Genomic DNA, 144179 nt, shown 5'->3' on the forward strand with positions numbered 1-144179 from the left:
CCCCAGTTGTATATACCCCCTGTATGCTCCCCCACTTGTATATAGCCCCCTGTGTGCTCCCCCACTTGATTATAGACCCCCTGTGCGCATCCCCATTTATATAGATCCCCTGTGCTCTCCCATAAGTATATGGACCCCCTGTGAGGTCCCCCCATTTATATAGCCCCTGTGCGCTCCCCCCGTTTTAATAGATCCCCGCTGTGTGCTTCTCCGTTTGTATAGACCCCCGCTGTGTGCTCCCCCCGTTTATATAGACCCCCGCTGTGTGCTCCCCCCATTTATATTGGCCCCCCGCTGTGTGCTCCCCCATTTATATAGACCCTCGCTGTGTGCTCCCCCGTTTTTATAGACCCCCGCTGAGAGCTCCCTTGTTTATATAGACCCCCGCTGTGTGCTCCCCCCGTTTATATAGACCCCCGCTGTGTGTTCCCCCTGTTTATATAGACCCCTGCTTTGTGCTCCCCCCATTTATATAGACCCCCCGCTGTGTGCTCCCCTTCCCATATAGCATTTAACACAAAAACAAACACTTATACTTACCTGGGTCCGGGCATCTCCTCTTCTCTTCGCTCTTCTTCGCCCTTGTCCTGGCATCGGCGCTCCAGTGACTCCTTTAGAGTGCCGGCACCAGAGCGGCCTTTTGTGACCACAGGGAAAACCTTTCCTGCGGCCACAAGAGTGACTAACATGGAGGAAGCCAATGGCTCTTATCCTGTCAGTGCTACCGCTGCTGCTGGAAGTAACTATTAGCGCTTGTTATGAGCACACATAGTTACAGTTAAGATTGCAGCAGTGGGGCAGCAGTCTTGGGCACCAGAACTGGGCCCCCCTTGATGTCGGGGGCCCCACGCAATTGCGTGGGATGCTTGGTGCCCAAGACCGCTACTGTGTACTCACAACCCTTACTGACAACAGCTCCCCAAACTCGCTTCTCCATGTTGGCCATCTTATGGACAGAATCACCACAGAGGAGGGCAGCCCAGCCTGGAGGAGGGTAGTCTCTATGTGCGACCCATGTCCAAAGAACAAGATTATCCAGACACAAATCCCCATGACTATGGTTAACAAACAGGACATTTCCCTTCTTGTTAAGCATAGCCACAGGGTCTCAACAATAACAGTAGTTCCTGATAGGGTACTTGATAGGGACGTTTTAATGGCTCTGATGCTTTCCTAAGTAGTTTAAAGCGACTCTGTACCCACAATCTGCCCCCCCCCAAACCACTTGTACCTTCAGATAGCTGCTTTTAATCCAAGATCTGTCCTGGGTTCCATTTGGCAGGTGATTTTCCTAAAAAACTACTTTTAAACTTGCAGCCCCATGTCAAACGGGAGTATCTGTGCCCTAACTTTGCACCACCCTCCATCTATCCTTTCCACCCTCTTCATCATTAGGAATGCCACTGAAACATTTACTCCTGTCTGAACATTACACAGGTGCATAACGATCCAGCCCATGTTGAGTATTCACACAGCTGACGAATAGGAGACAATCTGCCTGCAGCATTCCTAAAGATGAGGAGGGTGGGGAGGAGGGACAGAGAGGTTGTGCCAGCCTAATGCATACACAATCTAGGCCATGCCCATTTGGCATGGGGCTGCCAGTTTCAAAGTTGTTTTTTAGGACAATGACTGCATCACCTGCCAAAAGGACCACAGGACAGATCTTGGATTAAAAGCAGCTATTCGAAGGCACAAGCGGTTTAGGGGGGGGTGCAGGCTGTGGGTACAGAGTCACTTTAACCCCTTAAGGACCAAGCCAATTTTCTTTTTTGTGCTTTTGTTTTTTTTCTTCTTCGTGTTTAAAAGGCAATGCGCTTGCATTTTTTCACTTACAGACCCACACAAGCCCTAATTTTTTGAGCCACTAATTGTACTTCACAATGACAGACTTAGACTTTTTTAATAAAATATACTGTAAAATCAGAAAAAAAATTTGCGCAGTTAAATTAAAAATAAAACATATTTTTACTTATAATTGGGGGGCGGGGTGTTTACACCGTTCACCCTATGGTAAAACTGACATGTTATCTATGGTCCTCAAGTAGGTTACACAACTTGTATAACTTTTAATTAATTTGACAGCTTCTAAGTTAAACGGATCGCCCCTCTTCGACTGCATTGCGGGGGTGGGAATCCGTCCACTAGACACCATAGATGGGGTTTTGAAGGTATTTAAATGCAGCTGTCAGTTTTGACAGCTGCATTTAACTGTCCTAATTATCTGGTGCGGTGATCAACCTGTGCCCGCTAATAGCTGTGGTCCCCAGCTGCTGACAGCAGCCAGGACCGCGGTGGTTTAGAACAGAGTCACATCGCAACCCTCCTTGAACTCCCCCTAGCGGCACCATGACGTATCAGATATGCCATGGGGTGCCAAGGGGTTAAAGCTAAAAGAACAGTTCTAAATGGAATATATATCATGGAGGATGATGTCCTCTAAAGCTACTACTAGCAGCTGTCTGTTGCTGAAAGGCAGGTTACCTTGTCTTTACTTATAGTGCATTGATCCATGCACTTTGTGGTTTCTGCTGCCTAAAACCTACAGTGGATGGAGAACTGTCTTTTAGCCAACAGAAGTACTAAGGGGCAGGCGGATTATACAAAAATCAATGTGGAACTACCTAGTTCAACACTAAGGCCACGTCCACACAACAAATTTTTCATTAAACAACGGCTGTTGCTGCAGGTTTGCAACAACGACCATTATTTAATGTAGTGGCCGATTGATTTAATTACAATGAAATCCCGTCCGGAGTGTATACACACTGTTTACACTCCGGCCAGGGTTCCATGCGGCTGTACAAAAAACTGACATGTCAATTGACATGAAATTGCCAGTGCACACCATGTAAAGTGAGGCTCTGGTCCCACTTTCCATTGTCTGCAATGGTTAATTGGAATGTGGGCACACCCGAATGTGCCCACATTCTAATTTAAAAGAAATTAAGTTCATCCAGCCGCTACTGTGGTACCGGACAGGCTGAACTTCACAGACAGCGGCCGTTCTATGATACAGCCATGTCACAGAACGGCTGCTGTATTACATAGTGTGAACCCAGCCTTTCAAATTGCCATTCTTTTTCCAAAACCCTACATAGTATTGGCCCTCATAGAGATCCGCTAAATGCACTAGGGTGAGGCTTTTTGGGAGTGACTAAAACGAGGGTGGAAAGGTAACTCCCATACCCCATGAAGAAGAGCTTATTTTCCCCTCCTGTTGGAACCACTCCTGACTTTGGCTCAAAAAATGCATCAAAATCAATTTGAAGCATTGTGTTTGATTCCAACACTTCCTATTCTCCAGCACTGACCCTCCACAGAATGTGATTGGTTGCGGGAGTCACATGTTCATATTAAGTGGAACCAAGAAGTATATACTTATGGGGGACCAAAGAAGCATTGGATGGAAGAGGCAGGGGATTGATAAGTATGACTTCTTTCATTGTTTTACAAGATTCTAAACTGTTAACCCTTTAGTTATTTTACTACTTAAAAAAAGTCAAAGCTTTTTGTTAAAAAATGAATTTAATTAAAATTGCTCTATTCTGACCATACAGTTTTTCTTTATTTTTCTGTCTATGAGGCTGTATGACGATCTTTTGCCCCATGATTGGTAGTTTTTGTGAGTCCTATATTTGCTATTTGATATTACTTTTTGATACCTTTTGATTCCACTTTTTCAGCAAAAATAGACTCCTGGCATCATTCATGATGAGTTCTGAACTCCGGTCTGTAGCACATCATCCATGCACAAATCGTAATTGCCGAACACGTGAATGCCCCCTAACTGTATGTAGGATCCTTTTATATGATCTGATCAGAATAAATTGCATACATTATTTAAGAAATTCTGGATTTATATTAGAAGCCATAAAAGGATCACATAGAAATTGACTCCCACATGCACCAATATTTATTTCTCATATAGCTTCTTGCAATAATCTAAAATGATAATGGCACATACCAAGCAACATGGATTAAATTAATTTTACACCACAGCGATCACAGACCATCACTAGTGTGCTCACCAGCTTAAAACAACCACAGTCACAGTGTGGACTCTTTGCTGTCTATTTAAAGGGGTTATTCAGCACTACAAAAACATAGCCATCTCTGCACCACTCTTGTCTCAATTCCAGTTTTTGGGCTTTATTACTAAGTATTCTCTGATTGGGTAGGTACTATATGGACAGTAACATCAGCCTTATTGGTCCTAATTGATTGTTACATCTGCATACATGGATGTATTTATACATGTATGTATGTGTATGTTTACATTTATATTTATATTTAATTTTATTTGTCCATTAGTATTTATTATTTTTTTATTTTTTATTTTTATTTTTTTATATATATTTTTGTTTTGGGTCCAAGAATAGTGTGTTAGTATAATTGCTTATTAATTAAATTTACATAATTCCATTCAGGATCTTATTTTCACCCCATACATAATTGACACCTGAGTGACATCTGTGACCATTAGATGGCAGTATTATAGCTTTGTGTATTATTTTTTTCCCATGGATATTCATTTTTATTTTTATTTTTTGAGTATGTGGTGCACTGGATTATTCTTGTATACGTTATACTGACCAGATTATGCAGTTTTTCATCTGTATCCCGGGAGTTTTTGTTTTTCATCATTGGTTTAATGTTTATCAGTTCATGACAGTCTGCGCCTGCGCACACATCTCATGTTCTCTGCTACGAGCGGAACACGTGACTTGGTTCTATCACGTGATCTTGCCGCGTGACCTGGATTTTTTAGTACATGTACGTAATGGCATCAGCGCACGTCTATGATGCACTGACGTTGCGCTGATGCAATGATCACATGACCACTGTGGGCGGATCACGTGACGTGATTTTGTCACGTGATCCGGCTGCGTGATCTGGATTCCTTTAGGACATACACGTAGGTGCATCGGCGCACGTCTATGACGTACTGACGTTGCGCCGATGATCACATGACCACGTTTGTGGAATGGCCAGTGTTATGGACGCGGTATGTGCAATTATTCATTCCACCTGCTGGGGGTTGTAGGGGATTGGACGCTGTGGTCGGCGTATGGGTATATATATCGGGGCCTTCCAACCATTTAGTACCCCTTGATAAAGGTTGTTCACCGAAACGTGCGTTGGGGTGGGGGCAACTGTCCGGCTGGTACATCATATCCATTTGGGTAAGACAACTCATTTTTGTATAATTTTTGTGTTGATAGAGTTGATTCAGGGTGAGCTTATGGTAATATACCAATGAATTGTACTGGGTTCCTGATCAACTCTCTAAACATTGCCTGACAGTAGTACCCCTCATTTGTATGTTTTTCCTGTTGCTTTTTTACGTATTTTCTCAGTCGCAGTTCACTGTGTTGTACGATTTTTAAATGTATGTGCTTTTTATCTAATAAAGTATTTTTTGATATGTTTACAAGTTATGGAGGTTCAGTTGTTTCTATATAGGTGTTGCACTCTTGTCTCCAGTTTGGGTGGGGTTTTAAAATTAATTTCCATTGAAGCAAATGGAGCTTAATTGCAAACCGCACCATGTTTTTGTAGCGCTGGATAACCCCTTTAAGACTCAGTGGTTCTCTGAAGTCCAAGCAATCGTATATAAAAAAAAATCGTATATAAAAATGAAAAACGTTCGCATTCGCCACTTGGATGTGCAATGACCACGCGCACTTCTTTCTGGCCATTTTTGTTATTTTTTAATGGAGACAAATTAATTTTACAGTATTATTACATCATTATTAGGATAAACACTGAAGTTTAATAAACCTGTAACATGTCACAGGTTACTACTTTATAACTCCTTGGAAACAGTCTTATCATGATGCCCTACATCATAGTGTAATTTCTTTTTTTATCTAACAATACTAAAACTTTTCTGCTATCTTTCAGTGACAGTCTAGGTAACTGAATCACACATTACAGGCGTCTTACATTCCATTGCTTGATAAAATGCTATGAGTGACGTTTAACAGTTTCCAGTATATTTATTTAAAAAATGCACAATGGCTGTGGATTATGGTGCATGAAGTAAGCTGTATATTAATATCAATTAAATTCAATGTTAAACATCATAAACTGTCAGGCAGTAAATATGGCAAGCAATATAGATTGTTGAAATTATTTCCCTTTCAGTGATAACATTTACTCACTGACATTCTATTAGAGATAAACACTGCTTGCTCAATTACTTTCAGTGGGAATTATTTTTCCCCTGGCTTTCTCAAAAAGATAAATATCACTGGCTACGATCAATTTACTGATTATTTAGGAGTCACTAGGTGGTGCACATTAAAGATATGTGTACTCGTAGAACTTATTTAGTGTTATGTATAAGACTGTGATTATTAAAACAAATTACTAAGCCCATACATATGTGTAAACTACAAAGAACTGGAGACTTCTAATCAAAATAATCAACCATAAAATGTAATTTTAATAACTTTTAGGGCAGGGTTTCTCAAGTGCTTCCCCTTTAAAGGAAGAAAATTGCAGAACATATTAGGAGCAAACACTTAAAGCAAATCTGTCACATATGCACTGCCCCCGAGGTACCAGTACATTGAAAATACTTGTTAGTGGACCCCATTTTTTAAACTATACCCTCAGAGAACAGTGTAATAAGCATTTAGACTTCACATTTGTTTAACCCTTAGAGGACCGGGCTAGTTTCAATTTTTGCATTTTCGTTTTTTCCTCCTTGTGCTTAAAAGGCCATAGCACTTGCATTTTTTCACCTAGAAACCCACATGAGCCCTTATTTTTGGTGCCACTAATTGTACTTTGCAATGACAGGCTGAATTTTTTCATAAAGTACACTGAAACCCCCCCAAAAAATTCAATGAGTGGTGAAATTGAAAAAAACGCATTTCCTTTATTTATTTTTTTTTTTTTTTTCGTTTTTATGCCATTTGCCCTGGGGTAAAACTGACTTGTTATATATGTTCTTCAAGTCGTTACGATTACAATGATATGTTACATGTAAAACTTTTCTTGTATCTGATGGCCTGTATAAAATTCAAACCATTATTAGCAAATATATGTTCCTTAAAATCGCTCTATTTCCAGGCTTATAGCGCTTTTAACCTTTGGTCTATGGGGCTGTGTGAGGTGCCATTTTTTGCGCCATGATGTGTTCTTTCTATTGGTACCTTGATTGCGCATATGTGACTTTCTGATCGCTTTTTATTACAATTTTTCTGGATTTGATGCAACCAAAAATGTGCAATTTTGCACTTTGGGATTTTTTACGCTTACGCTATTTACTGTGCGAGATCAGGAATGTGATAAATTAATAGTTCGGGCGATTACGCATGCGTTGATAACAAACATGTTTGTTTATTTATTTATTATTATTATTTATAACATGGGAAAAGGGGGGTGATTAAAACTTTTATTAGGGGAGGGGGCTTTTTATTAATAACAACACTTTTTTTTTTTACTTTTACACTTATACTAGAAGCCCCCCTGGGGGACTTCTAGTATAAGCACTCTGCTCTCTCATTGAGATCTATCCTGTATCCTAATACAGGATAGATCGATAAGATAGGCACTTTGATTGCTTCCTGCTGCTGCAGCTGAAAGCAATCGAGTGCCGAGCCGGGATCAGCGTCATTACGGCGCTGAGCCCGGACAGAGGAGGATGTGTGGATTGCTCCTCCGTGACAACGTCCCGGAGGAGCGATCCACCCCACTAGACACCAGGGATGGCTGCATTCAAGTAATAGGATGCAGCTGTCAACTTTGACAGTTGCATCCGATTACTTTATTAGCGGGCAAGGCGATGGGCCGTGCCCGCTAATAGCCGCGGTCCCGGGCTACATGCTGCACCCAGAACCGCGGCGGTTCAGAGCTCTGAACACACGTAGGCGGCCCTGGATGTACAGGTATGTCCAGGGTCGCCTAAGGGTTAAGGAAAGTTTTTGACATTAGACCCTAAAAACAAATAACTACATTTTCGATAATATTATGTACATTTAGCTTAAAATTACAAATTTTCACAAGTAACATGGGGGGAGATTTATCAAGCTTTTATGCACTTTTTTTATGCGCAAAGAATTGCAACTTTTTCCCGACATAGGCTGATCATGCCTACTTCAGCTTACTCTGAAAGTAGGCATGATTTATCATTTCCGACTATCTAAAATAGTTGCACATGGGTTTCAAACTGACTCCATACTAGAGGTGGTTTACTTTACCATCTAATGTGTAGCCAATATGCTCCGTGGGTGCACCCGGTCCATGGAGTGTAAGGGGTTAAGTAGTGATGCAGCAGCATTACTACTAACCCTCTGGGGCTGTACAGTAAGGAGGGGTGCATAGGGAACCCTTCCTTACAGTACAGGAGCAGGGAATCCCCTCATTAAGTCGGCTTACAGCTACCCTGGCTTACAGCTTTCTCAGCCAGAGGTGAGCAACCTGAGTCATCTGACAAAGGGAGGCTGGCCTAACAGGGCTTAGACCAGCCTCCCTCGTGATGATGTCATTGTCACAAAATGCCTGCCACAGAGCAGCCTGGGGTCAACAGTCATTAGGTAAGAATGAGTTTACTTCACTTCCTGGTGGGGGGTTGAGATGGGAAAAGATAGGGAAGGGGGGCAGATAGGTGATTGAAGCATATTACAAAGTTATATAACTTTGTAATGTGTTTCAATTGCTGGGAAAAAGCTTTTTACCGGAGTTGTCCTTTAAAAATGCGGCTACTAGGGGATGATTTATCAAACATGGTGTAAAGTGAAACTGGCTCTGTTGCCCCTAGCAACCAATCAGATTCCATCTTTCATTTTCCAAAGAGTCTGTGAGGAATGAAAAATAGAATCTGATTGGTTGCTAGGGGCAACGAAGCCAGTTTCATTTTACATCATGTTTGATAAATCTCCCCCTAGGTGTTTTCCTTTTTTTTCCAATCCATGCTCTCTGTTTGTCTTTTTTTTTTTTTTTAAAGAGACTAAACACAGTGACCTATGCAGTCCTAGTCCTTTTTACAGAAATGAGATGACCGTGTGTGGCATGTGTGCTAGTGGCAGAAGTGGTTAGCACTGTAGATTGGTAGCACTTATTTCTTGGGTTTACATCCCAGTTTTGACTCCAGAGAAAAGTTGGCAAAGTTTCTATTTTATTACAGTGATGAATAGACAATTTACTTTTAAGCAAGCAGATATATAATTCCTGTAATGCCACAGCAACTGAAGTGTAGTAGTCAGGAAACACAAGAGAATTCACTACTAAGTAATATTTATATGTAACTTAGGTTAGGAGTATTAAACAACAATATCTTTTATCATGCCCTGATATGTTTGTTATTATGTTATTTAATTTAAAAAATTAAAGACGGTCTAGAAAGGTTTACAGACACTGCCCAAGCAAGCCTGCACAGATTTTTTAAGACACTTGATTACAGGTACACTTTAAACTCTAGAAGACCCATGATGTATGGGTACAGCATGGGTCCCTGTGACCAGATGACTCATGCCATACCCGTACACCATTACTCGCTATGGAGCTATAAAAATCATCTCAGCTCACTGACTGGGCCCCTGAAAAATGTGGGCCCCTGAAAAAAAAAATGTGCAGCAGATCCTGTACGTGTGAACGTACCCTTACTGCTAAAAAATAGTATAACATTACTAAAGCTATATAAACATGCATCAGTTCAGACTGATGTATAGAATAGATATAACATGTCAGTTATACCGTAAAGTGCATTACATGAACAAAGAACAATGCCCCCCCCGGGAAAAAAAATCACTGCATAAATAATATTTTGGTGGTTTAATAATACATTTTATGGTAGATCGAAAGGCTTCATTAGAAAGTACACTTGTTTTTGGAACAAGTGTACCGTCTAGATGGGAACATAAAAGTGCTATGGTGAGAAAAACTAAAACAAGGAGGAAAAAAAGAAAATTGGCCCTATTATTAAGACCAAATCCACTGGGTCAGTAAGTTAAGTTTAGCATATCTTTTGTCCATAAATTTGGCGGGGAGGATTATATGAGGTGGGGAGGATTATATACCACATGCTCAACAATATTGGCCAATCATAACATACTCCTCTCAGTGCGGTGTGTCTGGGCATTGAGAACGACTATCAGTCATGAGCCTATGTTTACGGTGCATTTTTGGAAAATAAAAAGAGACAACTGTTGTGAGTACACAGTGAGTACTTATTCGCCCAATGAATGTTTGGTGGGATATGGATAAAGTTAAATATATGCAAGCATAGTTGTGAGGGACCATATGTTATATCCCATGATTTATCAGAAAAGGTAATTTTTTAAATACTTTTTTTTTCAAATTGTATCTTCCTAAAACATATTTTATTTTTTAATTTTGCACTTTTATTTTTTTCCTTCTTAAGGGGATTTAAATCTGCAATCTTGATCTACTTCTTTACTGTAGTGTAGTATAAGACACTACAGGTCAAGATCTGACCTCCGGCCATGACAACCATAAACAACACTGCAATGATATCACAGGGTTGCGGATGATCTACAGGGTGAATCCCCTCCCCTTGTCAAATCTGTAAGTGCTACAGTTGATATTCACGGCAGCATCTACAGGGTTAAACTGCAGAGACTGGGATCAGTCCAGTGTGCTTTGCTTCTGAGACCACCCAACCGCCAGGGGATATATGTACATCATGGAAAGCAAACAACATGGCTCCCATGGGATTTTGATGCTATTGGCTGTGAGAGGAAGCACAAAATCTTTACACTTGGGGGCATCCTAGCCTATGGGAGGGTTTTTTTTAGACCACCATCTTAGAGAGGAGAGTCAGTTAGTTGTAGGGTGTCTAGCTTAGAACCAGGAGGAGAGAGAGGAGCAACCGATTTCCCTTCTTTTAAAGTTTGGCCTCAAACTCAGAATAGCTTGAAGCTGAACAGCTCCTGCAGAGTCAGAAGTGCAATGGAGTGATCTTTTTAGTCTAGCCATTGCAGACAAAGAGATGACAGGTTTTAGGATATAGGGTGGGTTCAGACTACGGAATTCTCACAGATAAATTCTGCGGAATTCCGTCGCCTGTACGCGCTCACGGCCGCGCGCCTTTCCGCCAGCTCCATAGACACAATTCCGCTATCCGCCGAAAGAATTGACGTGACAATGCGGAATCAGCTGGTCCATAGAATGGTGTCTATGGAGCCAGCGGGCCGTGAGCGCGTACAGGCGACGGAATTCCGCGGAATTTATCCGCAAGAATTCCGTAGTCTGAACCCACCCATATAAAGAAAGAGGGTTAGAAGTTGAACAATACTCTCTTTACTATCCTAGAACTAGACATGAGAGAATCTCGAGCATGCTCGAGTTCATCCGAACCCGAGCGTTCGGCATTTGATTAGCCGGGGCTGCTGAAGTTGGATAAAGCTCTAAGGTTGTCTTGAAAACATGGATACAGCCAATGACTATATCCATGTTTTCCACATAGCCTTAGGGCTTTATCCAACTTCAGCAGCCCCTGCTAATCAAATGCTGAATGTTCGGGTTCGGATGAACTCGAGCATGCTCGAGGTTCGCTCATCTCTACCTAGAACCCTCCAGGGCCTTAGGCCAGGCCCAGAGGTTTGGTGCCTGCGGAGCCACCACAGTGGGTATTGCAGTTAAATGAGTACAACTTATTTCTTAGTAATCCACTGGGAACCACTCCATGATTGTGCAGCATTCAGCGACTAAAACCTTGGAGAGCTAGAGCAGAGCAATAAGTTTATGGGACCCTTATTTGCTGCCTAAAGGCCCTATTACACAAAACAATTATCAGCCATCTTCGGCCGATTATCGTCCTGTGTAATAGAACACAACAATCAGCCGACATGAACAATGTCGGCTGATCGTTGCAGTGGTTTATTCAAAGACAAACGACTGATATAGCAGCGATCTGCTGCCATCGCTATGTGGAATGGGAGCAGCGACAGCAGACCGCTGTTATATGCTTTAGGCTGCCCGAACGATCTAGAAATCACCCGGGCAGCTCCCCCGCAGCTCCCCGTGGCCCCCTGCTTCCCACCCGCTCGCTGCCGTGTAATAGTGGCGGCAGCAAGCGGGGAACGCCCCGTGTAATAGGGGCTTTACTTGCAATTGTCTTTTTAAGTCACTTATTGGATTGCTGTAAAACAAAAGACTGTGCCTCAATGTATTTATATTTCCATCCTACCAATGCCTGACTTATCTCCTGTACGACTAACATGAAGCATTCCCCACACACCATCCAACTGGACAAGTAAGTGACCTTGGGAAATTATCACAAAAGGAATGAAAGGCGACCAAAAAGCTCCATTTGTACCCAAATGGTAAAATAAAAACTAGAGATCATGTAGAAAAGTACAGGTGAAAAAAAAATAAACCCCCATAACGCACTGTAAACATAAAATTGAAAACGTTACAGAGGTCAGAATATGGCAATAAGCAATCGGTTTTGTAAAAAGTAGCTTGATTTTTTTAAAGTAGTAAAACAAAAAATACTATACAAATTTAATATTGTTGTAATCATTCTGATCTGAGGAACACTGATGACATGTCACTTTAAGGCCCCGTTCCCACTGAGCAAAGCTAGCGGAATTCCGTGACGGAATTGTCCCCCGCGGAATGCCGTTAGCCTCCCGATCATAATGGGAGTTTATGGGAGGCGCGCGCTGCTGCTCTGTACGCGCTGAAGAATGAACATGTTCATTCTTCAGCGCGTACAGAGCAGCAGCGCGCGCCTCCCATAGACTCCCATTATGAGCGGGAGGCTACCGGCATTCCGCGGCGGACAATTCCGCTACCTTTGCTCAGTGGGAACGGGGCCTTACCACATGTTGAATGGCGTGTAAATGAAACCCCTACAAACATACAAAATGACAGGGGTGTTTTCTCACCTTTCACCTCACAAACTGTTTACACTATTTCACAATATAATTTATGGTAAAATAAAGGGTAGCGCTACAAAGTACTGCAAAACACAAGTCCTAATATGGCCATATAGATGAAAAAACTAAATAACTATGGCTCTTGGAATGCAAGAAGAAAAAAAAAATGCAAAAATAAAAATTGGTCCAGTCCTGAAGGAGTTAACATTAGTGATGAGCGAGTACTAAAATGCTCGGGTGCTTGGTACTCGAGACAAATATTTCCCGATGCTCGGGTGCTCATTTCGAGTAATGAACCCCATTGAAGTCAATGGGAAACTTAAGCATTTTTACAGGGGACCCAAGCTCGGCCCAGGAAAGGTTGTGTGAAAACCTGTCAACCTCAGAAAATGATGGAAACACCACGGAAATGGACAGGAAACAGCAGGGGCAGCATGATGGATGCCTCTGAGGCTGCCTAATCGCACCATTACGCCAAATTCTGGGAAACAGCCCAGTGGTCAACCTCAAGACAATAGTGCTGACCCAGACCAAGATGGGCAAGGCACATGCGACCAAGGTAAAAGGCCTGAAGGTCACTTTGAAGGTCAAAGGCCTTGGAGAGTGTTTCCCTGCCAGTGCCTGACAAGCTGACTGCTCCCTTCCCCCCCCCCCCCTCCCCCTTAATAACTGACCTGTCTTTTTAAGTTAATAGACTAACCAGGGCTGGGGCATGACAACCCCAAGCACACCCACATGCATGTCAGCTGATCGTTGCCTTTTAGTACATGAAGCGATTATCGGCTTCAATTGCTTTGTTTAATAGGGCTTTAAGGCTTTGTTCACACATGGCGTTTAATTAGTGTTAATTATGATTTTTTGCTGCAAATAGCACAATCAATGTATAATAGCGTTGTTGTCGTTTTTTTTTTCAGGGGCGCATTATGCCAACAATCCCAACATTTTACATAGGGCAGTAATTGGCCCATTCATTGAGTCATTGATTTCCTTGTGTAAAAGGCCCTTGGGTCAAGTTTTCAGAAAACCGTAATAACAGAACAATAAAAAGTAAGAGATGGGATTCATCAGTATTACTTCCTAGATAAACCCTGAGCTGAGGGAAAACCAATTACCAATGTAGGAATTTATCTCTTTTGTTTACTTTATAAAAAGTGCCCACCTTCTAATCATAGCATATTATTCTTTGAATTGCCAGGTCTTAGTGCTTTAAATTTTTATACTCATTGTTTGCAAATGAAGTCTGTCTTCTGAGATAGTGTTGATTAATATAAGACAAGTGATTACATTGACATTTTCTATCTCTATTATAATTAAGGTGTCACAATTATCCACTTATTCTGTTCACTTGCCTATTTTCCCAATTAGACCCCACCATGACCTCATTTTAAAGCTTAACTTTTCAAGCACTAGTTGATTAATAGCGCTGTTAAATTATTTACACATCCCAGTTATATATCTAGTCTATATTTAATCCCTAGAACTTACAGGGCGTATTTGATCTTGATGAAATTGCTTTATGTTACCATGATCAGGCAAAGGAAACGCTGATAGCTTTTCACAAGAAAGGCAAGAATGTTTATGGCTTGTTACTCTCTACTATCTCATTTCTTATTATAATCAGACATTGGATTCATGCATATTATACCAACAAGCAAATCATATTAACATAAAAATGTGTATTTTATGGCAAATCTGCAATCACATGCATTAAAGAAGGCAGAGACAATATATGCTATTATGTGTCTATGGGGAGGTTCACCAACTACCAGGTTTAAACATATTGAATGTGTGGCCACACAGGGATCTGCTGTCACCTTTCTGACTCCTGACAGTCAAGAGTTTAGACGGGGATACTGCCAACTGAAGAATACCAATAGTTGTCTATGGCAACCTTCATTCAGCTACTGGAGGACAGACAAAAATATAATTTTCTATAGTTGAATAACTGGTAAGGCTAGGTTCACACTGCGTTTTCAGCATCCGTTTAACGGATCCGTTTTTTTAACGTCCAGAAAAATAGGGTCAGCAACGTTTTTTGGTCCGTTTTGGTCCGCCAAAAAAAACGGATCCGTTTTTTTTAATAATGGAAGTCAATGGAAAAACGGATGCACACAAATGAATCCATTTTTTGCAATCCGTTTTTCATGCGTTTTTTGCAAAAAACGGATGCGTTAAACGGATGCTGAAAACGCAGTGTGAACCTAGCCTAACAAGCAGGAATTTTACATTTCTGCAGCTTCTGGATCTGTACTTAAAGGTATGCTTAGTATATAGAAGTTTTATTAGTCAGATGGGCATGAACCTAACTTTAATATTGAGAGTGGAAGTCAGGTGACAGTTGTGATTATATAGTCAAGATCTGTGAAAGTTTTAAAGTGAGGGAAGTGTATGTCTAAAGGCTATATTATATGCCACAATGTGAGGAGGAAAAGAGCGCCGACCTGTCAGCTCAGAGCTTGCTTTCCCTAGGCTTGCTGCCTGTACTGTTAAACATAAAGACAGCGGGCAATTGTCCGGGCTGCCCACTGAAGTCAACAGCAGTTTGTTATGCTGTCATGATCATGTCATTTAAACAATCAAGCAAAATCTTGCATGTTGGCTGATCATTGCCTTTTAACATGTCCTACTACACCAAGTGATTAATCGGCTAGAGTGACCAATAATTTACCAAGTAGGGCCTATTATCGCTTGGTGTAATAGGGCTTTAATACACACCTCCTGACTGTATAAAACTCCCACTATTTGATTATTACTTTTATTATTACAATTAACTTCACACTCATCTGACTTTTAACTGAATTGTCAAACTATAAACCCACACAATCTCAGGAACGGAAGGACATATGAAAAAACTGTAAAAAATAAAATAAAGCAATTATGGCGTCTAATGCTGCGTTTACACAGACAGATTTATCTGACAGATTTTGGAAGCCAAAGCCAGGAATGGATTTGAAAAGAGGATAGATCCCAGTCTTTCCTTTATGACCTGTTCCCTGTTTATAGTCTGTTCCTGGTTTGGGCTTCAAAGATCTGTCAGATAAATCTGTCTGTGTAATTGCACCATTATGCTATTTAATGATAGTAACATCTAAATTTGACAGCGGATGACAGTTAGCAGGGAGGGAGGAGAGGGAAGATGCTTCATAACTGATAACTAATAAGGAAGCATTTTTGTCTTATAAGATATACTACAATGTTTTGCTTGTACAACTGATCTATGCAAAGTTTTCTGAAATGACAGTGCTTATTTAAGGTGTATTCAAGCAGAGATTCCTTAAAACCCTACCTGCTGTCCTGCCTCTGGGCTAAAGCTCTAAAAAATACCATTGCACAGTAATGAACATGAACAGCTGGCCCCTTTTTATTACTCTGCGCGAGTCATGGTCTTCTGGGTAAGGAGCTGTCCTCAGTTTTGCTTTACATAGACAACACCAGCAGTTCTTAACCTTGGGCAAGCAGCTATGTTATTAATAATTATGATAATAATGATTGTAGTAGTAAAATAACTTGGTTTAATTCTAAGTCACTTCTCCGCTAAAAAGAAATGACTGCACATAAGCTGGAATTCTAGTGAGCTGCTATACTCATAGGGATCTCTCTATAGGGTGTTTAAGAAAATTGTTTTATAGGGTTTAGAATGAAATTTGAAGCAATATCAGCTCATTAAAATGTATTGAGTATCTAAACCAACTTTAAATTATGATTTTATTTGTGCTGCCATGTTCCATTTGTGTAAGTCATCATGTTTCAAGCAGCAGAGCAAAAAGAGCTGCTTGAAAATGGTAAATCTATACTTAGCATTAAAGTCTATGCAAGCCGAGAACAGATAGTGTGTTACTTGTTGCCTAAAGCATTCCTGACTGGCTGGATAACTTAGAAACCATTATTGTTCTAAAACACGGCCAGCATTGCTCCCTCCCAGCAGTAATAAATGAAATGTCTGTGGTGTAAATCTTGGATGAAATATCAGTTTAGTTGCTCATAAAACTTTTTTATTATTTTATGTATTATACAGTTTAATATCAAGGGAAACTGAAAATAAAAATGTATTCAGATTGTAAGTAAAAAAGCTATAAGTAGTTTATCTAGATTAGATAATTGACATTCTGTGAATGTTTCTGGAAAAACATCTTTGGAACTGGCCAATATAATGATGCACAGCATTATTGATACTGTGTTATAAATGCCAGAAAATAGCTCCGCTCATTGTTGTAGTTATCCTGCCCACTCATGTTTGGTATTGTAGGTTTCTCATACTTAGTTTGTTGTTAAGTAAAACCAAGGCCTCTTTGCATGGTTTCATCCAAACCTCCACCCCTTTCCCTGCCACAGTTTTGAGTATTATATTTCAAAAGAGCCTGCAGTATTTTCATGTGTAATTCATGTTTCCGAGGGATATCTAATAATAACTACTTACTGTCTGATTACACTGGTCAACAAATTTTCAAAAGTTGTTTGGTTCAGAAATAAAATTAACCATTTCTTAATGATCTTTATGTGCTGAATTCAAATACCACAAGGAAAAATGTTAATTGGCTCTAGTTTCTATGATATGGAAGAGTTCTCATGTTACTGTTTTGTGAATTGTATAGAATACGGTATAATAGCCTACATATTTATTACTTTTGCAATCATAAGGAAGCAAGTTTACTGTTCATAAACTTTTGAAATATATTTTTAGGAAACTTAGTTCTATCTGAAATAAAGTACAAATTACAGGCATATCCAAGAATTTTTACAAATTAATTCTGTTTATTGGACTCAGGAATGTAGGTCCTTATTCAATGGTTTCTCGTTGCATTTACACATGTCTTTTGTATTCATACATGGGATTGTCTCTGATAACTGTCCAACAGTAATCTGCAAGCATTGATGGGTTCCATTTACCCCGATACCTTAGGCTAGGTTCACTCTGTGTTTTGCTATCCGTGTTTTTCATCCGTTTTTTTTGCAAAAAAACAGATGAAAAAACGGATGCATTTGTGTGCATCTGTTTTGATCCGTTTTTCCATTGACTTCCATTATAAAAAAAAAAACGGATCGAAACGGATCAGTTTTTTCAACTGACACAAAAGTAGTGTTGACACTACTTTTGTGTCTGTTAAAAAAACAGATCTGTTTTTTTTTTTATAATGGAAGTCAATGGAAAAGCAGATCAAAATGGATGCACACAAAGGCATCTGTTTTTTTTCATCCATTTTTGGCAAAAAACGGATAAAAAACACGGATAGCAAAAATGCAGTGTGAACCTAGCCTTATACCATAACTATTGGTCATTCTAAAGCTACGTTTACACGGAACGATTATCGTGCGAATTTGCACGATAACGATCGAATTCGAACGATAATCGTATGTGTAAACGCAGCGAACGATCGAACGACGAGCGAGAAATCGTTCATTTTGATCTTTGAACATGTTCCTAAATTGTCGTTTGTCGTTCGCAAAAAATTCGCCGATCGTTTCGTATAAACAGTCGTTCACTGATTTTACTTATGTGCGAGATAGGCTTAAGTGATCGCAAATTGAATTTTCCGTACGATATATCGTTCCATCTAAACGCTGATCATTATGAAAAAAAAATCGGTACTTTGAAATCGTTAATCGTACGATCGGGCGAATTATCGCTCCGTGTAAACTTAGCATAAGATGATGCAATATACCAGTTGATGATGCAATACTGATGATGAAAACTTTTCCTAGTATTGTATCAAAATTTGAACATCATTTTCGATCTCAGCACCCCAAAATTAGTTCAACTGTTTTCATGTTGGAACCTTTTTGACTGTTGACCAGTGTTATAGAACACATTCAAAGAGCATACTGGTCTATTATCACTCTGCGATTAGCGGATGAACGAGCAAATGTTCACTTATTGGCTGATCATTTTCTTTACACCTGTAAAAAAGAATTAGTCAGTGGCTGCACATCTCTCCGTGTAATAGGAGATGTTTGGTTGACGGAAGATTGAAAGTAAGGGCTGCACTAACAATCTAGCGATGTTCATGCAGCTCTGGTCACACAATATTTTGTAATAAGCTCTGTAAGATACGCGCTTGTTTATACCATAGCTTTGACCATGTAATACAGCATTAAGCAATGAAAAAATTTTCATTATACAGAAGGGGATTTGCTGCAGATTTATGCCAGTGGCAAAAGGTGCAATAAGTATCCAAGTAGATTTATAGTAATAGGAATAGGCCCCTTCTATTACAGTATGTTTAGGACTTTTAAATCTTACGATTTCTTAGTAATCAAAGTGTTTTTCCCTCCCATCCTGCTCCCACTAGCTCCTAGACTTCTAAGCAACTACTTTGCTTGCTATCATAGTGGTGACATCTTTGACAGCTTGCTTAAAGTGTGACTGTCATTATAACTTTCAAAACCTAAATAAACAGTACATGTGAAATAAAGCATGTTTGCAGTTTACACATTTTTTTTTTTTAGGTATTATTGAAAACGTGGCACTTCCTGTGTTCCCTTTTTTTTTTTTTTTTTTACAAAGAGTCTAAAAACAGGAATTCCAGTGTTTCCCATGTCATCTGCATGCCTACAGAGTCAGCCATTTGATTGATGGACACAATGAGCCTGTACTGGTCAGACTTCATGTGGCTTCTTTTCAACAAGCACAAAGACAAAAAATCTGCCTTCAGGAGACTGGACCTGGATTTATTATAAGAATAACCTTGTTTCACAGCATGATAACAAAATAAATAAATACATCAATATTTTATGTAAATTGCAAACTTGCTTTATTTCACATAAACTGTTGGTTATTATAGTGCTTGAAAAAGCACTGCATTGCAATTTGTATTCTTTATTCTTCTTCCAGATAATTTTTCTGCAATTAATACAGCCCCAATCACTTTCTACACAGACTGAATTTAAACAGCGTTTAAAAGCCCTCTGCGCTGACAGGTGTGCTAAGTATTCTTAGTTTCATTTTAATTTAACCCCTTCAGGATTGGGCTAATTTTTATTTTTGCACTTTCATTTTTTCCTTTCTGTGTTTAAAAGGCCATAGTGCTAGCATTTTTTCATCTACAGACCCATATGAAATCTTATTTTTGCGGCACAAATTGTATTTTGCAATGCCAGAAATTTTTCCATAAAGTATGCTGTGAAACTGGAAAAAAATTATTAGTATTAGTAAAACTGACATGTCATTTATGTTCCTCAAGTCAGTACAATTACAGCAATATATAGTTTATTTAACTTTAGTTTATCTGACTGCTTTTAAAAATTAAAAACTTAAAAAAAAAAGAAAGAAATATGTTTAAAATTGCTCTATTACAACCCTTAAAATTCTTTTATCCTTTGGTCTATGGCACTGTATAAGGGACTTTTTGATCACTTTTAATTACAATTTTTCTGCATTTGATGTGACAAAAAAAATCCACAATTTTGCACTTTGGTGGGTTTTTGTGCTTACCCCATTTACGCATAATCAGGAATGTGATAATGTAATAGTTTGGGTGATTACGCATGCAGCGATACCAAATATGTTTATTTATTTTTATTTATAAAATGGGAAAAAGGGGTGATTTCAACTTTTATTAGGGGAGGGGATTTTTTATTAATGGAAAAACTTTATTTTTAATTTTTTTATAATTTAACTTTTAGTCCCCCTGGGGACTTTTATTATTACTGCACTGATCTTTTATAGAGATCAGTGTAGTATACTTAATTAGATTAGATCAGTGCTGTATTACTCTGGGCTGCTGTAGCCCAGATCTACCCCTCCACGATCACATCGCGCTAGGCACCAGGGATAGGGAACACAGGACATTTAAATGCAGCTATAAGTTTTGACAGCTGCATTTAAATGGCTAATTATCAGGCACACTAGCACGCTAATAACCGTGGTCCCCTCTCTGAAGCCCCCACTCGTAGCAGGAAGTACTGGTAAGTTCTGGTGCAGGAAGGGTTTAAAGACCAAAAATTTCCCATAGAAATGAATGCCAAAATTCAAACAGCACACAGCACATCCCTAACTAGCCAATCACAGCACATATACAAATAGCTGAAATGTAGCAGCCAATAGAAATGCAAGTCCTTCATTTAATTCCTGACAACATCTATGTAGTCACATGTCACCTATTGGCCAATAGAAAATGGCAGGTCTTTATCTTTTTGCCTCACTGACATAAATACAGATTTATACAAGTTGAGCAAATTTCTTTACAATTATAGGGCAGCTGTGGATGTCACTGTCAAGTGGCCATTACCAAATTCGCTCTTAAATGGCTGGTACAAAATTCACACTTAAAGGGTCAGCATCGAATTTGCTCTTAAATGGTAGGGGGCAAATTAGCTCTGAAAGGGACTGTACCAAAGTTGCTCTTAAAGGTATGATTCAAAGTCGCTTTTGAAGGGACGGTAGCAAAGTTACTCTTAAAAGGACGGTAGCAGAGTCTCTCTTAAAGGGACGAAACCAAAGTTGCCTAAAAAGGGATGGTACCAAATTCGCTGTTCAAGGTGCATACCAAAGCCGCTCTAAAAGGGGCAGCACCAAAGCCGCTTTTAAAGGGGCAGCACCAAAGACACTCTTAAAGAACAGTAACAAAATCGCTCTTAAAGGGATTAAAGGGACAATACCAAAGTCGCCCTTAAAGGGATGGCACCAAAGTTGCACTTAAAGAGATAGCAGCAAAGATACTCTTAATGGGGCGACAGTAAAGTCGTTGTTCAAGGGGCGGTGCCTACATCGATTTAAAAGGGACAGTACATGATTAGCTCTTAAAGGGAGGGTACTAAAGTCACTCTGAAAGGGAGGGTATCAAAGGTTAAACTTTTTCTTAAAGCGAAGTCACTGTTAAAGGGGCACTCTTTTCAAGGACTAAGTATTTTCTCCTGGAAATGCAAATCTACTTTATAAAATATACTTTGCCAGAAGTTCATCTTCTATGATTCCAAGATCAGACCTTCAAGTTAAAGGAGAAGTCCGGCGAAATTTTTTATTAAAGAATTGTATTGCCACTCCAAAGTTATACAAGTTACCAATATACACTTATTTCGGGAAATGCTTATAAAGTGCTTTTTTCCCCTGCACTTACTACTGCATCAAGGCTTCACTTCCTGGATAACATGGTGATGTCAGGACCCGACTCCCAGGGCTGTGCGGGCTGTGGCTGTTAGAGAGGATGATGGCAGGGGGACACTGAGGGACAAAGGGCACTGGAGGGACACTGGGCATCCCTCTGCCATTATCCTCTCCAGCAGCCACAGCCCGCACAGCTCTGGGAGTCGGGTCGTGACATCAACATGTTATCCAGGAAGTGAAGCCTTGATGCAGTAGTAAGTGCAGGGGAAAAAAAGCACCTTATAAGCATTTCCCGTAATAAGTGTATATTGGTAATTTGTATAACTTTGGGGCGGCAATACAATACTTTAGTAAAAAAATTTCACCAGACTTCTCCTTTAAGATGTATATCCTTCACCATCAGTAACAAAAAAGAGAGAATAAAAAAGCAGAACTGCTCAGTATTGTGTTTTCAAACTCTGTGACTGGTTTGGAGTACAGTATGGGCCAAATGTATCATCCGGCGAACGGATGATTTTTGGCGGAAAGTGCCGATTTGCGTATTTTTTTATTCGCAAATGGCCGATTTGTGAATAAAATATTCGCAAATCGGCACTTTCCGCCGAGTACGCCAGGGGGGCGGAAAGGGGGCGTGTAGTGGGCGGAACGGAGGGCGCGGACTCAGAGTCCGCGCGATTTACCATCCGTTCCGCCCAAATGTACGCCGAAAACCTACTCCAGTCCTCAGCTGGCGTAGGTTTTCGGCGGTGCGCACCGGCGCGCACGGGATTTATGTAGAGGTAGTCCGCCTCTCAGGGCTCCAGATGGCGACCAAAATGGTCGCCAATGCGACTGACTTTTTGCAAATGGCGCCCAGATTTATTAATCTGGGCGCCATTTGCGACTGGCCCCGGCGGCGGCGCGCTGTCTCTTTAAGATGCGCGGCTGACGCGCGGCTGCCGGGGGTGTCCCGTCCTATCCCCGGCAGCGCGGCGCATCAGTGAGCTGCCTGGGGCCCTGACTTCCGGCACAGGAAGCGCGCGTCAGAGACGCTTCCTGTGTCAGAAGTCACAGCCCCGGCGTACAGGGAGCTCACTGACGCGCCGCGCTGCCGGGGATAGGACGGGACACCCCCGGCAGCTGCGCATCAGCCGGGGACAGCGCCTGAAGAAGAAGAGGATCGCCGGGGGAGCGGGTTGTCAGGTGAGTTTGTGTGTTTGTTTTTTTTTTAAATATTGCTTAGCATAGAGGAAATGGGGGGGGGGGCTTTATAATGGGGGGAAGAGAAGGGGGGGCATCTATAATGGGGGGAGAAGAGGGGCCATCTTCAAGGGGGGGAGAGGGGGCCATCTATAATGGGGGGGGGGAGAGGGGGCATCTATAAGGTGAGGGGGTATCTATAAGGGGGGGAGAAGAGGGGGCATCTATAATGGGGGGGAGAAGAGGGGGTATCTATAATGGGGGGAGAAGAGGGGGCATCTATAATGGGGGGAGAAGAGGGGGTATCTATAATGGGGGGGAGAAGAGGGGGTATCTATAATGGGGGGAGAAGAGGGGGCATCTATAATGGGGGGAGAAGAGGGGGTATCTATAATGGGGGGGAGAAGAGGGGGTATCTATAATGGGGGGGAGAAGAGGGGGTATCTATAATGGGGGGGAGGAGGGGGCATCTATAATGGGGGGGGGAGAGGGGGCATCTATAAGGTGAGGGGGAATCTATAATGGGGGGAGAAGAGGGGGCATCTATAATGGGGGGGAGAAGAGGGGGTATCTATAATGGGGGGGGAGGAGGGGGCATCTATAATGGGGGGGGGAGAGGGGGCATCTATAATGGGGGGGGGGAGAGGGGGCATCTATAAGGTGAGGGGGAATCTATAAGGGGGGGAGAAGAGGGGGTATCTATAATGGGGGGGAGAAGAGGGGGTATCTATAATGGGGGGAGAGGGGGCCATCTATAAGGGGAGGGGGTATCTATAAGGGGGGGAGAAGAGGGGGCATCTATAATGGGGGGAGGAGGGGGCATCTATAATGGGGGGAGGAGGGGGCATCTATAATGGGGGGGAGAAGAGGGGGTATCTATAATGGGGGGGAGGAGGGGGTCATCTATAAGGGGAGGGGGCCATCTATAAGTGTAGGGCAAACTGGCTGCAGACACTGGGAGATAGATATATGCACAATTATTATTATCAGGGCCCCTCAGGTGTCTGTATTGTAGGGGGTCACTTGCATTAGTCACTAGGTGAGAGATATATCTATCTATATACACATCTTGTGGGGGGTCACTATGGCTGCAGTCAGAAGTCTAGCTCAGTATGTATAGACTGTTGCAAGCTTTTAAAGGGAACCTGTCACCCCCCGTGCCGGGGTGACAGGCTCCCAACCCCCCGTTAGAGCCCCCTATATTCACCTCATGGCGCCGGGTCCCGCTTCTGAAGATGGTCGGGTCACGGAGATCTCAGCCGCTGCAGCCCGGTGCGCACACTGAGAGATGAGTCCAACGCTCATAGAGAATGACGGAGCGCTGGACTCTCCCGTCATTCTCTATGAGCGTTGGACTCATCTCTCAGCGCACGTCGGGCTGCAGCGGCTGAGATCTCCGTGACCCGACCATCTCCAGAAGCGGGACCCGGCGCCATGAGGTGAATATAGGGGGCTCTAACGGGGGGTTGGGAGCCTGTCACCCCGGCACGGGGGTCGACAGGTTCCCTTTAAGTTCAAGTTCAGAAGAGTAAGCCTCATTAAAAGGCTAGCCAAGTGAGGCTGAAGTACTGAGTCAGACTGTATATGGTTGTCAGACTGTATATGGTTGTCAAGTTGCAAGTTTCCATGTTGAACGTTTTCAAACTAAGAAAAGAAAGAATCTAAAGGAGGAGGAGGAGGCTGCCGTGGCCTCTGCACACAGTAAGTCCCATTTAACATAACATTAATTTTACATGGTTTAAAATGTTGGCGACCAAATATTCTATTTGGCGCCTAAATTTTTCAGGTTAGGAGCCAATGGCTCCTAGGTAAATTTTTTAGTCTGGAGCCCTGCCTCTACATAAATCTCCGTAGCGCCAGAGCTGCGGGGGCATTTATAAGTCCGGCTTAAAAAACGCCGGACTTAAGAAATGCCCCCCTATATGTTCTTAATTCTTAATGTCTTATTCAACTCCTTTACCTAGCAGAAAGTTTTTTTCTCTCCAGCAAACAATATATTAACAGTTCACACTGAAAATGTGTGTTTATATGGTTCTAAGCATAATTTATGATGAAACATGCAACCAGATTAACTGTGTTATATGCTTAATTAAAATCAGAGAAATTATACGTTTACAGGAGCTGGTAGAGGAAGATAAGAATTCTATTTTAAGCACTAAAAAGTACAGAAAGTATTTAAATGAAAAACATAATATAAGAAATGAAAAATAGAAACCTTGTTACCGCTTTGAGGTATTATTTTTATACATAGGAAAATATGTTTGAAAAATTACTTGCTTCTATTACCCTCATCTTCTTTTTAGCTGGAACCCGTCAAGTGATCTGAAAGAATTAGCAATTTAGGCTGGTTTCACACTACGTTTTCTGTATGCGTTTCACTGTTCATTTCAATACTTTGTCCAATGTGGTTATCTATGCTTTTTGTATACAGCAAAAGAAAATTAAAATGTATATTGCAAAATGTTGCAATTAATTTTCTTTATGATGTAAGCCAATGGGAAGCAGTCCTGCTGTACAGCATATAGTATCCATTTTTAACATCTGTTTAACATATATACAATAGACATACTTTTTGCATTGTCTCTGACCAGTAGTTTCTGTTTTTAAGAAATCCGCTGCGATTCCATTACCTGTGAACTCACCCTAATAGTATCCCTTTCAATGCCCTACACTGTAAAAATATGTATTCTGTTAGGTGGAGTGAATGAAAAACAGCATTTCCTTAGTAAAGAATGGTCAGCACCATATTTTGGGAGATGTTTCTCTTTGCCAAAACTGAAATACTGGTCAGGAATAAAGAAAAGATTTATGGCAGTAAATACTGGGCAATGCTTGAGGGAAAACTGTAAGCTAAGGAAAAAATGTAGCAAGACTGCTGTATGCCAATGCAACCCATTTAACAGGAAAGGGAGAACTTTTACTTGTAACTAAAATACTTGTGTCTAATTGTGCTTAAACAATAGAAAAAAAATCTCCAAATTCTTGCATAAAAAAGTTTCACCACAAACTATTCACTTTCATGGGGCCAATACTTTAAGTTTCAAGGAAGAATTGGGGTAAGACTCAACTTTGAACTAGGGACAAAAACATAATTTATTGATATACATTACAGCGAGCCCCATGGACTATTGAGATGAATGTAAAAAATTACTGAGCTTACTCTGTGACTTGTGAAGAGGTCATTCCATGGGAATTGGGGGGGGGGGAGTTTAACTGTCGGCTCAATCTATTGAAATCTCTGTGCCAGTGTTCACACACCGTCAAAACAATGTCTGTTTTTAGTGGTTGGTCATGTAACAGCAAACAACTGCCATTATTTCAAAACAACAGTGGTTGTTTTAGAAATAACTGCCATTATTTGCTGTTAACTGACGGTCATCCACTAAAATCGGCGGACATTATGACGGTGTGTGAACATAGCTTAAAGGGGTACTCCAGCGAAAAGCTTTTTCCCAGTAATTGAAACCCATTACAAAGTTTTATTACTTTGTAATATGCTTGAATCACCTATCTGCCTCCTTCCCTATTTTTTGCCCCCTCAACCCCCCACCAGGAAGTGAAGTAAACTCATTCCTACCTAATGAATGTTGACCCCAGGCTGTTCTGTGACAGCCATTTTGTCACATCATCAAGAGGCCTCCGGGTCTAAGCCCTGTTATGCCAGCCTCTATTTGTCAGCTGATACAGTTGCTCAGTTCTCATTCGCTAAACAAGATGTAAGCCATCTAACAGTTCTACAGACACAGTTAGTCATCACAAGTGCATCATGGGAAACCCAAAAATAGGAAGTAAAGAAAAAATAAAGCCACCAACTGGAGGGTCAGGGACCTGCAAACAGCGGGAAATTTATACGGAGACAGACTCCGGAGCGGTGGCAAATGTAAAAACTATGTTTATGATTGATTGATTGATTTTTTTTTTATCAGCACCGGAGTACCCCTTTAAATGTCTATTAACACATACAGGGTGTGCTGCAGATCCTGTATATGTAAATAGTCCTTCAATAAAAACTTCACTTAACCCTTTGAGGACCAGGCCCAAAATGACCCAGTGGACCGCGCAAATTTTGATCTTAGTGCTTTCGTTTTTCCCTCCTCCCCTTCTAAGAGCTCTAGCACTCTCAGTTTTCTATCTACAAGGCCATGTAAGTGCTTGTTTTTTACAGGAATAGTTGTACTTTGTAATGGCGTCATTCATTTTACCATAACATGTATGATGGAATTCCAAATATATTATTTAGGAAGATATAAATAGGTGAAATCGTAAATAAGAATGCAATATGGTAACGTTTGGGGGGTTCCTGTGTCTACGTAATGCACTATATGGTAACAGCGACATGACACTATTATTCTATAGGTCAGTCCGAACACAACCATATGCAGGTTACACAGATTCTCTAATGTTATATATGTATTTTTTTTATGAAATCCTTTTTTTTGGCAATTAAATATTAATAAAATGGGCCTATTGTGACGCTTATAACGGTTTTATTTTTTCACCTACGGGGCTGTGTGGGGTGTCATTTTTTCCGCCATGATCTCTAGTTTTTATTAATACCATATTTGTGAAGATCGGACGTTTTGATAACTTTTTATTGATTTTTTTAAATATATAATGTAACATAAAATCGGTAATCTGCGCACTTTTTCCCCTCTTTTCGTGTACGCCGTTTACCGGTCGCAATGACGCTTGTTATATTTTAATAGATCGGACAATTACGCACGCTACGGTATATTATATGTTTATCTATTTATTCATTTTTATATGTTTTATTTATATAATGGGAAAGGGGGGTGATTTAGACTTTTATTGGGGGAGGGGTTTTGGGGTAGTGTGTTAGTGTTTTGAACTTTTTTTTTTTTACACTTTTGAAGTCCCTTTGGGGGACTTTTACATACAGTACTTTGATTTCTACACTGATGAATGCTATGCCATAGGCATAGCATTGATCAGTGTTATCGGCGATCTGCTCATTGAGCCTGCCTGTGCAGGCTCAGTGTAGCAGATCGCCGATCGGACCGCACGGAGGCAGGTAAGAGACCTCCGGCAGTCCGTTTCAATGATCGGGACCCCCGCAGTCACACTGCGGGGGTCCCGATCGGTAAGTGACAGGGGACTCCCCCTGTCACTTACACTTAAACGCCGCGACACTTAATGACACGAGGCAGCGCGATCGCTGCAGCGTGTTATTACCAGTGAGGTCCCGGCTGCTGATTGCAGCCGGCCCCCACCTGCTATGAAGCGCGCTCCGCTCCGGAGCACGCTTCATAGCGGGAAAAACACCCAGGACGTAAGGTTACGTCATGGGTCGTCTGGGGACAGACTTCCATGACGTAACCCTACGTCCAGGGTCGGTCTAGGGGTTAAACAATAGGTCATTTTCTAATGACACATTCCCTTTAAATAAACAGTAGAGGATCCAGCTGCTTACAAAACCAGCACATAAACTGAAAGTTATTATCACTATTGTATACCAATATGACATCAATTAACATTCATATCCACATCTTACCATGGGAATCTTAACACAAAACCAACACTTGGCTACAGAAAAGCAACATTGTGAAAGCAGGAATTTACAATGGTGGGAAATAACTCCAGGCTGTAACAAGTGAAATGTTAAGAACAGAAAACACAATCCTCTGCACACCTTAGTCATATACTGTGTTGTTTTTGGCCTGTGTTAAAAGATGACTGAGAAGTGAAATAAAATCTAACATGGAAATACGGTATATAGAAAATGTAAGGGAAAAGAAGCACAATTGATACAAGAAGACACAAAGAACAGCTGTTCTGTTGTGATTCAATTCATGGTGAATAAAACATTTGTTTCAGACAATCATCATCCATCAGTTATAACAATTATTTCTGTTTAGTAGAGATGTGGTAAGACCTTTAAAAGGGTACTCCACTTTATAGTAAAAAATCTCAGTATACAGTATTAGTAAGTGTACTCACTGCACTTACTGACAGCAGCTCCCTGTGTAGCTAAAAATCAGACTCCCCTCCTCCAGGTTGGACTGCCCTGCTCTGTGGTGAGTCTGTGATCATGCCTCGCACCCAAGTGACCACCACTGAGCCTGTATATGCCTATTATGGACATTGGGGGGGCGGGGCATGGTCACCATGTCGGACATCTTATGCACAGAATCCCCACAGAGCATACACAATGCACAAACACTTGAGACACCACTAACATACACAAACACACATTACTGATACAGACACTGACTGACAACACACATTACTGACACACAGTACATTACTCACACAGACACAGTACATTACTGACACACCATACATTACTGACACATACACATACACACACAGTACATTACTGACACATACTTATTGACACAAGCATTACTGACACAAACATTGACACACACATTACTGACACAGTACTGACTGACTGACATACACATTACTGACACACACACACACAAACACTGACTGACTGACACACACAAAAAGACACTGACTGACAAACACATACATACATACATACACACAGCACTTACAGCTCAGTCTTCTCCCTCTTCCTCTCTGTAGGGCTGTTCTCCACACTATAAGATTGAGGACCTGCAGGTCACGTGATCCGGTCCTTCACCCCTTTTTTCCCCTCTCACACACACACTCTGTACAAGACACTGACAGGTGCTGATCCTTTCTCCTCTTTCTTCTGATGTTCAGCCCACTCACCCTTCACTACAGTAAGTGGGCTGCTAAACATTACAGTACCAGGCCCGCTTCCTCTCTAGGCCCCTAGAGGCACTGTGGACCCCGGCACTTGCCCAGGTAAGCCCAGTGCGGACGCTGGCCCTTGAAGAAAACATATAATTTTCTCTCATGACAGGTATCTCAAGGACTTTTTTCATGTCTACGCTGTTGTGCAAGAGTGAAGTCTCAGCTGGCAATGCTAAATCTCACAGACAGTAGGTTCTCAGTTTGTGTACTGTCAGGACAATATGAGTCTTTATAACAGAGAAATGTTTGAAAGCCACAGCCCAGGAACGTAACTTGATACAGCAGAGAAGCACTTTTGGATTAACATCCAAGGAGACATGAAGACAGATTTTATTTTGTTCCCATGTGCACAATCAATGCAGTTCTGTCTCGGTAGATGTTGCTCTAGGGTTGTTTGGGTTCATTAGCTTCTTCCCAAGCTCTGATATCCTTTGAATCAGCTACCAAAATATTCATGCAAAAGATCCAAAAATAGCTGTCTGCAGGAAGTGTTTGAGAGTGTGCTGTCTGGTGAATCCATAGCTGTCTGTTGGTTCAGAATCAGCAGGCAAGGGCAGGATTATCATTTTTCAGCTTTTTCTATCCTGTCTGCATGAAAATGCTGGTTAAGTTCCCACTGAGTTCAGCAGAGGTGTTTGCAAATGTGAGATTGATGGCAAACTTTAGGCTGATTTGCTTACTTTTCACATGAATAGTGTTTGTCACTTCAAAAAACAGTAACGCCTGAATGTTTCAGTCCCATGTCTCCCTCATCTGTAGCAGCAGAGCATTGCCCAGAGACCAGATGGTTCTTGTAATATCTAATAGGAGGTTGTTTCGCTTCTGATTCTTTAGCCATGAATTAGTGCTCATTCTTCTACAGCATCAGAATAGATTTTAATTCAGCATAATAGTTCATTCAGTTTGGAATTTAATATTTTGTTTTCATGTTTAGATGATATGTATTTATGCAAAGGAATAAAAAGAACAGCCTAAAAAGAAACTTCTGTGTGGAGTGTAAGATGCTTTGAGAAAAAAATCATACTTATCTACTTTTGTCAGGTGAAATCAGAGTAAGTGCAAGAAGTGATTAAAGGGGTATTCTCCCATCTTGGCTTGGGGCCTCCTTGAGGACCCCCAAGGGGCGTCAGAAAGCTAAAAATAGCTGTACCAGGAGAGTTACGTGGTTCATCTAACTATTATTGCCTTTAGTGAATGCAATGCATATAGCATAGACCTGCGAGCTACGCTATGTACATAGTTCTTGTTACGTAAACAGTGTAGTTCATGGGGCTACGCAATTTGTGAGACTCTCATTAGAATCAGTGGGAGTTGTGCAAATTCGGTAACTCATCTTCTTTGGCTAATTTTTAGCTTTCTGACCACCTCTAAAGGGCTATAAAAGGGTCAGAGGGAGTGGGGGAGCAAAAAATCTGAGATGGGAATATCCCTTTAAGAAGAACATGAAGTGTGGCATGCAAAATATTTTAACATATGGCCTGCTCACTTTTAAAGAGCTTGCCCCCAACCTAAGGCTAGGTTCACGCATCGTATTTTAGTCAAAATTTGACCATCATTTTGGTTAGTATTATTAGCCAAAACCAGGTGTGGAACAAAAAAAAGAGAAGAAAGATGCATGGAAGACGGAAAAATAAGTAGTAGTGATTATCTAGTCACTTAATACTTTAGTATATACACCTTAGAGACATGCCTGTTTTTCTGAACTTCAGAAATGTCACTTTTCACTCTCCCCGAATGTCTCCTGGACATTCTGAAACATTTTTTGCATATTCTGAAAGAATGAGTTTAGTTCTATTAATTGAATAATAAGAAGTGTCCATGTCCATTTGAATGTTATAAAAGCTATAGTACTAGAGTTATTACAGCCACAAAAGGCACAGACGCATATATAGGAAGAACCATGAGGCAATAAGAGGACCAGTGTAGGTACGAGTCCTCTTTCCCCTGTTTTTTCTTACTAAAGTTCAGATTAGGCTTTTTCTTCAATCCTTGTCGTCTGCCGAAGATGAATTTTAGTAGTAATGATGGTGTTCTACCTGTCAGTCCATAGAGACAAAGAGAGTTGCAAGATTACAATCTCCATGGAAGTCAAATAATAAATTAGAGCTATACAGACGTAGAAGAGATGAATTTGTCATTTAACTCTTTCAGGCTGCAGTATTAGTGCCATGTTATACCTCTCTAAAATAATTCATTAGGCTTACTTCCAGTCCTTTAACATATATCAAGTAACTCTATATTGACAATTATATGCAGATTCATTGCAACATATTCATTACAGTATTTAAGTAGGTTAAGTAACATGGTTATGGGCTTTTGTACAAGAAACGTAATAATTAGATGACCTCATAGCAAAATAGGAAGGAGCTTCATCCCCTGGCCTCCCACACATGAACACAAACTCATACACGTACTGTACACTGATCAGCCATAACATTACTACCACTGACAGGTGAAGTGAATAACAGTTATTATCCCATTACAATGGCATCTGTCAAGATGTGGTATATATAGTATTAGGCAGCAAGCAAGCAGTCAGTGCATGAAGTTGATGTGGTGACAAAAGGAAAAATGGGCAAGATTAAGAACCTCAGCAGCTTTGACTTGGACCAAATTGTGGTAACTAGATGACGGGTTTGAGTATATGCAAAATTGCAGGTCTTGTAGGGTGTTCCTGGTATACAGAATAAATACCTACCAGAAGATGTCAAGGGAAGTCCAACCCAAACAACCCCCCCAACAGTGGGGTTTTAGGCACACATGGCTCATTGACGTATGAGTAAAGTCCACAAAAATCCACAAAAAAATTACTGTCGTTACCAAACATTTTGACTTGTCATAGTGACATCAATAGTTTTGCTTGGTCTACGGCCAAATTCACACGTTCCGTTTTCTGCACGGAACACGGACGTGGAATGCATGTAACAGACTTTTCTCCCGCCCGGGCAGTATCTGTGATAAGATGCTGGGAGCGGGGGAACTGTAATTATGTGCCGCACTGTAATAAATCAGCCGTGCGGCGCTGTCATTACAGGGCAGCGCATATGAATGCAGTTCCCTTGCTTTCAGCATCTTATCACAGATACTGCTTGGGTGGGGGGAAGTCCGTTACATGCATTCCACGTCCGTGTTCCGTGCAGAACACGAAACGTGTGAATGCGACCTTAGTGTTCAGAACAGCCTGATTAGGTGAGCTGGGAAAAGTGCACACTTAATGCATTCTCCCCCAGCACCGTGTCACGAGATCAAGGCGTCCACATAATATAAGTTTATGGGTCTACATCTTGATCCATCCAGTTTGCATTAAGTAAGTGCATACACAACAAGTCTAATAGAAAAAAAAGCATAAGTTATAATTCACTTTGGGTGACAACACTGAGGTGAAGAACAATACAAGTTGTGGACAAAAAAAAACATCTAGAGTTAAGTTTTTCTCTAACATACTCCTCTGCAGAGATACCGTTCTCGGACACGCTCTTATACAAAGAGAGTGGGTCACTTTAATCAAACCTGTTTGTTAAGCCTACCCACCATAACAACCTGCTCCCAGTGGAAGGGTCACAACGTTCCTCAGAAATCATTGCAGGGTTATCTAAAAAGGGGTACCCCAATGTAAGTGATCCAACTGATGCCATTCAAACAGTGTCAGAATATCAAAGATTTTTAATTCAATAAGAAAGAAGGAACCAACACAGACATTCTTAGCACGTTCCATGAAAGGGAACTGCCCTTGTTTGAACTGTCTGTGGTAATGTTGTGAAGGAAAACTATTTTACACACGTCTCAGCATTTCACCATTACACACAGATATATTTGGTCCACAGACTTAGGGTGCATTTACAAAGAGAGATTTATCTGACAGATATAAACAGACTATAAACAGAGATCAGGTCATAAAGGAAAAACTGAGATTTCTTCCCTTTTCAAAACCATTCCTGGCTTTGGCTTCAGAAATCTGTCATATAAATCTCAATGAGTAAAAGGCACCCTAAATTGTCTACATGATTACCTGAAATTGTGTATAAATAAGCACAAAGGTATCATTACAAAGTCTCACCTTAATGGGTTGAAATGTTGCTCACATTCTAATGGATTCTAATGGAACCGCATCATAGAGGGGGCTTCCTCCCACTGGGGGCGGTCCGGCCCGCCTTCAGTGCTTCACCCCCGGACCAATACCTGTGAATAGAATGGCGCCGTACACAGGAATCGGGCCACGTTTCAAAACAAGGACTGCGGCACCGGCTTCCCTGCACCAGCGCTGTTCTTTACATGGGTTATACTAAAAGCGATACATTACATTTGCTTTAAAGAGGACTTCTCTACAAAGCTGTAAAGCCTAAATGCTGCAGTTTTGTGGATTGTGCCAACTGATCTGCAGATGTCTCCCATGTGCATGGTCATATGGATCCGGTGCCTGCATATTATGCTCATATCTGATGCTGGAGCGTGGCGGTGCTCTGAGCGTACCGTGACATATCCTGCACCTTTATTTTCGGCTGTAGCACACCACGGGCCGAATTATGTTTGTTGCTATAAGTCCGTTAAATTATTGATTATGTCCATCTGATGTGCTTGTCAGCTCTCATTGGTGGGGCCACAAATAAGAACCCACTGGTTCCGCTTGACCTTTACCCCCTGATAAAGGGTGTTCCGAAACGTGCATTGGGGTGCTTTTGTGAACCACACTCCTCCTGATTAAGTTTGTCATAGTGTATTTTACCTTTTGTGTATTGCATGTACATTGATTTATGTTCAGTCTTTGCCTATATGTTTGTTTGTTTGTTTTTTTTGCACATCTTTTGCATGGGCTAGGTGCAATTCATTTATATATTTTTCTATGATGCTCGGTCTTGTTTGGGTATTGTGCAATTCACAGACATTCTGACATCATACTTGAAGTTTATTAATGCTACTATCTGGCTGCTATTTCATCATTTCGCATAGGCACTTTTTTATCGGTATTTTTCTACGATGTACATAGCTCTATGTGATATATTTTTCTGCATACCTGTGTTAGAGTGTTGGTTCTATTCCACTGTGTCTGTGTTGTATCCTTTCCTCCTTACACTTGCCACTACTTGATTTTTAATATAAAGAATAATATATTGGTGTAGCTCACAATTATCGCTGTATAGGTCGAGGTTAAACTAAAAATGCCCTTACCTAGAAATGAGCGAGTGGAGAAAACAAAAGTACATAAAGTTTTTTAGTCCTCAAAACCACAACAGACCTATCTTACCAGTTGAACTGGTTACATGTGCAGGTCGTAGTCATATACTAATCTGGCCAAGATTTGGACAGTAATAAATTAATTTAATATAATCATAAAGAGCGCATGATATAAATATTCATCAACAGAAGATAAAAACATATATACGCATTCCTATAGTTATCAAAAAATGGGGATTAATACATGGAACATTAAATAGATGCACATAAGAATTAAACTTCAATACACGGATAAATAAATAAATAAATAAATAAAAAGTAAAAAAAATAAACAATAGAAAAATTAATCAAAAAGAGTCTCTTTAAAAATGAGCGGTACCGCTGGGTGCCGGCCGGTTGCGAAATAATATTGCTTATACCTTTAATTGTAAGCCACTAATTCCACTCTAGTTGCCGTTCAGTTTAGAGGCTGGTCTTGGACTTATAGTCCTTCCAGGTACATATCAAGACTCGGACTGGTGGTCTTTTTAGATACGTGTTTCCCAGACACCCTTTTAGACTAATAGTCCTCCTGAGTCATCAAAGTATGGTCCGCTTTGTTAGATCAGTAATGATATTTTACACAAACAGTGGTATCAGACACAAACTTATGGCGTTTGTAACGCTTTCACCCGTCCCATGGCGGCTGGTGGTATCGCTTCTTCCCTCTCTGCTATCAGATCGCAATGGACGAATGAGGTTAGCGGCTAGTGTAGCGATCCCGCAGCGCGTCCTCGTGGTTCTGAGGATACCTTCGCGCGCGATAATACAGCCTCGATCTCGTCACAGATGACTCCGTCCGGGACAGGGTGGTAGAGATGGTAGTGGTATTCCAAGTGGTAAGTGTCCAGGTGGTGCAACACAATCGGGGGGCCCCCCAGAGGGACAATAGGTCAAGAGTAGGTCCCAAAAAAAGTGAAAAGAAAAATAAATAAATAAAAATAAAAATAAAAAATAAATAATGTTCGGTTTAAAATCACAATTACTAATCTGATGTAGCATTAGTCTGTATAATTGCCATACGCGTTTCAAGGTTCTCAATGTTTAACCTCTTCGTCAGTGGCGATGATGCTAGTCTTTGCAGGCCCATTTAGTGGGATATTTGTAGTCAGTTGCTGATTGATAATGTGATATCCAGAAGAAACTCAGGACTGGATTTGGGTATTTCAGACCATCTTTGCGATCTGCATAGAAACCCATTCTCCCGTATATTCTATACATACTCAAGAGTTCTTCTGACATATATTGTTATGAACGTTGTAAACTGCAGGTTACAAGGGTGCAATGGTAAAGCACTCAACAGCGTCTGGTTGTATTATTATTATAGCTGTATTAGTACATTCTAGAAAACGCATCACAAACGCAGCATGTGTGTACAGAGACTAAACACAAAAACACAAAAAAGAGAGATACAAAAGGTAGCAGATAGGGGTATAGGGATACGTATACAAAAGAGAAAGATTTGAGGCAAAAGACCGATTAAGTGAATAAGAGTATGTCATATTATTATGCTGTATAAAGTACCAAAACTCCATATCATACATTTTCTGATATAAGTATCCTCATACTCACATAACGTGGGCAAGTTAGACCACTACATGTGACCATAAAGCATAATAAATAAATTTGCTCATAAATACCCACTCCATATGGTATATCCTATTACGTAGAAAAAAAAAAAAAAGGGGGGGGGGAGGGGAGGTATAATATCCTAAATGGTAGTCGGTGACCCGGGTATCTCAAGACCCGTGGCCCAAGTGGCAGGGACGGCTCCGGCGCCGTGTAAGACGGCCTGGCACGTAGCCGGCCATGACACAGAGGCCACCAGGACAGGGACACCGGTCACAAAGGGAAGGAAGGGGACAATCACAGAACACCAATCACAGAAAACCAAAGAGCTCCATTTCTGCATTCAAGCCTCTGGGTTCAAGGCTATCAAACTCAAATATCCTTTGTGATTCTATTCTAGACATCTTACTTATATGGTCCCCCCCTCTCCAGTCTTTTCTAACACTTTGGATTGCTGTGAAGGATAGTTGGGAGGGGTCACAATTATGGACCTCTTTAAAATGGGAAGATAAAGGGTGAGTCAGTTCTCCTTTTTTGATGTTTCTAATGTGCTCAGTGATCCTGGTCTTCAACTGTCTTTTCGTGCGACCTATATATTGCTTCGGGCAGTTACACTGAATGATGTAGATGACACCCCTAGAGTTACAGGTCAAAAGTTCTTTAATATCAACTCCAAATTAATTCGAAGTGGAGTTGACCCTCAAAGTATGTCTGGGAGTATTAGTAATTTTACAGCCCAAACAGGTGCCACATTTATGAAATCCCGGGGTTTCCAACCAAGTTCTGCTAGATGTTGTTTGAGATGCTGTCTTGGATACGGTTGGTGCCACCTGAATCCCTAGGTTCGGGGCTCTAGTGTAAACTATTGGGGGTCTTGATGGGAGGAGGGGTCCTACTGTTTTGTCTCTTTGGATTAAGTGCCAGCTTTTGGATAAGAGTCTTACAATTTTCTTATGGTCAGTGTTGAAGGGAAGGATAATGGAGTCTGTTCTTTCTGTGGGGATTCTATCAATGGGATTAAAGAATGATTGTCTATCTAGTTCTCTGACTTTGGATAATGAATTGGATAGAATATTAGCTGGATAATTCTTTTCTTGGAATCGTGCTATCATTTGCTTGGCTTCTATCTCAAACTGCTTGGCTCTTTGGTTTTCTGTGATTGGTGTTCTGTGATTGTCCCCTTCCTTCCCTTTGTGACCGGTGTCCCTGTCCTGGTGGCCTCTGTGTCATGGCCGGCTACGTGCCAGGCCGTCTTACACGGCGCCGGAGCCGTCCCTGCCACTTGGGCCACGGGTCTTGAGATACCCGGGTCACCGACTACCATTTAGGATATTATACCTCCCCTCCCCCCCCCTTTTTTTCTACGTAATAGGATATACCATATGGAGTGGGTATTTATGAGCAAATTTATTTATTATGCTTTATGGTCACATGTAGTGGTCTAACTTGCCCACGTTATGTGAGTATGAGGATACTTATATCAGAAAATTTATGATATGGAGTTTTGGTACTTTATACAGCATAATAATATTACATACTCTTATTCACTTAATCGGTCTTTTGCCTCAAATCTTTCTCTTTTGTATACGTATCCCTATACCCCTATCTGCTACCTTTTGTATCTCTCTTTTTTGTGTTTTTGTGTTTAGTCTCTGTACACACATGCTGGGTTTGTGATGCGTTTTCTAGAATGTACTAATACAGCTATAATAATAATACAACCAGACGCTGTTGAGTGCTTTACCATTGCACCCTTGTAACCTGCAGTTTACAACGTTCATAACAATATATGTCAGAAGAACTCTTGAGTATGTATAGAATATACGGGAGAATGGGTTTCTATGCAGATCGCAAAGATGGTCTGAAATACCCAAATCCAGTCCTGAGTTTCTTCTGGATATCACATGATCAATCAGCAACTGACTACAAATATCCCACTAAATGGGCCTGCAAAGACTAGCATCATCTCCACTGACGAAGAGGTTAAACATTGAGAACCTTGAAACGCGTATGGCAATTATACAGACTAATGCTACATCAGATTAGTAATTGTGATTTTAAACCGAACATTATTTTTTTTTTAGTTTTATTTTTATTTATTTTTTTTTTCTTTTCACTTTTTTTGGGACCTACTCTTGACCTATTGTCCCTCTGGGGGGCCCCCCGATTGTGTTGCACCACCTGGACACTTACCACTTGGAATACCACGACCATCTCTACCACCCTGTCCCGGACGGAGTCATCTGTGACGAGATCGAGGCTGTATTATCGCGCGCGAAGGTATCCTCAGAACCACGAGGACGCGCTGCGGGATCGCTACACTAGCCGCTAACCTCATTCGGCCATTGCGATCTGATAGCAGAGAGGGAAGAAGCGATACCACCAGCCGCCTTGGGACGGGTGAGAGGCGTTACAAACGCCATAAGTTTGTGTCTGATACCACTGTTTGTGTAAAATATCATTACTGATCTAACAAAGCGGACCATACTTTGATGACTCAGGAGGACTATTAGTCTAAAAGGGTGTCTGGGAAACACGTATCTAAAAAGACCACCAGTCCGAGTCTTGATATGTACCTGGAAGGACTATAAGTCCAAGACCAGCCTCTAAACTGAACGGCAACTAGAGTGGAATTAGTGGCTTACAATTAAAGGTATAAGCAATATTATTTCGCAACTGGCCGGCACCCAGCGGTACCGCTCATTTTTAAAGAGACTCTTTTTGATTAATTTTTCTATTGTTTATTTTTTTACTTTTTATTTATTTATTTATTTATCCGTGTATTGAAGTTTAATTCTTATGTGCATCTATTTAATGTTCCATGTATTAATCCCCATTTTTTGATAACTATAGGAATGCGTATATATGTTTTTATCTTCTGTTGATGAATATTTATATCATGCGCTCTTTATGATTATATTAAATTAATTTATTACTGTCCAAATCTTGGCCAGATTAGTATATGACTACGACCTGCACATGTAACCAGTTCAACTGGTAAGATAGGTCTGTTGTGGTTTTGAGGACTAAAAAACTTTATGTACTTCTGATTTTTAATATACTTGATGAATAAATAAAATAAAATAACCTTTTTAAATGAAAATGTTTTGATATGATATTTCTTGGGGGATTATTTAGCTGTAGGTATTCATTGATTGTAAAGGTACTTTTTATTTTTCCTGTGTGGGATTCAGTTGTTTTGGTGTGTTAATAATGTCCGCCATCTTGCTCTCCAGTAGGTAGCATCCCCCATGTAGTAGATATCCTTTGTAGTGAATACCCCTGATAGCCACCCAGAAGATAGCCCAATAGGTAGAATGCCTTATGTAGTAGATATCTCTGTGTAGGTAATATTCCCCCATGTAGTAGGCATCCTCTGTAGGTAGTTCACCTGCTAGCCCCCCAATAGGTAGTAACCCCTATATAGTAGATATCCCCCTGTAATTAATACTCATCCTACCCCCCCCCAGTACATATCCCCCCCATAGGTAGTATCTTCTCTGTTGTAATGTTGTAGACCTCCCTGTAATTAGCCCCCCACTTCCATTAAGACATCTCTCTCCTGTAATTATAAAAAAAAAAACAAAAAAAAAAAAAACAACACAGCATACTCACCTGCCGTGTGCTCTGCAATCTTCTGTCCTTGCTCTCTGTCTAGTGCTCCCTCCATATTTCCATATCTCGGTGCTTCGGCGCATAAGTGACGTCACTTGTGCTCTGGAGCAATGAGGGGAGGGAGCGAATGGCAAAATGCTGCCTGTTGGCAAAAGAGTGATTGGCAGGGCCCGCTAATTACGCAGTTTATGCGGGTTCTGGGCTGGGGACCCATCAGAGGATCCTCAATGACCTGCACTGAAGAAAGTATTTACTACCAGACATCTAAAAAGACAATTTATTTGACAAGAAAATCTGGAGGCCATGCCAAAGATTGATGCAGCTGCCATTTTGAGGGGAAACAAGTAAACCAGTGTGTGAGATACCTTTGTCAAAACAGGTAACAGGCCCATAGGTTTTGTTATGGGATGAAACAGGCCCAGTATTAACAAGATACACAGAGGTGGGCTTCATACATTTTCTCCAGTTCTCAATAGTTGTTAAAATCAGAAGCATTCAGTATTTGCCCCCTGCTGCCTTTCAGCTAGGGGACCTTTTACACATACAGATAAATTGCTAAAAGCGCAACTATAAAATATTTTGACCATTCAGTTTTAGTTAGGTTAGGTCATGATAAGACTTTTTGCAATATACATTAATAACCTAAAATGAACAGTTTTTTAAATACATAAAGCCAAAAGTCCCCTCAGAGCTCTCTTTGCCTCTGAGTTATTTCTGCATTCCTGCTCGACACGCCCCCTCCCTGGAGATCCGTACTTAGAGTACAGACTCTGACAGGAGGATCAGATAACAGCCCTGACACAGAGAGAAACATAAACAAACCCTCCTCCCCCCTTCCCCTCACCTCCTAGCAGCACGTTCTCCCCCCTCCCCTCACAGAGGTAACATAGCAGAGCTGAGGGTGTTGTGTGTGAGGAGCAGCGCAGGGGAAGAGCTGGATGGAGGGACAAGTGTACCCAGCGCCACCATCACTCCAATGTACTGCATGAGGGAGAGTGGGTGAGTCACTGAGGGGAGGACTACAAGTCCCAGCACAACACAGCTGTAGTCCTTCCATAGTACATATAACATTCACTATCAGATGTCTGCAGCAGATGCCCCCACCTCCATGGCTGACATTATCCTACAGTGTAATGAGAGCAGATGGCTGTATCTAATGCCACTGTGTGTGATACCATCTGCTGGGGCTCTGTATCTAATCTTACATAGTGATACTGTATGCTGGGGCTCTATCTGATCCTGCTATGTGTGATACATCTGCTAAAGTGCTGCTCAGTGGATAGAGGGAGCCAGCCATGGAGTTGAGGGATAGGCCACACCCACTTTCTGTCAGCCAGAAGAAAAATTCATTTATTCTTCTGAGCCAAACAACTGGGGATATCTCAGCGAGCGTACACACTATCAACACAGTTTAGGGCTCTTTTTAAAGGGTAACACATGGGCTTTTTATTTGAGGAATTTCATTTTGGCTACTGAAATTATAGTTACGCTTTAAACACTTGCTTAGCAACATTCAATGATTTTTTCTTTTGAACAATAGATTCATTCATTTTTTCTTTTGAACAATAGATGTTTAGATAAAAAGATAAATCCCTACAAAAAATTGTCAATGAGATTGTTGGTATGATCATAATATAATACTGATCTCTGCAAACGACCAAATGTCCAGTGTTAACACAAAAAGATGAACAATTAACAATAATTTTGAGGTCAGCTCAAAAGATGTCATTAATGACATACCAACGATTTCTCATTTGTCGTTTACACCAGCAGATTTTTGCTCAAATTTGAATGATTTATCAATTTATTGCATGATAATCGCTAATAGACCAGACATTACACAGGAAATAAGGAAGAAAAAGAAAAAGTTGTAGAGCTGGAGCCTTTGGAGGGCTAGGAGATGTTTTAGACCCGTTCTGCCCTCCATCATTATGACAGTAGAGATGGTTCCCAAAAAGGACCAATGGACCAATCTTTCCCTTTTGTGGATATGCACAGGTGGGATGAGTATAATTGGAAGGAGAGTTCTTGCAGCAGCATAGTCGTATGCAGTAGAACGCAATGCCGTACTGTACAAAAATATTGTTTATTATTCGCAGTGCATTTTGGTACAAGGCACTTGGGCCTTTCTCAAGCTGAAGAAAGCTCTGAAGCTTTACATGGAGCAATGGCCAGGAGACCATTATTATTGTCTATGTTGCAATGGCCAGCAGACCGATGTTATTGTGGTTGATACAACGGATTGTTGCCATTTGAAACTAGTTATTACCCCTAGAAATATGGCCAATGATAGTTTGGTGTAATAGGGCCTTAAGGGATGTGCAAAATTTGCTAAGGACATCTAATCTGGGATGGAAAAGCCAATTTTAAGAGAAAGATGAAAGAGCAAATGGAACAGAAAAAGTCAATATCGGGACACAGGCAGGTCAGGTCTCCCAGGCAGAAGGAGATGCAAAGTGTATTAATAAGCTCAGTCTATTCCTCAATAGGTTTGACCACACACCAGCTCTTCCCACCCCACCATGTTTTTCAGTCCTCTCTCCCACATGAACAGTGACCACACCTCCTGCTGTGAGCTCTCACCTCTAAATTAGTAAATCTAGAAATCTCTCATCTGATCTGGTTACTGGCTGATCTTCACAAGTAAAATGGTGAGAAAGAAACTGAGAAGGATCAAGGTTTGTAAGACAGCAGGGCCAGATGAAAACGAAAAACAAGGGACAGCGCTCCATGGTGCAGATCAGCTGGACTAAAAGAGGTGAAGGGATAGAATATGGTAACCCTCAACTGATAGAGTTGTGCTGAACAGGAGGCACAACTCTCGGAATAGCATGAAAAGTATAAACCAAGGGAATAATGAGGAAAACACCACCAAACTCCAACAACGGGGATCCAGGCGCATGTCCGACAAATGGTGACCAGATGAATAATGTAAAACTATAAAAGTTTATTAAAAATATCCAACGCGTTTCGGAACTGTACCGGTTCCTTTTTCAAGAGTCATATAACATTACAGGAGAGCCACACAACACAACTTATACCAAAAAGAAATAGTGATGTCATTAGCTACTCCACCCATCAGGGTTAACTCCTAAAGAGCTGACACAAAACATATACAATTTATTAGTACTACAGATGTAACTGCATAAAAAAACATGCAAATAGCATAAAGACATGTACAATTGGTTAGTACTGCGGCTACATAAAAAAACAGCGTACAAAAATATATAAAAAGAAAGAAAGAAAATTCTCCTAAAAAGAAAAAAATTCTCCCCAAAAATTTTTTTACTAATTTTTTTTTCCTCCTTCACTTAAATAAAAAAAAAATACTAAAAAAAAACAAACAAAACAGTGGACAAAAAATGTTACAATAAACATAAAACTGATTTAACCTTTGTATTTTCTAACACTTCATTAAGACCACCTGAAGAAAGTGAACAGAGTCTAAAAATCCAGAATCCTATTGGATTTTTAGATCTTAAAGGGGAACTCCGGGTAGAGGTTAAAAAAATTTAACTTCTGCTGAAGCCCATAACAATACTTACCTATCTATCCCAGCTTTGAAACTACCAAAAATCCATTAGTTTTTTTTGTTTTTTTTTGGGGGGGGGGGGGGGGGTTGTTCTGTTTTGTGTTTCTGTATTTCCTGGTTGAGCAGATGTACTCAGTACTACAGGTTCCAGAATGCAATGCTTTCCCTCAGCTGTTCCATCACAGTCCCCTACCCTGCACATTCCCCGCCCAAAGCTGTTGCAGAACATCTAGGCTGTGTTCACACATTGCAGTTTCATTGTGTTACTGAATTATTTGCAGTACTTTATCGTTTCATTGTGGTCCCACTCGCACAGCGCTGTATTCTCTACCTGTAATGCGGATATTGAAATAAAGCAAAGAACTTTTTAAATTTAATTTTTAATTTTTTTTTTATTTTCATCTCCACTCACATATTATGATCAAGCATCTTTTATCTTTGAAGTTGATTCCCACAATAAGGAAATTATCCGATACTATCTTACATGGGATATACTGTTTGTGCCTTGTTTTTTGTGCAGGTGGGATTGGCAGTGCGGGCTCTTATCCTCTCTGCCGTTTTGCATTATCTATTTGTGTTACTGCATCATTTTTGTGCAGATACTGCAGTACTGCAATGACAGTCCAACATGTGTGACTACAGCCCTAATTTCTCTGTAGACTTTTGCACAATCAGCGAAAGCTGAAACACCTGCTGAGACGAGCAGAATGAGACTAGCAGACACACACAATGTGAGACAGAGGCATGGGATATTTGTCTCCTAAGGTGGGACAGCAGAAAGAGCAGGAGACAATGTGGATTGACACAGAGGCAATTTTTTCTATTTCTATCAGCTACCAGTGTGACAAAACCATACAGATACAGTAATACAATGTATAGACACATCTATATAATTTTTAATGTACTTTTAATAGAAAACAAGTTTTTCTTATCCAGAGTTCCCCTTTAATGAAGTGTTAGAAAATACTAAGGTTTAAATCAGTTTTATTTTTAATCTAACATTTTTTTGTCAGCTGTGTTGTTTTTTTATTTCTTTTTTTTTTATTTAGGTGAAGGAGAAAAAAAAATTGTAAAAAAAAATAATTGGGGGGAGAATTTTTTATTTATTTATTTAGGATTTTGTTTCGCTTTTTTAAATATTTTTGTACGCTGTTTTTTTTATGTAGCCGCGGTACTAACCAATTGTACATGTCTTTTTGGTATGTGCATGTTTTTTTATGTAGGTAACAGCTGTAGTACTAATAAATTGTATATGTTTTGTGTCAGCTCATTAGGAGTTAACCCTGATGGGTGGAGTAGCTCCACCTATCTTATTGACATCACTATTTCTTTTTGGTATAAGTTGTGTTGTGTGTCTCTCCTGTAATGTTAAATGACTCTTGAAAAAGGAACTGGTATGATTCCGAAAAGCGCTGGGTCTTTTTGATAAACTTTTATAGTTTTACATGATTCATCTGGTCACTATAAGTCGGACTTGCGTCTGGATCCCCATTGTTGGAGTTTGGTGGTGTTTTCCAGGCTACTTAAAGCGACTCTGTACCCTAAATATGATTACCACTTGTACCTTCGGATAGATGATTTTAATCCAAGATCTGTCCTGAGGTCCATTTGGCAGGTGATGCAGTTATCGTCTTAAAAAACAACTTTTAAACTTGCAGTGCTGTGTCAAATTGGTGTGGCCTAGAGTTTGTGTGCCCAAGCCTTGAACCGCCTCTCCGTCCCTCCTTTCCATCCTCCTCATCATTAGGAATACCCTGGGCAGTATCTTTCCCTATTCATCACCTGTGCATGAATAGGAAATATCCTGCCCGTGGGCATTCTTGATGATGAGGAGGGTAAGGAGGAGGGACGGAAAGGCTTGGGCACACACACTCTAGGCCATGCCAATTTGACACAGGGCTAAGTTGTTTATTTTGGACAATGACTGCATCACCTGCCGAATGGTACCATAAATCATCTTGTGTGGTACCAGTTCCAAAGACACCTTATCCGTTGGACCTGAACAACTATAGACCTGTGGTATTGACATCCCACTTGATAAAGGTCTTGGAGAGATTGGTTCTCACACATCTCCACCCTCTAGTGAGCACGGCTATGGACCCTCTCCAGTTTGCTTATCGGCTGGGCATTGGGGTGAATGATGCCATCATCCATCTTCTACACAGGACTTTTTCTCACCTGAAGAAACCAGAGAACACTATGAGAATAGTGTTCTTTGATTTCTCCAGTGCTTTAAACATCTTACAGCTGGGATTACTGAGAGGGAAGCTGACCCTTGTTAGAGTGGACCTCCATCTCTCCATCTCTCCTAGATTACCTCACAAATCGACCTCAGTATGTGAGAGCTCGGGACTGTGTATCAGACAATGTCATCTGTAATACAGGGGTACCTCAGGGTACAGTTCTTACTCTTCACACTGTACACTGCAGACTTTGTGTATAACTAATCTAGCTGCTACTTACAGAAGTATTCTGATGACTCAGAAGTAGGCCTCATCACAGATGAAGACGACATTGAATACAGAAAGTGAATAGGGATTTTGTGGATTGGTGTCAGTTTAACCACCTTAGGAGCAATGCTGGGAAAATCAAGGAAATTGTGGTAGATTTCTGCAAGCGCAGATATCCTCTACAGCCAGTGGACATCCAGAGGTCAGGCACTGAAATAGTCAACACCTATAAGTACCTTGGTGTGCTCCTCAATGATAAGCTAGACCGGGCTGGTCACATGGACAGACTGTACAGGAAGGGCCTATAGTGGCATCATTCATCTTCTTCCGAGTGGCCTGCTGGGGGAGTAGCATATCAACCAGGGATAGGAAAAGACTCAGCAAGCTGATTAGGAGGACCAGCTCTATCCTGGGGTCCCCCTGGACCCAGTGTAGGTGGTGGGTGACAGAAGGACATTGTCCATGGTGAGCTTCATGCAGGAGAATAACTCCCATCCTGTGCACAAGACTGTGACAGTACTGGACAATACTGCCAGTGAACGACTGCTTTATTCAAAGTATGATAGGGAGCACTATCGGAAGTCTTTCCTCCCCACAGTGGTTAGACAGGGACATTCACCCAGTCACTGCAGCTGCATCTCTCTGCTGCACGGCTCTCCTTCACCGGCCTCCAGATACCCATCCCGAGGCTGCCCGCCAACCTCCCTGAGTCCTGACCAGCTACCCCTCCCTGGTCTGGCAGCTGACGGCCAGAGCATGCACCTGATAGGGTTCACCTCCATTGGCCTTCCCAACCTCTTGGGAGCTGTCACCAGGCCACTGGTGCAGAGGGGGAGTATGTAACGGTGCCAAATTCAAATAGCTGGCACCTAGTTTAAACAGCCACAGCTATTGCCTCTCTGTCTGCCTCCACTGCGAGGAACAGACTCAGGGGAATCCCCGCTCAAAACAGGTGCTCCCTGCAGCAAGGCAGAGAAAGAGAGAGGCAATAGCGCTGGCTACTTGGTGCCGCTTCTTGAAATAGGCATGGCGGTGGGTATTGGAGGAGGATGGCAGCCGTCTGGTGACGGGTCTCAGGAGGTAAGGAGGGCCAGCGGAGATGAGCCCTGTTGGGGAGAAGCAGCATCTGTGGCCGGTGAATGCTTAAGGTCCGCAGTTGCAGGACCAGCGAATGGCAGGCAGCTGGGGCTCAAAGAGGGTGGCGGGTGGCCTGGGGACAGGTACCAGGATGTCAGAGAGACCAGAGTAGCAGAGCCCTGCAGCAGAGAGAGGCAGCTATGGTGGTTGGGTCAATGTACCTGCCAGCGGCTATGAAAACAGTAAGCAGCAGTCAGTGGGGGCTCCAGGATGGTAGGCGGCAGCCTGGGGACAGGTCCAGGGGCTGGAGGAGCTATTCCCCATAGCGGAGAAAAGCAAGGGAAGCACTGCAAGTTTAAATAGCTCCTGTCCCTCTCTCTCTCTGCCTACACTGCAGGAAACTCATTGTAATGAGGGGAATACCCACTCCTTTACAGTAAGTAATTGTGCAAGATGCACCGCTACTTACTGATAGTCTTTACACTTCGGGTTCCTATGGTGGAACCATTAACGGATTATCTTATCTTACACCAAACAATTATCAGCCAGAATGGCCAGTAATCTGCCTAGTACAGTTGATAATTGTTTGGTGTAATAGGGCCCTAGGGAGGAGACAGCATAGTGATGGGACTACACTGTGTCTTCCTCTTCATAGATTCTTTTGTGGCCACTAGCCCCTAGAAAGAAAATACAAAAGAACATACATATTTAATATTTGCATATAATATTTTAGCAGCTTTATAGTTAATAATAACTCCACTGGTTTGAAGTCCTGACATTCAGATGTAAACTCTGGCTGTAGCTGATCAGTGTTTTGGTGTAATATTTATCTACTTTAAATGGCTTTTCTTTGTTTCCAGTGACACATATTTCTAGTTTTCTTTAGACTTACTGAAAGCAGCTAAATCCACAGCCCTTGAAATATTCAGTTCCTAGGAAAAAAGAAACTTGTTTACTATAAGATATCCAAAGTGACAATTATGACACTGCCTTAGGCTATGTTTTTGTTAAGGTTAGCTTGGCTAAAATCAGTCAGCAGTATTAAAAAAAACATAAAGAGACAAGATTTTCCAGACTATAATTTTTTTTCTGATTATTTAATCTCTTGACTGACAACTTTGTCCTAAATTCTTTAAAAGTGAGTTGATCCTTTTAAATTCAAATATATAAAGAAATCCTGTTGTCATACAATTTGAAGGGATAGAACGTAACACACAGGCTGTTCAGTTATTGTATTTGCTATGTGAGTGTATAGTTCACTATCCATGGTGTATGAATTTATGATATTTGATTTCTTTATCTTAGACCTCATTTTTTTATATGGAAACATACATTGATGATCAAGTTGATCATCATGACAAGTGAAAAAAACTAGGTATCTAATAGTTTTTTTTACATGGCTAAGAGCAAGCTAGGGATCATCCTTAGTATATATTACTGCTTCGTCTGCTTCAAGCCTGACAGCCATTAGCAGTATTATTTTGTTCCATCATACATTCCATCATCTCTGGTTACAATTGTTTGTTGGTTAGTTGTTATTCTAATTCTTGATATCTTCTGTACCTGTACCTACTTTGTATGTTTTTATTGCGATAACCTGTTTGTCATAATATTTAACTGCACTGTAAGTAATGGAAGATTGTGAGAACAGTCAGTTAAAATCTCATCAGATGTGGACTCAATGGGTTACCCATCTGGTTTGACTTAGGGCTAAATTTGAGATTGAAGTCTAAATACCCTCTTATGCTGCATTTACACAAAACAATTATCGTGCGAATTTGCACGATAATGATCGAATTTGAACTATAATTGTACGTGTAAATGCAGCGAACGATCGAACGACGAGCGAGAAATCGTTCATTTTGATCTTTTAACTTGTTCTTAAATCGTCGTTCGCAAAAAAATTTGCCGATCGTTCCGTGTAAACAGTCGTCGCACGAAAGTCCGGCCGCCCACAGCCCGGCCCCCCGCTCATCCGCAGCCCCCTGCGCTGGCTCGATCACCACCCCTGCCGCCCCGATTGCCGCCGCTCTGATCGCCACCCCCGCTGCCGCCGCTCCGATCGCCACCCCCGCCGGGGGAGGACGATCGGAGCGGGGGTGGCGATCAGAGCGGCAGGGGTGGCGATCGGGGCGGCCCAGGGGACCGTGGGACCAGGCTGCGGATGAGCGGGGGGCAGGGCTGCGAGCGGGGGGCCGGGCTGTGGGCGGGCCAGGCTGCGGGCGCGCGATCTTAAAACGATCGCAAAACGATTTTTCCGTACGATATATTGTACCGTCTAAACGCTGATCGTTATGAAAAAACAATCGTTACTCCAACATTGTTAATCGTACGATCGGGCCAATTATCCTTTCGTGAAAACGCAGACGCTGGACGTCTGCTGATAAGGGGTACCAGGTCACTACACCAAGAGTGGCCATGGTATAAGCAGCGGAAGAAATATTACACCTTTGCCATTGCAGAAATACAGTATTGCTCAGGCACAGGTGAGCAGGCAAGGACCTTAAATTGGTAATGCTAGGCAGCGTAGGTGGAGGACACAGTAGAGAAACAAGTACAGTGGTGCCTTGGATTATGAGCATAATTCGTTCTGGGACTTTGCTTGTAATCCAAATCCACTCTTAAACCAAAGCAAATTTTCCCATAAGAAATCACTGATATGCAGACAATTGGTTCCACTCCCCAAAAATAATGATTTTATATTTTGAATAACATGTAAGACAAATGAAACAGACATTTATAAACAGCTGAATATGTGATATTATAAGTTACTGTACAGTATAGCAATCAGCATGTGGAGTAAAATGTATAATAAGTGCATAAACCTGAAACACAGCAGCAGTTTGTAGATACAGGGTGGAACTGCAGATCCCCATAATGCAGTAGCGTAGTACAACAGGCTAGAATAGAGAAGCAGGGCTGCTGTCAGATATCTGTGTGGTCACATGACAGCAATGAAGAAGGGGTGTGTGCCCAGCATGGACTCATCAGGACTGACAGAGACTGCAGGGAGCATGAAGGACTGAGCAGTACAGATGTGGGTACATACATGCAGCACTCTGTCCGGGGAGAGAGGGGTTACAGCTATGAAGAGATTGCCTCCACAGTCCTGTCCCCTGATGTAAGCCCCAGCCTGAAGTGGATCTGCTATGATTTGGAAGGCAAGGGAGACTTCCTGGGTCAGAGTACAGTGCTGTAGACCCCGCTATATAGACCATGTCCCTCCCCAACTCGCGCTCCCACCTAGTACAGGGAGCTCTTAAACCAAAACAATGCTCTTAAACCAAGTCACTCTTAAACCAAGGTACCACTGTACTGCCATTTAAGTTGCAGCCAATGTATGGATGATGCCACTACAGGGCAGACCAGGGACTGCAGCCAAGCAGAAAGCAGGAGAGAGGCAAGAAGACCAAGTCTGGATCAGCTGACAGGGAGATGGGGCAGCAATCACAGCTCGGCTGAGGCGAGTGCTGGGACAACTGCCAGTATTTTACTGTTGTCTAGCCCAATGGTTACCAAATACAATTCAGCAAACTGAGTCATCATGTACATGCTGTTTCTACATTTAACAATAGTTACCACTACCACACTATAGTTAACATTTTTACAAGCAGACATTGGATACCTCCCAAGGCATCAAAACAGGTGCATTTTCCAAAATGTACATTGCTATGTTTGTTTCCAAATTTTAAACGACCTTTGTTTTAATTCACAATCTCTACTTAGTTGAATTCATTAACTTTTCACTCCTTAAGTTCTAAGTAATTGAAATGTCTGCTTCTTTTTCCTTTTAAGTTAACCATGTCAGTTTTGATAGGATTTCTTTGCATGTGTTCCCTAAGGTTATATAGAGACAATTATATGCACAGAAAAATTATCCAAGATAATTCTCAAGCTGTTTTTTTTCCCCTATTAAGACTTCAACTGAGTCAAATTGCTGAAGCAAAGCCTCTTGTAGGGTGAAGTAATTGTCACAAGTAGCTAATGTTTTAATCAAATGAGTTGCTGTCACATCGATCAGGTTCCATAAGTGCCTATTCCTTTACTATATTCGTATTATGTAGTACTGACTGTATACATGATGTGATTGGTATGTAACGTATTCTCCTCTGCACGTGTATACAAAAAAATTAAAGGGGTTATCCAGGCTTCTAAAAATATAGCTATTTTCTTCCTGAAACAGCACCACTCTTGTCCTCATTTTGGGTGTGATTTTGCAGCTCAGTTCCATTTAATTGAATGGAGCTGAACTATAATAGCCACACAACCTGGGGACAGGTGGGATTTTTGCAAGAATGTAGTTTATTCTAAGCCCAGTGATATTATAACCTGTGATGACACAGTTGACCTTCACAGCAGCAGCAGCCATAATAGTTGCTGCTATATATTGCGGCTACGCCTCTGTTTAAACCTTTGTACCACCTGGTCAAGACTGTCACAGAGGCAGGGCTTCTCTGCTCCTGAGTCTCCTCTCCCTGTCTCGGTCAAGCGCTGTAATCCACAACCTCCCCGGCTTGACATTGCACAGGGACAAGTGCCAGACTGGGACGGGGAGAGGAAACTCAGCAGCAGAGAAGCCCTTCCTTTGTTACACTCTCGACCCAGTGGCACTAAGATTTAACCCCTTCAGGACCGGGCTAATTTTCGCTTTTGCGCTTTCGTTATTTCCTCCTCATGTTTAAAAGGCCATAGCATTTTTCACCTACAGACCCACATGAGCCCTTATCTTTTGTGCCACTAATTGTACTTTGTAATGGCAAACTTAATCGTGCAGTGAAATTGAAACAAAAAAAAAAGAATTTGTTTTAATTTTGAGGAGTTTCGTGTTTACACCATTCGATCTATAGTAAAACTGAAATGTTGTGTATGTCCACAAGTCAGTACGATTACAACAATATGTAATTTATATAACTTATTTTATCTGACAGCTTTTAAAAAATTAAAACCTTTTTTGGAAAAACTAAATGTATTTAAAATTGCTCTATTCCAAGCCTTATAACGCTTTTATCCTTTCATCTATGGGGCTGTGTGAGGTGTCATTTTTGTGCCATGATCTGTTCTTTCTATCGGTACCTTGATTGCGTATATGCAACTTTTTGATCACTTTTTATTTCATATTTTATGGATTTGATTTGACAAAAAATGTGCAGTTTTGCACTTTGGTGGATTTTTGTGCTTACACTGTTTATCATGCGAGATCATTAATGTAATAATTTAATAGTTCGGGCTATTACACACGCAGCGATTCAAAATATGTTTGTTTATTTATTTATTTATTATTTATAAAATGGGAAACGGGGTAATTTTTTACTTTATACTTTAACTTTTAGTCCCCCTGGGGGACTTTCAGTATTACTGCAGTGATCTCCGATAGAGATCACTGCAGTATACTTAATACTTGATCTATTTGATCATTGCTGTATTTCTCTGGTCTGCAGCAAACCAGATAGAGGGATTGCTAAGATGAGATCAGCATCAGTGAAATGCTGAACCCCAGCCAGCTCAGTAGAAGGGATCGCATCGCAGGGGGAGATCCCCCCACTAGACACAAGGGGGATATGATACAATTTAAATGCAGCTGTCAGTTTGACAGCTACATTTAAATGTATAATTAGCGGGCACAGCGATTGGTCCGCGCCTACTATTAGCCACGGTCCCTGGCTACAGATAGCACCTGGGATTGCGGCGGTTCAGAGCAGGGTTGCCGTGCAGCCCCCCTCTTAACCGCCCCTCCCGCATCAAGTCGTACAGTAGGGTTCTGATGTGGAAAGGGGTTATTATATCTTTCTTTCCCCTCCTTTTTTTTCCTCCTCCTTTACCGTGGTCACATGGTTAGGGTTGTGATCTGGGAGGCTAATGGTGCATTTACACAGAGAGATTTATCTTCATTGGATTTGAAAAGAGGAGAAATCTCAGTCTTTCCTTTATGACCTGTTCTCTGTTTATAGTCTGTTCCTGGCTTTGGCTTAAAAAATCTGTCAGATAAATCTCTCTTTGTAAACGCACCCCAAGTGTATAATTTAAAAGGAAGTTTAAGACATGTGACTTAATGACCATGATTAGGATCACCTGAATTGAAACACATCTGTCTCTGTTTGAAGTCTGTTTGTATGGGATGTGACAATAAAGAAATTGGGACCTAGCTGCGAGTGCTGGAATTTATATATTTCTGCTAGTAGTTACAAAAGAACTTGGAGACCTTCACCAACATCATCGTCTTCAATCTCAGAACTACACAAATAATGAGAGGCACTACTTGGCTTGGAGAAAAATATTTGAAGAATTGAAGAGTGGTAATATTGCAGTACTTAACTCCAATATAAGGAAATGTGCCTCAGTTTGTTTCCATCATTATCCTTTAACCCTTTGAGGACCAGGCCCAAAATGACCCAGTGGACCGCGCAAATTTTGATCTTAGTGTTTCCGTTTTTCCCTCCTCCCCTTCTAAGAGCTCTAGCACTTTCAGTTTTTTATCTACAAGGCCATGTAAGGGCTTATTTGTTACAGGAATAGTTGTACTTTGTAATGGCGTCATTCATTTTACCATAACATGTATGATGGAATTCCAAATATATTATTTATGAAGATATAAATAGGTGAAATCGCAAAAAAGAATGCAATATGGTAACGTTTGGGGGGTTCCTGTGCCTACGTAATACACTATATGGTAACAGCGACATGATATAATTATTCTATAGGTCAGCCCAAACACAACCACATGCAGGTTTACACAGATTCTCTAATGTTATATATTTTTTTTAAATGAAATCCTTTTTTTTGGCAATTAATTATAAATAAAATGGGACTATTGTGACGCTTATAACGGTTTTATTTTTTCACCTGCGGGGCTGTGTGGGGTGTCATTTTTTTCCGCCATGATCTCTAGTTTTTAATAATACCATATTTGTGAAGATCGGACGTTTTGATCACTTTTTATAAATTTTTTTTTATATATAATGTAACATAAAATCGGTAATCACTTTTTTCCCTCTTTTCGTGTACGCCATTTACCGTTCGCAATGAAGCTTGTTATATTTTAATAGATCGGACAATTACGCACGCTACGGTATATTATATGTTTATTTGTTTATTTATTTTTATATGTTTTATTTATATAATGGGAAAGGGGGGTGATTTCAACTTTTATTGGGGGAGGGGTTTTGGGGTAGTGTGTTAGTGTTTTTAACTTTTTTTTTTTACACATTTGAAGTCCCTTTGGGGGACTTTTACATACATTAGTTTGATTTCTACACTGATGAATGCTATGCCATAGGCATAGCATTAATCAGTGTTATCGGCGATCTGCTCATTGAGCCTGCCTGTGCAGGCTTAGTGCAGCAGATCGGACCGCACGGAGGCAGGTGAGAGACCTCCGGCAGTCCGTTTTACCGATCGGGACCCCCGCAGTCATACTGCGGGGGTCCCGATCGGTAAGTGACAGGGGACTCCCCCTGTCACTCACACTTAAACTCTGCGGTCGCGGTCGGCGTTTAAGAAGTTAATTACACGCGGCAGCGCGATCGCATTACCAGTGAGGTCCCGGCTGCTAATTGCAGCCGGCCCCCACCTGCTATGAAGCGCGCTCCGCTCCGGAGCACGCTTCATAGCGGGAGAAACACCCAGGGCGTACAGTTACGCCCTAGGTCGTCTGGGGACAGACTTCCATGGCGTAACTATACGCCCTGGGTCGTCTAAGGGTTAAGACCTCACTGTGCACTAGAGATCCAACATGCACAATCCTCCTGTACACTGAATTCTGCTATTAAGGGGGAAATCAACCAGGCACTATTCACATTAGGTCGCTCCTTACAGTAAGAATGTCCTTTGTTGCCCACAGCAACCAATCACAGCTCAGCTTTCATTTTACTAGAGCTTAATAATTGAAAGAAAGAAAAATTAAGAAAAGAAACTAATGCCCAGAAAAAATAAGAAAAACAATAAATTAAAAAAAAAGTTGCCATTTGTTTTGAACTGTAAAACAGACATTGGCCTCAGCTTTCAAGCACTTAATTCTGGTCATTGGTTGTCAAAATAAATTAGGTACCAAATGTCAAATGTCATTTCTTCCATGTTTGCCCTCTAATCTTTCCAGAATGGACTAATTTTCTTTAGACTTCAATTTGGCAGTGACGTATAATGATATATACTTGCTTTAATGTGTTTAATACATCAGGCACTCGCCAACTTTAGCTATAGCAAATATAACATATTCACTTAAAATAAATAGTGTATTTTAGTTCATATTTGTGGTTTTAAGGTTTTGTAGCAGGTTTCCCTGGGAATACAAGTGACATTTCTAGTGAAATGTTTCCTGTAACAAAACTGCACCCACTATTAAATTTGTGAAAAGTGAGATATGGTAATAAGTCTTCAGAGAGTTTTACCTTCTGTTCTACCTTACCTTCAAGGTGAGAATCTTATATTAGTTTCACCCTTTTTGAATAATCAAGAGAGAGAGATAAATATGTATAGAGAATTTCCTCAACTTTATTGATGTCTTCTTCTATTCATACTTTAGACACATAAATTACACATGGCAGGAGGCCATCTAAATAGAATTGAAACAGTTCTTGGTGCTCAGGAACATAACACAAGTAGAAATAATAATACAATAAAGTCTGTATAAAGTCCTAATGAAACAACAGATATAATACAACAATGCTGAAAAAAAAAAATAATTACAAAATACAGCATTATGTTTACAAATACAGAATGGCATCTAATGTGAAAAACAAAACGTATGTAAATCTTTTATCAGCTGCCCATAGAAGGTCTGAACAAAGGAGGGGAAAACAGAAAACAGGTAGAGTAGGCCTTTTTAAGTGAGATGGGGATATTTATATCATATATATATATATATATATATATATAAGCAAATTGGATCTGCTTTTATATAGGTCACACTGCTAGCTGCTGTACAATGACCATAGGTAGGAACATACATCAGGTCTTTTGCCTGTTGCCTCCAGTATTCTGATTTGGCAATGACCACTATTAACTGTATGTGCTTCCTCAGGACCAAGATATAACAAAAAATTAGTAGAGGAGAATCTCCTTACTTATTTCTAGGTAACTAATGTCAGAGCATGAAGGGCATGAGAAGTTTATTGTGCTTACCAAGGAGGCGGTGTGGCTGTCATTGGACACTGTGCTGGCATGGAGGTCATTGTAGCAGATATGGGAGCTGGAGGTTGTTGTGAGGGTAATATAGCTATTATTGGACATTCTGATTCTGAGCCATAAGGCGTATTAAAGCATTGTGACATGCAGACCTTGTATTGATCTGTCTGCCATGTGCAGGTAATAGCTGGCCCTGCTATGACAATATTGTTTATATGCCTAGGAAATGGTTTAGCTCTCCTAGGATTCCTCTTCAGTGAATCCTGAATTCTCATAAATAGAGTGCATATCCACACAGATATCTGTGCAACTGCTTATATAATGTCAGAGACTGAACTCTTTGTGTAGATTTATTGCTCCTTTTAGTGCTATATTTGGTAAACTTAATACCTGATGAATCAGCTCCAATCAGCTGTTTAGCACCCGTACTATACAGTGAATGGGGCCAGAAACAGTCACCATTCGCTGTATAGCGGTGGTGACCTGTAACTGTAGCTTAGATCAAAATTAAACAGGAGCTGAGCTGAGCTTACAGGTCCTCACCTTTACACAGTGAATGGAGACAAACTACTTCTGGCCCTTTACACTGTGTAGTGCTGATGCCAAAAACATGATTGCTGTGGGTGTCAGTTGTCACCACCCCTCTGATCAGTGGCTAATGAGCTATCCTGTATATACATATATGTAAGGGAGCGCAAATATGCTATTTTTAAGTAAAAACATTTATATCACTATACTTCTGCCCCATGGAGCTAATCACTTCCTGGTTTTCTCTCTAAACTGTGACACTGCCGTTGCTATGCAACATACAGATCCTGTATATGTGAAAGGACCCTTAACCCCTTAATGACACAGGGCGTAAATGTACGCTCTGGTGTCGTTAAGGGAGTACAGAGGGGGGCCACGTGGCTGCTGCAGCCGAGAGCAATTGATCTATGCAGTATATCTATACTGCATAGTTCTCAATGAGAGATCAGAGCAGTGATACTAGAAGTCCCCCAGGGGGACTTCTAGTATGTGTGTAAAAAAAATAAAATGTTTTTCTTTTAATAATAAAAAATCCCCTCCCCTAATAAAAGTTTGAATCAACCCCCTTTTCCCATTTTATAAATAAAAATAAACATATTTGGTATCGCCACATGCTTAATCGCCATAACTATTAATTTATTTAATTCCTGATCTCTCAAGGCGTAAGCACCAAAATATTCCAAAGTGCAAAATTGCGCATTTTTGGTTGCATCAAATCCAGAGAAATTGTAATAAAAAGTGATCAAAAAGTTGCATATGCGCAATCAAGGTACCAATAGAAAGTACAGATCATGGCGCAAAAAATTACACCTCACACAGCCCCATAGACCAAAGAATAAAAGAGCTATAAACATGGTAATAGAGCAATTTTAAGGAACATTTATTTTTTAAAAAAGGTTTTAATTTTTTAAAAGCCATCAAATAACACAAGTTACATATCGTAATTGTAGCAACTTGAGGAACATGCATAACAAGTCAGTTTTACTCTAGGGCAAACGGTGTAAACACAAAACCTCCCCAAATTAAAAAAACATTTTTTTTTTTTTTTTTAATTTCGCCACACATTTAATTAGCCTTGAAGTGTCATTTGTAATCCAAGTAAATTTGTTAACTTTTTAGTTGGATACTTTTATTTGTTGATCTTCTAAACTTATAGTAGCTTTCTTTAATAACTGCACAATAAATATTAGCACAAATACATATGGCAGATGCTATGTTGACCCTCTCCTGTACATATCCTCTTCCAGAACGTTGCTTTATACCTTTATCAATATTTACTCAGATTTTTATTTTGTCTGTTCTGCAATTTTTCTGCCTTCTCTTGTTTTCTACCATCGATTTTCAATTTGCCAAAAGTACTTTGCCAAAAGCTTGCTATAAAAATAGTAATCACAACAAATGATCAAATACAAAAAAATTAAGACATATGTGTTTAATACTGCAAGAGAGAGATATGGATGTATCAGTATCTGCAGACACAAGTGGCTTATAGAAATTACGAACGGTAGAAAACATGAGCAATATGTGTACATTGACTATTTAAAATGAATGATGACAAATAAAGGTGCATTCAGTGTCAGAAAATGATTTATTGGCCTTAAAGGAGAACTCCAGCAAAATGTGTTTTTTTTTTTTTTGTAAAGATATTTTATTGACGCCATTGTCAAAAACAGGAAACATACATATAATATTGAATATTATCTGACAAAAAGATGTCGCACGCAGACGACTACAGGAGTATGTTTATTATACTATATAGTATAAGAATGCCTATTTTCTTTTTTATCATATTTATGCACACACATACACATACATTATATATATATATATATATATATATATATATATATATATATATATATATACACACACACACTGTGTGTACACATATACATACACACACACACACATATACATATTTTTAGTAACAAAGTATTTTCAAGAAAAACAAAAACAACAAAAACCAAAAATTTCACCTCGAACATAATGCAAATGTCAGTAATATACTAATACTATTAATATGGTATACTAAAGTTTCTTATGAGATAAAAAGGCGATTAAGAAGTTTGAAGTGCTCCCAGGGTTCCTTTTTGTGCGGCCATGCAATACCATGAGGTGGCTTTAAATTGATTCATTATTTGTTCTCTCTCTTCGGTGGTAAAATCATGGAGTAGAAAAAGTTTCCATTTAGACATAAATGACTCTGTTGACTCTTCTTTAGAACGTATTATATCTAAGAGTTCCCAATGAAATATTTCTTTCAATGCAGAGATAACATCAGAAATAGAAGGTATGGTGTCTAGTATCCAATGTTTTAACAAACATTTTAGGGAAACTAATAATGTTAAGTGAATTCCTTTGGAAGAGATCATTTTATTCGAAGAGAGATCAGAATCATTCGTAATAAAATGGAAAAGATAGCTAATAGGATGAAGAGGTATTGCATGTCCCCAAGTGGAGGAAAGATAGAGCCGTACACAGTCCCAGAATTCTTGGACACGTGAGCATGACCATGCACAATGAAACAAATCCGCCTTTGGGGTTGCACACTTCGGGCAATCAGTTAAATAATTAGTGGATACATTTGGGGAAAGGAAGTTAAAAGCATATATGGCTTTGTGAATAAAACGAAAATGTACCTCTCGTAGTACCACATTTGGAGTAGCAGAGTGTACTAACTGGGATCCTCTTAAAATTTTTGGTGTTAAATCTAAAGACTGGATTGTTGAGGACCATTTGTGTTGAAATATTTGTTGGGCTAAGTGTTTTTGAGTATATGATCTAAGTTCTCTGTAAGTATGTGACAAAGAATTATGAATTGCAGGTATCAGAAAGAGGTTATCGAATTCATTGTCACTCTGCTTCTGCAACACCTTTTACTCTAGAGGTAAAAAATGCTAATAATGAATTATACTGTGGGAGTTGAGAGGAGGGAAGTTTAAATTTTGTTTGAATAGTATCCCATGTTAAAAAGGTGCCTGATATATTATCTAGTAGATCTCCTATAAAGGAAATGTTTGCAGTTTTCCACTCCGTATAGTCTAAGTTATCAGTGAGAGTTGGGAAAAGTGGAGAATGCCATAAAGGAAATCTCCAAAATGTGTTTTTAAATATGTTACTACATAAGGAAAGTTAGACAAATTCCTAATGTACACTTATTATGGGAAATGCACATATTGCACTATTTCCCTCAATTTAGTAGTTCAGGCAGTCTTAAATTTCTCTATTCAATAAAGTCTATTTGCTGCTTGCACTGGAATAGTCTATGGGACCTTCATTATGGCCGTGATAATTTCTATGCGGCATTGGAATCCAAGTCTCCTGCGCTCAGCCACAAGGGGGTCCATTGGTCCAGGATCAGCCCTTGAAGTCTAAAAAAAGAGACGCCATGACCCGGGTGTATGAACCTGAAATGTAGTATATATAGAAGTATAGACATAGAAGTCTCTGTAGAATTCTATGCAGAAAGTATATGTAGGGCTGCCTGGTGCCCATGCAACCACCTCCCTCCCTACCTTTTCTGCCCAGGGCCCCTGTGATCTCCCTCTTTCCCTGATCTGCTCAGTGCCCCTGCGATCTCCCTCCTTCCCCCCCCCCTGTTCTGTCTGGTGCCTATGCGATCGATCTCCCTTTTTCCTCTCTCCCTGTACTGCTTGGTGCCCGTGCAGTGAGGTGAGCGCTTCTTATCTGCCGCTCACCCTACTCACCGTTGGGTAAGTGGATGAAAAGGAGTGCTCACCTCGCTGCATGGCAATGGGCAGCACGGGGCGGGAGGGAAGGAGGTGTGAGGTGTATATTGTCAGCTCCATGTGTGCACTCACTGAGCGGCAGGAAGAGGCTCCCCCACACCTGTCTCTTCCACAGCGGCTCCAAGGTCCAAGCTTTTCCCATGAAGTTACCTCCTGGGCGGCAGGAGCCAGGCAGTCGGCCTGGTGCAGCGAAAAGCGAAGCTGGAAGGAGCTCCAGATCTCGGATCAGACTCTTGTGGGGAGTTCATGGCTTCAGGGACCACGGGGGTTCGGCAGATAAGGAGCAGGGTGAGCGGCAGATGAGGAGTGCTAACCCCTCTGCACTGGCACCGGGCAGTTCAAAGGGGGGGGGGGAGGGAGATCAATCGCATGGGCATCGGGCAGAACAGGGAGGGTGATCGCACTGGCACTGGGTAGCACTACATATACTTTCTTCATAGACTTGTACAGAGACTTCTAAGTCTATACTGGACACTTCAGGTACATACACCCAATTCGTGACTTTTTTTTTTAGAGAAATTTAGGCCTGCCTGAACTACTTAATTGAGGGAAATAGCACTATATGTGCATTTCCCATAATTAGTGTACATTAGGAATTTGGCTAACTTTCCTTATGTAATAACATATTCTCCTTTAGGTAGGGTTCTCCTTTAGGTAGGGTTTACACACTGTAAAACACTGGTCATTCTGTGACCGGGCCGTGTCTGAGAACAGCCGGTGTCAGTGAAGATCATCCCGGCCTGTACTGCAACTTCATTTATCTTAATTTGGGATGCGGGGACATCCGTGTGTGCCCGCATCCCAATTCACCATAGCTCACAATGAGAAGTGCGGCCAGAGTCGCACTTTCCATTGTGTGATCTAAAAGTTTTGTGCGGCCTGTTTAGACAGGTGATGTTTAGGAAAAATACTGCCTGGGGCATTCCTAATGGTAAAGAGGGCGGGGAGGAGGGATGGAGGGAGGGGTGGTGCAAGTCTAATGCACAAACACTCTAGGCCACACCAATTTGACACAGGGCTGCAACTTTAAAAGTTTTTTCTATAGGACAATAACTGCATCACCTGCCAAGCGTACCCCAGGACAGATCTCGATTAAAAGCAGCTTTAAGAAGGTACAAGCTGTTTTTGGGGGGCAGATTGTGGGTACAGAGTCAATTTAAAGTATACCTATCATTTTAACAAACTACTGACATGTCATAATGAGATAAAACCAATTTTCACACATCTTTTTGCTTCCTCTCAAAAATTTTGTGAAAAGGCCTGTGGTGTGACAGCCAATGAACAAAACAAGAATGTACAGGTCTATAAGTTCCCTTGTGAATTCTGTCCAGTCTTTCATGTCGGCAAAGTTACAGTATGTAAACAATGCCTATATCTCTGATATTTCTGCAATCTCAAGAATGATTAGTTATACTTAGTAATTGGTGGGGGTTTAAACGAGAAGTCCGGGAAAATTTTTATTAAAGTATTGTATTGCACCCCCACCCCCACCCCAAAGTTATACAAATCACCCATATACACTTATTAGGGAAATGCTTATAAAGTGCTTTTTTTCCTGCACTTACTACTGCATCAAGTCTTCACTTCCTGGATAAAATGGTGACTCACAGAGCTGTGTGGGCTGTGGCTGCTGGAGAGGATGATGGCAGGGGGACACTGAGGGACACAGGACACTGGAGGGACACTGAGCATCCCTCTGCCATTATCCTCTCCAGCAGCCACAGCCCGCACAGCTCTGGGAGTCGGGTCGTGACATCACCATGTTATCCAGGAAGTGAAGCCTTGTTGCAGTAGTAAGTGCAGGGAAAAAAGCACTTTATAAGCGTTTCCCGTAATAGTGTATATTGGTGATTGTTATAACTTTTGGGGGGCAATACAATACAGTGGTACCTTGGTTCTCAAACTGCTCTGTTCTTAAACTGCTTGGAACTCAAATTGTATTTTCGAGGAAAGTTTGCTTTGGTTCTTAAACTCTTGCTCGGTTCTCAAACACTTTTCAGGCCCCCAGACTATCTGAACATTTTTGCGAGCGTGGGTGATGGGTTGTACGTGGTGAGTTAAACACTGTTGAGGCTTTATATACAGTACAGTACTGTATAAGACTGCTGGAGTGCATATACAGTATAGTAGTAGTACAGTCAGTGCACCATCTACAATCTGATACAGTGCTGAGATGGGGGGACTCTATACAGTAAAGGATGAGTGAGGAGTTAGTGACTACTGTACTATAATTGCTGGTTTTGTTGAATGTTTCTTGTGTATAATGTACTGTAGAATATACTGTAGTACTGCTCTGTAATGTACTGTAGAGATTAAACTGGGCACTTTTCAATGTAATATATAGGTACTGTAGGTAATTATTGGTGGGTGCTGGAACCAATAAAACACAGGCAGTTTGCGCCTGTCTAAATTTTACACCCTTTGATAAATCTCCCCTTCGTGTGTGAAGATTGCATAAAAAGTTAATTCTGTAAATTTGTCTTCATTATTAACATGAGGTCACTATGCAGGGATAAAGGCTTAATGGAAAATGTTACTTTTGCAGAGGTTTTCCACATTACAATAAAAGTAAACGTAAGACTACAATAAAAGTAAAAGTAAGACTACAAACTGCTGCTTTGGTAGTTCAGGGTCCTACAGGACATTTAAAACAAAGGAGTGTTTTCATGGCATCCACACTTAACCCCCTGGGGGCAAGATTGATCTCTCTACCCATCCCAGCAAGGATGTGCGGGGGGGCACATCCTTGCTGGGATGGGTAGAGAGATCAATTCATTCCTTGCTGGGATGGGTGTAGTCACCACAGATGTCTTCGTTCTTCAATAAGTGAAAGAGAGGGATCCACACCAAGTCCAATCCCGTAAAAATGATATCCTTTATTGAAAAACCACAGATAAAATAAGTCCATAGGTATAAACGTGGTTTCCCACCACGGGTGTTACAGTTGGATACACCCTTCACAGAAGTCTGTACTTTGTATTGTACTGTTGTGGTGATAAAGGTAGTACTAAAGTTTGCCACTAGATGTCACTGTATTGTGTATGATTATGTGGAAGCTGCACAGCTAAAAGATGTAAAGGGTTATTGTTTCTCTATGTGTCACCTGGATCTGTAGACCAGTAGGATTCTTGTTTTCTTCTCTCCTATCACCTCTCCTCTTATTTCTTCTATTGCACTCTTCACTCACTCACAACGCACATTAGTTACGTTGGGAGTGAAGTCACATGGGTGGAGGAGGTACATAAGTCTTTTGTGTTAGGCATTGTGGGTGAAGGACGCAAGCTAGATATCTCTCCACAGTGTTCCTACCCGGGCCCTCGCCCTCTGCCAGGTCCCCTACCTAAAGCAGTCTTAGCTAGCACCCTGTATGGGAAGGATGCAAGACTGTACACCTCTAACAACTTTCTTACAAGTAATGCTACAAAGCACTATGCAGTGTTAAACCCTCTTAGGAGAGGTCAAGCCAGAGACAACCTCAACCCACACCGTGGACAAGGAGAAGTTACAGTGCAGGACAGTATCCACAAGAGCCCAAGAGCCAGGAACTGATCTAGATAGAGCAAAGTTGCAGTAGCCTATGAACTCTATCCCGCAGCACGGGTGTTACCAGGGAAACCTCAGCATTCCGCTAATCGCAGGTAACAAGGTCTGGGGCCTGTGTCACCCTCTAGGAGGGTTCAGCCGAGTCTAGTGGGCATAAGGTGGTGTGAAGACTAACTCAAAGTCAATACACGTCCACAGGTGCACATTGCACTTTCATTACCAATCCAGTTGCTGTATTGTCAAGTATTTATTTGATTGCACGTAAAAGTACCCCAAGGGGACTTAAAATGTGTAAAGAAAAATAAATAAAAATGTTTTTAAAAATACCCCAAAACCCCTCCCCCAATAAAAGTTAAAATCACCCCATATCCCATTATTTAAAAAAACATATAAAAATAAATAAATAACATTTTTATATTATTATATACCGTAGCGTGCATAATTGACTGATCTATTAAAATATAATAATTGACATCCCGCACAGCAAATGGCAAAAACAAAAAGTGGGAAAAAATCAGATCTACGGTATTAATAAAAAGAAGAGATCATGGCGCCAAAAATGGCACCCCATACAGCCCCGTAGGTGAAAAACTAAAAAAAAAAGGATTTCTTAAAAAAAATATATAACATTAGAGAATCTGTAAACCTGCATATGGTTGTGTTCGGACGGACCTACAGAATAATTGTATCATGTTGCTTCTACCATATAGTGCATTGCGTAGACACACGAAGCCACCAAACATTACCATATTGCATTCTTTTTTCCTATTTCACCAATTTTTATTTTCATAAATTATATTTTTGGAGTTCCATCATACATGTTATGGTAAAGTGAAAGGCACCATTACAAAGTACACCTATTCCTGAAAGAACAAGCCTTTACATGGCCCTGTAAATAGAAAAATGAAAGTGCTAGAGCTCTTAGAAGGGGAGGAGAAAAAAAAAACAAAAATGCAAAAATGAAAATTGGCGTGGTCCACTGGGTCATTTTGGGCTTGGTCCTCAAAGGGTTAATCACTGCATAAAGATCCATTGAAAACATCAAGTTTAAATACAAAAATTAGAGTGGTGAATCTAGCTTACCCGTTGCAAACACTAGTGAGGCTTAATGAATCTCAGCGTGTCATAGACATCAGCTGTATAAGCCTTCTCATGGGGCAACTGGTAACGTTATCTAGTGGTATGGAGGGTAATGTCAAACAGGGAAATGGGAAGAGAGACAATAAATACATGTACATTAAATCAGACTTGTAATTAAATCCATTGGGGAATCTTGAACCTAAGTTCAATATCCAAAATGCCTCTCTACTGAGTACCTTATGTTCCCAACTACCTCCTCTAACATTCCTGTGTACTGTTTCAATTACATAAAATTCAATGTTACCATTATGGGCATTTACAAAATGACGAGCTACTCCTGACTGTTTTTTTTCATAATGTCATATAGGTGCTCAGCAATTCTCATCTTCAATTTCCTCGTTGTGCAACCAATATAAAATTTTTCACAATATTCACACTTGAAATAATAAAAGACTTAATTGCATATCATTTTGCCTTGTCGTGATCTTCATTCTTCACCAGAGCCTGGCACACTGAGCTAGAAGCCGGGCTTTGGCTCTTCAAATCTGTCAACAGTAAATCAGTGTCTGCCGCCAGGACATCGCTGCAGCCGCTGATTGGCTGAGATAACACTGGACAAGTTTCATCCCAGCCAGCGGCTGCAGCCAGGTCCCAGCTCAGTCACTGATTGCAAGAAGAAAGGAAGAAGACCGGGGGGTAAGTTAACCATCCCCTCCGTAACAGAGCACAGTCTGGCCCACAGGGGGTTAATTTACCCCCTGGTGACCAGACTGGCGTTCTGCCCCCAGTGACCCAGCATCCAGAAAACTCTATGTACAGTGTCTGGTACCTGCTCCAGCAAGGAAGCAGCCAGTTAACCCCTTTCCTTTAGGAGGGATGCATTTAGGTTGGCTTTTGGACCCAATTACGGACCCAAACACAAAAAAAATGTAAATACAAAAAGTGTTTAACCCCTTAGGGACCAAGCCTGTTTGGGCCTTAATGACCAGGCTCATTTTTCAAAATCTGACCTGTCTCACTTTATGCGCTTATAGCTCAGTGATGCTTTAACGTATGCTAGCGATTCTGAGATTGTTTTTTCGTAACATATGGTACTTTATGTTAGTGGCAAAATTTGGTCACTGTCTTGTGTGTTTTTTGTGAAAAACATCAAAATATAATGAAAAATATGAAAATTGTGCACTTTACGAACTTTGAAATTCTTTGCTTCTAAAAAAAAAAGGCACATGACAAAAATTAGTTAGTAAGTCACATTATCAATATGTCCTCTTTATTCTGGCTTCATTTCGTAAACATATTTCATTTTTTTAGGGTGTTACGGGGCTTAGAAATGTATCAGCAAATTATCAAATTTTCATGAAATTTCCAAAACTGATTTCTTTAGGGACCAGTTCTTTTTTTAAGTTGATTTAGGAGGTTTGTATACTGGAAACCCCCATAAGTGACCCCATTTTGGAAACTACACACCTTAAAGAATTAATCTAGGGGTATAATGAGCATTTTAACCCTACAGGGGCTGGAGGAAAGTATTCACAATTAGGCCGGAAAAAAAATGGAAAATAGAAATTTTCCAATAATATATTTGTTAAGATTAAAGTATCTCATTTTCATAAGCAACATGAGAGAAAATGCACCCCAAATTTTGTAATGCAGGTTCTCCTGAGTAGAACGGTACCCCATATGTGGGCGTAAACCACTGTATGGGCACACAGCAGGCCTCAGAAGGGAAGGAGCACCTATTAGCATTTCCAGTTCAGATTTTGCTGAAGAAATTTCTGAGCGCCAGGTGCGTTTGCAGAGCCCCTGTAGTGTCAGCAGAATAGAACCCCCCCAAAAGTCACCCCATTTTGGAAAGTACACCCATCAAAGAATACATCTTGGGGTGTGGTGACCATTTTGACCCCACAGGTATTAGAGGAAAGTATTCAAAAGAAGACAGTAAAAATGAAAAAATAGAATTTTTCCAATAATATGTTTGTTTAGTTTGAAATTTCTCAATTTAACGAGGAACAGGGGAGAAAACTCACCCCAATATATGTAAGGCAGGTACTCCTGAGTAGAACAGTACCCCATATGTGGGCATAAACCACTGTGTGGGCACACAGCAGGGCTCAGTAGGGAGGGAGCGCCAAGCATTTTCAGTGCATGATTTTCCTGAAGAAGTTTCTGAGCGCCAGGTGCGTTTGCAGTGCCCCTGTAATGTCTACAGAATAGAACCCTCCCCCCCAAAATCACCCCATTTTGGAAAGTACACCCCTCAAGGAATTTATCTTGGGGTGTGGTGACCATTTTGACCCCACAGGTATTGGAGGAAAGTATTCAAAACTAGACCGTAAAAATGAAAAAAATTTAATTTTTTCAATAACATGTTTGTTTAGTTTGAAATTTCTCAATTTCACTAGGAACAAGGGAGAAAAAGCACCCCAAAACTTGTAACGGAGGTTCTCCTGAGTACAATGGTACCCCATATGTGGGCATAAACCACTGTATGGGCACACAGCAGGGCTCAGAAGAGAAGGAGTGTCATTTTAGTTACAGGCAATATGTGGGTGTTTACTGGTTATCTGGGGTGGTAATAGACAATCTCAGGGTGTTTACTGGCTATCTGAGGTGGCAGCAGGCAATCTGGTGGGGTTATGGGCAATCTGGGGTGGTTACGAGCAGTCTGTGCCAATCTGGGGTGGTTACGGTCAATCTGGGGTGGTTACGGTCAATCTGGGGTGGTTACGGTCAATCTGGGGTGGTTACGGTCAATCTGGGGTGGTCACAGGCAATCTGGGGTGGTCACGGGCAATCTGGGGTGGTCACGGGCAATCTGGGGTGGTTACTGGCTGTATGGGGTGGTTATGGGCAATCTTGGGGTGTTTACTGGCTATCTAGGGGTGGTTACTGGCTATCTGGGGAGGTGACGGGCAATCTGGTGGTGTTCACTGACTATCTGGGGATGCAACTGGCAATCTGGGGTGGTGACAGAAAATCTGGGGTGGTGACGGGAAATCTGGGGTGGTTGCGAGCAATCTGTGGTGGTTACAGGCAATTTGGGGTAGTTACAGGCAGTCTGTGGCAATCTGGGGTGGTTACGGGCTGTCTGGAATGGTTATGGGCTATGGGGGGGGGGATACGGGCAATCTGGGGAGATTACGGGCAATCTGTGGAGATTACGGGCATTCTGGGGTGGTGACAGGCAATCTGGGGTGGTTATGGGCTGTCTGGGATGGTTATGGGCTGTCTGGGATGGTTATGGGCTGTCTGGGATGGTTATGGGCTGTCTGGGATGGTTATGGGCTGTCTGGGATGGTTATGGGCTGTCTGGGGTGGATACGGGCAATCTGGGGTGGTTACGGGTAATCTGGGGTGGTTACGGGTAATCTGGGGTGGTGATGGGTAATCTGGGGTGGTTACAGGTAATCTGGGGTGGTTACAGGTAATCTGGGGTGGTTACAAGTAATCCAGGGTGGTTACGGGTAATCCAGGGCACTTGACTTGCTGACAGGCGTAAAAAAGTGCCGGCACCATTTGGAACAGGCGATCAGTGGTATATAGTATATACCGCTGATCACTTGTACTAGGACCACACCGGGTGGTCACCGATCATTGCCCCATGCTCTCCGCCACCTCCTGTGGTGGAAAGAATGAAGCTTTGATCATTTTTAGGAATCCATCACTGTGAACAGAGTCTGTTCACAGTGATGACGGCGGCCATCTTGGATCAGATGGCCGCCCAGGGAGGGGAGGGTCAGTGGCCAGGTCACTAGGGTTAATTCTGGGGATGGGGGGACATGTTTTCATCTCCTCTCACTGTGGATTCACGGTGAGAAGAGATGAAAGCGTTCAGCTGCGCTGGCAATGCCCGTTACCGGTAGCCGCCTTTATACTGATAATAACGGCGATCACCGGTGAGGGGACTGGCCGGGACTGACCCCACACTCTCCCCCAACCCCTCAGCTACCTCCGATAGCTGAGAGGAGAAGGCTGCGGGCATTACCGGCGCCGCTGCACTATTCTGCACCATCGCCATAAAGAGCTGATGGCAGAAGAATAGAGCCCATTAGTGATCGCCGTAAAAATCCGTATCGGCGGTCACTAATAACATAACACATGTATTCTCTGGGTCGCTACGGTTACGGCGATACCACATTTGTATAGTTTTTTTTTAACTATTACCGCTTTGGCGCAATAGAAACTATCTTCCTAGCCAAAACCCACAAAAACTGTCCCTGCATTGCAAGATCCATAGCGTTCTCATCTTTTGCGCGACAGAGCTGGTTTTGGGCTTATTTTTTGCGGGAAAATCTGTAGTTTCTATTGATACCAAGTTTTATATGTATATGACTTTTTGATCTCTTTTATGACGTATTTTCTAAAGTGGATTGATAAAATACAGCTATTCTAGTACTGTTTTTTTTTTTTTTTTTTTTTTACAGCGTGTGTCGTGCAATATAATTATTGATATAGTTTTATAGATTGGGTTGTTACGGACGTAACGATACCAAATATGTATAGGATTTGTGTTTTTGATCACTTTTATGTAATGTTTTATAGTGTATGGGGAATGTAATGCATCTTTATTATTGGGGGGGGCTGGGGGGGGCTGTGTTGTGTTTGGTGCACATTTTTTTCACTTTTTTTTACTTTTACACTAGTGTACATTACTGTACACTAGTGTAAAATACTTAGATCACTGATACAATACATTGCAGTACCTGATGTACTGCAATGTATTGTATCATGCCTCATGCTGACAGGCAATAGCCACAGCCACCCCTGTCAGCATCAGGCATCTCCATGGTGACCCCGGGGACCTTCATTAGGACCCCGGAATCACCATGGAGACATCGGGACCCCGGACGGCGCCGCGGGACATCGCGATCACGTAAGTGAACCACGGCGCCGTCCGGGATCCACCGGGACCCGTTAGATGCCGCTGTCATGGTTTGACAGCGGCATTTAACGGGTTAAACTGCCCGGAGCGGAGAATCCTCCGCTCCGGGCAGTTACAGGAGGGTGTCAGCTGTCACACTGACCGCTGATCACCCGTCCCGCAGCCGCCGCCGGGCGGTAATTTATTCCGATGCGCCCGCCGTTAAAAGGCGTACGCATCGGAATAAAGCCCATTAGTGGCCGCCGTGAAAAGGCAGCATGGCGGTCACTAAGGGGTTAAGGGCATCCTCAAAGATGTGAATTATTTTATTTTTTATAGTCTGGGTTCTGAACAGATTTTTTTTCAGGAATAATAACTGAGGAAAAAGCACACTGCATGAGTGAGTGAGAATTAATTCTATAACAATGATCTAAAATTGCATTTCATGAGTAATAGTAAAATAAGGTGAAGAGAACAGAGCGATCTTCTATAGTTATTCTTCCTGTCAGTGGCGTAGCCACCATAGAGGCAGGGAAGGCGGTTGCTATGGGGCCCGTGGAGGGAGGGGGCCCAGGGAAGATAAGAGCCTCCTGTGTCCTTTTGCTTAACCCCTTATTTACTGCAGTGTGTAAGTGACCCAGTGTTCTCTAACATGCTGCAAAACAAAAAAGGATTAATACAGAAGACAGTTAGCTCACTGCCTCACTGCTCTGATAACCTCTGACCTTTGTTCTCTGAGTTCCTGCAGAGGTCAGGGGTTATCAGTGCAGGAGGAAGAGAGCTTATTGTCTTCTGTATTAACCCTTTTTTCTATTGTAGCATTCAAGAGAACACTGGGTCACTTACACACTGCAGTAAATAAAGGATTAGGCAAAAGGTAGTCTTCTCCGGCACATATGTATATAAACATAGGATTCTGCCTCTGGCCACAAGAGAATTTTTTTTTGCCACACCACCGATTATGTATATATATATATTAGTGTGTAGGGGAGGGGGGTTTTTAGCTATGGGGCCCCATGAATCCTAGCTACGCCCCTGCTGCCTGTGACTGTGTTTGATCAGTTCGTTATTTTTTGGTATAGTCTAAACAGTGCCAGTGTACACCCAGTATCTGATCACTATATGGCGTTATTGTTGAATCCATACTTTATTTTGAGCAGACCATCTGCTGACTGTTAATTTTAGCTATAAGTGGTTGGGGGGAGTCTCAGCACCAGGATCCTCATTTAAAAATTCTGAGCAAATGTTCCACACTGATTGGCTGCTCATAGATTATGCAATAGTGATAATTAAAGGAATAAAGCAGCCAGTAATCTGCAAGCTTGAGGATCCATACAGTATATTGGGGTATTCTATGTCTACAAAGTGCATGTAATAGTCTCTAGCTTTATGGTTTAAAAGGGGTTGCATTTACAAAATCTGCAGATGGAAAAAAAAGTGTTTCTGATGGTATGACCTTGATGGACAAATAATCCATAGTTGTGGATTATTGAATTTTTTGACATGCCTGCACCTAACAGTAGTTTATTCATTCCTGGTAACCTGCCCCATTGTAACAACATATAAATCCACTTTATACTACTACTGCAAATGCAGGATGAAACGATTTACTATTATCCATGGAATTTGCATTACAATAAGATGTTAGATGAAATGATAAAGGTAAAGTGGCTGTTGTCATAATAAATGGCCTTAGATTTTCTAAGAATAGCCAACCCTTACATGTAATTGTTTACACAAAGGTATTACTTTACATCTTGATAATGGATTAGCTTTACAAGCGGGTATAGTATACCTATAAACAATTCCTTACTTATTAAGTACTACAAATATACAAACAATGAAAAAGATAACAACTGTTGCATATTAATATGAATAAGAAAATATATTTGTTTAAATTTTAAAGCAACCCATAAAAATATCATCATAAATATCATGATTTTTCATTGCAAATGCCTATTCGTTTTATTTGTTCTTATGAATCCATCACAATGTGTTGTGTTGTTGTTTTTATAAGACGCTTGATAAACATTTCAGTAATAAATATTTGAACAAGATTAACGTATTTCTTATGGCAGGTGGCCAGACAACTGTTCAACCATTCTTGCCAACAGTCTAGTGCTGTGGAGAAGTTACTATTTTGTCTCAGATGAATAATGATACTTTCCATAAAGTACATATGCATAATTATATTTCCTGTCATAAGTATGAAGAAATAAGTAACAGAAAAGTGGGGATGTTTCGTAAGCAGAGAGTTTAATCTTGCATGACATAATGAGGAATTTGTAGCGACTGACAGAGTTTGTCTTGCCAAGAGGAAACAATTCATGGGTTTATCATATACTTTGTAACCAGCAAGAGGGATATCAATCAGTACGTTAGCAGATGCACAAGATATTTGTCAGTATAAGTTTGATTGAAGTGTCTGTGGTATAAAGTATTATGTACTTTAAATGCTAGAATTTAAATGAAAGCATTATAAAGAGTCTGGAAACCCTAGCCACATCTCCTCTCCTATATTGATATAACAAAAAGAAGTGACACAAAAACCAAGTGCATTGTTTTTTAAAGCTTGATAGCAACATTTGTATGAGGCAATTGACAGCTTCCCATTTCCATTTTATGTTTTGGCACCACCTCTTCAATATAAGTCAGAGTCATCTGCATACATCAACATGGTAAATCAAATTATGGCAGCCTTGGCAGTCTAACCCTATAGATGTCACGTCATGGAATCCCTGTTCTCCACCCTCCCACAATTTGACTGCAATGTTTCTGATGGGTGGCACTGCAGCCGAAGGCCAAATCATTGCCTTTGGGTCTGCCAGTTATGGAAGCCTGTGACGACCAGCCACATGCTGTATCTCACAGGTTGACTGGCAGTATGTAACTGCAAGTATATAGTGCATAGCTGAGGACAAATAAAAACACCCCATAACAGTACCAATAAAAACTACAACTCATCCTGCAAAAAACAAGCACTCCCACAATTCTGTCAACTAAAAGAAAAAAATATATCTAGATGTCAGACTGAAGCAACACAAAACAAAGGTTTCATTTATTTTTATCAGTTCAGATCAGCCAATAGCGGCGATCGGTGACCCGATGACCCGGAAAAAATGGCGGTCGGTGCTGTCCGAGGACGGCACCGACCGCCATTACTGTAAAAAGTAATGGTGGCCAGGTGCCACCGGCCCGATCGCCGTGAACGGCCGGCCGCTACCGGCCGGCCGTTCACGGCGATCAAAGTCCCCAAAAGTTATAAATACCTGCTACCTAGCTGAGGGGTCCAGAGCAGGTATTCATACATTACTCGCCTGTCCTGGGGTCCTGATCGGCATCTTCCGGGTTCACGGCGTCCTCGTGGTCTCGTTCGGGTCTTCAGCTTCTTCCGTGACGTCACGTTCGGCTATTTTCGGCTCCAGCGTCGGGTTTTCGGGATTTTCCGCTCTGCTGCCCTCTAGCGGCTGATATGTGTAGTACACTTATCAGCAGCTACAGGGATGTTCAGTATGTAATAAAGTTTTTTTTTGTTTGTTTTTTTTCTATTTTTTTTTCTATTTTCCGCACCCTATCGCCGCTGAGTGTTGATCAGCATTGCACGAAAGTGCGCTGCTAATCAGCAACTCCTCCTTTTTGGCGTAGGGTGTTTTTTTTCTCTATCCTACTGCCACGGTCTGCTGATAAGTGCCGCACATAAGTGCGGCATTTATCAGCAACACCATTTTTGGCGTAGTTTTTTTTTTTTTATACTTACTGTAAAAAAACACGTAAAAAACACTACATTACACCACACTACACTGCATTGAATAAAGTTTGACACTACACCACTACATACCCCATATACAAGTCCCCGTATAAAGATAACCCCCAGGGTGTTTTCGGCGTCAGAGGGATACGTTATTATTGCCTCCGGCACCGAAACAGCCAGTGAGGATAAATGGGGGGATCCTTCGTTCCTCCATTCATCCTCATCATCCAGTGACGTGTCTGGGGGATAGCGTAGTGTATGCTGCCTCCCAGACACGTCTTTTCCGCCAGTACCATCCCAATAAGAGATCACGGTATGGCGTAAAATTCTACTAACTCTGTGAGCGTACCTCTGGGTACTCTTACAGATTTAGGGTAGGTGCACACTGCGCAATGGCGAAGATAAACCTTTGTGCATTCCGCAGCTGGCACCCACTGGCGGACTGATGCAGGCGCGCGTCTCCACCCGTGTCATAGACTCCATGTTATGCACAGGCGGATTCCATCGTCCGTCCAAAGAATGAATACGTTGGACAGAGAGCGGAATCCGCCCGTGCATAGAATGGAGTCTATGACACGGACGGAACTGCGGAATGCACGAAGGGTTATCCTTCGCCATTCCGCAGTGTGCACGTACCCTTAGAGTGTATGAAGGAAGGGACACCCGAATGCAGCCCCCAGATGCCCCCCCCCCATCCTCGGAACAAGTGGGAAGATCGTCCGGGAACTGATCTTCCCACTGCTGGATAAAGGTCACCACCACCTGTACGGGGATAACTTTTATACCAGCACCCCCTCTTCCGGTCCCTCGCTGCCTGAGCTACTGTAGCTTGCGGCACGATCCGAACATATCAGAAGTAGTAATAGAGCCCTAATATTTAGCAGCCATGGAGCGGACCCAGCGCTTTTGGATATGAAGGACCCAGTATCACACCAGGACAACATTTTCCAGGTGACGTCCCCCACACTGGAGAACGGGAGACCCCAGAAGAAGTGCAGAGTGTGGCGTAACAGGGGGATCAGGAAGGACACCATTTTCCCGTGTGACACCTGTTCTGATCACCCCGGCCTCTGCATACTGGATCGCTTCAAGGCGCACCACACGTCATTGGGGTTCTACATTATCTAAATTCTGTCCCTTATTCCTATTTCAGAGGTCACGTTGATCCAGGGATTATTCTGATCGCCATTATGGAGTCAGGAAGTAATTTTTTCCCAGTGATGAGGCTACTGTTGTGTGCCTCACGAGGGTTTTTTGCCTTCCTCTGGATCAACACAGGTTGAGTTTGATGGAAACCTGTCATTTCCAACCTTATAAACTAATAATTGGCCTAATACCCCCAAATAAATTAGAATTGTCCCTTTTCCCCAGCTAAGTAGGTATGGCCGCCATTCCCATTAGAGGATGCCATGATGCAATTACAAAGCCTCTGTGCGGCCAGGACAGTAGAAACCCCCCACAAGTGACCCCATTCTGGAAACTACACCCCATAAGGAATCTAACAAGGGGGGCAGCGGGTATATGGCCCCCTGGTGACGGCCACATTTGGGACGTGAAAATGAAAAAAATTGTATTTTTTATTTTCACGGCACATGTTCTACACATGTGCCCGTCACCAGTGGGGTCCATATGCTCACTGCACCCCTCGATAGATTCCTTATGGGGTGTAATTTCCAGAATGGGGTCACTTGTCGGGGGTTTCTACTGTCCTGGCAGCACAGGAGCTTTGTAATTGCGACGTGGCCTACATCCTCCATTCAAGCCTCTAAATGGCGCTCTGTCCCTTTGGTGGCTTGCCCTGTGCCCATATGGCACATTATGCCCACATATGGGGTATTTTCGTACTGAGGGGAAATTACCCTACACGTTTTGTGTTCATTTTCTTTTTTAACCCCTTGTGGAAATGGAAAAAAATCAAGGCTAGACCAACATTTAGTGTAATTTTTTTAAAATTTTTACTCTAAATCATTAATCTTGTCATGATTTTTTCATTTTCACAAGGGGCTAAAAGGTAAAAAAAACACTAAATGTGTAGCGCAATTTCTCCTGAGTACGGAAATACCACACATGTGGACATAAAGCGCCATGCGGGTGCAGGGTAAGCCTCCAAAGGGAAGGAGCGCCATTTGGTTTTTTGAGGCTGGATTTGGCTGGATTGGATTTCGAGGGGCCATGTTGCATTTAAAAGGCCATTGTGTTGCCAAGACAGTTGAAACCCCCCACAAGTGACCCTCATTATGGAAACTACACCCCTCAAGGAATGTAACAAGGGGTGTAGTGAGCATATGGACCCCACTGGTGACGGGCACAAATGTGGAACAATGTGGCGTGAAAATTAAATATTACATTTTTTACACTATAATGTTGGTCTAGCCTTGAATTTATCATTTTCACAAGGGGTTAAAAGAGAAAAAAAAACACAAAATGTGTAGAGCAATTTCCCCCGAGTCCGTAAATACCCCACATGTGGAAATAAAGCGCCATGTGGGCGCAGGGCAAGCCTCCGAAGGGAAGGAGCGCCATTTGGATTTTGGAGGTTGGATTTGGCTAGAATGGATTATGAACGCCATGTCGCATTTACAGAGCCCTTGTGCTGCCAAGACAGTGGAAACCCCCCACAAGTGACCCAATTATGGAAACTACACCCCTGAAGGAATCTAACAAGGGGTGTAGTGAGCAAATGGACCCCTTGATGACGGGCACATTTGTGCCGTGAAAGTGAAAAAATGAAATTTTTCACTTTCACGTCACATTGTTCCACATTTGTGCCCGTCACCAGTGGGGTCCATATGCTCACTGCCCCCCTTGTTAGATTCCTTGAGGGGTGTAGTTTCCAGAATGGGGTCACTTGTGGGGGGTTTCCAGTGTTTTGGCAGCACGAGGGCTCTGTAAATGCGATGTGGCCCTTAAAATCCATTCCAGTGAAATCCAGCTTCCAAACGTTCCTTCCCTTTGGAGGCTCGTCCTGCGCCCGCTTGGCACTTTATTGCCACATGTGGGGTATTTCTGTACTCGGGAGAAACTGCGCTACACTTTTTGTGTCTTTTTTTTCCTTTTATCCCTTTGTGAAAATGAAAAATTGAAGGCTAGAACAACGTTTTAGTGTAAAAAATACTTTTGTCTTTTTTCACGCCACATTGTTCTGAAAATCTGTGAAGCACCTGTGGGGTCCAAATGCTCACCGCACCCCTTGTTACATTCCTTGAGGGGTTTAGTTTTCTAAATGGTGTCCCTTTAGGGGTGTTTCTTATGTTTTGGCACCCCAGAGCCTCTGCCAACCTGAAGTGTTACAGTCAGAAATGACCAAATATAATGGAGCCATTGAAATTCACTAGGCGCTCCTTTATATCTGAGGCTTGTGGTTGCGTCAAATAGCGCAATAGGTCCACATATGGGGTATTTCTATAAACTGCAGAAACGGGGCAATAATTATTGGGGTGCATTTCTCTGGTAATAGGGTCATAATTATGAAAAATATTGGATTACAATAAAATCTCTGCACAGAAAATAAAAATTTTCAAATTTCTTACACACTTAGCTTTTATTTCTGTGACTCCCCTAAAGGGTTAAAAAACTTTCTGGATGTGCTTTTGCAGAGTTTGGGGGGGCAGTTTCTGAAATGGGGTGCTTTGTGGGGCTTTCTAACACACAGTCCTCTCAAATACACTTTAATTAACCTGAACAGGTCCCTAAAAATATCTGATTTTGAAATTTTACCGAAAATTTGGAAATTTGCTGCTAATGTTTTACGCTTTCTATTGTTTAAAAAAAATGAAAGATAGTTTAATAAATGCCGCTAACATAAAATAGACATGTTGCTAATGCTATTTAATATATAATTTATGTGATATAACCATTTTCTGTATAAGCAGAAAAGTTTTAAAGTTGGAAAAATGCATTTTTTCACAATTTTTCAAGCTATTTTGTTTTTTTTCATAAATATTTGTTATAAGTATCGACTCCAATTTACTAGAAATGTGAAGTACAATATGTCACGAGAAAACAATCTCAGAATCAGCCGGATAAGTAAAAGCATCCCGAAGTTATTAATGAATAAAGTGACACTGGTCATATTCATAAAATTTACTCCGGTCCTTAAGGCCATTTCAGGCCCGGTCCTTAAGGGGTTAATTCATATTGCCGGCAATAGAGCATTCTGTACTAATCATCACTTTACTTTAATTAAAACATCAAATGTTTCTTCTAATTATGTTATCACAATAGCATTATTAGAAGAAACATTTAGAATTATATGTGCGCTCAGCTAATTGGCTGATCGACTGCGCACACAGTGACTTCATTGTGCTGCGGACCAGCGAAGAGCACACATCGGGGTGAGTATATAGCTCTCCCCACCCCCTCCCCAGCACTGCACCCCTCCCAGCAAGGAAGGGGGGTCACTTAACCCCTTCCTTGCTGGGATGGGTGCAGTCTGACATCAGTCTGGCCCCCAAGGGGTTAAGGGGGATGCAATACATCTTCCCTTAACCCCTTGGGGGCCAGACTGTAAGCAGCGATCTGTAAAGATGCTGCATACTGTAAGGAGCACAACACCGCTCACAATGATGGGTGTTGTGCTTCTGTTTGTGTGTTTTTTGTGTGTTTCTCCCTTTTTGTTTTTCAGATATCGGTATCCTGTGGATCACGTCGGATTCCGTGGACTACATCGATGACCAGCGGTTGTTTTTTTTTTTTTTAATAAAATGGTCAATGAGGGGTGTGGGGGTGTTTTTATTTGAATAAAATAATTTTTTAACTTGTGTCTTGTCTTTATTTCTTTACTTTATAGACTTAGTAGTGGAAGCCGTCTAATAGACGGAATCCATTACTAAGTCGGGGCCTAGTGTTAGCCAGTATAAAATGGCTAACACTAACCCCCCATTATTACCCCAGTACCCAATGCCACCAGGGGTACTGGGAAGAGCCGGGTGCCAGTGGTCCCGGAGCATCAAAATTGGCGCTCCTGGACCGGGCGGCAGCAGGCTGATAAGATTTAGGCTGGGGAGGGCCTAAAACAATGGCTCTTCCCACCCTGGTGTTACCAGGCTGCTGTCGTTTGGTTTGTAACCCGGCTGGTTATAAAAATAGGGGGGACCCTATGCGGGTTTTTTTTTTTTAATAATTAAATAATTAAAACAAAACGCAGGGGAGGAGATGGATGGAGGGACAAGTACTCAGTGCTTCAACAAGGAGGGACATGCCACCATGACTCCAATGTGCTGCATGAGGGAGAGTGGGTGAGTCACAGAGGGGAGGACTATCAGTCCCAGCACAACACAGCTGTAGTCCTTCCATAGTACATATAACACTCACTATCAGATGTCTGCAGCAAGTGCCCCCACCCCTATGGCTGACATTATCCTACAGTGTAATGAGAGCAGATGACTGTATCTAATGCCACTGTGTGTGATTCCATCTGCTGGGGCTCTGTATCTAGTCTTACATTGTGATACTGTATTCTTGGGCTCTATCTGATCCTGCTATGTGTGATACATCTGCTAAGGTGCTGGTCAGTGAATGGAGGGACACAGCCAGGGAGATGAGGGATAGGCCACGCCCACTTTCTCTCAGCCAGGAGAAAAATTCATTTATTCTTCTGAGCCAAACAACTGGGGATATCTCAGCGAGCGTACAAGCTATCAACAGTTTAGGGCTCTTTTTAAAGGGTAACACATGGGCTTTTTATTTGAGGAATTTTATTTTTTGGCTACTGAAATTATAGTTACGCTTTAAGCAAAGGCTGCAAGGACATCGGTAACGAGACCTTGTTAAACGATTATCGGGCTGTGTAATAGGCCCAGTAAACGAGCGCCAATCTAGCAGATCGGCGCTCGTTTACAGGTATTATTGGGCCCACATCGGCCCGTGTAATACCACCCTAACACCATCTGATATCAGGTCCACTCTTTCACCTGCCATCCTAACAAGAGATGAGCGAACCTCGAGCATGCTCGAGTCGATCCGAACCCGAACTTTCAGCATTTGATTAGCGGTGGCTGCTGAAGTTGGATAATGCCCTAAGGCTATGTGGAAAACATGGATATAATCATTGGCATAATCATTGGCTGAATCCATGTTTTCCAGACAACCTTAGAGCTTTATCCAAGTTCAGCAGCCACCGCTAATCAAATACCGAACGTTTGGGTTCGGATCGACTCGAACCCGAACCCGATTCGCTCATCTCTAATCCTAATGAAAACACAACAACACTCCAGTACTTGTAGTAGGACAGAAAAGGACACAACACAGTTATTTTACTTAGCACTGTATATACACAATCACCACTTTCAGATTTTACTATAAAAGCATTAAAAGTTAAGTTTTAAAACCTTTGGGCAAGTTTAGGTATTTCACCATCTGGCTCTAAAATAAGCTCTATTACTTTAAGACTAAACATTAAAAATCACATAGCACGGTCATAAACATATACAAATGTCTTTAAAGTAACCAATAAATAACATAAATATAAAACATCAATATAAATACAATTAAGTAAATGAAATAAATAATGTAGCATGACACAAATACAAAACCTTTATTTTACCCTCATGTCCTAATAAAAGAGCCGTATGAGAGTTCTGTAAAGACTATAAATGTATAATATTAAATGCTTTATATTTCAGATCTCTAGAACTTCTAGCCAGGCTGGCCTCAGCACAGGGCTTACCTTGACAATGGCCGGTGCCCACAGCACCTCTAGGGGCCCAGAGAGGGAGAGGGGATCGGTGTTCTAATGTTCAGCCTGCTCACTGTAGTGCAGGGTGAGCGGGCTAAACATCAGAAGACACAAGAGACAGAGCAGGACATGCACAGAGAGGGAAAAGGGTGAAGGACCTGAAGGTCCACAACCTTACAGTGTGGAGAGCAGCCCAACAGAGAGGAAGAGGGAGAAGACTGACCTGAAAGTGCCGTGTGTCAGTGTCTGAGTATGTCAGTGTAAGCACCTCCCTTTCCTGGCTCCTGGCTGTATGGCTCGGCATCTTCCTTTGTTCTTCTGTTCTGCATATGATGGTCACTAGAGGCTGCAGTGCAGAGGAAGACGCCAGGCCATAGAGACAGGAGCAGGTAGGGGTATTAGAGTGTGTGCCCACATTACATTTATGTTAATACCACAATGCGTGAACACAGCCTTTTAGCACTCTCTGTGCACTCTTGCCCACTGTATTAGCCACCACAGCAGCATATGCAGAATTACAGATGAAATCTGGAATGGCAAGTTTAGATCCCATCCGAAGTTCCCAATCATGTACACTAGCTGGAGCAGTAAAGAGCACTCAGAAAGTACGTAATGGCAGTATAAAATCTGTAGCATATACCCAACTGGTCTAGTAGTTCGGTCCAGGGACCACCAGTATGCTAGTTACAAGTTATAACTAGTGTACTGGGGGTCCAAATAATGGACCACCAGAGTAGGGAAGTTTGCCTGTTCACACATTTGGGCTCACATGACAATTCCATTACAACCCCCACCATGCACTACATTTTAATGCATGGGCAGAATTCCACGGCTTTTACTGGAAACTGGCCCTTAGGTCAGAAAAGGACTCACTGGGGGAGATTTATCAAAGGGTGTAAAATATACACTGCTTGTAGCAGCCAATTACAGCTCAGCACTCAGGTATAGTAAAATGAAAGCTGATCTGTAATTGGTTGCTGTGGGCAAATCCTATATTTATACATATCTACAGAAAATAGGATCAACCTCTGTATAAATAAAATACAATTGTCTTTATTAATTATAATTCACATAAATTATAAAAACACAGAGGCAATTCCAAACACAAAAACTGACAACATGGACATACATATCTCTCCCAGTTTCTGGTTACCTACTAAGCAAGCATCTTGTAGGTACCTTTGCCTTGTCTCTGTGATCCTACATTTTCAGAAAATTATTTGGAGCTGAGTCTGTGAAACTGTCTGCACTCGTCCTAGTCTTCATCCTCCAAGAGTGATTGACAGCCATCTTTGCTGGATATCAACATGATCCAGGTGTCAATCGCATTTGGAGGAGGCGGTCTAGAGACAAAGCTGTGGCCAGAGAGAAGAACGGGCACAGACAATGTCACAGACCCATCTCTGTGACACTGTGAGCCCAAAATAAAGGAAGACACGGGATCACAGAGACAAGGCATAAGTACCTACGGGATTGCTCGATAAGTAGGTAAATAGAAACTGGCAGCAGAGAGATGCATGTTTTCCTATAATTCCTCAATGGGATTTACCTGATAACCTGGGCAATGGACTGTTCAACTGGATACCAAAACTGTTTATTGGATTGGTAATCATAAACTGTATTTAGACAGTGCACATTAAACTTTACAATTAAAATCTGTAAAGGACAAGGCTACATTCCAATAAAATGCATGAGCCTTAGCACATTCTTTTATTGAATAGGGAAATATTTCTTTCAGCAAGGTGTCCTTATATAGGGTAACTCACATACTTCACTGCATTTACAAATGTCAACAGTTTTCAACCTAATAATTTGTTTTGACAGCACAAGGTGTTCTAATGTAAGTGGCTGAAAAGTGCTGCAGTTTGCAAATATTATTGGTATAATTCAAGGAACAGCATATGTCAGCATGAGTATGATTATTTGTGTTTGCGATAGCTGCTTACATCCAAATAAGACAATTGCAAATCAATGACACTCTGTCCTTGAAAATCCATGTTTGCTTTACAAAATAAATACCTATTAATATCATTAACAAACAATGGTACAATAAAGCACAATTAAATGCAAAATTCAAATGAGAAGGTATTGTAAGTAAATGTAACACTATAGCCTGAAAAACATTGCTAAAGCTGGAAGACATTTAGAAAATAATTGCTTATTTGGTCCAAAATAAGAACATTTTGTCAACGTAAGCCAACCCCAGAATGTGATTAAATTACTTCTCAGTAATGTGCTGGTACCTGAGATACCTACTTTATAAGGATAAGGACAAAGGTAGTGGCTGCCATGAGTAGAGGGACAGCTGATATAAGGTTTTTAGCTGATTATGTTTATCTTAATAATTGTAAGTATCAAATCATTACGGATAGCATTTATAGGAAATGTATTGTTGATCAATATTTATATAGAACTTTTGTGTATGGAAGGAGGGGTCCCACCATATCATCTACCCCTGGAAAGTTAGGGTCCTATTTCACGGGCAGAGGAGGGCCCAGTCAACGATGTAAACGAGCGGCGATCTGCTAGATCGCCGCTCGTTTACTGGGCCTATTCCATGGCCCGAAGACCGTTGAGCGAGGGCTGCAAAGACATCGTTACCGATGTCCTTGCAGCCCTTGCAGCAGCATACATTACCTGCAGGTCTTCTCCGCGCTGTCTTCATCCCAGGGTCCCGCGCGCTCTATCTTCTGAATGGCCGGTCAGCTGACAGGCCACACTCAGCCAATCACAGGCCGCGGCGGTCCCGGCCTGTGATTGGCTGAGCGCTCCGTCAGCTGACCGGCCATTCAGAAGATAGAGAGCGCGGGACCCTGGGATGAAGACAGCGCGGAGAAGCCCTGACAGGTAATGTATGCTGCTGCTGCTGTCAAATCGTTGGTCGCCCGCCGCGCACCGCTATTCAACCGTAGCGATGCGCAGTGGGGGAACGATGATTTTAGGTCTGGCCCTAAATGAACGATCAGCCGATGACACGATCATCGGCTGATCGTTCTCTCTATTTCACCGAACGATAATCGGCCGAATCGGGCCAAATGGGGCCGATCCGGCCGATTATCGTTACTGTGGAATAGGGCCCTTAGTCTTTGCTAGGGCTCTTGTTAGTTTTTCTCATGTATGATTTTATCCTCAGGTGTTGGTTTTATTGATTAGTTTAGTGCTCTGCGGCCGGTCTCTGAAAAGATCATCCTGGCCAGTACTGCAGTAGCAGCCGGATGATCTTTTCGCCCCGCAGTATTCTGATGCAGGCACATCAGCGCGCACCCACATCAAAACTACCCATAGCACACAATGAAGCAAGCGGCCAGAGCCGCTCGCTTCATTGTGTTAACTGACAGAGTTTCCTACGGCCGCAAATCACTGAATTGCGGCTGCAGGAAACTGACATGTCAGTTCTTTGCAGCGCCACATGGGATCCCGGCAAGAGCGTATACGATGTGTATACGCTCCGGCCTGGATCCCATAGAAGGAGAGGCATTGTGTATACACATGCAAAGTACGGCCATTGTTGCTGATTGCAACAACGGCTGTACTTTTACCTAGTGTGAACATAGCCTAAACCTGATTTTTTTTTTTTGTGCTTACCTTTTGTAGGTAATATAACAGTTTGCTCAGCTGTCCAAGCTACCATTTTTTTGATCAGATGGAGGTTGTTTAACCCCTTAACGACATCGGGCGTAAATTTACGCCCTGATGCCGGTAAGGGAGTTCAGAGCGGGGCCGCGCGGCGACCCCTCTCTGAACCGTGGCAGTCCCGGGTGCCACTTGTAGCCCGGGACCGTAGGTATTAGCGGGCACGGTCTGATCGCCGTGCCCGCTAATACAGTAATCAGATGCAGCTGTCAAACATGACAGCTGCATCCGATTACCGGACGCAGCGTCATCCCTGGTGTCTAGTGGGGAGATCGCTCCTCCGGGATGTTATCCCGGAGGAGCGATCTCCGTTTCTGAAGCCGACCGGGGACCGCTCCAAGATGGCGCCGTCCCCGGCTCGGCACTCGTTTGTTTCCGGCTGCAGCAGCCGAAAGCAAACGAGTGCCGATCTCATGGATCTCTGCAGCATATCTATGCTGCAGAGATCTCAATGAGAGATCAAAGCACTTATACTAGAAGTCCCCTAGGGGGCTTCTAGTATAAGTGTAAAAGTAAAAAAAAAAAAGTGTCATTATTAGTAAAAAGCCCCCTCCCCTAATAAAAGTTTGAATCACCCCCCTTTTCCCAGGTTATAAATAAAAGTAAATAAATAAATAAATAAACATGTTTGCTATCGCCGCGTGCATAATCACCCAAACTATTAATTAATCACATTCCTGATCTCGCATGGTAAACGGCGTCAGCGCCAAAAAATCCCAAAGTGCAAAATTGCACATTTTTGGTCGCATCAAATCCAGAAAAATTATAATAAAAAGCAATCAAAAAGTCGTATATGCGCAATCAAGGTACCGATAGAAAGAACATATCATGGCGCAAAAAATGACACCTGACACAGCCCCATAGACCAAAGGATAAAAGCGTTATAAGCCTGGGAATGGAGCGGTTTTAAGTGACGTATATTTGTTGACAATGGTTTAAATTTTTTACAGGCCATCAGATAGAATATAAGTTATACATGTTATATATCGTTTTAATCGTAACAACTTGAGGAACATATATAACAAGTCAGTTTTACCCCAGGGCGAATGGCGTAAAAACACATTTCCCCCAAATAAACAAAATGCGTTGTTTTTTTTTCAATTTCACCACACTTTGAATTTTTTTCTGGTTTCGCAGTGTACTTTATGCAAAAATTGCTATGGCCTTTTATGCACAAGGAGGAAAAAACAAAAACGCAAAAATCGAAATTGGCTCTGTCCTTAAGGGGTTAAATGTTTTATTTCTGCAATTAATTAATTTATTTAATTGTTGCATTGTTTAATCAGATTGTCCAGTGTCTACAGACATTTGTTGTAGAAAAATAGTGGATACTCACCTAAAACAAGCAAGACTAATTTCATAAATATAAAGTGTATTTGCAGTTGGCTGAAGGATAGATATCAGAGGGTTATTGTTAATGGTGTGTATTTGAGGAAAATACTGGTTACAAGTGTGTCCACAAGGTCCTCTTCTGGTTCCAGGGGTTAATAGACAAGGTTTGTTTATTTGCTGATGACATAAAGTATGCAGCAGAGTTAATATTCCAAGAGGTGTATGTAATATGGAAAATATTTTGGATAAAGTGGTCAAAACAGAAACTTTTAAAATGTAAAAAAATGCATTTGGGGGAAAAGAAATCCCCCATATGAGTATTTTATCAGCAATTCTTTCTTAGCTAGGCCTTTAGAAGAGAAGTTATTATGGGGTAGAGATTTCTGAAATATTCTACATGAGTCACCAGTGCTGACAGTTGGTAGGGAAAGCAAGCAGGATAAATTTACTGGCTGCAGTGGTGTCAGCGTCAGTCAGGCATTGGCTAAGAAGGCAGTTCCTGCTGAAAATATTTGATCTCAGAAGCAGCAAATATGAAAGAAATATAGACATTTTTCTTTGTTTTGGTCCTTATAGGTCCTAGGTCTGCCATTGAACTGGTGGCGAAGTAGTCTACCAAGATTTGCCATTGAACGCCCCTCAAGTTGTCTCTAGACTATTTCAATGTGCCTATTTCATGTGGACAGAGTACACAACAGAATAGTTGCTCTGTATATTACATAGCAGAAGGTATTTGTGAGCACAGGTCAAGCAGGTTACACCAGCACACTAGCTGATTTAGACACAGCAGGGCTTTTCTAAAAGCTTTTCTTTCACAGATGTACTCTAAAACGTCAAGGGTGGTTTAGGACTTTAGGTAAATGCCAAGGTCAATATGATTTTAGGACAAATATTCTCTGTCCCAAAGATACTATGTGGAGGGAGTGAAAGGGCAAGAAGAGTGTCAAACAGTGAATAGGGGATATGTGGGCATGCAGCTATGTGAGTTGTCCTGCCAAATGACTGACTAGGGTGTGCAAACATAAACCTCAGATCATATTCAGATTTCACACGCTGAACTCCAGGTGACCCAATTCATACGTTCAATGGCAGACAAAGTGGGCTGTGTTAATAATGTGAGGTTTGAGTTATGGTTCCAGAGTAACACATCAGGTTTTATTGGACAAAAAAAAAACTTCTCCTTTTTCAAAGTCACAGTGACAAGTTATTTGATTTAGTTTAAAGTTATTTTCTTAAAATGTAAATAATGGTTATTTCCCCACAGGTAACACATTTCCTGAATTATTCACAAGATTTTCCTTAACCCCTTAACCCCTTAAGGTCAAAGCCTATTTTCGTTTTTGCGCTTTTGCTTATTCCATTTTAAGTTTAAAAGTCCATAGCGCTTGCATTTTTTCACCTAGAGACGTATATGAGCGCTTATTTTTTGCGAAAACAATTGTACTTTTCAATGACAGGCATTATTTTTCCATAACATATGCTGCGAAACCGGAAAAAAATCATTTGCGCTGTCAAATTGAAAAAAAAAAAGAATTTGTTTTGATTTCGGGGAGTTTTGCATTTACGCCGTTCGTCCTATGGTAAAACTGACTTGTTATGCATGTTCCTCAAGTCGTTACGATTACTATGATATATAACATGTATAACTTATATTGTATCGGATGGCCTGTAAAAAATTCAAACCATTGTCAACAAATATACGTCACTTAAAACTGCTCAATTCCCAGGCTTATAGCGCTTTTATCCTTTGGTCTATGGGGCTGTGTGAGGTGTCAGTTTTTGCGCCATGATGTGATCTTTCTATCGGTACCTTGATTGCGCATATATGACTTTTTGATCGCTTTTTATTACAATTTTTCTGGATTTGATGCGACCAAAAATGCACAATTTTGCACTTTGGGATTTTTTTGCGCTTACGCCGTTCACCATACGAGATCAGGAATGTGATTAATTAATAGTTCGGGCAATTATGCACGCGGCGATAGCAAACATGTTTTTTTTTTATGTATTTGTTTACTTTTATTTATAACCTGGGAAAAGGGGGGTGATTCAGACTTTTATTAGGGGAGGGGGCTTTTTATTGACAACAACACTATATATTTTTTTTTACACATATACTAGAAGCCCCCCTAGGGGACTTCTAGTATATACACTTTGATCTCTCATTGAGATCTCTGCAGCATGGATATGCTGCAGAGATCCATGAGATCGCCACTCGTTTGCTTTTGGCTGCTGCAGCCGGAAGTAAACGAGTGCCGAGCCGAGGACGGCGCCATCTTAGAGCGGTCCCCGGCCGGCTTCAGAAACGGAGATCGCTCCTCCGGGATAACATCCCGGAGGAACGATCTCCGCCACTAGACACCAGGGAGACGCTGGATCCGGTAATCGGATGCAGCTGTCATGTTTGACAGCTGCATCTGATTACTGTATTAGCGGGCGATCGGACCGTGCCAGCTAATACCTACAGTCCCGGGCTACAAGCGGCACCCGGGACCGCCGCGGTTCAGAGCGGGGTCGCCGTGCGGCCCCGCTCTGAACGCCCTTACCGGCAATAGGGCGTACCTATACGCCCTTTGTCATTAAGGGGTTAAATTAATATTGTAATTATTCCATATATAAGATCTATAATATAATATCTAGTAAAATCTATTTCTGTCTGCACTTGCTCACTTTCTTCAGCTTGTGGTCTATGCTACTGCGTTGAAAAGCCATGGTGGCCTTTACTATCTGGAATATTTATTATAGTATACAGTATATGTATATTTACTAAGGCAAGTTTCTCATACACGTCTTGTGTTTAGAAAATGGGCTGTGTTAAGAAACGCAAACTCAGTAACATCAGATGTCTACCGCATACATATATATGTAATAGAGGACAAATGTGCTGTTTTTAGTAAAATATCTTTCATCTGTGTACTTTTTTTTTTCTCCCCCATGGATTTAATCATTTACTTGCTTCCTCTCCAAACGCGCACGCATTTTCTCTCAGTCCCTCTTGGTTGCCGGCTTTCTGGAGACGAAATGCCAGTGTTTCCTGGAAATAAAAATTGAAATAATCATTCCTAGACCAACTTAGTTGGTCGTAACCAAGGGCAACATTTCATCAAAACAATGCAGGCACACAATGGATTAGTAAGTCCATTTTTGTCTCACACAGTACAGTTTCAGAAATGCTTGTACATTTAAAATGTACAAATAAATTGTATTAAATGCAGCACAGATGGAGGTCACGACCCCCCTTCATGCAGTGCCTCCCTCACCCCCCTGTTCATTTGTCATGAGCAGAAGACTGAAAAAATTCATCAAAGTTTTTTACTAAACAGGGTTTACACCATTGCTGGAGTGCCCATTTGGCAATTCAGGCAAATACCAGATGGGCCAGTGTGCTAAGTGTATATTCAGGCAACACTGTGCAAGAAAGGAACCAGCTATCACATTGGAGTCCTGTATCCAGCCAGCCCCAAATCCTTCCCAGAGGGCCCAACCTTCTCATGGTTGCTGCAGATCTGACCTTGGAGGAAACTGGAAAGTACTGGTCCAGGCACGGTCGACAATCAAAGCACCAATTTAGGGTCCTTTTACACACACAGATGTGTGACCAATTTATCTGACAGATTTTTTTAGACCAAAGCCAGGAATGGATTTGAGAAGTGGATAAATAGTTTATAGTCTGTCCCTTGCTTTGGCTTAAAAAATCTGTCAGATAAATTGGTCAGATATCTGTCGATGTAAAAGGACCGTTAAGCAATGTCCGTGAGCAAGCGAGCTCCGACCTGTCATGTCAGCATTCACTTGCTTCTCATTCCCCACTCGCTGCTGGCACTATTACACACGCCAACAGCAAGCAGGTAAGTGTGCGGGGAGCAGCGTGGGGGCTCCCCAGAAATTTTAGATCATCCGGGGAGCCAAAAGGAGATATCAGCAGTGTGCTGTCGCTGCTCCTATTACACTGAGCGACGGCAGGAGATCGTTGCTATGTTGGATGATTGTCTTTCAACATGTTGAAAGACGACAGACAACAATCAGCCGACATCATTCATGTCAGATGATCGTTTTCTTCTATTGCACCAACAATTATTGGCCGAATACGGCTGATAATTGCTTCATATAATAGGGCCTTTAGTTCGAAATCCCAGGGGGGGGGGGTGGCTTAATGAAAGTATGAGGCTTATCAGGAATGCAGGCAGAGCTTAGTGCTGGACAGAAATCTTAGGTGTCATAAATGTATTTTTAGTAGTAAAAACAACAGAGGAGATATATTGTGCTGTGATGTTGTGGAGGAGTCTACTGTAGATGGAGGATATATTTCTATAGAAACCTAAAAGGCTCAATCATTTTACCAATTATGTGTACCAAAAGCTCAAATAATTTACTAGTTTTGAAAAACAAAGAATAAAATGTCACCCAACATGGCAGATATTACGTAACACAGCTCCTTTCCAATCCTCTACTGCTGTGTTTGGTGTCTTCTAGTAATTATACACTATACATATACATATAAGTATATGATAGGTAGTCCATAAACACATTTTATCCATTTATGAAAACCCATATAATTGATTATATGTGGTTTTGTTTTGTTATATTGTGTTTCAGTTATTTTAGATCATGATAATCCATGGTTCAGAGACACCCATGTTTTTAAAGATATTTGCCATATCCTGCTGACCCAACAGTTACTATAATGACAAAACCTTTATGCAGTAGACTGAATGGCACAAAACCGCAAGGCATATAGAGGCCATTTGTTTTCCATATTTGGCTTTAAAATTGTAAAAGTTTGGCAGATTAATTGATCACTAGTATTTTTCCATCTGAGGCTTTTAATTAAGTTGCCTTAACTAATCTCTACAGACATCCCTGGCAAATGAATCGGATTGAGCTCCAGTTAGTTAACAGTTATTTCCAGCAAATGGAATCAAATAGTAGAAAACAACTTCTTTTCTAACACTAGAAATTTTGAAAGCAAAATGTATGCATAACAATGATAAAAAAAAAAGCAAAGAGAGAAAAAAAAGAAAACTTCTGTCCCTGTGACATTGTTTTCTTAACAGCCCGTGTCATATTGATGTTACATTCAGAAATAAGTTATAGTCTGGACTCTGCAGTCTTTTGTAAGCTATTAGGCATAAATCACGATGAAAACAGCCACTGAAGAAGAAATAGTGGCATTACTAGCTAACATTCAATACTAACTTAATTAATTCAGAAGCAAAGCTGATAATGACCCTAATTTTGTGTACCTTGCATGAAACATAATGGCTTGCAAATATGTTTGGAGATGTTCCAGAGCTAAATAGAAGCAAATTGTTTCACTTTTTCCTCCGAGTGCTTTTGATCAATATTCAGAGATAATGGATTCCGTCATAGACATAGATGACAAAATCAAACTTGGGCTCGATCAATATAAACTCATTACAGGTGACCAGGGAGAACAAGCTAGTTTTTTCTTGTTTTCTTTGTACTTTACTTTGCTGATAAACATTTTCTCTATTCACAAAATCCTAGTCGGCTTTATATTTCATCTCAGGTATATAATACCCCATGTTTAGACTTTCATGGATTGAAAAGATAATTCTTAAGAATTAATGTGTCACAGGAGGTGCCTAAAAGATTTATATATGGCTGGATATTCCAGGACAAAAATAGTTATCCATCTTAAGTAATATATAACACATTCTAGGGGAAAACTATTTTATAGATTTAATGTTACCTATGATGGCCACAAGATTTATGTGCTATGGTAGTTTCAGGAAAGGTTCTTAAAGAGTTATGCAGTTTTTGTATTCTGTATGAAACATGGCAGCCTCACTGGTAACTGGAAAAAATAAATGCAGCAAAGACAGTAGTGGTGACATGTGGATGGATTGAAAAGTATCTCAATACACAATGTGACTGTGCGATCACATATGTTAATGGATGAGTTGCCTTTGGTTGTATGAATGAAAAGGGTTTGCTTGAACTGGACATTGATCAACTGATGTCACTGGGGATACCTGTGGGTAGCTACACAGAGCATGGGCTAGACTTTCTAAGAAGAGGCTCAAAGAAATGATCCAAGTGCACACAGCAAAAAAAAATCTCTTAAAGTCTGAGCTCAATATAGCCAGCCTCTTTTTTTTAAAGGGGTTGTCCAGCAAAAATCTTTTTTTTTTTTTTCAAATCAACTATTGTCAGGAAAATATATAGATTTGTAATTTATTTCTATTAAAAAATCTCAAGTGTTTCCATACTTATTAGATACTGTATGTCGTGCAGGAAATGTTTTATTTTCAGTCTGACACAATGCTCTCTGCTGACATCTCTGGCCAAGACAGTTACTGTCCTAAACTGGAGAGGTTTTCTGTGGGTATTCCCATAGAAAGCCTCTCCCTCTCACAGACTTCTCACAGCCTTCATAAAACACAGCCTGTAAACATACACAAACTTCTGAGATGCAAGTTTGGGGATTGAACTCTAATTACTGTAAAAAAAATATATATATATATTCTCCAAGGCTGCAGAATTCCCTCATTCCTCATGTCGGTTATAGGGAAGGGGTTAATTAACATACTCAATTACCCAGTGTTCTCTAATTATGAAACCTCCCAAATTAAAATTATTTCTCTGTAATATATCTTTGTAGTAGTGAATATGAGCATATAAGGGTCCACAGTTTATAATTTATTGCAGAGAATGTTCAGCTTGTTGTTTGCCTTTAAAGTGAATACAAAGTTGAACCAAGCATTCTGTACTTTTTGAACAGTAAACACTTTATTTATATGCAGAGTTGAATACATACATTTGGATCTGCCGTTAAAAGAGTAGCATTAGAGTCTTGAAAGTATACTGGCTTTTCTCCATATTTATGTCTATGTCGATACGAACTCCTGTGCTTGCAGGCTCTATATAATTATTTTATTTTATAGTTTTAAAAACATATTTTTGTTATACCACTAAAATAAAATGTATTATTTTATACATTAAATCATGCACTTTATTATAACATTGACATATTTAAGTGAATTGCAAACTGTAAATGTTACATAATGTTTTTGAATCAATGTAAAAAATAATAATAATATTGCTGATTCTGTACACTCAGAGAAATTGTATGAGAAATTATACACTAAAAAACCAAAGGTATGTTGACACAAGAACATCAGCCTCCATGAATGTCTCAAATCGAAACCATGGACAATAATATCAAGATGATTCTGATTTGTTCTGTAACTCTCATTCTTCTGTGAAAACAGGGACTTGTCTAAGGGCTCATGGTCATTGACCCTTGTGCAAAAGTTTTGCTTCCATTCCCAAATGATAATATGCTTATAGTTGTACATACGTAATAAAGGTGCTAAACTAAATCTTTTTGTTACCTTGAGCCTTGAGCAACTATCTTACTGATCAGACTCTTTCATAGACCAAACTTTCATCCAGTGACTTACAGATGACACCTTCTCTAACCAGATTTGTTTACTATTTTTTTACTTCTCCAAGGCCATTGTGTGTCTTTTTAACCTTCCTTGATGGATGTGTCTTTTTTTTTTTAAAACCTTACTATCTATGAGGTCATTATGCATAGTTGGCTGCCCATATGTCTTTGAATCCTTAACCTCTATAGTAGCTCCTACTATTGTCACCCACTGCCACATCTACCCCAAGCTAAATAATTATGCCACTGAGACCACTTCCCTATTCTCCCAAATTTGGATTTTCTACTTACGTTTTCTACCTCCCCACCTTCTAAGACCCATAATATAATATATATTACAAAGCCAAAAAGCTATTTATAGGGCAAATCTTAATTATAGAGACACTAGACAGTAAAACTGTCATGCTAAGTTTAGGTAGTGGTTTAGGTAGATGACCACTACATTACTTTGTGAGCTTTCTGGGTGTTGTTAAAGGACAAGTGCCACAATACTCATTTTAAAAAATAAACAAACCAATTGTTGTAGTATACTTTCTGTCCTACCCGACACTATTTGCGCACGCAAGTGCGACTTTTGGGGTCCCCGTCAGCATCCCGGGCTCCGGTTCAAATTTCACTCACTTCCTGGGTTCGGGAGCGTAGCGCGTGATGACGTCACGTGACGCGTCCCATAATGCATTGCGGTTCAATGCTAGTCCTATTGGCTATAAAAATACGCCCCTTCAGCTATTATTCCTCCCCCCTCATCTAGTATTCCTCCCCCCCTAATTACAAGAATAAAGGTGCGCGCCGATTGGCTGCTTCTGCGCTATGTACTAATGTACTCTGTTCATAGAAAACTATCTGATGCTTCTGAGCATGCTCGCCTGGGCAATTTCCATTGGACAAAAGGGATCACATGGCCATTCTCTGTAACAGCCAATCGGAATGCGCCTTCGGTTGACGTGACGTCATCGGTTGACGTGGAGCAGGGGGCCGGCCACAGGAGGTGAAGGACAGCACAGGGGTGGATTCGGCACGGTGACGTCGTCGTCACCAAAAGGCGGATCCCGGACTAGATGGTGACGACGCCACAGACGCAATTACAAAGACTTTATACTTCCTGGTGGGGGTGAGTGTGTATGAAAAAACTGTAATGCTTGCAAATCGGTAATAGAAGTACATTGCAGAGTTATATAACTTTGCAATGTGCTTTTATTACTGAATAAAAGTTTTTCATGGCACTTGTCCTTTAAAGTCTGCAGCTATAATATGGCAGCTGCTCTCCCTAGATGTCAGAATTGCCACAATTCACTCTTCTTTCCTTATTTCCATCATGAGTTACCTGTAACAAATAACAACATTTAAAATTTTCTGTCTCACACGCCGGTGTTAATAAGTCCTCCACCACTGCTCTGAAAGCTATGCAACAATTTAGGGATGTGTGCGCAAAACTTCAGCGATTTTTGCCATTAAAATTACCTAAGCAGCTTTACCCCTTCCCGTCAGCAGTATGTATACATACGTTCCTGCTGCCGATGCCCCGTGCAGCAGGAATATATTAGAGATGAGTGAGTAGTGAAATATTTGACTTTCGAGAATTTGAATCGAATAGTCACCGAGATTCAACTATTCGAATGAATATTCAATCCCATTATAGTCTATGGAGAAAAAATTCTCGGCACTTGGAAATCCAAATTCGACCACTTGGAGGTCACCAAGTCCCCCATGAAACCTCCCTAAACGATGCCAACACCTCCGGAATGACACTGGGACATTAGGGGGAGCATGCATGGGTGCACCCAACACCTCAAAATCGCAGTATAATGCCAATCTCCGCAGTTGCAAAGGAAAAATATTTGCAAATGCTTACGGCAATGTTCACACATTTTGTTCGTATTTCTTGTGCAGCGTTACATACATGATTCCAATGTGCGTCCGTAGAGCGTTATGTTATTCGTGCATATCACGCTTCATGCTGTACGAACATTAGGCTGCAGCAGACCATAGGAGAGGCTAAAAAATGTCCAGGAAATCATCCCCTTTTGGCCAAGAAGAGCTAAAGCTCATGCTGAACTGAAAGGGATTATGCCCTGGAACATGTCCCTGTCACTAACCCCAACACACATAAAAGGCTGTTTGTAATATACTGGAGTCGTAATACGGTGATGTGTAATATGCTGGAGTCGTGATACGGGGATGTGTAATATACTGAAGTCGTGATACGGGGATGTGTAATATACTGAAGTCGTGATACAGCGATGTGTAATATACTGAAGTCGTGATACAGCGATGTGTAATATACTGGAGTCGTGATACGGGGATGTGTAATATACTGAAGTGATACGGAAATGTGTAATATACTGGAGTCATGATAGTGGGCACGTTACACATAGTGTTCCTATAGCCCACTGAGGGCAAATGTGGGCATTTGAAACAACTATGAACAAGGGTAGCACAAAGGGAAGGGGCCGTGTGTAGCCACAAGCTGCGTGCAAGCACCCGGACAATCAAGGGCTGCTGCTATTGGGCTGTCAGGTTTACGTTCATACAACATCCCTCAGTTCCTTAACCAGCTAGGCGGAGGGCGGAGTACACCGCTGTTAAGGCCAGATCAGCAGGAACAGGTGGTCAAATGGATAGCCGATAATGCTTCCATTCACTGCATGAATCCCAGGAGAAACCTGAGGATTGTATATGCAGTGATGTAGTGAAATCAGCAGAGATGATGATGAAGATGATGATGATGATGATGACGAGACACAATTGCCATCAGGGGAGGCTATGGGTCTGTCCATTGGGAAGGAGCAAAATCACAGTGATGAAATTGAGGAGGAGGCGGTCGCCAACTTAGTGACCGACCCAACCTGGCCTGGGGAGTCGTGAAGTGGGAAAAGTAGTGGAGTTGCCGAGACCCACTTAATAGAGAGAAGGTAGATGAGAGGCAGCAAAGTGGAGGCCCGCATCAGCCCCCCTTGAGGGTTCGTGTTTCTTTGGTTTGGATATTTTTTAATGTCTGCACCGATGATAAACGGAGCGTGGTGTGCTCACTGTGCCATTCAAAAATTAGTCGGGGCTCTGAAAAAAAGCAACCTCACCACCATGGGAATGCAGCGTCATTTGGAAGGCAGTGGGAGAGAGTGAACGCGGGACAAGCTGCGTCAGACGTCTTTGCTGCTGCCTTTTTCTCTCGTTTGTCTGCTGCCTCTGCAGTCCGGATGACCAGGCAGGACACCTACACATCGGCCTCCGCTTTAGTCACGTCTTGGTCTTCCACCTCAGCCTCCCCTTCGCCTGTGTTCGCCCCTTTGCTTGCTGTTTTGTTTGCTTCCTCCCAACAATTGTGTATCGTGCAGGTCTTTGAGCACAAGCGAAAGTACGCAGCCAGCCACCCACAAGACTGAGCCCTAAACAGCCACATTTAAAAAATGCTGGCCCTTGAGATGTTGTCGTTTAGGCTTGTAGAGACCCCGTCCTTTCGCGACCTGATAGCGGCTACCACGCCACGTATTTGGTCCCTAGCCGCCACTATTTTTCCTGGCGTGCCGTCCCTGCCTTGCACCAGCACATGTCCGGCAACATCGAGCGGGCCCTCAGATACTCAGTGAGCTACATCTCCCTCGCGGCCCACTGGGTCAATGTGGTAACACCTGGGACTGGGTCTCAAACTGAGAGTGACTACCTCCACCCCCACACACAAAATTCCCGGCACGGGTTCTCTCAACCCCACCTCCTCCACCTCCTCCTCTTCCTCAGCCGCTGGATGGAAGTGCTGCAGCACTGGTGTGGGGAGACGTCAGCAGGCCGTGTTCACGCCTATTAGCTTGGGCGATAACAAGCACAGAGCCCTAAAGGTAAGAGATGCCATCTTGCATCAGGCATACATTTGGCTCTTGCTGTTGCAGCTGGTATCACGTATGGTTGTGTGCGATAATGGCCAGAACTTGGTGGCATATTTGGAGCTTTCCAAACTCAGACACGTTCCATGCCTGGACCATGTTTTTAATTTGGTGGTACGTTTCCTGAGAAGTTACCCCAACCTCCCCCAGCTACTGTAGAAAGTGCGGCGCTTGTGTGCCCACTTTCATACAGTAAGTCGTACCGCTGCCAAACTGAGGAAGATACAGCAACGCCTCCATTTGCCTCAACATCGGCTAATGTGCTAGATCACCACTATTACATGTTGTCCAGGGTGTGTGAGCAACAGAAAACTCTGATGAAGTACCAGCTCCAAAATCCCTGCGTGCCTACCTACCACTCAGCTACCTCAGTTTGCCAGCCATGACTGGGCATGGATGGCAGAGATATTTGAAGTTTTGCGCTTATATGAGGAATCCACCCAAAGGGGCAGCTACCATGATGCTATAGTGAGCGTAATCATCCCTCTCCTATGCATCATCAAACAATCCCTGCTCTTCACAAAGCAGAACGAGTTGTGTGGGGAGGAGGACCGTATAGCAGGAGATGTTTTGGAGTGGAACACAGAGCACACTGTTGTCAGCTTTTCATCGGCAATGTCAGGAGGAAGAAGAGGACGACGACATGGAGGAGGATGTGAAAGAGGAGGAGGGTGCACATACTTTTAAGGGTAGCACTCACATTGGGTGTGTACCGTTGGTTAAGCGTGGATGGGGAGAGGAGGAGGCTGAGGAGGAAGAGGGGGAATGGGAGAGTCATCCTTCTGGTGGGAACAGCCCATTGTTGCTTGTTCAGAGTCTGGCACACATGGCAGACTTCATGTTGGGCTGCTTTGTAAGGGATAAACGCGTTGTCCGTGTAATGGACAGTAGCCGATACTGGATATTTGCACTCCTGGACCACCGGTATAGAGACCAGGTTTCCAGGACCCAGCGGATAAAACAACACAAGGTGGAACTCCTGCAGACGATAATGGAGATCTTCCAGCCCACTATTGCTGGCGGAAGAGAGAAGAGTTCCTGTGGGAATGTTACACCATCCGCGAGGTCCACAACCAAAAAGGCAACACTGTTCAAAGTTTTGGACAATTTAATGGCACCCCAGCACCAAACATCCAGCATATCCAGTAGTGTCCTACTACCAGCAGGAAGGAAAAGTATTGGCGGCTGTTGAGAGAGTACATGGCAGACCGTAACCCTGTCCTCCCCAATCCCTCGGCGCCATACACTTATTGGGTGTATTTTTTTTTTATACCAATGTCTTTTGTTCATTGATTTTCTGGTGTGATTGGCTTATTGCCTGCATTTATCCTCTTATCTAACTTATTGTTTTTTTAGTAGCACATTGATTGCATCAATACCACTGGTTTAGATACATATATTCTTTGCTCCACCTGTTTGTGGGTTACTAACCTTTTTTATAAGACAGCTCTCAGTTATGTCATCTTCTTTGTTTTTGGGGGGTGTGCAAGGTTGCACACTGAGCCTTATCGGGCTCTGTGCTGGTTTTAGTTTCTGGTTTTAGGTGTTTTTAAATGTCTGTATTGTTTGGTTGTGTAAAATAAACTTTATTTATATTTTTGCTTATCATATATTGAGGTGCAGCCTGTTTTTCTATACTCATTTCTGTGTTTTTTGCATCAAGCTGGACACATGGCCCTCCCACCAGTGTGTTATCAGAGAGGGTGTTCAGCACAGCCGGTGGAATTATAATGGATAAGTGCAGCTGCCTATCCACGGAGAGTGATAAACGCCTGACGCTGACAATAATTAACAGCCACTGGACTGACCCACACTTCCAAACTTCTCCTCCGCTAGAGCAAAGCAGACGAAAGTGAAGTAAAGTGCCTTTTGCCTGACCCTGTCATATTACCTCCTATTCTTCCTCCTCAACCGCTAGGGCCTACTAGACTCATTTTTGGGGGGGCTCGCCTCAAGGGCCCCCAAGTAATTGTAGGCCCTACTAAGGACATTTTTTTTTGGGGGGGGGGGGGGGGCGCACCTCTAGGGCCTCAAATCTAATTTTTGGAGGGCTCAACTCGATGGCCTGCCTGCTACCCTATTGTTGGAAGGCTCACCTCTAGGGCCTTCAAACCAATTTTTGGAAGGCTGAGCTGAAGTGCCTATAGGGACACTATGTATAACGTGCCCGCAGCGGGCTATAGGGACACTATGTATAACGTGCCCACAGTGGGCTTCAAGAACACTTGCTATATATTGTGCCCAGTGCCCACATGGTACAATAGGGACACTTTAAGTCTGGTGTTCAGTGTACACCCTGGGTACTGGGTACTGAAAACTGCTGCTACTGTTGCTGCTAAGATCTTTGTTGTAGCACTGAGAAGTGCTTTGGATTCAAATATGATTTTTTCGCTGAGTGGTATAACTTGCCCTCAGTGGGCTTCTGGAACAGTATGTATCACGTGCCCTTAGTGGGCTACTGGAACAGTATTTATCACGTGCCTTTACCGGGCTTCTGGAACAGTACGTATCACGTGCCCTTACTGGGCTACTGGAACAGTATGTATCACATGCCTTTACTGGGCTACTGGAACAATATGTATCAGATGCCCTTAGTGGGATACTGGAAGAGTATGTATCACATGCCTTTACTGGGCTACTGGAACAGTATGCATCATGTGCCTGCTGTGGGCTACTAGAACAGTATGCATCACGTGCCCTTAGTGGGCTACTAGAACAGTATGCATCACATGCCCTTAGTGAGCTGCTGGAACAGTATGCATTACGTGCCCTTAGTGGGCTACTGGAACAGTATGTATCACGTGCTCCTAGTGGGCTACTGGAACAGTATGTATCACATGCTCCTAGTGGGCTACTGAAACAGTATGTATCACATGCCCTTAGTGGGCTACTGGAACAGTATGTATCACGTGCCCTTAATGGGCTACTGGAACAGTATGTATCACACGCCCTTAGTGGGCTACTGAAACAGTATGCATCACATGCCTGCTGTAGGCAATTAGAACAGTATGCATCACGTACCCTTAGTGGGCTTCTGGAACAGTATGTATCATGTGCCCTTAGTGGGCTACTGGAACAGTATGTATCACGTGCCCTTAGTGGGCTACTGGAACAGTATATATCCGGAGCCCTTAGTAGGCTACTGGAACAGTATGTATGATGTGCCTTTTACAGGGCTACTGGAACAGTATGTATGATGTGCCTTTTTCTGGGCTACTGGAACAGTATATGTCAGGTGCCCTTAGTGGGCTACTGGAACAGTATATATCAGGTGCCTTTAGTGGGCTACTGGAACAGTATATATCAGGTGCCTTTAGTGGGCTACTGGAACAGTAGGTATGACATGCCTTTTACTGGGCTACTGGAACAGTATGTATGACGTGCCTTTTTCTGAGCTACTGAAACAATATGTATCACATGCCTTTTACTGGGCTACTGGAACAGTATATGTCAGGTTCCCTTAGTGGGCTTCTGGAACAGTATATATCAGGTGCCCTTAGTGGGCTACTGGAACAGTTTATATCAGGTGCCCTTAGTGGGCTACTTGAACAGTATATATCAGGTGCCCTTAGTGGGCTACTGGAACAGTATATATCAGGTTCCCTTAGTGGGCTACTGGAACAGTATGTATGATGTGCCTTTTACTGGGCTACTGGAACAGTATGTATGACGTGCCTTTTTCTGGGCTACTGGGACAGTATGTATCACGTGCCTTTTACTGGGCTACTGGAACAGTACATATCAGGTGCCCTTAGTGGGCTACAGGAACAGTATGTATGATGTGTCTTTTACTGGGCTACTGGAACAGTATATATCAGGTGCCCTTAGTGGGCTACTGGAACAGTATGTATGACTTGCCTTTTACTGAGCTACTGGAACAATATGTATTATGTGCCTTTTTCTGGGCTACAGGAACAGTATGTATGATGTGTCTTTTACTGGGCTACTGGAACAGTATATATCAGGTGCCCTTAGTGGGCTACTGGAACAGTATGTATGACTTGCCTTTTACTGAGCTACTGGAACAATATGTATTATGTGCCTTTTTCTGGGCTACTGGAACAATATGTATCATGTGCTTTTTACTGGGCTACTGGAACAGTATATATCAAGTGACCTTAGTGGGCTACTGGAACAGTATGTATAATGTGCCCTTAATGGGCTAAACCAGGGACACTATAAGTCACTTGTACACACAGGGTACTGGAATAAATAAACCTGCTGATGCTGCGGCTGTTATCATTTATTTCGTAGCACTGAGAAGTGCTTTGGATTCAGAGATGACTTTTTTGCTGGATCTTAGCCCTGAAAAGGACTTTTGGGTGCTTTAGTAAGCCTACCTAACCAAAACACTACTAAAACCTATCTCTCCCTGCTCCAAGATCTTTCCCTGGCTAGGTTGAAGGCGCATCTGCAGTCGAGAAGCGGAAGTCAAGTATTAAAGATTCAAGGTCATGTGGTTCAGCCATGCAATGAGGGTAGACGCTGTGTGCATACTCCCAGGGTCCCTCACGGCCTCCCTGCATGGTAATTGGATTAAAAAAAGCGCTAAGTGCGATGGGAGGGCTTTGGAATCTTTCCCGCGTATTCGCCACACTATTCGATTGAATTCGAATCTTTCGAACACCGCAATATTTGATCAAATACCATCTCAAACGAATCGTATTCGCTCATCTCTAGAATATATATATATACGTTCCTGACTATCAGAGGGCTTTGAGTCGCCCCGCACACATCAGTGTCCCCGGAGCCAAGGATAATGCAATCCTGCAGCTGCCTGTTATTAACCCCTTATACGCCACAATTCATAGCTATTGCTGCATTTAAGGAAGTCAGTGACAGGGTAAGCCACTTATCTCCATTCTGTCGGATGGGTGATCTGTGCATAGAGTCTCCTGTCAGGCAGACTCTATGTACAGCTCGCCGATAGTACTGGTCTATACTATGGCATAGCAAAGAACAGTATATGCAATCTAATGTTTGCATGTTTAACAGTAAAATAAAAGTGTAAAAAAAAAAAGTATAATTAAAAAAATGTTTTTAAAAGTATAAAAAAAAACCTCCTAACCTCCATAAAAGTTTAAAATAACTCCTTGCCCATTATAAAAATAAAGATATGTAAAAAAAAAACATATTATATATCATAGCGTGCAGAATTGTCCAGTCTATTAAACTATAACAATAGTGTTCCCACGTGGTGAACAGCGTAAACAGGAAGAAAAAAAAACAGGATTGCAGTTTTTTTTTTATTATATATCAAAAATTTTAAAATAAGCTATCAAAAATGTTCTTTTACACCAATATACTACTAATAAAAACTAGAGATCATGGTGCAAAAATGACACCCCAACCAGCACTGTAGGTAGAAAATTTAAAGCGTTATGGCTCTTAGAAGATGAGGAGGAACATTGCATTAATTTGACCCGGACATCCAGGCATCAATGGGCTCGGTCATGAAGGGGTTAATAAATCCCTACAATGTTTTATTTGTATCAATTTTGCCACATATTCTGAACCACAATTCCAAGGCTCAACTTCCTGAAATAAAAGTGTCCTGAGACTTTTCACTCTGCATATCTGTTTACGGACCCCACATTTGTTGGGTATATTCACTGAAAACATAGCAGACTCTATATGTTTATAATCATATTTATTTATGTACATCAGCAAAAGGATTCACCCATTTGTGTGTAAACAGTAAATTAGAGCCATATTTAATATTTTGTGGGACTTCCATGAGCTTGAAGGACTGCATTCATGTGTTTCCAAAATTATTCATACAACTTATTGATGAAGTCATCATGAGTAGCAAAAATGCCATCTTACATGCCTCCCAGAGTTCATTAAGATTCTTTGGTTTTGTCTTCCAAGCTTCCTCTTCCATCCTACCCCGAACATGCTCAATGGTGTTCATGTCTGGTGACTGGGCTAGCCAGTCCTGGAGCACCTTGATCTTCTTAGCCTTGAGGAACTTTGATGTAGAGATGGATGTATGAGATGGAGCACCATCCTGCTGCAAAATTTGACCCCTTTTATGATTGGGAATGTAAGAGGTAGCTAATACTTCTTGATAGGTTTTTGGTATTGCTTTCCACCTTGCAAATGTTTTGCACACCCCCATACTGAATGTAACCGCAGGCCATGATCTCTCCACTAGAGATGAGCGAACCGGTTTGTCCGGTATGGGATCCGGTTCGGATTTTTCCAAAAATCCGAGTCCGATCGGATTCGGATTTTTACAAATCCGCTCCAATTTCTTTTTTTTTTTTGCTTTCTAAAATGGCAGCTGCCATTCTAGAAAGCAGGAAGTCTTCCAGGCAGGAAAAGTGCTTTCCCCTGATGCCCGGAACACATCCAATCAAGGATGGATCTTGTACTAGCCTACCCCCTGTGTGACGTCGGTATTGTTTTAAAATGAGCGGTCACATGACCGCACCACGCAGTGTGTAGAGGGAGGGAGAGAGAGCGAGAGAGGAAGCAAGCTGCTGTTGTTGTGGTGTACTACAGACTACTGAGAAGATATTGTGGGAAAGGAAAGGAAAGATTAGGAAAGCGGAGAGGAGAAACATCTAGTGATTGAGGGAGAAATATAGAAGGGGCGAAAGATAGATAGAATAGGCATAGGACAGAAAAGGGTGCACAGAACCAAAACGTGCAGTACAGATAAACCTATACTATCCTGAGAGACTAAAATACCTAGTTCAGGTGTATAGCAGTGTATCTTAAAAAAAAGTGCTCTATATATATATATATATATATATATATATATATATATATATATATACCCAATTTCTATACTTGGACCCTTCTGATTGAAAGTGTGTATTTCACATCCGTCTTATCCTGAGAGACTAAAATACCTGGTTCAGGTGTACAGTATAGCATTGTATCTTAAAAAGTACTATATACCCAATTTCTATACTTGGACCATTCTGATTGAAAGTGTGTATATCACATCCGTCTTATCCTAAGAGCCTAAAATATCTTGTTCAGGTGTATAGCATTATATCTTCAAAAAAAAAAGTGCTATGTATATATATATATATATATATATATATATATATATATATATATACACACACACACACACAGTTTCCATACTTGGATCCTTCTGATTGAAAGTGTGTATATCACATCCGTCTCATCCTGAGAGACTGAGATACCTGGTTCAGGTGTATAGCATTATATCTTAAAAAAAAGCTATATATATATATATATATATATATATATATATATATATTCCCAATTTCCATACTTGGACCCTTCTGATTGAAAGTGTGTATATCACATCCATCTTATCCTGAGAGACTAAAATACCTGGTTCAGGTGTATAGCATTGTATCCTAAAAAAAAGTGCTATATACCCAATTTCTGTACTTGGACCCTTTTGATTGAAAGTGTGTATATCACATCCGTCTTATCCTGAGACAAAAATACCTGGTTCAGGTGTATAGCATTATATCTTAAAAAAGTGCTATATATACAGAGTGGTCCAAAAAAATTTACCCACTGTTTAATTACTTAAGGTCCAAGCCAATTTTCGTTTTTGCGCTTTTGCTTTTTCCATTTTATGCTTAAAAGTCCATAGCGCTTGCATTTTTTCACCTAGAGACTTATATGAGTGCTTATTTTTTGCGAAACCAATTGTACTTTGCAATTACAGGCATAATTTTTCCATAAAATATGTTGTGAAACCGGAAAAAAATCATTTGCGCTGTCAAATTGAAAAAAAAAGAATTTGTTTTGATTTCGGGGAGTTTTGCATTTACGCCGTTCGCCCTATGGTAAAACTGACTTGTTATGCATGTTCCTCAAGTCGTTACGATTACTATGATATATAACATGTATAACTCATATTGTATCGGATGGCCTGTAAAAAATTCAAACCATTGTTAACAAATATATGTCACTTAAAATCGCTCCATTCCCAGGCTTATAGCGCTTTTATCCTTTGGTCTATGGGGCTGTGTGAGGAGTCAGTTTTTGCGCCATGATGCGTTCTTTCTACCGGTACCTTGATTGCGCATATACGACTTTTTGATCGCTTTTTATTACATTTTTTCTGGATTTGATGCGACCAAAAATGCGCAATTTTGCACTTTGGGATTTTTTTTGCGCTTACGCCGTTTACCGTGCGAGATCAGGAATGTGATTAATTAATATTTCGGGCGATTACGCGCGCGGCGATACTAAATATGTTTATTTATTTATTTATTTATTCATTTATATTTATAAAATGGGAAAAGGGGGGTGATTTGGACTTTTATTAGGGGAGGGGATTTTTTATTAATAAAAACACTTTTTTACTTTTTTTTTTACATGGACTAGAAGCCCCCCTGGGGGGCTTGTATATACACAGCAATGATCTCTCATAGAGATCAATGCTGTGTATATACACAGCAAAGATCCATGAGATCGGTCATAGATTGCTATGGCCTGCTGCAGGCCATAGCAATCTACTGCCGAGCCGGGATCAGCGTCATTCCGACGCTGAGGCCCGTCACGGCCAGAAGAACGGATCTCCCCCCTGCGATCGCATCGTGGGGGGGAGATCCGACCCACTAGACACCAGGGATGTGATGTCTGAAGCCCTTCAATGCAGCTGTCAGGTTTGACAGCTGCATTGAAGTGCTTAATTAGCCGGCGCGGCAACGGGACCTGCGCCGGCTAACAGAGGCACTGCCCGGCTGCACGTGTCAGCCGGGATCAGCGCCGTTCAGAGCGGGGTCCCGGCGGGACCCCGCTCTGAACACCCCCCGCGGCGCCATGCAGTATTAGATACGTCATGGGTCGCTAAGGGGTTAAAAGTCCATAACTTGCAAACTAATTGACGGATTTGTCTCATATTTGGTAGTGTACTAGTTTGTAGTTCCAGCAGTCACCACACAAGCGTTGTATTGTTTTGTCAGATGACAGTCGCCGGATAGTCTGTGTTGTGTTCGTAGTTGCACCTAGTTACTCGAGTAAACATGGCTGGCGCAAGGCTTACATTCGATGGAAGGAAGTCAGTTTTGAAGTGGTATTTTAAGTACGAAAACATTAATAAAGTTTAACTGCAATGGCGAAATGAGTATCAAACAGCCACCGACACGTTTAACGATTCGTCCCATTAGAAATTTGAAGCCGAAGGCTGTGTTAAAGATGTACACAAACAACGATCTAGACGACCTGTAACAGTAACAAGTCAAGCTAACTCCCGTCTTGTGTTACAACAATTCACTTGCTCACCACAGAAGTCTTTGAGACAGTGTGTCCGTGAAACTGGAGTGAGTCGCTCAAGTGTTCGGCGAAATTTGAAGACAGCAAAGTGGAAGTGCTACATCACACGATTACTACACGCAATGAACAATGAAACGACATGGACTCCCTTTTATGGTGATATTTACCCTTACTACATGGGCTTATTTGGCTACATTTGCCTTCAGTCACTTCTTGTCTTGTATTGTCTTACTACTGAGTTATTCACACTATTGTACATATTATATGTTAGGTATTTGTTTGTATTTCAGTCTGTAACGTCACAGAAGTCATAGAAGGGGTCTTTATATTTATAAATGTTGGGGTACTTCCCGGGCCGGTGCTTATTTTGCACGGTTCCGTGTATGTGTTTTGTGGTTTTTAAATGGTTTTAATCTGTCTGTTTTGCACCTGTTTTTTGTACATTAATAAAGAATACTTGATTACTTATGGTTTGGAGTACAGCTTAATATTTTTATTATACATCCAACTATTTGTGGATGTGCCACCCTTTTTCTTTGGCATAGCTTTTTTCTCTTTTTTTTTAGTACGAGTAAACATGGCTGGCGCAAGGCTTACATTTGATTGAAGGAAGTCAGTTTTGAAGTGGTATTTTAAGTACGAAAACATTAATAAAGTTTAACTGCAATGGCGAAATGAGTTTTAAACAGCCACCGACACGTTTAACGATTCGTCCCATTCGAAACAAATTTGAAGCCGAAGGCTGTGTTAAAGATGTACACAAACAACGATCTAGACGACCTGTAACAGTAACAAGTCAAGCTAACTCCCGTCTTGTATTACAACAATTCACTTGCTCACCACAGAAGTCTTTGAGACAGTGTGTCCGTGAAACTGGAGTGAGTCGCTCAAGTGTTCGGCGAAATTTGAAGACAGCAAAGTGGAAGTGCTACATCACACGATTACTACACGCAATGAACAATGAAACGACATGGACTCCCTTTTATGGTGATATTTACCCTTACTACATGGGCTTATTTGGCTACATTTGCCTTCAGTCACTTCTTGTCTTGTATTGACTTACTACTGAGTTATTCACACTATTGTACATATGATATGTTAGGTATTTGTTTGTATTTCAGTCTGTAACGTCACAGAAGTCATAGAAGGGGTCTTTATATTTATAAATGTCGGGGTACTTCCCGGGCCGGTGCTTATTTTGCACGGTTCCGTGTACGTGTTTTGTGGTTTTTAAATGGTTTTAATCTGTCTGTTTTGCACCTGTTTTTTGTACATTAATAAAGAATACTTGATTACTTATGGTTTGGAGTACAGCTTAATATTTTTATTATACACTACTTTTCCAACACAGCTATCCCGGCCATGTACAGTTATGTTCGCGAAAAGGTTGCTGACTCGCTGAGCCATTCAGTGAGCAGACATGTACATTTAACCACAAACATCTGGAGCTGTAATTACGGGCAAGGGCAGTATATGTCCATTACTGCTCAGTGGGTAAATGTAAAATGGCCGGCGGACCCCCAGCAACTTGGCCAGGGAAGGGCGATGACACCACCCCTTTGTCACAGCAGGGTTCCTGTGTCTCGGTCCTCCTCCACCTCCTCCAGTAGGTCCAAAACCTCCTCAACCGCCAGTGTTTCTCCCGTGTACCACTTGGGTGTAGCACGGAGGTGTCACGCTGTGCTGCATCTAGCACCTGGGTAAAAGGAGACACACAGGGGAAGAGCTGCACCGCCTGCTAACTGCCGCCGGCTGACTCACGCCATCTTAAAGTTGGGACGGTGGTGAGTGACAATGGGAGCAACATTCTCTCTGCGTTGCGTCGAGGAGGTATGAGGCATGCCCCGTGTATGGCACATGTTTTAAACCTAATAGTTTCACACTTTCTAAAGTCTTCATCCCATTTACAGACTGTGCTGTCAATGGCTCGTAAGCTGTGTAACCATTTCAGCCATTCAAGTCGCTCTCACCACATCCTCCTCGACCTGCAGTGGAGGAATGGTCTTCCCAACCATCATCTCATTTGCGATGTAGCCACGTGGTGGAACTCCACCCTCCACATGCTGGACCGGCTCTATGAGCAGGCGGACACGGCACCTCCCCTGTGTAACCTGGAGCTCGGCCAGTGGCAGCTCATGCGTGACACCTGCCGCTTGCTACGACCCTTTGAGGAGGCCACCTTTCTGGTCAGTGGGCAATACACAGGACTGAACACCATCATACCCATGCTTCATGTACTGGAGCTGATGCTGATGCGACTCAGTGGCGAGGGGAAAGAGGTCTTACCACTGTCGCAGCCTGAGTCACAGGAGGAAGGCTTGGCGGAAGAGGATGGAGATGGAGATGGAGATGAGCCTTCCTGCCAGACCAGAGGGGGGTCAGAGGAGGATATGCAGGGCTATGAGAAGGATAAGGAGGATGGAGGCAGTATCCATTGGCAGTATGCTGTGGAGGTGGGGACTCCTTCCCACTCCCTGGTGAAAATGGCTAAGCGCATGTTGATATGCTTTCGGGCCGACCCACGCTTGCAAAGGATTCATCAATGGGACGAGTTCTGGCTGGCCATACTACTGGACCCACGGTATCGCAACAAGCTGAAAAAAAATGAATTATTATAGAGAGGAGCTGAGTGCACAGTTAGTGGTAGCCTTTAGAACACAGCGCTCTCATTCACGCCATTCCCACCAGGGCCACACCAGCAGCGCTGCCTCCTTCACATCCTCCTATAGCAGCTTGGGTGGCATGAGCAGCGGCACCAGTCTGAGCCTGATGTCCATGATGCACGCTTTCATACAGCCACAGGCCGGGGTAACAGGAGCACCCGCACAGCAGCAGGATATGGTGGCACACCTCAAACAGCAAGTCTAGGTGTTTTTGGACTCTACGTTGCCACCTAACGTCCCTGAACCCCTGGACTACTGGGTGGGAAAATTAGATGTCTGGCCACAACTTGCTGAATTTGCTTTGGACATACTCCCCTGTCCGGCCAGCAGTGTGTCATCCGAGCGAATTTTCAGCGCAGCAGGTCATATTGTCAGTCCCAGGAGAACCAGATTGTCCTGTGATAGTGTGGAACGTCCGACTTTCATTAAAATGAACGCCACATGGATAGATAAGGACTTTGTGACACCTGCTCCTGTACCACAGAGTAGGATTTGGTCATGTTGTCACCAAGATGTAGGACCTTTTCTGCATCTCTTATGGCCTATATGTTAACTAGACCTTACTGGTCATTCCACCCTTCCTGCTGCCCTGCTACCTCTCGCCTGTCCATGGACCTCATTATTCTGCTTCTGCTGCTCATGTCACCCCATTACAACTGCTACTCCTGCCCTGGCCTCAATCTTGGCTACTGCTGGGCCTTTACTGGCCTCATAATTGGCTACTGCTGGGCCTTAACTGGCATCCATGTTGACTACTGCTGTGCCTGCCCTTGCCTCTTTGTTGGCTACTGCTGGGCCTTGTCTGGCATCTAAGTTGACTACTGCTATGCCTGCCCTTGCCTCAATGTTGGCTACTGCTGGGCCTTAACTGGCATCTAGGTTGACTACTGGTGTGCCTGCCCTTGCCTTCTTTTTGGCTACTGCTGGGCCTTGACTGGCATCTAGGTTGAATACTGCAGTGCCTGCCCTTGCCTCAATGTTGGCTACTGCTTGGCCTTGACTGACATCTAGGTTGACTACTGCTGTGCCTGCCCTTGCCTCAATGTAGGCTACTGCTGGGCCTTGACTGGCATCTAGGTTGACTACTGCTGTGCCTGCCCTTGCCTCAATGTTGGCTACTGCTGGGCCTTAACTGGCATCTAGGTTGACTACTGGTGTGCCTGCCCTTCCCTCCTTGTTGGCTCCTGTGGCTCCTGCCTGTCCTCCATGTTGGCTACTGCTGATCCTGCCTGCCCTCCATGTTGACTACAGTTGCTCCTGCCTGGCCTCCATGTTGGCTACTGCTGATCCTGCCTGCCCTCCATGTTGACTACTGTTGCTCCTGCCTGGCCTCCATGTTGGCTACTGCTGCTCCTGTCTGGCCTCCATGTTGGCTACTGCTGCTCCTGCCTGGCCTCCATGTTGGCTACTGCTGCTCCTGCCTGGCCTCCATGTTGGCTACTGCTGATCCTGCCTGCCCTCCATGTTAATTACTGTTGCTCCTGCCTGGCCTCCATGTTGGCTACTGCTGCTCCTGCCTGGCCTCCATGTTGGTTACTGCTGATCCTGCCTGGCCTCCATGTTGGCTACTGCTGCTCCTGTACTGGCCTCAAATGTTGGCTACTGCTGCTCCTGCCTGGCCTCCATGTTGGCTACTGCTGCTCCTGTACTGGTCTCAAATGACTATTGCAGGACCTCCACTGGCCTCCAATGACTACTGCTGCTCCTTCTATGCATTTGTGACCCTTTTCCTGCATAGACCCGGTAATGGTTAATTTCCTGCATAGACCCTGTAATGGTGAGTTTCCTGCATAGACCCTGTAATGGTGAATATTGAAGTCTAAATAAAAAAAATTAATTTGAGATATCGAAAAGATAATGATGTTACTGACATGTAGAGCCCTAAATTCAACCAAATACACTACCCCCGTATCATATAGATGCTTTAAACTAATGAAGAAATCCGAAATTCGGTCGAACCGAACTTTCAGAAAAAATCTGAAAGTCCGGTCAGACGGAACTTTTGAAAAGTTCGCTCATCTCTACTTTTCACCACCAAACTTATCTGTTTTCTGGGTGTATCTTTGATCCATACTGGCTCCAGTAGGTTTCCTGCAGTATTTGTGGTCGCTGTGGTGTAATTCAACTGAGAACTGTTTATTGGTATAATTAGGGATGAGCGAACTGAACCGTGACGAACCAGATTCGTTACGAACTTTGCAAAAAGTTCGGTTTGTTACCGAACCAAACTTTGAGAAAGTTCGTAACGAATCTGGTTAAAATAACAATAACAAATAAAATCAAAGACATCCAAGACATCTTTAGAAAGTGATGCAAACACCTCTGGAGTGCATCTGGGAAAGCAGGGAAGCAGTATTACAGGAATCGGCATTACGGGGTTAGCGATGCTCTGCAATAATGCCGACTCCTCTAATGGTTAATATATTTAAATAATAAAACACATTTTCGATGTAATAAAGTCACTTTCGTTGTTCAATAATTTAATTAAAACGAATCCATCATTGTGTAATTAAATATACTGTTAAAATAAATATATATAAATAAATGTATTTTTATATATATATATATATATATAAGTATAGATCCGTTTAAATTAAATTATTGAACAACGAAACTAATTTTATTACAACGAAAATGTGTTTTATTAATTAAATATTAATTATTACAGGAAACTCTATTAAAGCCAATAATTCATATTGCCGGCAAAAGAGTTTTCTGTCATAATTAATACTTTACTTTAATTAAAACATAAAATGTTTCTTCTAATTATGCTATCACAATAGCATTATTAGAAGAAACATTTTTAATCATATGTGGGCTCAGCTGATCAGCTGATCGGCTGAGCGCACATATGATGAGCAGGTCCACAGCACAGTGACTTCATTGTGCTGCGGACCAGCGAAGAGGACACATCAGGACATCAGAGGGTGAGTATACAGCTCTCCCATCCCCCTCCCCAGCACTGCACCCATCCCAGCAAGGAAGGGGGGGTCACTTAACCCCTTCCTTGCTGGTATGGGTGCAGTCTGACATCAGTCTGGCCCCCAAGGGGTTAAGGGGGATGCAATGCATCCTCCCTTAACCCCTTGGGGGCCACACTGTAAGCAGCGATCTGTAAAGATGCTGCATACTGTAAGGTGCACAACATCGCTCACAATGATGGGTGTTGTGCTCCTGTTTATGTGTTTTTGTGTGTTTCTCCCTTTTTGTTTTTCAGATATCGGTATCCTGTGGATTACGTTGGATTCGATGGACTACGTCGATGACCATCGGTTTGGATTTTTAAAAAAAAAATAAAATGGTCAATGGGGTACTGTGAGGAGCCGGGTGCCAGTGGTCCCAGAGCGCTCCTGGACCAGGCGGCAGCAGGCTGGTAATATTTAGGCTGGGGAGGGCCTAAACCAATGTCTCTTCCCACCCTGATGTTACCAGGCTGCTGTTGCTTGGTTTTTAACCCGGCTGGTTATGCAAATAGGGGTAACCCTACTAGTTTTTTTTATTTAAAAAAAAAATCGAGTAGGGTTCCCCCTATTTTCATAACCAGCCAGGTTAAAAACCAAGCAACAGCAGCTTGGTAACACCAGGGTGGAAAGAGCCTTTGGTTAAGGCCTTCCCCAGCCTAAATATTACCAGCCTGCTGCCGCCCCAGTCCAGGGGCGCCAATTTTGACGCTCCGGGACCACTGGCACCCGGCTCTTCCCAGTACCCCGGTGGCATTGGGTACTGGGGTAATAATGGGGGGTTAGTGTTAGCCATTTTATACGGCTAACACTAGGCCCTGACTTAGTAATGGATTCCATCTATTAGACGACTTCCACTACCAAGTCTATAAAGTAAAGAAATAAAGACAAGACAGAAGTGAAATTTTTTTTTTATTCAAATAAAAACACCTCCACACCCCTCATTGACCATTTTATTTAAAAAAAAAATCAAAACAACCGCTGGTCATCGACGTAGTCCATCAAATCTGACGTACAGTAATCCACTGGATACCGATATCTGAAAAACAAAAAGGGAGAAACACACAAACAGGAGCACAACACCCATCATTGTGAGCGGTGTTGTGCACCTTACAGTATGCAGCATATTTACAGATCGCTGCTTACAGTCTGGCACCCAATTGGTTAAGGGAGGATGCATTGAATCCCCCTTAACCCTTTGGGTGCCATACTGAACAATCTGGCCCCCAGGGGGTTAAGTAAGGGTCCCCATTTAACCCCTTGGGGGCTCAACCGTTGTCAGACTGCACCCATACCGGCAAGGAAGGGGTTAAGTGACCCCCCTTCCTTGCTGGGAGGGGTGCAGTGCAGTGGAGGGAGGGGGCTTTCTACTCACCCTCCCAGGTCTTCTATCTTATTTCTTGCATCTTCTTTCTTCGCCAGAGCCGGTACACTGAGCTCAGTGTGTCAGCTCCGGCTTGGGTAAATTCACACGGGCGGATCCGCAGCGGATACCGCCTCTGTGAATTCCAATGTAATTACATACTGGCAGCGGGATTGTCATCCCGCTGCCAGTATGTAATTCCCGGCCCAATTAACCCCTTGGGATAATACATTACTGTGCACTGATTGGCTGCGCGGGAGTCAGGAGCCTCAGATGCGGCCGGATCGCGCTGCTGGTAATGTAATATCCCGGGGGGTTAATGAGGCCGGGAATCACATACTGGCAGCGGGATGACAATCCCGCTGCCAGTATATAATAACATTGGAACTCACAGGGGCGGTATCCGCTGCGGATCCGCCCGTGTGAATTTACCCGAGCCGGAGCCAACACACTAAGCTCAGTGTGCCGGCTCCTGCGAAGAAAGAAGATAGAAGATAGAAGAAAGAAGAGAGAAGATTGCAATTTCGAGACAGAATCCTACAAACTTTTCTTTTTTAAACAGGGTCTTGAGGTGACCAGGCCTGTTGGAGCTGTGCTGCAGTGGAAGAGGGGCTGGCTTTTCGAACCAACAAACGTCCCTCCTGAGGCGTTGTTTTTATTTTTTTTTTTGTTTTCTGTTATCAAGTTTTAGGATGTTGGAATAAAGCTTACCATTTTATTGTTGTTGGAGCGGTGGATTCTCTACAATTACAAAATTCGTGCCAAAAACATCTCCAGTCTCTTAAAATCTTTATTTGATTCTTTGTACTTGATGCTGAGACACATACAGGCTATGTTCACACTGCGTATGAGTCCGACCGCATTTCGTACGCCGACGTACATGTACGGCTGAAACTACGGGTGTGGGAAAAATCGACATGCGGCCGGATGCGTACGAACCGCGAACATACGCCCGTAGTACAGTTATGCTTCCCTAGCTTGTTTTGAAGTGATCTGCAACAGGTCATTTACTTGGACATCTTCCCCCAGCCCAATAAAACTCACAGAACCTTTTGGATCGAAAAATCAAGTTCAATTTGGCTTAAATAAGTACAGTGGTACCTTGGTTTAAGAGTAACTTGGTTTAAGAGCGTTTTGGTTTAAGAGCTCACAGTTTTTCAAAATTGTAACTTGGTTTAAGAGCATTGCTTTGGTTTAAGAGTTCCATGTTCTGGGTGGGAGCGTGAGTGGAGGAGGGGCATGGTCTGCATAGCGGGGTCTACAGTACTGTACTATGACCCAGGAAGTCTCCCTCACCTTCCAAATCATAGCAGATCCACTTCAGGCTGGGGCTTACATCAGGAGACAGGACTGTGGAGGTAATCTCTTCATAGCTGTAACCCCTCTCTCCCCGGACACAGAGTGCTGCATGTATGTGCCCATATCTGCCCTGCTCATTCCTTCATGCTCCCTGCAGTCTCTGTCAGCCCTTGTGTTTTCCATCCTCTCCATTACTGTACAGTAACTTATAATATCACATATTCTGCTGTTTCTTAATCTTTGTTTCATCTGTTCTACATGTAATTCAGAAAAATAAATCCCGGAACGAATTATGCTCGTAATCCAAGGCACCACTGTACTTCGTACGGGACCGCATGGAAATCCACGGCCGTGAGTTGAAACATTTCCGTCCTCAAACAATGGTCTTGTTCATTTTTCACAGCGCTGCATACGAACCGGCCGTAAGCTCATACGTAGTGTGCATTGTGCGGGCGTATATCGTATACTTTCAAGCGAACGCATCAACCTCAAAACTACGTGCGTATATTTGCGGTTCGCACTATGTCCGGACTCATACGCAGTGTGAACATAGCCTAAAGGTGGCAGCAACCTCTGCAGTGGATTTGGTCTTTAGCGTCTTGATAATCCAGGCTTTGGTCGCAGGGTAGATTTTTGGCATGTTGTCAGAGTTGCAGTTCAAGTGAAGGTCTGGGGTGCTGGAGTTCTTTTTATACAAATCCACTAAATAACCAATCAATTTTTGAGCACACGTGAGGCTGTAAACTAGGATTGGCTGCATTATATGACAAGGCGACAAAACTTTTGTCTTGCCAAAATCTGACCTTTCTGTGTTCATTAAATGATCATGATCTATATTTCAGCAGTGAAGCAAATTTATATTTGTTAAAAAAACTAATGTGGGAGAGTTTCAGCTTTTATATGAGTCATTTCTAAAACCAATGGATGAATTTTAAGTCAGGTTACATAGCCATAGCGCTTTTATTTTTCCACTTACAGGGCTTGCTGGGGCATATAATTCTTATTAGCATCAAATTTGTTTTATATTTTCCTTTCTGATAGATAATTGGGCAAATAAATCTGCAATCCTGGTCCTTTTTCCTCGTTTGTTTCTGCCATTCACCATATGGGAAAAGTATTATATCTTAAAATATCGGACAATTGGGCACACAACAATATATAATATATTGATTTATTTACTGTATTTATTGTTACATGTCTTATTTGTAAATGGGGAGGCTATTTAAATTTCTTTTACCCTCTTTATGTCCCCTTAGGGGACTATTACATTACATGCAGTTATTAGATTGCTAACACCCGTCAATGCTATGCCATTGTATAGCATTGATCAGTGTTATCTGCAATCTTCTCATAGAGTCTGCCTGAGGAATATGAGCACTAAGGCATGAAAGAGTGAGTCTGCAGACCAGAGTTAAGGCTGTGAGAGGGCTGGAGGGGACTGAAGAGGGCTGTGAGAAGGATAGCAGGGAACAATACAGTGACATCGCATACAACGGGGAAGGCATAAAAGTGAAGATCATGTGATGGGTGGATGGCACATGATATGGAGGACAACAAAAAGACTGCAGTTCACGAGACACTTTTTTTTGCATTTTTTATTTTTTTTTCTAAGAACAGTAGACTTGCCAACAAACCGGGGTGCCATAGGGAGCTTACAGCTAAGAAGAAAGTTAGATCCAGCAAAACACCTTTAATTTAGAAACTGACACTCTCATACTGTGAGCCTAACTCATTGGGAGAGATTTATCAAAGGGTGTAAAATTTTGACTGGTGCAAACTGCCCACAGCAGCCAATCACAACTACTCTTTCCTTTCATCACTGCCTAAAGCTGAGCTGTGATTGGTTGCTGTGGGCAGTTTGCACCAGTCTAAAGTTTACACCCTTTGATAAATCTCCCCCATTGTTAGGGCCCCTGGGACAAAGACACAGGACAAGTGGGCCCTATAGCTAAGACCCCCCCACACTCTCCCTACCTACTTGCAGTGCAGGTCCTAAACAACCAGTCTGCAACTGGGCGACGATCCCTGCACTCAAATAAGTGTGAACACAGACAGGACACAGGACAGACAAACAAGGTACAATGACAGCAGACAAGGCAAAGTCACAAAGACACACAGAAGGACAGGACCAAGAAAGCAGCAAGGAACGGAGGACCAAACAAACAAGGTAATGGTGAAGTCAAAGCCAGAACAGTGAAGCCAAAGCCAGAGATAAAGCAAGAAGAACTGAGCACTAAACAAGGTAAACTGAGGACTAAGGAGAACGCTGAACCAAAAGACAAAGAAGCTAATAAACAAGCAAGGGATCAGGAACTAGGAATACAGACAAAATCACAAAGGCAGGATCTAGCAGACAGACAAGCTGCAAAACTATTAAGAGCCCTGAGTGAAGGGAGGGAGAAGCTTATAAGGGAACAGAAGTCCCGGACTCCAAGCGGATAGGTGGAGCAGGAGAAACACACAAGAAATCCAGAGGTGAAGAGACCTGTCAATCACACCACAGCAGACACAATTAGTGAACAGACCACAACAAGGAAAGTGCATGGAAAACTGAGAAAACATGGACTGGATAATAAAAGACAAGCAGAGAACATAACAAAACCAGGCACGGACTTAATGCCAAAAGCGCAATCTTTGGCGCAGCGGTCGGATCTTCACCGCAGAGGGTGGCACTGATGCCTTTTCAGGCAAGATCATGACATGTACAAACCAGTTTAAATGGTACTCCAACATCAAGTAAAAAATAACCATGCTGTACAAGTATGTCTGCCCAGTTCTGAAACAACCAAAAAATCTATTTGTTTAGTTCTGTTGCATTTCCTGGTTGAACAGTTGCTAAGTACTACAATTCCCAGAATAGATTGCTTTCCTTCAGCTGGTTATCACAGTCCACTCCCCTGCCCACTCCCCTCCTACAGCACTCCTGCCAGCTCCCCGCCTAAAGCTGATGCAGAACAATTGATCAATGCACTTGCAGCGCCTTGCAGAACTTGTGTTGTCTCAGGAAAGAGGTAGTCAGGAATCTGGTGACAATACATATTTTGTAGTTGTTCTATTTTCGATTTCCTGTCAGTGTTGAAGCATGCTAAAGCACACTGAAACCAGTACTATTAGTGATAACACTATTCTAGTAAGTTATATATCTTGGGGTGATGATTTTATTTTAATACAATTTTCTGATTCCAGAATACCACTTTAAATGACTAACTTAGCTCCACTGCATTTCTACCCAGTACTAAGGGTCACAGGGTGAAGGGTCACTGTCATAATATCATGCTGCAGGCTCTTAACAGTTAGCCAAGGAGAAACATGGCTCACACTGGGGGATTGGGTTGTTAAGTTAGGCCCACCACGTGGGCCTTATTCTAATATTATCATGGCATCATAACTGTGACACTTTAAAAAGCTTTTAGAAATTCTATACCACCTATTTATATTTGTCAATATTATTACTACTAGATACATGAATATTTTCTATAACATAGTTTGTGGTGCTGATCCAAGTCAGAAATATGTAATAGAAATATTATGTCCATATATATGGTTTTTAGTGCCCCATAATGTTTTTATCATAGAATGTAAAATCTTATTGCCTTATATGTGCTGAAATACAAGAACACATTAAATCCATTTGCATACATATGGGTTTCAGTTATGGATTGTTATCTATATGTTCCCAAATTAGCAGATGTTTTTTCTGGATAGTTAAAGAAACGCAGTGCCAGCAGATGGCATTTTGTGTTGTAAAGACTCATTAACTCCAATTGTTTTACTTCATCCCTTCTCAGCAGGGAAACACAAGTGTATTTTTCAAGCCAGCAATTTATTTACAATTTTGCTGCTGCAACATAATTAACTCCTTGTCATGCAAAAACTAGTAATGTTATCAAAATGTAGCTACGAATGAATTTCTCTAGCCATAAAGGCTTTTTCAAGGCATTGGAGCAATATACAACACCGGTGTTAAAAAGTCCTCCACTACAGCTCCTAAATCTATCAACAATTTATGCATTTGTGCAGGTGTAAAATGTGATATATTAAGCCTGATAAGGCTAGGTCCTCCTCCATCACCATCCACCTGATTTTTGCATATCTGGTGTGAGCGGCACAGACAGCAAAAAACTGACTTTTGTGCAAAACTGGTGTTAGAGCAAAAATGTTGAGACTTTTTGCCAAGAGCACCCTGTGTGTAGCCTAATAAATCCTCCCTGATGTTTTATTTATATGGTTTTTCCACATATTCTGCACCGTAATTCTGTGCAGCCTCAAGGAGCACTTAAGGACAATCTGATATCCTGCTCGTAAGTCAAAGATGGTAATACATGACTCATGTATTTTCTCTATGGTCCTAGTTGAAGTCCTTTTTCATACACTACCTCCCTCCGCAGCCTTCAATAGGGATACATTTCTGACATAAAAAAAATAATAATCGTCCGTTAGCCAAATATCTCCCCATTTAATAGGGCATGTGTGGCCATTGGCTGAGAAAACTAACAGCAGGTTCGTACGTACAGACCTGCTGTTATGTACCTGTAGTGGAAAATCAGCTGATTGCTGCACGGTTTTTTATTTTCCTCCATGTTACCTTCCATCTCTTTTGAGCATATTTATCCTAAGTCAATATGTAAATTAGCCTACCTGGTGGCGTTCCTTCAAGAAGACTGTAAACTAATCCTTGCAGCGTGGGCTGGAACAATGGTGACTTGCTTCACAAGCTAGAATTGACTCACAGAGACAGCATACTGGAAGCTGCATGTAGCTTGTTCTTCCCACAGACACTTCTGAAAATTCTTGACCTGAAGTAGGCCTCAGCAGACTTAGGAAAGCTTTAGAAGAATGAGAGCTGAACAGAGACCAAGCCCAGAACTAACTAGACTTGTTTAAGTCCACCCCTTTATAGACTGGTAGGGATTGCTCTCATTGGTGGAGAGAGATGAGGTGATCAGACTAGGAATTTCTCAACAAATGAAAGCAGTTTTAAGTCTTCTCTTATCTTTCCATCAATGAGAGAGAAGTGGTGACCAGATAGCCTTACTCTCATACATGTGACAGTATGTGGTTTTAACGCTTTGAGGACCAGGCCCAAAATGACCCAGTGGACCTCGCAAATTTTGATCTTTGCGCTTTCGTTTTTTCCTCCTCCCCTTCTAAGAGCTCTAGCACTTTCAGTTTTCTATCTACAGGGCCATGTGAGGGCTTGATTTTTACAGGAATAGTTGGACTTTGTAATGGCATCTTTCATTCTACCATAACATGTATTATGGAAGCCCAAAGTTATTATTTATGAAGATATAAATAAGTGAAATTGTGAAAAAGAATGTAATATGGTAACTTTTGGGGGGTTCCAGTGTCTACGTAATGCACTATATGGTAAAAGCGACATGATATCATAATCCTATAGGTCAGCCCGAACACAACCATATGCAGGTTTACACAGATTCTCTAATGTTATATATTTTTTTTTAATGAAATCCTTTTTTGGGCAATTAATTATTAATAAAATGGGCCTATTGTGACGCTTATAACGGTTTTATTTTTGTATTATGTATGGGGTGTCATTTTTTCCGTCATGATCTCTAGTTTTTATTTAAACCGTATTTGTGAAGATCGGACGTTTTGATCACTTTTTATTAATTTTTTTTTATATATAATGTAACATAAAATCGGTAATCCGCGCACTTTTTTCCCTCTTTTCGTGTACGCCGTTCGCAATGACGCTTGTTATATTTTAATAGATCGGACAATTACGCACGCTATGGTATATTATATGTTTATTTATTTATTTTATATGTTTTGTTTATATAGTGGGAAAGGGGGGTGATTTCAACTGTCATTGGGGGAGAGGCTTTGGGGTAGTGTGTTAGTGATTTTAACTTTTTTTACACATTTTAAGTCCCTTTGGGGGACTTGTACATGCACTACTTTGATTTTATACACTGATCATTGCTATGTCATAGGCATAGCATTGATCAGTGTTATCGGTGCTCTGCTCATTGAGCCTGCCTGTGCAGGCTCAGTGAACAGATCGCCGATCGGACCACATGGAGGCAGGTGTGAGACCTCCGGCGGTCCGTTTTAATGATTGTGACTGCGGGGGTCCCGATCGGTAAGTGACAGGGGACTTCCCCTGTCACTTACACTAAAACGCCGCGCCGCGGCATTTAAGGAGTTAATGGCACGCTGCAGCGTGATTGCTGCAGCCTGTCATTACCAGTTAGGTGTCGGCTGCTCACTGCAGCCGGCCCCCACCTCCTATGAAGCGTGCTCTGTTCCGGAGCGCGCTTCATAGCTAAGGACGTACCGGTACGTCCTTGGTCGTCTGGCCACAGATTTCCAGGACATACCGGTATGTCCTAGGTTGTCTAGGGGTTAATACAGCAAAAAATGTTTAAAGGACAACTACGACGAAATTTTTTTTTAGCTTATTTAACACACATTACAAAGTTATATAACTTTGTAATGTGGTTAAATACCCGGTCTGGCCCCCTTCCCCCACTTTCGGACCCCCGACCCCCCCCCCCGGAAGTTAAAGAATATATACATTACCTATTACGATCGTCACGGTCCTCTTCTCCCGGGGCGGCATCTGGTGACGACGACGTCAGAGCTGGGGGGCGGTCCGGGTCTTCTTCCTCCTCGGCGTCTTCATAGAGAGTGAATGGGACGGAAAAGGCTGCTGGTGCACATGCCCACCAGCAGCCTTTTCATTGGCTGGAGCCCGTCACATGGCTTCCAGCTTCGTTAGCCCTGATTGGCTGAGGTTGCTGGAAGCCATGTGATGCGCTCCAGCCAATGAAAAGGCTGCCGGTGCGCAAGCGCACTGGCAGCCTTTTCCATCCCCAGGACCCGGAAATCAGAGACATCGCTGGACGGCGGACGGCGGTGACGGTGAGGCGGACGGCGGGCGAATGGAGTGGCGATCGTCACCGGAGGGATGGTGAGTATGGTGTCTGTGTGTGTCTGTGTTTTTTTTTTGGGGGGGGGGTCCCGCGGGAGTTGTCCTTTAACCCTCGCACTGACAAAACCCTTCAGTATTGTTCTGTTAGTTTGTTCTTTATCCATAGGCTCAGACAGTGTAGTAAGTAGCAGACATTTTATTCAGTGCCCCAGCTTGCTGCCATTACACATGAGGTAACTACTGAACAACAACCAACAAGATATATCACAGTACAGTTGACCAATATGAACAATATAAGTAGTGAGGCCCCTAGAGGCCATACACAGCATATACATATTGCCACATCCTTTCTCTTTTGAATGAAAAACAAATAAACTATAGTAAAATCAAAATTGTGAACATAAACATAAAGGAAATAGCTATAAGTCATATATAATCCTTGAGGCTGACTGGCTTTCTGATGGTTCTGCCAGCTTGTGTAACATAGGGGGTTTCCTCACCCACATCTTGGGGCTCTTCTGATTCTGGCACACTACTTTCTGGGACTGGCTGTCTCTGGCTAGAGGTCTCCCCATGCTCCCCAACATTCTCTGTTTCGTTGTTGCCTGTATTCATAGTCTCATTGCTTTCAGTGTCCATATACTGCTCCATAGGTCCTGTATCATCTCTTTCTTGTGTTTTTCAAATGTCTCCGATTTCTCCTCAATCTTCTACCTTCCTCTGTGAGAATTTCATAAGACCGTGGTCCCACTTTCTGAACAACCTTCGCCTTTTGCCAGTGTTTGTCATATTTGTCTATTGGCTGAATCCGTATATTTTCATTTCTCTGGAGGACAGGCAGATCCATTGCAGATTTATTGTAATAGAATGCTTGCCTATCTTGATTCCTCTTCAGTTTGGCTTTAACATTGCCCACGAGTTTTGGCTTTAGCAATCGACTTGCAGTTGGTAGGAGAGTCCTTGTACGTCTACTCATAAGACGCTGTGCTGGACTGGTGTCTAGGCCTTGTGTGGGTGTGTTCCTGTGATCCAGTATAGACGGGTATATATCTGTACCTGCCTGTTTTGCTTTCCACATTAGTCTTTTGGCTGTTTTCACGGCTGACTCTGCTTTACCATTACTTTGAGGATATCCTGGAGATGACGTCTGATGCTCAAATTCCCAACTCTCACGAAATTTTTTAAACTCTTCCGATGTAAATTGAGCAGCATTGTCCGAGAACACAGTCTCAGGGATCCCATACCTGGCAAAATGGGCCTTGAGTTTTTTAATTACTGTTTTTGCCCTTGTATCTTGTAAATAGTCGACCTCCCAGTAGTTGGAAAAATAGTCCACAGTTACCAGATATTCTTTGCCATTCCACGTGAACAGATCTGTTCCTATTTTTGTCCATGGCCTATTGGGAATTGCATGTGGTTGTAATGTTTTTTTCGGTTGCCTGTCATTGCATGAGGCACAGATTTCACACTGTGAAATAAAGTTTTTAATGTGGTCATTCATTCCAGGCCAATAAACAATTTCTCGTGCCCGACGTAGACATCCCTCGACACCTAAGTGGGAAGAGTGCAATTGCTCTATTATGTCTCTTCTGAGGGTTTCTGGTATAACAGCCCTTTCTCCTTTAACCCCTTAGCGTCCCATGACATACCTGGTACGTTATGGTGCCGGGACCCCGCACTGAACGGCACCGATCCCGGCTGCAATCTGCAGCCAGGAAGTGCCTCTATTAGCCGGTGCGGGTCCCGTTGCCGCGCCGGCTAATTAAGCACTTCAATGCAGCTGTCCAACCTGACAGCTGCATTGAAGTGCTTTGTACTGCACGTCCCTGGTGTCTAGTGGCACGGATCTCCCCCCCGCGATGCGATCGCGGGGGGGGGAGATCCGTTCTTCTGGCCGGCCCGGGTCTCAGTGTCAGAATGACGCTGATCCCGGCTCGGCAATAGATTGCTATGGCCTGCAGCAGGCCATAGCAATCTATCACCGATTACAATGATCTTTGCTGTGTATATACACAGCATTGATCTCTATGAGAGATCAGTGCTGTCTATATACAAGTCCCCCAGGGGGGCTTCTAGTTTATGTTAAAAAAAAAAGTAAAAATGTGTTTTAATTAATAAAAAATCCCCTCCCCTAATAAAAGTCCAAATCACCCCCCTTTTCCCATTTTTATAAATATAAATGAATAAATAAACAAATAAATAAACATATTTGGTATCGCCGCACACGTAATCGCCCAAACTATTAATTAATCACATTCCTGATCTCGCACGGTAAACGGCGTCAGCGCCAAAAAATTCCAAAGTGCAAAATTGCGCATTTTTGGTCGCATCAAATCCAGAAAAAATGTAATAAAAAGCGATCAAAAAGTCGTATTTGCGCAATCAAGGTACCAATAGAAAGAACGCATCATGGTGCAAAAAATGACACCTGACACAGCCCCATAGACCAAAGGATAAAAGCGCTATAAGCCTGGGAATGGAGCGATTTTAAGGAACATATATTTGTTAACAATGGTTTGAATTTTTTACAGGCCATCAGATAATATAAAAGTTATACATGTTACATATCGTTGTAATCGTAACAACTTGAGGAACATGCATAACAAGTCAGTTTTACCATAGGGCGAATGGCCTAAATGCAAAACTCCCCGAAATCAAAACAAATTCGTTTTTTTTTTTCAATTTGACAGCGCAAATGATTTTTTTCCGGTTTCGCAGCATATTTTATGGCCTGTCATTACAAAGTACAATTGGTTTCACAAAAAATAAGCGCTCATATAAGTCTCTAGGTGAAAAAATGCAAGCGCTATGGACTTTTAAACATAAAATGGAAAAAGCAAAAGCCCAAAAACGAAAATTGGCTTTGACCTTAAGGGGTTAAAGATCACTCCATGTTGCACTGACAGTTCATCTCTTATGTGGAAAAATGGAGAAACTTCCATTGGAGCGTGTTGCTTGTATTTTGGCCACTCCTTCAAGATGACAGTCTTTAGGATCTGTAGAGTTTTATCTTCCTCTGTGCAGGTCTGTATCTGTTTCAGCCTGTCTTTTGAGACTGATAGATATTCACACATATTGATGCTTTCAACGTCTTTTTCTTCTTCATTTTTGATGGGTAAGTACGCTCTGCTAAGGGCATTTGCTATCAGTAGGTCTTTCCCTGGACAGTAGCAAATTTCAAAATCATATTTCTGAAGCCTTAGAAGCATGCGCTGTAGTCTTTTGGGAGTATTTAGTAGTGGTTTTTTTGTTATGCTTTCTAAAGGCTTGTGATCTGAATGCACCATTACTTGTCGACCATAGGTGTACTCAGTGTCGGACTGGGGTCCCTGGGCCCACCAGGGAAAATAATTCTAGGGGCCCACCCTACATACATATACTGTACACAACCGATGCCAAACCTTTCATGTTAGTAGAGTGTGCTAATTCTTTTTTACATAAATCTGATTGGATTAAGGAATAATCTGACATTGTACACATACACACATACTGAGATACACACAGATACACACGCAATATACATACATCTAATCATACACAGATACACACACACACACCTTACAAGTTGAGCAGCAGGAGGAGGCAGCAGTTGATTGATTCCAGTCCAGTATTATTAAGGAAAGGCTACTTGAGGAGGAGGCAGCAGTTGATCGATTACAGGCCAGTATAATTAAAAACAGACTACAAGTGGTGATGATTATCTTTCTATTTTTGTTCCTCAGCTTACAAAGTTCTGACAAACTAAATCTACTACTCCTATGAAGCAGGTTCACTGGCCATGATACAATTGCATCTAGGGGGTCACGTGATTGTTTTGAGAAACAAAATAACAAATGTATCATTCTTTTGTTCCTGTGTGTATATGCCAAGGTTATTTCGCCATTTTCTGTATTTTCACATCTGAAGAGTGAAAGCAATTCACTCAATTAGCTTATTTAGAACCGTGAAGGCAAATCGATGGAGGCAGATATGGTTATCGATAAATCACTCATCGACGTTTATGGACTAATCTTACAAGTATTTGATAACGCCTTGCCATTAATGAGTTAATAAATGTTGACATAGGTGGAGTTCTAACAGCTTACCGCTTTTTGGCTTATCATTGTGAGTCTGAGAAGCGATGTGTGTGACAGCCACTTGATGTATTTTTTAGAGTTAGTGTCAAAATTAAATGTACAGGTCTGGTCTTCGAATATATCAGATATCTCTTCTCAATAATGCTTACAATCTGTCCCGGTACTTTACATTGCTTCATTTTATATATGTGTTGTTAAAGGCTCTTTCCTTCCTAATTTATCAATTACAAGTTAGTCATGAATGATCTTTATTTATGATGAAGCTAAATGTTTATTATGGATTTTTGCCCCCACCTATTGCCCTGTGTGACTACTTTGGTCACCATACATTGCTGATAGTAGTTCACGTCCCTACGAATGTGGGTAATTCCTATGGCTTTCCCATAAGGGTTAGCTCTAAATCGCACTATACATTTATATTTGTTAGGGTACAAACACACACACCGTATATGCAGCAGATACGCAGCAAATACGCAGCAGATCTGCAGCAGATTTGGTGGTGCAGATTTGATGCTGTGTTCAGTTATTTAGATCTAATTTGCTGCGTATCTGCTGCGTATTTGTTGCGTATTTGCTGCGTATCGCAGCAGTAAATAGGCTGTGTATACGGTGTGTGTGTTTGTACCCTTAGGCTATGTGTCTGTGTGAAACATAATGCAATGTATTTCCAATTGTAGCCAATGTGCCGCTAATTATGTTTGATTTACTATGTTTGTGTAATATCTCTTCCAGGAATTTTCTTTGTTTGATCACATGTTGCTGAAAAACGAGGGTATGACTTATGGTTTGTGTTAGCGAGCTGCCCGTGCAGCTAACTCACTCCCCCCTCCCCCATCCCCCCTCCGGATTGTGGTGTCGAATTCACTATTACATTATGTTTTAAATATTTGAGGCTTACACTATGACCACATGATGGGAGTAGTTGTGTACTGTGTATATGATATGGGCCGGCAGCAGACATCATGGAGGGAGAGGGAGGAGGGAGGGAGTTAGCAGCACGGGAAGCTCCATAACCCACCCACATAAGTGACGTCATATTTAGTCAGCAACATTGACTCTAACAAGGAAAAAGCCTCGACTAGCTATTACCTTACCAAGCGAGCATTGTTTGCAAGAGGTTTATATTATTTATTTATCTTTTTATTAAGGTCCATGCTCGGCCACTGCTATGGGACTGCCCTGCGCCTGGGTACACAAGCCGGCTAAGGCGGAGTGCCGCATGGAGGGAGGTTTCCCGGATTGTGTACCCAGGTTGGGACAAGCATAGTAGATTACAGAAGTTGATCATCGGTAAGTTATTTACCCACTATGTCAAACAAGAAACTCTACTGTTATGGTCACCTGACGCTCATATATTACTAATGTCTGTACGTTTTTTGCTTTCAGCCAAACATGTGGAGACCAGGTGGTCCAGTGTGAGGGACAGATTCATCAGGGAGCGACGGCAGCTGATGAGGCGTGGGGCCTCACAAGAAGAACTCGGCTCTTTGCGTTTTGCCCCAATGCTGCGTTTCATTTTGAATGCCAGCAGACGGCGCCAGTAAGTGTGTGTCTTAATTGCATCTGTCCATGCTAGGATCAGATGATGTCAGTATTAGTTCAGTCTGTTATGTGTGCAGACATATAGACGTGTTACATAGACAGAGATTATATACATCGAGCTTCCTGCAGGGGGACCTATATATTTCTGGAACTGGATAATAATAAAGTTACTGGATAATAATTTAGCTACAAAGCACGGACAGGATAAATGGCGACAAATGTGCCTCAATGATTACATATGACCTAACAATGTGCCACTCATTTCCCAAGTGAGATTTTTAGGGAGCCAAGGGCTAATTAGCGCAAGATGTGAGAATAAATTACTATTTCTTTGCAGACATATTATTTTCCCTGAGCATTATTTTTGGGGAGCAGTGTGAGAATGTTGATCAATAGTCTAGATTATGCGCAAAGGTAAGGCTTACACCAGGGGCGTAACTAGAAATGGCTGGGCCCCATAGCAAACTTTTGATTGGGCCCCTCCCCGACTGACCACTAAACGGTCAAGTGAAGTCATAACTACATAACTGCTAGCTCTGGTCAGGAGTGCTTGCAGTTAAAGGGACATTTGCAAAACCCAGGAGACCAGCAGGGCCACCCGGTGCTGCAAATGATGACGGCTCAGGGGGCCCAGTGTATAGCAGGAGCAGGCCATGGGGCCCTCTGATGCGGCGGGTCCCATAGCAGCCGCTATGGCTGCTATAGTGGTAGTTACGCCCCTGGCTAACACATTGGACATACTGGATAAAAAAGGGCACAAAAAGCCTAAGTAAAATCCTGCATTGGATGCATATTGGTTCTTGAGAATTGTTACAATGTTGCTAACATGTTTGTAATAACAGATTTTGTCCACTGTTCATTTGTCAGCTGAGATGAAGAAGCTCAACAAACAGCAGAGACCTCATCAGATGAAGAGAATAAAGAACCTCATCTGACGGAGGCACACACCATGACTCCACCACCAAGAGGCCAAGAGGGCCCTGTTGAGCCTGGGCAGGGAGACGAACATCTGGCTTGACGTTAAAGAATAAATTGTGGGCGGCCTGCCTGCACTCCCTCTTATACTAAGGTTGTTGTTGGCATAAATGATTGTGATTAGTGGTCACACAGCCTCTGCCCCCCCCCCCCCCCCCTCAACCACTATCCTGTGCTTTATACTATTTCGAGCAAGTAATAAAGATATTTTGTGATATATCAGAGTTTGACTATTTTCTGGATATCACAAGTTTTTTACTTCCTATCTCTGCCTATCTCTCCCTCTCTCTCCCTCCCTGTAAATATCTACTTGTTTGCCTATCTATCTATGTGCTTTCCCTCCCTAACTAGCACGGAGCTCCTCTCTCTCTGCAGTCTAGACACACAATGAGAAAGAGCATGGACGCTTAGGCACTTCCTGTTCCTGTATTGACGTCACACACCTTGATATTCACATAATAACAGGATAAAAGGGATTATAGGAGTAATAATTCCTTATATCCTCTTCCATTCTGTGAAAACAATACAGTTTTGCGACGCCGTTGCGGTTTTAATGAACTTCGTCACAAACCTTTTGAAAGTTCGGTTCGGTACCGAACCGAACCTTTTGCAAAGTTCGTAACAAATCTGGTTCGTAACAGTTCGGTTCGCTCATCCCTAGTCCTGGGCATTAAGGCCAAAACAGGCTGCAGAGGCAAGGGGTTAAACTGCCTTCCACCTTACTTCATCTCCCTTATTGACATTATTAACTATAAAAAACTAAACAGGGTCGGGAGAAGACAAATGCAACTGCACGCTGGGCAATGCCGTGTGAGTTATAGAGTTGCCTCTAGTCCAGCATGTTGTTACATCTCTTAATGCTGAGGGGGTACCAAACTAAATCTTTGCCCTGGGTGCAGGATAACCTAGCTAGGAACAGACCGACATTCACATTATGCTTGCAAAACCTTAGCGGTATACATTTCGGCTTCATGTTTCCTTATGTTTCCCAACCTCAGCTGAAATAAACCCAGAAGATTTTTCAAGTCTTTTCCTTTCACAGTACAATACAAAGAACTTGGAATTCATCATATATATATATATATATATATATATATATATATATAAATATATATATATATATATATATATATATATATATATATATATATATGCTTTTTAAGTACTTTTATTGTATTTCTAATTATGACAATTTTTCGGTAATATCTTTCCTAGTCTCCTTGGGTTCTCAGATTCTATTCTCTGCTATAGTGTTTTTTTTTTTTATGTTATACTAAAATTGATTTGAAATTGAAAGTAAAATTGGCAGGCATTTACGCTTTTATTTTACAATCCCTGCTGCTTTAATAAAATGTTAGAAAGAGAAATATACTGCTTGTCATTCACTATTCATTACCACCATCAGGACTAGTAAAATCAAGACAAAATGTATCCCAAACTGTCTAGGCTAAGGCTATGTTCACACTGCGTAAAACTACGGCCGTAGTTCTCGCCGCTGATAGCTTATCTTCAATGGGATCCCAGGCCGGAGCGTACACACATCGTATACGCTCCGGCCGGGATCTGTGCAGCCCCGCAAATAACTGACAGGTCAGTTTTCTGCGGCCGGAATTCAGCGAATTTCAGCCGCAGAAAGACTTGTCAGTTCACACAGTGAAGCGAGCGGCTCCGGCCGCTCACTTCACTGTGGGCTAAGGTAAGCTCTGATGCGGGTGCGCACTGATGCGCCCGCATGAGATCTTCACGGCTGAAAGATCATCCGGCCGGTAGTTAAGTACCGGCCAAGATGATCCGGCCAGAGACCGGCCGTTCCGTGACCCGGCTGTGTTGTGTCTAAACCTGGGGAAAGCTGGGGGAGTTCTCTGGTCATTGGCACTTATATTAGAAACAGGAAAATACCTCTCCATTCCCTTACTAACCTGCCAATTTTCTAAATGTACTACAGCGTACATTTTACCTAAGGTGGTTTAGGGGGTAAAGATAGTATTCATGTAAGATCCCTTGGGGTTTTACAGGGGTATTCACATTTACATCAATAAAGTTAAACTTGTAGGGCTCCTCTAGTTAAATAGGATAGCAACGTCCCTCCATCCCTCATCATCATTAAGAATGCACCCGGGCATAATTTTTCCTATCCATCACCTGTGTGAACACTGCACAGGTGCCTTAACCATCCAGCTCATGTGCAGTGTTCACACAGGTGATGAATAGGAGAAATTGTTCTGGGGCATTCATAATGGTGAAGAGGGCAGTGAGGAAGGACGGAGGGGTGTTGCAATCCTAGGGCATGGGTACTCTAGGCCACACCAATTTGACACAGGGCTGGAAGTTTAAAAATTGTTGTTTTGGACAATAACTGCATCACCTGACAGATCTTGGATTTAAAGCAGCTATCCGAAGGTACAAGTGGTTTGGGGGGTCAGATTGTGGGTACAGAGTCACTTTAAATTATTGAACTAATGAATTTTTAGTATAACATATTCAAAAGAATAGTTATGTTCTAATTATGGATCAAATCAACTATCCATTTGAAACAATGAAATGGGTAGATGTGGAAATGTTCAGTGCATTTGCTAAGCCTTTATTAATTTACTATGGGTGAGCACATGAGTATTGTTTCTACTGCATTGTCTGTCATTCTATGTCATGTGGAGTGTGTTTCTGAGAATTGCATTACTCTGACCTTTTTAATATTCTGCATTTTGATTGGCTGATTATGCAGCAAACAAGGTAGCAAACATTATGGAAATTATATGACAATGTACCATTACACCAATGGATAACACATCGTATTGGCATGTAAACAAAAGGGGCTTTTGTTCCAATTATTTGAAAACGAGAACGACAAGTAAACTAAATGTTCCTTCTCTAAAAAAAATGTAACTTAAAAGAACCTCTAGTTTTATGTATTATAGCATTTGCAGATATTTCTTTTTCTGTAAAATACATTGCTATTTATAGCTTCATCCTATTTTGATATTGCTTAGTTTTATTATTTTTTTAAGCACATTTGTAAAAGATATCCATATTAAAGAACATATTAATCAATGCAATGGAATAGTCCAAACAGCCCTACCTTAAACCATTTACCATTTGTTAAGCCCTAAAAGTGTCACTGTCGTTATAACTTTCAAAATCTAAATCAACAGTAGATGTGATATAAAGCAAGTTTGCAATTTACATTCATTATTTTTTTTAGTTATTATGGAATACAAGGCACTTACTCTATTCTGACTGTTTTTTTCTCAAAAAGCAGGAAACAGTCAGAAACAGGAAGTCATCTGAGCGCTCATAGAGAGAAGGCAGACATGTACTATCCAGAATTCCTGTGTTTAGTCTGTTTTTTTTTTTTACAACCAGCGCAAGTCAGAAAATCTGCCTTCAGGAGACTGGACCTGGATTTCTGGTAAGTAAAGCTTTGTTTTACAGCATGATAACCAAAAAATAATGAATGTATATTGCAAACTTACTGTACTTTATTTCACATCTACTTTTGATTTAGATTTTAAAAGTAATAGCAACAGTGACACTTTAAAGCATTACTCTCATTTAGAGTAACTTTTTTTTGTCATCAAATTGGGCCTGGGTCTCACTTCTGAGACCTGCTGTGATCCAGAGATACAGTTACTCAAATAATAGTAATACTTGAAGGATGCAGTCATTTTTTTTTACTTCTAAAATACTAGGAGGTAACTCTATTTTTCCATTAACAGAGCTATAAAAGAGCTTGTATTTTTGTAACACAAATTGTATTTTAATAGCCCTCTTAATTTTACTACATGATGTAAGGCAGATATCTCTCTTTCTGACACTAATCACCATTCAGTAAAACGGACATTCTAACCTTATTCTACAGGTCAGCACACTTAGGCTATGTTCACACAACGTCAAAAATATTTAAAAAAAAAATCCATTTTTGCCACGATTTAACTGACTGCAATGGCAATGCATTGAAGTCAATGGGAAGACGGACATCCAAAGCACACAATGCATTGAATAACGGACATTTTTACAGCGGACGTCAAAATAATGAACATGATCATTACTGTCGGATGTCTTTTGCAAACAGCGGTCGTTTTATATTAGTTGTTTACACAGTTTTTCTTTTTCCACCGTTCTTTCTCCTTTTTACTATTAAATTCAATGGACTTTTCAATTAAGCCGCACCCAAAGGCCAATTAGTAACCCAAAACTAGAATAATGTACAAACACCAGTCATTGCACCAGTCAAGGGAAGACCAGACAACTGAATATCGTCTGTTATTTTAGACTCAAAATAAGCTATGTCATTTTAAACGGAGCTGAAAAGACGTTGTGTGGACATAGCTTTACAGTGATATCAAATGTATATAGTTTTTGTTATAGTTTTCTACTATTACTTACTTTTCCATCTACAGAGTTGAGTGATGACAGCATTTAAAAAACTTAAAGGGGTATATCAGCAAAAATTTTATATATATATATATATATATATATATATATATATATATTTCAAATCAACTTGTACCAGAAAATGCCAGAGATTTGTAATTGACTTCTATTTAAAAAAAAAAAAACTCAAGTCTTCTAGTACTTATCAGCTGTTGTATGTCCTGCAGGAAATGGTGTATTCTTTCCAGTCTGATGTCCATAGCAGTAGAAAATCTCCATAGAAAACCTCTTCTGCTCTCCAGACTGGAAAAAATACCACTTCTTGCAGGACATACAGCAGCTGATAAGTGCTGGAATACAAGATTTTTTTATAGTAGTCAATTACAAATCTCTCTGGCACCAGTTGATTAAAAAAAGAAAAAAAATGTTGGTGAACAACCCCTTCAAAGGGCATATCTGGAAGATATTAAAAAGGCCCCACCTTTTCTGGTCTCTAGAGCTCTACTTTCTCCATCTGCCCATCTGTGCTGATAACTTCCACAGACAAAAGAGGGGCAAGCGCATATTGCGGGTCCTATGGGCATTGTGTGCAAGCAAAACCATGCCCGCATGTAATATCCAATAGCTGTCTGATGTCACTGTGACTTTGGTAACTTCGGACAGCTATTGATCACTGCTCACAACATGCTCATGCTCCCCTCTTGTCTGCGTAAGTATCAGCATGGACGGGCAGAAGAAGGAAGTTGACAGGAAAAAATGTAGGACCTTTCCTGTTTTCCGATTATCCCCTTTAATTGCCAATCTCTTGAATGTCTAAAGTCAACAGGTTGTAAGCAAGTGAATCATAAGTGCAAATATAAAATCTTTATATAGAGTCTAACCCATACATTCATTCAGGGGCTTTAATCTGACAAAAAAATCTATTCACAAATATGTCCTCAGAAAAGAAGGAGACAAACTTAGGGGAAAGTCAGATAAGCTAGAAAATAAAATGGTGTGTAATGATGATCCCATGATAAAAGAAAGTCCATGGCTCAGGGAAAATGTCAGGAACAAACTTTTTAAACCCCTCTAGGACCAGAACAATTTTAATTTTTGGGTTTGTGGGAAGGGGTTAATCATGCTAAATGGTTTTGTGAATCGGGGAAACCTAGGAAATTTCATGCTCCATCGTGTGGAGACATTGGAAACAGTGTCAATAACGCTTACAGTTTACAATGTCCCTCTGCAGTGTAAATTTTACCTTTATATATAAAATATAATAGCAGCTTTTAAAAAAAAGTTTGAAGGCAGGAAAGCGGAGATTTAAAGCATTTAAAGAAGCATTCCACATTATTTTTTTATTTGTCCCCTGGCTGGCGCATATATTTACCAATGATACTTAGTGTCCCGCAGCCAGGCTTTATTAAGGTCTGGCAGTGCTGTTCAAATCCCATCGATGCCCGCTGACTGGCAGCTGGAAGTCAGGGTCTCTAATGCAATTCTATAAGAACACTCTCATAGAGATGCATTGAAGACCCCAACTTCCAGCCCACCCCAAATTTATGCACCAGTCTGCTTCCGGCTGCTTCTTTAAATTTAGTTATTAGTAGTAAAATATCATAAAAACTTTATAAATTCCTACTATAAGTTCCTACTCTGTGGCGCAGCGGCGCAGTGTTGGTCGCCGGCCAGCACTACCGCAAAGCCAGCACCAACATGGGGAGCAGCCCAGTGGTCCAGCAACCCCAATGTCACAGGACCAAGCCCCCAGGGCCAGGAACACACCACCCTGCAGACACAGCAAGCAGAGGCAATGGCCAGCAGCCAACATAGTGTGTACAGGTCTAAAAGCCCACTCCATGTGCTCCCAGCTAGAGAAGGAGAAAAAGGAGGGACTTACCATGTACATCACTTCACGTTAATTGATAACATAAGGGTCTTACTAGGTGGAGTGCAAAAGCACAAGAAATAAGGGACAGAATACATAAAAAATGCACAAGCCTGGAGAACAAGAAAATCGCTGCATCTTACCCATGTTTGATACCAAAGCTTATTCAGCTAAATAAATATAAAAGCAGCTAGGCCAATAACATTTTTTGTGTGTTTTTTAGTACATTTTCATATTTCATACATATCAAACAGAAAATTACAAATATCATTATTACAAATACATTTTCTCTTAGTTTCAGAGTTTTATATTTTATTATATTTTATTACTCATACCCCTCCCCTTTCCTTATCCCATCACAACACCAATAGGGATCAATCTCGTAATTATATTTAAAAAAAATTTGGCTAGGTCAATAACATTTTACTTAAAGGCTAGTGACAGTTTTACATGTAAAAATGCACAGTGACGGAAAAATCATATATAGATATATATTTATATATACACACACACACATAAATATATATATATATATATATATATATGAACACACACACTTTTGATGTAAATGCTGCTGCCATGCTTTAGGCTGACGGAAAAATACATTTCTTTCACAAGGTTCAGAACATATGCAAAATTTACCTGCAAATTTGCAGCCATAGCATCCTTGTTATGCTTGTTATGTTATAGATTTTTGATTAATTTCCCCATTTTCTGTGTATAGGGGTAAGATCCACAGTGAATCTGCAGCAAAATCTGTATGTTTAGCTCCGTAATTGTAACAAATCTGACACATGGAGGGAATCGCCCTAATCTATATAATAAAAATCAAAGTCTGTCTGTCTGTCTGTCTGTCCCAAATAGACTTCCAAACGCCTGAACCGTTTGACCCCAAATTTGGCACACAGATACATTGGGTGCCCGGGAAGGTTTTAGCGAAGGTCCCGTCCCAGCCAGATGTACAGGAGGGGAGGGGGAGGGGAAAGAGAGGCGCCCCATAGAGATGAATGGGAAAATCTCCTCACTGCAAACACAGGTGATATAATTAGCTGCAGCAGACACGGCAGTTGGAGCCTTAGCAACCAATAGGATTACTGCTTTCATTTTCACAGGGAGCAATGGTTGCTAGGGAAGCTGCCTCACAACATCCATAGTAATAACTGGTAGACCCCCTACTCCATCTATACAGTACATGTATATACAGGGCCTCCTACTCCATCTATACAGTATATGTATACAGGACCCCCTACTCCATCCATACAGTACATGTATATACAGGACCCCCTACTCCATCTGTACAGTACATGTATATACAGGGCCCCCTACTGCATCTATACAGTACATGTATATACAGGACCCCCTACTCCATCTATACAGTACATGTATATACAGGACCCCCTACTCCATCTATACAGTACATGTATATACAGGACCCCCTACTCCATCTATACAGTACATGTATATACAGGGCCCCCTACTCCATCTATACAGTACATGTATATACAGGGCCCCCTACTCCATCTATACAGTACATGTATATACAGGGCCCCCTACTCCATCTATACAGTACATGTATATACAGGACCCCCTACTCCATCTATACAGTACATGTATATACAGGACCCCCTACTCCATCTATACAGTACATGTATATACAGGACCCCCTACTCCATCTATACAGTACATGTATATACAGGGCCCCCTACTCCATCCATACAGTACATCTATATACAGGGCCCCCTACTCCATCTATACAGTACATGTATATACAGGACCCCCTACTCCATCTATACAGTACAGGTATATACAGGACCTCCTACTCCATCAATACTGTACATGTATACAGGACCCCCTACTCCATCTATACAGTACATGTATACATACATACAGGGCACTACAGGTATAGCAAACTGTGACTGGGTAACACTGCCACACCAGACCTGACCAATACCGCCATACTGTGCTGGATAACACTTTCATACCAGACCTGACCAATACCGCCATACTGTGACTGGATGACACTGCCACACCAGACCTGACCAATACCGCCATACTGTGACTGGATAACACTGCCATACCAGACCTGATCAATACCGCTATACTGTGACTGGATAACACTGCCATACCAGACCTGATCAATACCGCTATACTGTGACTGGATAACACTGCCATACCAGACCTGACTAATACCGCCATACTGTGACTGGATGACACTGCCACACCAGACCTGACCAATACCGCCATACTGTGACTGGATAACACTGCCATACCAGACCTGATCAATACCGCTATACTGTGACTGGATAACACTGCCATACCAGACCTGACCAATACCGCCATACTGTGACTGGATAACGCCATCATATCAGACCTGACCAATACCGCCATACTGTGACTGGAAAACACCGCTATACCAGACCTGACCAATACCACCATACTGTGACGGGATTACACTGTCATAACACACCTGACCAATACCGCCATACTGTGACTGGAAAAAACTGCTATACCAGACCTGACCAATACCACCATAGTGTGACGGGATAACACTGTCATAACACACCTGACCAATACCACCATACTGTGATGGGATAACACTGTCATAACACACCTGACCAATACCACCATACTATGGCTGGAAAAAACTGCTATACCAGACCTGACCAATACCGCCATACTGTAACTGGATAACACTGTCATACCACACCTGACCAATACCACCACACTGTGACTGGAGAACACCGCCACACCAGACCTGACCAATACCGCCATACTGTGACTGGATAACACTGCCATACCAGACATGACCAATACCGACACACTGTGACTGAATAACACTGCCATACCAGACCTGACCAATGCCGCCATACTGTGACTGGATAACACCGCCATACCAGACCTGACCAATACCGACACACAGTGACTGAATAACACTGCCATACCAGACCTGACCAATACCGCCATACTGTGACTGGATAACACTGCTATACAAGACCTGACCAAAAATTTTCTTGCAAGTCTGAACGGGAGGGTACTGTCTCTCTGCAAGGTGCTACCCTATGCACCAGACCATGGGTGCCTAATGGTAAATACGACCCTGCAGGTATACAGGACACTACAGGTATAAAGGACCCCAAAACTATACACTACAAGTGCATGGGACCTCCACCAACTATATACTACAGGTATACAGGACCCCAAACTTTACACTACAGGTATACAGGACCTCAAAACTATACACTACAGGTATACAGGACCTCCACCAACTATATACTTCAGGTATACAGGACCTCCACCAACTATATACTACAGGTATACAGGACCCCAAACTATACACTACAGGTATACAGGACCCCAAAACTATACACTACAGGTATACAGGAACTCCACCAACTATATACTACAGGTATATAGGACCCCAAACTATACACTACAGGTATACAGGACCTCAAAACTATACACTACAGGTATACAGGACCTACACCAACTCTATACTACAGGTATACAGCACCTTCGCCGACTCTTTACTACAGGTATACAGGACCCCAAAGCTATATACTACAGGTATACAGGAACTCCCCCAACTATATACTACAGGTATACAGGACCCCAAACTATACACTACAGGTATACAGGACCCCAAAGCTATATACTACAGGTATACAGGACCTCCACCAACTCTATACTACAGTTATACAGGACCCTCAAACTATGCACTACAGGTATGCAGGACCCTCAAACTATATACTACAGGTATACAAGACCTCCACCAATTATACACTACAGGTATCCAGGACCCTTAAACTATAAACTACAGGTATACAAGACCTCCACCAACTATACATTACAGGTATACAGCACCAACTATATACTACAGGTATACAGGACCCCCGAACTATACAGTACAGGTATACAGGACCTTCACCAACTGTACACTGCAGGTATACAGGACCTCCCTCAACTATACACTAAAGGTATACAGCCCCCCCAACTACACACTTAGGCTGGGTTCACACACAGTATATTTTAGTCAGTATTGTGGTCCTCATATTGCAACCAAAACCAGGAGTGGATTAAAAACACAGAAAGGATCTGTTCACACAATGTTGAAGTTGAGTGGATGGACGCCATTTAATGGCAAATATTTGCTGTTATTTTAAAACAACGGCTGTTATATTGAAATAATGGCCGTTATTTACTGTTATATGGCGGCCATCCACTCAATTTCACCATTGTGTGAACAGATCCTTTCTGTGTTTTTAATCCACTCCTGGTTTTGGTTGCAATATGAGGACCACAATACTGACTGAAATATACGTAGTGTGAACCCAGCCTAAAGGTATACAGGACCCCCCAACTATACACTATAGGTATACAGCCCCCCAACTATGCACTACAGATATGCGAGACCCCTAAAAACTATACATTGTGGGTATACAGAACCCCTCCAACTATGCACTACAGGTATACACTAATTCCACTGATTAACTTAGATGAAACAATACCTTTAGCTTTGCCTCCTGGGCACCTTAGAACAAATCTAATTAACACACTGACACTTTATACCCGGGCAGCGCCGGGTACATTTTCTAGTGGTGTATATTTGGTCCAAATACCTAGGGCAGTACTATCTGTAGTTATGGCCCTGAGAACAGGTGATCATATTTTTATATAAAATATTTATTATATCTAGCCCATGTGTACCTAGGAATTAGGGAATCTAATAAAATCTATATCTTGCAATTCTTGGAAAACATGTTACTGTTTAGTATGAGAAGTAAACTTGTTTTATGGTATGTAATGCAATTTGTATGTTACACAATGCAATCACGCTATGTTGAAAATCCTCAGTAAAAACTTATTGAATAAAAAGGATGATATTTTGTTCTCCTAGAAAAAATCTAATAGCTTTGAATTTTGGGAAAGTTATTATTTTGAGTACAAGGTCAATTTTACAGTAGCCAGGGGGAAGCAGGGGGGGGGGGGGAAGAATAAGGTGGACGCCATTCTCCTGGCATACACAGCACCACTGACAGACGTGTGTATGCTGGAAGTCACTGGCGTATGGAGCATCCATCTCCCTCCACTGCTGCTCTGTGCTCCTTGTGTGCAGTAGTGCTGCTGTGAGGGGCCAGCTGGCACCTATCACAGAGGCATTCACCTTTACATGTTAAAGCTACTCTGTACCCACAATTTTCCCCCCAAAACCAATTGTTACCGTCTGATAGCTGATTTTAATCCAAGATCTGTCATGGGGTCCGTTCAGCAGGTGATACAGTTCTTGTTCTAAAAATCAACATTTAGCGGATTTCTTGCTGCCAATTTGCAGTGAAATCCGCTGCAGATCCATTGCCTGTAGTTTCTATGAGAAGACATACCAGCAGCGGGATTGACATCCTGCTGTGAGTATGTAAGTGACAGCCCCATTAACCCCCTGCTGGCCGAAACATACTGTACCTGCTCCACGCTCCAGCTTGCTTAATGAGTACTCTGCGGGGCAGCGCACTGATCGGCTGAGCGGGACGTCTAGCCGGAGACCCCTGAAGCAAGCCGGAGAGTGGAGTAATTATAGTATGTCAATCCTGCTGCGAGTATGTCTTCTCATAGAAATTATAGACAATGGATCCGCAACGGATTTTGCTGCAAATTCGCAGCGAGAAATCACTGTAGATCCACCCAGTGTGTTTGTACCCTAAAACTTTCAGCGCTGTGTCAAATTGGCATGGTCTAGAGTACCCGTGCCCTATGCCTGCAATTCCTCTCCGTTCCTCCTCCCCGCCCCCTCATCATTAGGAATCCCCTAGGCAGGGGTTTTCCTAATCACCAAAAGTGATGAATAGGAGAAGTAGTAACAAAACGTCTGTTGTTGGCTTATGTACTATGAAGTTTTAAAAAAAAGTTTTAAAAAAAATGTCATAGTTAAAATTTACAAAAGATTTTGTGGATTGTCTGTGTGTTGTGTCTGTTTTCTAGTCTTTTTTTTTAAGGTAAAACATTTTAATATACTGCTTTTACAAATGTTTGAAAAATAATACATGGAGTTTAGTATTATTTGTAGCAGGGTTTAGGTATGTTTTACTAATTTAATGTTTTGTATATATAACATTGTAAAAGACAAGTTAAGCCTCTAATACATGTATTATTAATTTGTTACACTAATGTCTGTCAACCAGATAAAGCTAAAATGTAAGCACCTATGACTAATAAACCTAAAAGGAACCAATTACCAGACCAGCATTTTCAGTAATGAATCAAATTTACTGGAATAAATAAAGAAAAGTTCAATATTGAAGATAGCATATACATTTCTATAAATTAGATCCATTTCTCCTGGAGAATACTGTCATTTGCTATTTAAAAAAAAAAGTAAATAAACCATTTAGAAATTCAAGATTTTATAACTCTATATGATAATGTTGCTTGAGCCAAATATTATATATGTAGGTCATCATAGACTGAACAAAGGACACAGTATTATTTGTATGTAATTGACACTTCAATTCTTTGGGCGGACAGCAGAATCCGCCAGAGAATATAATGGAGCCTATGGAGCCGGCGGGGAGGGCATATACCCTTCCTGAGGAAATCTCTGCACCTTCTCCTCAGCAAAGCAGTCATCACAGCCACCTGTTGCATCATCACCAACAGTCTGCAAGGGTTCATATCACAGGGGAGTTAAAGGGGTACTACGACAGAGGGGCTTTTTTCCGATCTGGCCGGTTCCAGCGACCGATCCCGTATCGCGGTGTTTCAAGTCCGCTCAGCCAGTCAGTGACGGAGGCGGGATCCCACCTCCGTAACTGACTGGCTGAGCGGACTTAAAACGTCACGTCTTGAGCCCGTGTCAGAGACCAGGAAACGGCCAAGCATCAGAGACCGGAGCGCCGCGATACGGGACCTGCCGCTGGAACCGGGCAGGTGAGTGGACGCCTTTGCCCTCAGCCACCTCCTTCCCGGCCAGATCGGAAAAATTCCCCCGACCCCCACCGGAGTACCCCTTTAACTCCGAGGCCACAACTCACATTTGACCTCTCTTACATGTTTCCCTGGGTCATATCTGAAGCCGAAACAGTAGTAACAATTCCAATAACAGGCAACTCAATGTGCTCTCCTCGATGTAAGTTGCAATAGGTAGCACAAGGTGACAAATTGCACATGAAAAATGTTTCTTGTAAAATTTTAATGTCCTTTTAATTTAGAGAAGCGTTCTGTTTAAACTATCCTTTTCCATTAATGAAAGTAAATTGGTATAAAAAAATCAAATCATATATAGCACTTAAAGTAATTGCCAAACATTGTACAGTTGACAATATTCTATGAAAAATCAAATAGTGAAATGCATAGCTTACAGATAAAAGGCACACCTTGTAATAATATCACACTTTGACCACTTCTCATGAATAAACACAGCCCTTTTACTACACTGTACCTTTCCCGGAGATTAAAGGCATTACATTTTTGCCAGTGCTTCATCTCAGGCTACACAGCTGAAAAAATAAAATCTATAATGAAGGGGTGAGATGGACAAAGATTTTGTTCTCTAAGAGGATGCTATTATTGTTGCATATTTCTGAAATTGTAAGAAAGAGCAGAGTGGTTATCAATACACTGATTTATACAGCATTAACCCCTGGTTCAGAGATAGATTCTTACTTCAGTGCAACACAGGAGTGTTTTTTTTGTTTGTTTGTTTTTTTGTTTTTTATCACAGAAAAACAAAAATTGTGTAGAATAAAACATTAAATTCCAGAACAATTTTTTTTATTTCAAAATATATATCTATATACAATTTTTTAACTGGTATGTCTGGTTCTTAGTATTAATTAGCAGTCTAAGGCTATGTTCACACGTTTTTTCTGCCCTGTTTAAAATTATTTCCGTCATTTTAAGTCTAAAATAACGGACGTCATTTAGCTGCCTGGCCTCCCCTTAGTGCAATGACGGCTGTTGGTACATTATTCTAGTTTGGTTACTAACTGCACTTTGGGTGTGTCTTAATTGAAAAGTGCATTAAATTTAAATCAGTATTCCTCCCAAAATCTTTCTTACAGTGTTAAATAGCCCACCCATAGCTCTATATATTGCTCAGTACAAGTAATTAGCTGTTCTGAGCCATTTTGAAGCTGTTTCTGCTAACTCACCCCCTCTCCATGCACAAAGTGAGGTTAACGCTGTCTACTCCGACACGCTCCTTCCTCCTGGCCCCCACCTTCGGAGTCAGGATCACCTGTCCTCTCTTAACAGACAGGTTGACAGGCCAGTTCCCTCCCTGCTGTATTAACACACTCCCCCCACACAAACAGGAGGTTGACTACCCTCCCTGCGGCTGCTGACGCTCTCACTGCTTCTACCCTTACCCCAGCACACACATGTCAAGCTGGCTTGGGCTCTGTCCCTGCCACTGCCCCTGCTGATAGCACACCTAACTCCCCCCTCCTCCCGCAGACACAGTCAGTCAGCTCCAGGCCGCGACTCTGCCGATAGCACCCCCCCCCTTCCCCGAGCACACACAGTAATCCAACTCCGGGCTCTGACCCTGCCGCTGCCCCTGCTGATAGCAGCCTCCAGTACACACATGTCAAGCTGGCTCCTTCCTTGCCACTGCCCTGCTCTCCCAGCGGATCCCTGGCAAATGATGTAGCGGAGACGTCTAACTGATTATACAGGATACCATGTATGTGTGTGCTGGGGTGAGATCAACAGGGAGAAAGCAGGGGCAGAGGCAGTGATGGAGCCAGTTCTGCCGCATTATGTTGTGATAGCTGTAATAACAAGCTGGCTGGCTGCAGAGCACTATGCTGGGAGTTGTAGTTCCTCTGCAGCTATCAGTAATATGATGTAGAGAGAGCTTCATATTACTGATAGCTGTTGAAGAACTACAACTCCCAGCATTGCTGTTAAAGAACTACATGATGATCAGCTCTTCTACATCAGGGACGAACTATTGCATTATGGGAAATGTAGTTTCCTGGCAGAAGCCATCTTTGATGTAGATTGGCATTTAGAAAATATTGTAACCCAGGAACGACAGCAGCTGGAAAGACAAGAAGCAGCTCAAAATACTCAGGGGGACTTGGGGAGTAAGGTAAGCTAGGCTTGAGAGCATTTCTTTAGCATTTTTTTTAGCTCTAGGGGGAATACCCTTTAATAGTAAAGACGGTCAAAGAACGGTGGAAAAAGAAAAACTGTGCATCAACAACTAATAAAAACGTCCGCTGTTTGCAAAAGACGTCCGAAAATAATGTTCATTATTTTGATGTCTGTTATTTAATACACTGTGTGCATTGGACATCTGTCTTTCCATTGACGTGAATGCATTGCCATTACAGTCAGTTAAATTGCGGCAATAACGGATGTTTTTTTAAATATCAAAATTGGCCGCCTTTTCCATATTTGTGTGAACATAGCCTAACAGGACTTAGAGAATGTGCAACCTACTAAAGGGCAAGTGGTGTGTTGTCAATACCTTGTTATGTTCTAGTTTTACTTTTTTTTACACTGTTATAAAACATCCCCTTGTAGGGTATAGAGAACAAAACAAAAAACATTAAAATTTGCAGGCCTCCCTGTGCATATATCTAACTGATCTAATATATCAAAGCTAGAGGTATACTCAGTACCTTGTCCCTAGGTTAAAGTGACTCTGTACCCACAATCTGACCCCCAAAACCACTTGTACCTTCGGATAGCTGCTTTTAATCCAAGATCTGTCCTGCGGTCCGTTCGGCAGGTGATGCAGTTATTGTCCTAAAAAACAAATTTTAAACTGGCAGCCCCATGCCTAACGGTCGGGGCTTACATTGCATATGCATTAGTCTGGCACAACCTCTCTGTCCCTCCTCCCCACCCTCCTCATCATTAGGAATTCTCCAGGCAAATTGTCTCCTATTCATCAGCTGTGTCAGCCCGGCACATGGGCTGGATCGTTAAGCACATGTTCAGCATGGAGAAAATGTTCCAGTGGCATTCCTAATGATGAAGAGGGTGAGGAGGAGGGACGGAGCAATGGTGCAAAGTTAGAGCACAGATACTCCCGTTGGGCACGGGGCTGCAAGTTTAAAAGTTGCTTTTAAGGACAATAACTGCATTACCTGCCGAACG

This window comes from Dendropsophus ebraccatus, chromosome 2, assembly GCF_027789765.1.
Source record: "Dendropsophus ebraccatus isolate aDenEbr1 chromosome 2, aDenEbr1.pat, whole genome shotgun sequence".
Taxonomy (NCBI): Eukaryota; Metazoa; Chordata; class Amphibia; order Anura; family Hylidae; genus Dendropsophus; species Dendropsophus ebraccatus.